The sequence below is a fragment of the Budorcas taxicolor genome, chromosome 11 (assembly GCF_023091745.1).
Source record: "Budorcas taxicolor isolate Tak-1 chromosome 11, Takin1.1, whole genome shotgun sequence".
NCBI lineage: Eukaryota > Metazoa > Chordata > Mammalia > Artiodactyla > Bovidae > Budorcas > Budorcas taxicolor.
This window is the reverse complement of record NC_068920.1, coordinates 44,499,029-44,639,547: the sequence shown is the minus strand read 5'-3', so window position 1 is coordinate 44,639,547 and position 140,519 is coordinate 44,499,029. Positions and strand designations below refer to the sequence as shown.

Here is a 140,519-nt window from a genome sequence, read left to right as displayed (position 1 = left end):
CACTCCAGTGTTCTTGCCTGGGGAATCCCAGGGACGGGGGAACCTGGTGGGCTGCCGTATATGGGGTCGCACAGAGTCAGACACGACTGAAGCGACTTAGCAGCAGCAGCATATATAAGTGATGGGCTTCCCAGGTGGTAAAGAACCTGCCTGCCAATGCAGGAGACATAAGAGACACAAGATCCCTGGGTTGGGAAGGTCCCCTGGAAGAGGGCATGGAAACCCACTCCAGTGTTCTTGCCTGAAGAATCCCATGGACAGAAGAGTGTAGTGGGCTACAGGCCAAAGGGTCCCACAGAGGTGGACACGACTGAAGTGACTTAGCATGCACACATGCACGATTTAAGTGATAGAGAAAAGTCTGCAGCAGAGCTGTGTAATAAAAAATATAATGTGAGCCACAGATGTGCTTTTATACTTTCTAGAGTCTACATTAAAAAAGTAAAAAGAACCAGGAGAAATTAATTTTTAATATATTTTATGTAACCCAGTATATTCAAAATAATATGTTGACAGATAATCAATGTAAATTTATTGCAATATTTTGCATTCTTTTTTCATTACAAGTCTTTGAAGTCCATGTGTATTTTACACTCACAGCACATGGCAATTGATATTCTGTCTACTTCAAGGACTCAGCAGCAACATGTTCTAGTGATTCCTGCCTCCGACATGCGAGTCTGGGGGAGGACAACCTCCAAACTATTCTTACTGGTTGTCACTGAAAGAGATGAGAAATTGGGGGAGCTGGAAGGTGTAAAAGAGGACTTTTCTATTTTCTTAAACCCTTTTTTCTGTAGTCTGAATTTTTCACATTCAAGCTTGTCTTTCTATTAATCTTCTAATTCTTTTTAAACACTATCAAAAGTGGGAAAAAATAGCCTCTCAGACTGATGATGAGGATGGCATGAGATCGTGTGAAAATCTCTTGTAGATGATAAACCCTGTCCAAATACGTGTGTTTTATTTATGCCCCTCCTTCTGCTAGAAAGGTCAGAGGGTAACTCACAGGGATATATTTAATATATATATATATATTCTACAAGAGTAACAAAAGTTAAAAGTGGAAGCAGAAAGAGAAACAAAACCCAAAGTGAGGGTCTCCAGGTGAGGTCCACCAGGTTCCCAGGGTCAGATGGGGGCCTGTGCTGTCCAGCAGCATCCCCCTAAAGATGCCAGCTCTTGGGACTTCCCTGGCTGTCCAGTAGTTAAGAATCTACCTTGCACTGCAGGGGCTTGTGTTCGATCCCTGGTTGGGGAAACTAAAATCCCACAGGCCACTGAGCCCTCTAGGCCTGCGTGCCCCAACTGGAGAGTGTGAGTGCCCCAACTACAGAGGCCACATGCCGCAGCTAAGACCTGATGCAGCCAAATAAATAAACAAATAATATTTTTAAAAGATGCCAGCTCTTCCCCAGGTCTTCTCCTCCGACTTATCCTCTTCCTCCCTTAATTTGCACCCTCAGCAAGACTGGGCTCTGCGCAGCTGGTGAAGTCTAGCCTTTGGCCTTTGTTCCTGCTGTCCTCTGCTTCACGCTGTCACCCTCTGCCTCCTTCACTCGCCTGGACCACTCTTGCTTAGCAGTGCCCCCTGCCAGCCCCCACTCACCAGCCCTTGTCGGTTTCGCCCTCCCTGACCACCATCCTCCCACCATACTAACTGTTTATCTTAATATTTTCTTGGCCACACCGCACAGCATGTGGTATCTTAGTTCCCTGTCCAGGGATCAAATACACATCCCCTGCATTGAAAGCTCAAAGACTTAACCGCTGGACCAGGACCACCAGGGAAGTCCATACTGATTGATTCTTGATCACATGCTGTCCTGTATGGATTTCCACTCAAATGAGCAATTTCTGAGCACCCACTGTGGCCTAGGCATTGTCCTGACACAATGGCATCTTACTTGGCTCTCAAAGAGCTTCTGAGAGCATGGGATTCATTTTACTCCGAGGTTGAGTTCTGTGAGACACCACATCCTCCTTCTGAGTCCCCAGGGTCCCCATGGTTGATCCACTAGGATCTGCACTGGTGAATTATTCCCTCACTCATACCTTGTGGCTCAGCTGGTAAAGAATCCGCCTGCAATGCGGGAGACCTGGGTTCAATCCCTGGGTTGGGAAGATCCCCTGGAAAAAGGAAAGGCTACACACTCCAGTATTCTGGCCTAGAAAATTCCATGGAATGTATAGTCCATGGGGTCACAAAGAGTCGGACACGACTGAGCGACCTTCACTTCACACCCCTAACCCCGACCTGAGGCTGCGCCCCCAAGCACCTGCTCCACCCTTGCCCACCTTCTTTCTTCCTTCTCAAGACCCATGAAACCTAAGCCCCCTTCCCAGCTCCCCCTGGCCAGGGGCTAAAGCTCCTCTGTATCCTCAGGATGGAGCCCTGGGGTGGGATCTATTTCCCCCATGTGTTCATTGAAAATATAGACAAGAAGGGAAGGCGTGACATTGCTCCCTCGGCCTTAACATCTAACCCTGCAGACGGTGGCCCTGGCAGGGCACATGAGTGGAATAAGTGAGCCGGCGATGCCTGAATCTGGCGGAGATGGGGATCAGAGCCACAGGCTTCCCTTTACATCCCGTTCAATCCTCGCAGTCCTTCCGCAGTAAAGATAATTGGAATTATAACTGTAATAATAATAGCTAACATCCACAGAGCCAGGGTGTTACAGCGCTCTACGTGGCCCAGCTCGTTTGATCCTCACAGCAGCTTTATGAGCTAGCTGTTATTTTTATCTCATTTCCCAGATAAGGAAGCCAAGTTTCCTCCCCCAGTGAGGGCAGAGGATGGATTATTAAGCTACAACTGAAGGCAGAAGGAAAGGATGAGCAAGGATGACAAGAGCTTCCAGAAACACCCCCTTTCTCTCTCTGCCCCTTCTTTTTCCCCGAGGTCTCTTCCTTTTCACTTCTAGAGGAATTGAAGTTGAAAGAGAGAGAAATGAAAATAAATAGAAGGAAAAACAAACATAAGGAACTAAAGGCACATCCTTGGTGCCACAGCGAATGACGCTCTCGCCTGCCCCCTGCCCGCCGAGGCGCCAGCAGCAGGAGATGGGCCAGCTGTAGGGAAAGAAAGGAGGGGCTCACTCTGTTTCTATAGCAACAGCTTTTCCAGGGCCTCCAAAGACCAGAGTCCAAATCCCCTCCACTGCATTGGGTGGTGCAGCAGAGTCCCCTTGTCCTACCTTCCAACCTGGAGGGCCTCTCACAGGAGCCAATTCATTACCTGGCCTGGAGCAGGTAACTCCTCCCTCCTCTCAGCCCCCTTTCTGCAGGCTGACAGCTCTCCAGGCTGTGTTGGTCCTCACCCCATCCTTCTCTTTGCCCCCAGGAAGGGAAAGGGTCCCAAATATATAGCGTAACAGCCTGGTACCTGCAGACTGGACCCTCCCAACCCTATGGCTGACACTTTGGTACCCAGCTCTCCAGTATGTCCTGCCCCAGACTCTGGATCATCCTGGGTAGCACTTTCCCAAGATGAGAGTATTTTAGGATGCGCCATCACCTGTCCCTAGGGAGTTGCTTCCTCCAGCACAAGGATCCAGGCTCCTGTTGCAAAGTTCTGCTCATATTCTTTAAGGAAACTCTCAACCCCTCTCCACATCACTGCTTCTTATTGGGTCTACTGCTGAAAGATCTCCAATTATACATAAAACGTGTACCAGGATAGTGAGTCCCAGCCTAAGTCATGAGCTCCATTCACCGAGTGCCTCCCCTGGTCCTCACACGCACTGGGCTGTGGCCCTCTGCCGAGCCCCTTCCTTCTCCCTCCTCCAGCACCGGGTCTCCACACCTGCCAGCCTCACCTGAGCTGGCCTAGCTCCACCCCAGGGTCCCAGGTAGCCCCATCTTAACGCTCAGCCCACCCCCAGCTGCCCCAGGGGGTGCGCACCTTACCGTGTAGGTGACCCCAGAGGCTGCCGGCTTGTCTAGGAACAGCAGTTCCTTCTCTGAGAAACAGAGAAGTCAGCCAGACTCCAGACAAGCCCGCAGACAAGTGGAGGTGGGCGGGGAATTCAGGGAATTCAGGCAGGAGTGGCCTGGCGCTTCCCGCTTCCCGCTTCGGCAGAGTCCTGCCTCCCAGCCGCCCCAAAGAGGGGTGGGGAGTCTGTCCTGTATGCTGGCAAAGTCCAGACGAGGTGAGGGAGGATCCAAAAGTCCGTGGACTTAGCCATCTAGGTCTGGAAGGGAGGGACAGAGGGAGACAACCTGGGTACAGGTGAGGCCTCTCTAGACTGCCCTCTGCTGGTCAGTGGCTGCTGCAACAGCGCAAGGTAGGAGGAACCCTAACTAAGGCTTCTCAAACTGTAATGTGTACATTAACCGTCTGAGGGACCTTGTAAGAATGCAATTTCTGACCCATTGGCCTAAGGTGGGGCCTGAGGTTCTCTGTCTTAGAAGCCCCCAGGTGATGGCACTGTGGGCCTGCCCAGGAAGCTTGGTAGCGGCTTAGTTGCTGAGTTGTGCCCAACTCCTGTGACCCCATGGACTGTAGCCCACCAGGCTCCTCTGCCCATGGGATTTCCCAGGCAAGAATACTAGAGTGGGCTGCCATTTCCTTCTCCAGGGGGTCTTACCAACCCAGGGATCGAACCCACATCTGCTTTGCAGGTGGATTTTTTACTGCTGAGCTTAGACAATGCCTAGTTCTACCCACTTCCTGCACAGATATGACAGTGAAGACACTGGGCTAATGGCCCACAAGTTGCTGGTGTCATTGGGGCACAACCATATCCACTCCCTACTGAGGCTCTTTCCACTGCCCGCAGGGTTGATGCCACTCTGGATGTTTGCCAGCCTGGTCCTTCCTTGGTCACTCTGCCACTGGGATGAAAGCTCCCTTCACAGAGGGAGGTTTTTCCAGCCATCTGCTCCATTATCTTCAGCTCTAGGTAGAGCCCGATCGATCCAAAGTAAGTGTTTAATAAAGACTTGGACGAAAGAGTGGGCCAGCTGAGAGGAAAGAGGAAGCATTTTGGGATCCAGACTGCCAACACTGAACCCGGTGACCGACTTGCTGACTGTGTAATCATAGGTTAGTTGTTCAACCTTTCTGAGCCTCACTTCCTGGCCTGTCAAAAGCACATGATAATATTTACCTTGAGAGGGATAAAGATGGTCATTATTAAGCTAATAAACATAAAGCGCACACCAGGGCATGGTTACTCAGAAGTGGTAACTTGTTGCCATGGTCTGGCCTCCTGCAGCGGAGGTCTCTCCCAGCCCCACATTGATCATCACCCATAGAAAATGAGTAACTGCTGCTCCTTTCATCTTAGTTAATGATTCTCTAGCTTCTTGTCCCAAACTGCAACCCCCACCCCTGCGCCGCCTTCCCTGGGAGGAGGGGATAAATACCTCCCAGAGGTGCCCAGGTCCCCAAAGTGGAGAGATGGGGCAAAGGAAGGGTGGAGAGTAGCCAACCTGGGGAGAGGACCGCCTGTCTAAAGCACAAGCAAGAAAGAGGTGCTCGGAACTTTGGGGGATGAAGAGGGGAGCGGTTGGTCTTTGCTGGACAAAGCTCTGAGACACACAGGTGGCTGCCTTTTTCTCTGAATCATGAGATTCCAGGGGCTTGTGAAACATCTGTCAGTCTATTCCAAGCCAGGATGGGCCATGTGAGCTAGCAGTCAATAACGAGGGGCTACATCTTATGAGATCATTTCCGAAGCTGGGGCTTGTTTCACTGGGGACAGCCCCAGTTACATCTGAGGGTCCCTGCCACCCCTACGGACACAAAGCTGGTTCGTGCGATGCAGAGACCAAGACGCCAGGCATCAGAAGCCTGGCAGCCTGGGGCTCAGCCGTCTCAGGAGGTTCAGGTTGCACAGCACCAACGCCTCAATAGTTTCACCAAGGGGGTGGGCCCCTCCAGAGACTGGGTCTAGTAGACCAGGGGACCCTCTGCGGAGAGGAACCCTTCTGGGCCATACAAGCAGCAACCTGGACTCCCCAGCTAATGCCATCAGCCTTGTCACTGGAGAAAGGCCGTCCAGCTGGGAGCCCCGCTCCACCCTTCTCCCTGTCCCCACCCTCTTCTGCCTTCCACCCATCACACAACACTAGCACTCAGTCTGGGAGGTGTGCTGCCTGAGGTAAGGGGAAACACAGGACTGAGAATAAATAAGGAGGCACCAGCAGTTGGAGGAGAACAGGAAAAAAGCATTGGGGGTGGTGGGAGCAGGGAGACCTCCAACACTGGATAGAAAACTAGAAATGATAGACAGACAGGAAGGCAGAAGGGGAAGAAACAGACAGTGAGAAGCAGAGAATAAATAGAAAGATGCACAGGCCAACAGGATGGTCAGCCCTGTCCCGGGAACCTCCGGGACATGATCATGGGCCCTTGACAGAAGAGGATGGTGTAGACTGAGAAAAATCACTTTTTTTCCCCTTCAAATTCTGGCAATCATGGGGACAAGGTTGAAATATCACAGGCAAATGAGAAGCATGATATTGGGTGGGCGATCTTGGTTGGAGGAACTACCCAGGTGGCTCAGAGATAAAGAATCCACCGGCAATGCAGGAGACTCGGGTTGTAACCCTGGGTTGGGAAGATCCCCTGGAGAAGAGTGTGGCTACCCACTCTGGCATTCTTGCCTAGGAAATCCCATGGACAGAGAAGCCTGGTGGGCTACAGTCCATGGGTTTATAACAGTAAGGCACGACTTAGCAATTAAACAATAGCTTCCGTTGGAGGATGGTCTATGCCTCACCCTGCTTGCAAAGGAAGACGCGGAACAAAATACAAGTAAGCATGGGAAGGGAAGTCACTCAGTCGTGTCCGACTCTTCGCGATGCCATGGACTGCAGCCTACCAGGCTCCTCCGTCCATGGGATTTTCCAGGCAAGAGTACTGGAGTGGGGTGCCATCGCCTTCTCTGCCTTACTTTGCTGCTGCTGCTACTGCTGCTAAGTTGCTTCAGTCATGCCCGACTCTGTGCGACCCCATAGATGGCAGCCCACCAGGCTCCCCCGTCCCTGGGATTCCCCAGGCAAGAACACTGGAGTGGGTTGCCATTGCCTTCTCCAAGTAAGCACGGCAGCGTTTTAATCAGAGACCAAGCGGTTGTTCCCTTGAGAGATCAGGCCACAAGACATCTGAGTGCTTGTGTTTGTGGCCCCGACCCTCTGGAAGTGGAGAGATGGAGGGGGAACCTCCCCCAGCCTCTCAGGGTAGATGAGAACTTCAGAGAAAGGAACCCATAGCGTCATTCAGCTAAGTCTGAACTTGGGTGGGAACTCCGGCACAGTGGGCCCTTGGGGTTTTCCAGTCTGGAATAGGGAGATAAGCCTGGGGCAGATGCGCTGGTTGGTTCTGGACTGGAAAGGAAGCCCAGGGTTCTCTGGCTCCTGTCTTCCAAGTGTGGTTCTTCCAAGTTGGTTATGTTGGCTTGGTTGAGTTTGATCTCAGACACTGCCCTCCATCAAAGGCCTGCTATGTACCTGGCCAAGTGCCACCCACTGTGGGAGGCAGAAGAGATGCATGATCCTGGACCTGAGATCCAGGAGTCAGACACACACTGGGGGAGAGGAGTCTTTCACTGAGAAGCAGTTGTCAGTCCTAGACGGGACACTCTTAAGTCCCACATGAGTGGTGTGGAGAAAGTAAGTCCATGGAACGTGGGAAAGGGGGAAGGCAGCGTTGGCTCAGAGGAGGGGGCTGGGCGCAGACCCCAGGGCGTGTCCAGGACTAGGCCTCCTATGAGAGGCTCAGGCCGGGGAAGAGTGTCAGGTAGGAGCAGACAGGCAGGCAGATGCGGGGAAGGCTATCATCAGCGTGTTCTCTGCCTCCCCAGATCGCACCTCCTCCAGGAGAATATGGCCTCACGGGGCCATCTTCGTGATCCTGCCCCTTCTGGGGCCCACCCTTGTCTGGCTGCTCATCCATCACTCAGTGTGGGCCCACCCTTGTCTGGCTGCTCACCCATCACTCGATGTCTGACTGGTATGACAGCCTGAGAGAGCTGCCCTGGGGCCCACCTCACAGAGTCTTGTTGCTGGTGTGGACAACCGTCTACTCCATCAAGGGGCAAGTCCCTGCTTCTCATGCCCTGGGCTGGGAGCAAGTCCCCCATCCCTGAATTGCTGCCGCACGCTGGCCTCTAAAGGGATGGGACCTCATCTTGCCTCTTTCGGGGTGTCTCCTCTGTACCTGCCTAGGATTCCAGCCCACCCTCCCTTACCTGCCCCCTGCCCTCAAAGGATGTCTAGACCCACTTACCCCCTGGTTCAGCCCACAGAGGATTTTCTTTTGGCAACCGCAAGGCTCCATTTACCATGAATCAGCCTCCTCTGAGCATTGTCCACAGCTATGCCTCCCATCTGGTGTGGAAGGACCTGGGGCGGGGCGGGGAGGGGAGCTTCAGGTAGCCGCTGGCACTGCCCCTCGGTCTCTACGCTGTGAAGCTCACCATCAGCTGGGCTGTCCTGATTCTCCTGTCGGCAGCCCACACCCCCGGCCTGGTGAGGCACCAGAGCTCAGCAGTGGGGCAGGGGACAGGGCAGGGAGGCTGCAAGGCCTCCGAAGCAGGGAGCAAGGCACGTCAGGTGCAGGCAGGTAGCGGCGGGGCAGGCTGCGCCAAGCACAGAGCAACTTGGCTCGCTGGCTCCAGGGTGCTGCAGAAAGGTCAAGGGCAATTCCCAGGGCAGGCTTCCTGACTGCCCTGCCCCCGCCCAGGCCCCGCTGCACCTGCTGCTGCTCTTCGGGCTGGTGATGAGCACGGCTCTGATCTGGCACCCCATCAACAAGCTGGCCACCCTGCTGCTGCTGCCCTACCTGGCCTGGCTCACCGTGGGCGTTCCCATCATCTGTCACTTGTGGAGGGACAGCCTTTGTCCCGAGGATGGGCCCCCAAGGGGAGAGGGGTGACTGAGGCCAGGATCAGGGGAGAGAAGGGAGGCGGGGGTGGGGGCAGAGGAGACCACAGGCAGGGCTGTGGAGGGGACGGTGGTGAGTCCCTGAAGGTGACTTGATCTAATGCGGCCACTGTCCTGGGTCCCCTTGTGCCACTTTCCATTAGGATTCAGAGACACGGGAGAGGGGGAAACAGTTCACATTCAATATAAAGTAATACATCCTGTATTAACAGGAATTAATTTAGTAGTAATAGCATCAGTGAATAAAATCCTAACTAACTATCTGGGTATGATGTGAAGTGTGTGAGGTTCGGGACAGCTGGGTGGGAATGGACATGTCTCTGTGTGTGTGTGTGTGTGTGTGTGTGTGTGTGTGTGTGTGTGTGTGTGTGCACGCGCGCGCGCACTCACATGAATGAAGGTGTGAATGCCCTGCCAAACCTCACTCAAAATTTGGAACTTAAATCCACAGAAAAATAAAGTAAGAAAGGATACCAATTATCTTGTCAAACTATATATTTATTGCTTATTTTATATTATGTATCATAATATATACATATATATTATATACCACCTATATAATAATATATTCCATATTATATTAATCTTATTTAATTTATTTTAACTTTTTTATATTGGCATATAGTTGATTAACAATATTCTATTAGTTTCAAGTGTGCAGCAAAGTGATGCACTTATACATATATGTGTATCTACACTTTTTCAATTTCTATAATTAATTTATTTGAATTAATGATATTAATTACATTGATAAATAATATATAGTTATATGATATTGTGCATTATATATGTCATACTACTCTTTTTCAATTTCTATAATTAATTTTAATTAATTATATTAATTACACTAATAACAATATAATACAGTTATACGATACATTATCCATTATATAAGTCATACTAAGACCTTAAGTCATTATATCTGATAAGATTATAGATCTTTTTTATTTTTGCCCTCTTATACTATTAGTTTTTTACATCAATTAATCATTATTAATAAGAAAACATGTTGAAAAAGATGTAAGCCTCAGTGCTGATCAGTGAATTGAGGAGGAGTTTTTTGTCCAGCCTTCTCTCTTACTTCTCTTTCTAAACCTTCCTAATGTTTTTTTTTATTTTCCTCTCTTCCGTCCTCTTGCTTTCTTCCCTTGTTGTCTCAAAGCCCTGATGGTGGCAAGAATTGATGGCCCCAGAGCTGCCTCCCTAAATCTTAAACAAGGCCAGCTGGAAGGCCCAGGTGCCTTGTGGAAGGAGCTTTTAAAATATCAACCAGACTCTAGGGATGTGCCTGGGCATCAGTGTTTTTAAAACTGCCAGGACTTCCTCATGTGTAGCCCACCTGAGAACCTCCACTGAGGGTGTTCCAGAGCCATCTGGAAGTTTATTAAAGATGCAAAGGGACTTCCCTGGTGGTCCAGGGGTTAAGACTCCATGCCCCCAATGCAGGGGCATGGGTTCAGTTCCTGGTCAGGGAACTAAGATCCCACATGCAGCCAAAAAATTAATAAAAATGCATGTTCCTCATACCCTACCCAAGACCTAAGAATCAGAGCTTTGGGGGTGAGCTTAGGCATCTTTGGATTTATTTCTTGCCTGGAGAATCCCAGAGACGGGGGGAGCCTGGTGGGCTACCATCCCTGGGGTCGCACAGAGTCAGACACGACTGAAGCGATGCAGCAGCAGCAGCACTTCTATCAGCTGTTCACTGAAATTAGAGCACTCCAAGCACGGATGGTCTTTCAGGGCTCTCTTTACTGTGACAGCCTTAGATCCTGTGGGTTGAGTTCTGGGTCTGGGACCAAACGTATCCCCGTGGGGGATCCAAGGACCACACAGGGGGAACATCGTGTCCTCCAGACCACAATGCCGGAGGACATTATCATTTGAGAAGGAGACAGGAGAGCTCACCAAGGAAGGAGAGCGAGAAGGAATCTCTCCTCCCCGCCTCCTCTGGGCATGCTCTGCCCAGCGGGGCCCATGGGTCACCTGTGTTCCACCTGCCCTTGTGTCCCCAGCCCCAGTGTGGCACAGGACACAGAGAAGCTGTTCATTTATCTTTGATTGATTAAATAAAGGACCACATTGTCCCATTAAAATATAATGCTGACCAGCCCCCACCTGCCCCTGACCCTGGACCAACTGAAAAAGCCTCTCTTTGCAGAGAGGGAATGGCAGTCATTGGAGAAGGGCATGGCAATCCACTCCAGTTTTCTTGCCTGCAGAACCCCATGTATAGAGGAGCCTGGCGGGCTATGGTCTGTCAGTTCAGTTCAGTTCATTTCAGTCGCTCAGTCGTGTCCGACTCTTTGCGACCCCATGAATCGCAGCACGCCAGGCCTCCCTGTCCATCACCAACTCCCGCAGTTCACTCAAACTCATGTCCATCGAGTCAGTGATGCCATCCAGCCATCTCATCCTCTGTCGTCCCCTTCTCCTCCTGCCCCCATCCCCTCCCAGCATCAGAGTCTTTTCCAATGAGTCAACTCTTCACATGAGGTGGCCAAAGTACTGGAGTTTCAGCTTTAGCATCAGTCCTTCCAAAGAACACCCAGGACTGATCTCCTTTAGGATGGACTGGTGGGATCTCCGTGCAGTCCAAGGGACTCTCAAGAGTCTTCTCCAATACCACAATTCAAAAGCATTAATTCTTCAGTGCTCAGCTTTCTTCACAGTCCAACTCTCACATCCATACATGACCACTGGAAAACCATAGCCTTGACTAGACAGACCTTTGTTGGCAAAGTAATATCTCTGCTTCTGAATATGCTATCTAGGTTGGTCATAGCTTTCCTTCCAAGGAGTAAGCGTCTTTTAATTTCATGGCTGCAATTACCATCTGCAGTGATTTTGGAGCCCCAAAAAATAAAGTCTGACACTGTTTCCACTGTTTCCCCATCTATTTCCCATGAAGTGATGGGACCGGATGCCATGATCTTCGTTTTCTGAATGTTGAGCTTTAAGCCAACTTTTTCACTCTCCTCTTTCACTTTCCTCAAGAGACTTTTTAGTTCCTCTTCACTTTCTGCCGTAAGGGTGGTGTCATCTGCATATCTGAGGTTATTGATATTTCTCATGGCAATCTTGATTCCAGCTTGTGCTTCTTCCAGCCCAGCATTTCTCATGATGTACTCTGCATAGAAGTTAAATAAGCAGAGTGACAATATACAGCCTTCACATACTCCTTTTCCTATTTGGAACCAGTCTGTTGTTCCATGTCCAGTCCTAACTGTTGCTTCCTGACCTGCATATAGGTTTCTCAAATTTCCCACAGTTTATTGTGATCTACACAGTCAAAGGCTTTGGCATAGTCAATAAAGCAGAAACAGATGTTTTTCTGGAACTCTCTTGCTTTTTCCATGATCCAGTGGATGTTGGCAATTTGATCTCTGGTTCCTCTGCCTTTCCTAAAACCAGCTTGAACATCTGGAAGTTCTCGGTTCACGTATTGATGAAGCCTGTCTTGGAGAATTTTGAGTATTACTTTACTAGCGTGTGAGATGAGTGCAATTGTGCGGTAGTCTGAACATTCTTTGACATTGCCTTTCTTTGGGATTGGAATGAAAACTGATCCTTTCCAGTCCTGTGGCCACTGCTGAGTTTTCCAAATTTGCTGGCATATTGAGTACAGCACTTTCACAGCATCATCTTCCAGAATTTGAAATAGCTCAACTGGAATTCCATCACCCCCACTAGCTTTGTTCATAGTGATGCTTTCTAAGGCCCACTTGACTCACAATCCAGGATGTCTGGCTCTAGGTGAGTGATCACACCATTGTGATTATCTTGGTCGTGAAGATCTTTTTCGTACAGTTCTGTGTATTCTTGCCACCTCTTCTTAATATTTTCTGCTTCTGTTAGGTCCATACCATTTCTGTCCTTTATCAAGCCCATCTTTGCATGAAATGTTCCCTTGGTATCTCTAATTTTCTTAAAGAGATCTCTAGTCTTTCCCATTCTGTTGTTTTCCTCTATTTCTTTGCATTGATTGCTGAGGAAGGCTTTCTTATCTCTCCTTGCTATTCTTTGGAACTCTGCATTCAGATGCTATATCTTTCTTTTTCTCCTTTGCTTTTTGCTTCTCTTCTTTTCACAGCTATTTGTAAGGCCTCCCCAGGCAGCCATTTTGCTTTTTTTCATTTCTTTTCCATGGGTCAAAAAGAATCGGACACGACTAAAGCAACTTAGCACGCACAAAGGCATTCATAGCTGTTGAAACTTCTCAGGTGGTTCTACTGTGCAAGCAGATTGAAAACAGCGGCTGTGGGGGCGTTGCCTCTCAAAGTGCAGCCTAGTGACCTCCTGGAACCTTGGTTGATGGCCTGGACTCCAGCCTTGCTCCAGACTCTCGGAATCAGATCAACTTGAGGAATGAGGGCCCATAGATAGGGTGCAGTTGTTTGCAGTTCCGACCTTGGAGACAGATCACCTTGGGCTTGGACACTGACTCTGTCATTCATTAACTGATAATCCAGTACAACTTACTTCGTTGTCTATGCTTTATTCGCGCAGAGTCGGACACGACTGAAGCGACTTAGCAGCAGCAGCAGCACGCTTCATTTTCTTCATCTGTAAAATGGGGACCTCAGAGAATCTGAGGAAAGAGTGAATGCATCTGGCACAGAGGAAGTGCTCAATAAATGTGGGTTGTCCTAAGAAGAGACCCCGGGAGGCCACCTGTTTAATGAGCACCCGTGGTTCTGACTCATACGGCAGTGGAGACCCACTCTGCCCTGAGACCCCAGAAGTATTTCCTGGACTTCCTAAGTGCTGGGAGGCTGAGTGACTTTCCCCACGGGTCTGTGGGCCAGCCTGACTGTGCCACACACACAAAATGGTGAACTCTTTATTGCACACATTCACATGAATTTTGACTTCACCTCAAACAGACTTTTTTTTAAAGCTGCTTTTAGTTGAATTGAAAACTCCATTGATCCAGGTAACTAAATTTATAAAATGATCAAGGACATGCTCAGGAGCCACACTGCATAGGTTCTCATCCATTTCAACATACGGACCTTCCAGAGATATTTGTCATTGTCTTTACCATCACCATCTCATGTAGGCATTATAGATACTAGCTACCAATTGTATTGATGCTGCCAACTAATTCTAGAAATTAAACTGTTTCTCTAAGAAGATGCACCATGCTGCTCATATGACTCCAACCACCCCAGAACAAACACCACAAGCCCAGAAGTCTAGATGCCTCTAGTTTTGGATTTTGGTCCTAGAAGGAAGCTCAATTTGGGCAGTGTCCCGAGCCCTGGAATAGCCTGACTGCCTGGCAAGGCATGAGCCAAATAAAGGGCTACCTGGCTTTGTGCAAAAACAGCCAGAAGGGGCAGGATCTCCAACCTCAAACTTACCCTCTGACCCAAAGTTGTCCTTAATCTCCTCCTCAGCACCTACTCCTTGGTTTCTGAACAGGAGTTCTGATCCCCGTCCCCTACCCTCACCTCCCCACCTGCCTGGCCTCTCGCCCTTCCTCTACCCTGCTTTCCAGCTCTGAGCCCAGCCTGGAATACACACTGCCCTTGGCCCCTCCTCTCTCATCACCTAGCTGCTACTGCTAAGTCGCTTCAGTCATGTCCGACTCTGTGCAACCCCATAGACGGCCTCCTACCAGGCTCCTCTGTCCCTGGGATTCTCCAGGCAGGAACACTGAAGTGGGTTGCCATTTCCTTCTCCAATGCATGAAAGTGAAAAGTGAAAGAGTTGTGCCTAAATAGAGTCGGAGTTGTTTCTTCCCTTAGCCAGACATGTCCCGGGATTCCACAGTCCAAGCCACGTGTGTGTGCTTCTGTGCCCTTGGGCAGTGTTTTGCCATTTGCCTCTGAGCGGAACATGGTGTCTGAAAATGATTCACTCGGTGAGTGGGGCAGAGACAAGCCCTCCACCAGTGTCTGGAGAGGTGGGGAGCAGCTTCTGGTGGAATGGCCACCCCAGCAGGCAGGGCGATCCCCCACTCTGCTGTATCTTCATCCTTTCTTTGCTCCCCAGTCCCTTTCTCCTTCCTCCTTTGCCAATGTCTGCGGAATGAGGATACACAGTGGCAGGTGAGGCGGGCAGGCTGGTAGGTGTCTGTTCGGTGGACAAACGTTGGTCCTGACCTATGGGCAGGTAGAGGTGATGCTCTAGGGGAGGTGTAAGGCCCTCAAGTACGGTCAAGATCACGCCAGGGCTCCGAAGGCTTGCTTCCTTTGTGCTCCACCCATTCTATCTCCCAGGGTTCCCCTGTTTCAGAGTCTTTCCAGAGTTCCCTTTTCTTGTAGTTTCAGAACACAAGCACAAGATATTTTTGTTTTAAAGCTTTCTTGCTGATCTTCATCAGTGATGAAGTTACCCGTCCAAACAAAGCCTGACTTTGGCAGGCATCCACTCAAATCTGGACCTCCCCCCTCCCCCCTCACACAGAGTCCACCGAGGCCCCTTCCCCCAACCTAGCTTTCAAGGACCCTTCATAACAAAAGCCCCCTCTTCTATCCTGCAAGCCAGGAGAAGCCCTCTTTGTCACACCAGGAGCCTCAGGGGTGTCTAATCAGCCTCTTTTGTCCCTCTGGTGTCTGTATCTCTGAGGTCCCCCCAGCCTGCCCAGAAATGACCTGGGCAGAGAGGCACCCAGTGAGCTCCTTCCCACTCCACCTGCACCTACTCCAGCACATTTCCAAGGGCTGAAAGTCTCCTCTGAGAAGTTGATTATTAAGTTTATCGCTTTCTCCCCGTAAGTTCTGTGGCCCTGCAAACACCCCTTCAAAGGGGAATACTATTAGTCACCTAATGGGCACGATTCTAATCAGATCGCTCTCCTCAAAGACTCAAAGCGCCAGCCAGCCCTGGGGGCCGGGTGGTGCCGGGAGTGGCCGCTGGAATGGAAGACCGAGGTGACCAGGACTAAAGTCCCAGTTGTCACCACTTTTCCCCAGGCCGTGCATCCTGCATGGCCAGCCAAGCATGGCGTCCTGCCTAGGAGAAGACTGGAAACTCCATCCTGCCCTGTGTGATTTGAGTTTCTCCTCCCTCCCCAGGGAGCCTCAGACTCTGGGAGACCCGGGGCCCCTTCGCTGCACCCCGCCAAGGCTCCGGACACCCCCTGTTGTTTATGTCAACACAGCAGTTGCCAGCAGGGGCAGGCTCCTGCCCACCAGGGGGTGCCTCGTGCCCGTGGCCCATTGTTTGTGTACCTCGTCTCAGTAGTGACCACGGGGCGGGCACACCCAGGCTGCGTCGCTGGGGCAACGTGCTGTTGGGGCACCAGCTGTCCCTGCACATGAAGCATCCATTCCATCAGCGGGCTCCGGAGGTATCTGCTTTCCCAGAGTGAGAATTTAAACCTTCCCCTGGTGAGGCAGCTATTTTCCACCAGCCCCCTCGTGGCCTCTCTACTCCCTTCCCAGTGAGGGCAGCTCGGCTTCTGGCCGAGACCCGAGGAAGAGCCGTGTCTGACCCTGCCACCTCCTCCTCAGCGCCTCCTAGGACCTCGGAAGGTTTTCTGAAATGACCATGGGAAATAGGGCCGAAAGATGCAGGCCCGGGGCCTAACCCAGCTCCTCCCAGACACAGGGGGCTGGGTCTCAAGACAGCGTGGGAGAATTCCCTTGTGAGTTTCCATTCCCACTCACCTGCTGTCTGCTGTCTCCATACCTATACCCCTACACACACACACGCACACACACACGCACCCCCTTCATACACAAGTTGCTCCCCAGAACAGTCTCTCTGCAAGAAAACCTTCTCCCCCTAGTCCCCTTCTTGCCCCTCCTCCCTCAGAGCCTGGCTTCAGGGGTCCTGGTAGCAGTCGGGACTGAAAGGTGGAGGACTTAAGACTCTAGAAGCCCAAAGCTCTGTTCTCACTAGCTGTGTGACTTTGGGCAAGTCACTTAACCTCTCTGATCTCAATTTCCCCCACCAATAAAATGAAGGAAATACTAGTACCTACCCCAACATCCTTACGAGGAGTAAATGAGTTCATTTATGTGACCTGCTTAGAACCCCATCACACCCCAGGGAGGGTTGGGCTGGTGTCAGCTCTCACATTACTGAATTCCAGGCTGCATAACACAGTGGGAAAAGCATGGAACTTGGCGGCTGACAGACGTGAGTTCAAGTCCCAACACCCTGCTGATACCACTGAAATAAATACTTGTTTCTCATTTTCCTCCTCGACAGAAGTGGTTTATTGATAGAAACATACCCAAGAGTACTAACACGGGGGTGTGGGGGGAGTGCCCGCACTAAAAAGAGAACAGTGGCAGCTGCAGGAGGAAGGGTCCGGCCCCTGGCACTCGACCCCCCAGATTAACTGCTGTACTCGGGCCAGCCAGGGAAACTGGACTAGCTTGGAAAGGAAAGCCAGGGACAAGGCAGGAATGTGGGCCCCTAGGAGGTGCCATAAATAGCCAGAGGGAGTCAGACAGCCTCCAGGGAAGGGGGTGCGGGGGAAGGTGCAGTGGGAAAGGAAACCGTCAGTCATCAGTCCAGGGAGGTCCAGGGCACCCTCCCCAGTGTATAGAGTTGGCAGGGGTGAGGGATCATGTCTTCAGGGAGGAACATGGACCACCTCTGCACCATCTCCCAACATCACGCAGAAAATTTCCACCACACTGTTCATCCCCACACTACAGGTCTTTGGGAGCGGCCCTGATTCCACATTTTCATCCCTTTGGGCATTCTGGAATATGAGCAATAACTCAGCCTTTGTCACAGGTGGGGACACTGAGGACCATCCAGAGATGCTAAGTGATTTGGCCAACATCATCACACAGTGAATCGAGGTCTGAGTTGGGGATATAAACATGGATCTTTCCTCCCCCCCAATCTAGGACATACATGCGTGAGTGCATGTGTGCTAAGTCGCTTCAGATGTGTCCAACTCTTTGCAACCCTATGGCTGCAGCCTGCCAGGTTCCTCTGTCTGTGGGATTCTCCAGGCAAGAATGCTAGAGTGGCTTGCCATGCCCTCCTCCAGGGGATCTTCCCAACCCAGGGATTGAACCTATGTCTCTTAGGCCTCCTGTATTGACAGGCAGGTTCTTTACCACTGGTGCCAGCTGGGAAGCCCCTAGGGCATACACTACAGCCAAAATGTAAGATGATAGCTCATCAGTTGGTAAAGAATCCGCCTGCAGTGCATGAGGCCCCAGTTCGATTCTTGGGTCAGGAAGATCCTCTAGAAAAGGGATAGGCTACCCTCTCCAGTATTCTAGGGCTTTCCTTTTGGCTCAGCTAGTAAAGAATCCACCTGCAGTGTGGAAGACCTGGGTTCAATCCCTGCGTTGGGAAGATCCCCTGGAGAAGGGAAAGGCTACCCACTCCAATATTCTGGCCTGGAGAATTCATGAACTATACAGTCCATGGGGTCTCAAAGAGTCAGACACGACTGAGTGACTTTTACTTTCACCCTCAGGAAGGAAGTCTTTCCCACAAGGGAACAGCGAGCTGAAAGGATCCCTCTCCCCACCTTCCCCCCTGCAAGACAGTGTACTCTTCCTTAGTCCAGTAGCTGCAGCCAGAAGTGGGAGATAATGCTTTAGAGATGTATCGATCGGAGCTAGCTGGGCGCGGCCCTGGAAATAAGAACATAAGCTCAGAAGACCTGGACTTAAATCCTCGTGTGATCTTATACAAATCACCTTTCTGAGCTACAGGGCTCTAACCTGCAAAATGAAGACAATAGTACATACCCTGTGAGACAGGCATGAGGACCAAATGTGATAATGAAAGCCTGAGTGCCCGAATGCCCCCCAAAGCTATTAAGACTGGGAGCTGCTCCTGGTGGGGCAGCACCTCATTCATGTCCATATTCTTGGTGTTTACTCCAGGAGTGTCTGGCTCTTAGAAGCCCTCAATAATTGCTGATCAAATAAAAGGATGAAGTGATCTCTTTGCATTTAAATGTTGGTTGTTTGTGTGATGCTAATTATAATAATAATGTGTGTTTGTTATTTATCAGCTATCACTGCCTTTTCTCTGAGGACACAGGCACCACTACCACTATCCTGTGCCTTACATCCCCTGGAAAAAATGCCTGAAAAAAAAATGAATAACTTCTGGATAAGAATGCCAGAATTAGCAACAAGCCTAATAAGGAAAGTGACCATATAGTCTCGGTACTGGGGCACTTTGGGAGTGACTGGGGAGCCAGTAACAATTATACCTGGACAACAGATATAAACTATGACAGATCAAAATGCTTGGGCATCTTACTCATAGGGTGCCATGCTGCCCAGAACTCTCTGGAGGAGAGAGCCCCAGATCCTCCCAACCTTGCTGACTCCTATCCTCTAATTAGACCATGGAAAGGGTCCCCTACCTTCTCATCACCACCCCCCACTAGCTCTGGGAGCTATGTTCAGACTAGTTCCCCAACATTTTTAGGTTCCTCATTTTCAGCCTCTTGGTGACTCTGACCCCCACCTTCTGTTGCCCTGAGAGTGTTTGCCCTGCCCTAGACACAAAAACCCATGGCCCCAGCTCAGCACGCACCACGTGAAGAACAAAATTCACCCAGCCCACCCCCCACCCAGACACTGCTCCAGCTCAGGGGCTGCTCCAGGGGCCCCCGTCATCTTTCATTCATTTCAATAGGCTTCTAACCAGTCCTTCTGCTTCTGCTCTTTCTCACCTTTGCTCTGTTCTCAACAAAGCTGCCTGGGTGAGCCTACAAATATGTCAGACCACGTGACTCATTTGGTCAAAGACAGTGTCTTCCTATCTCACTCAGAGAAAAAGCCAAGGTCCTTAGAACAGCACCTAAGGCCCCGCGTACTTGCTCAGTCGCTAAGTTGTAGCTGACTCTTTGTGACCCCATGGACTGCAGTACACCAGGCTTCCCTGTCCTACACTATCTCCTGGAGCTTGCTCAAATTCGTGCCCATTGAGTCGGTGATGCCAGCCTACTTAGCCTTTGTTTATCTCTCTGGCCTCACCCCCTAAGACTCCCAAGCCACACAAATGTCCCTACTCAGTCCTGAAACAAACCAGGAATGCTCCCACCTTAGGACCTTTGCACCTGCTCTTCTGCTCCTTGGGACACTTCCCCCTTAGATATCCCTAGAATTATTTCCCTCAGCTTTTTCAGATCTTTTCTCAATTATTTCCTTTTCAAAGTTCTTCTCTGGCCACCCTATAAAAAAAACGTGTCACTCTGTCCCCCTTCTCTGCCTTTCCTTCCTAGCACTACCAAACAGACCACGTATATGACTTACCCTGCATATTGTCCAACCCCCTCAAGCTGCATGAGGGCAAGGATTTTCATCTGTTCTGTTCTTTGCCGTGCCCAAGTAACTGAATCAGCCCTTGGCATTTAATAGATGCTCAATAAATATTTATTTAAAAAATAAAGGACCAAATGAGAGGGAACACACACACACAGCAGGTGAATGTTTGGCCTCAGGAACAAAAAGTCCTCACTTTAATCCTGGCCCTGCCGCTTTGGGGCTGATGACCCCAAACAGGGGCCTTAACCTTTCTGTGTAAAATGGGGATAATCCACATGCCCTCCCAGGATGGTTGAGAGCATTAAGTCCGATTTCACACAGAAAACACTAAAGTCACTGCCTGGCCTATTTCCAAAACTCTAAGCTTAGTCAATGGCAATATAGTTACTTCTGGAGGCTGCCAGTGGATGTGATGTTGCATTAGGCATCATTATAGGCAAATCAGCATGCACTCCCTTTGAGTAACAGCTCACAGTGTCTTCCCCATCGGTAGTACTTATCCCCCTCACCCCATCTCAGGACCCTCCTTCCCTGAACCCAAGTCCCCCCAGTCAGGCTGGCCTGGGTCCCTTTCAACACAATCCTTGTCCCACTTAAACCTCTGAGAGAACTCCCCTCCAAAAACTCACCCACCCTAGGTCCCTTCTGCAATCTCCCCAGGCGAGCTGGGTGGGGGAGAAAAAATAAAAACAGTTAGGGAGGAACAGAAAGAGAATGTTAAGACCTGTGTAACCCGGTGCAGGAGGCAGGGGTGCAGGCCAAGCCATCCCCACCTGCCAGGTTCCTGTCTCTGCTTCTGATAAATAGGGGACACCGATGGCCAGATTTTCCATTCCCCCCATCCCCGCACCCGCAGTCACTCAATTAAAAAAAGATAGAAGCTGGGGGAGGGGCCTCTGGCTATAAAGCCTGCAGGCCAGGGGCTGAGTGCACTCGCCTGGCCTGCCCCATCCTTTCCCCGTCACCCCAGGCAGATTTAGCTGCTGACAGCTGCTTGGGACTCTGCCGCCAGGCCTTGGCCCAGACCCGCCGCCTCTTCCCTTTTTCTCATTGACTCCAGAGCCTCAGCCCCTCCATGGCTCAGAAAGAAGAGGCCGCGGCGGCCGCGGAGCCTGCCTCCCAGAATGGCGAGGAGGTGGAGAACCTAGAGGACCCCGAGAAGCTGAAGGAGCTGATTGAGCTGCCGCCCTTTGAGATCGTCACCGGGTGAGAGCTGGGCGTGGGCTGGGCTCCTCCTCCCCGGCACGAAGCAGGCAGGACAGGCTGGTGGACTTAGGATGGTAATAGTAGGGGTCAGGGTCACCACGCTACAGCCGGGAGAGCACCCAGGTGTGCACCACGTGGGAAGCAGCAGCAACTCACTCTGGGCCTCTCAGAGTGACACCTCCGATCAGCGGAGGTAGGGGGAACTCTGAGGAATCGAGGACCCTGAGAAGGAAGCCAGCCCTGGGGCTTCGTGGTGTTGGGGCGTCACCTGCCTCTCTGGGTAAAAGCAGTTTAGTCCCGGGGAATTGGGTGAGATCATGGGATACTGCCAGCACGTTTCAGAACGGTCCCAGAGAACCTCCTCCTTCAACTTCTGTCCCTGCTTCTGAGTGGGCCTCTCCTCTACCCGTATGTCTTCCTCTCTTTAGAGCCTCTCCCTGAAGCAGAAGAGCCTAAGCTAGGAAAGACAGATGCATCCTTTCCCAAGCTAGAGTGAGACACAGTCTGTTTTTCTTGCTGCATCATCTCGGAATCTCCCCGGGGCAGAGATTCGCATCCGCCCCCAGGGAAAAAGAGAGGGTGCAGGCCAGGGCCGGAGCTTCTGGGCGGAGGAGCTGTTCCTTCGCCCTCCACCGCAGCCCGGAGGGAGCAGGACCTACAGCAGAGAATGCTGAGGCTCCAGAGAGGGTCCCCCTGCCTCGTCTAGATGACGGCACCTCCAGGAATAAGGCAAGGCAGTCGTCCTCCTCTTCTCTCCCTGTCCTTCTGGCAGAAGATTCTGCTAAATTCCTAAACAAAGAACAAGAAGGGAATTTGTGGTCATTGTTGTTGTTTAGTCATTCAGTCATGTCCAAGTCTTTGCGACCCCATGGACTGTAGCCCGCCAGGCTCCTCTGTCCATGGGATTTTCCCAGCAAGAATACTGGAGTGGGTTGCCATTTCCTCCTCCAGGGGATCTTCCTGATCCAGGGACTGAGTATGTGGGGGCATAAGGATTCCTTCTTGGGAGTCTCCAGCAACGCCCACAGGCAGAGGAGGGGCCGCAGGAAGAGAAATTCCATGGAGGCATGATGCCTTCAAGGGCAGAAGGAACCCTGGGAGGTGATTGGGACTTGCTGTCTGAAGCTGGGCAAGTGTTTTTCCAGTCGTGGCCTGGCTGCAATTTTTTCATGTGTAACCTTAGGAAGTTGTGCTACTTGATTCCCAAGTTCCCTTCCAGCTGAGACATTTTCCGGTTTCCAAGAGAACCTGAGGGAACTGTATCCTAGTTCCTGAGGCAAGGCTTCAGGGAAGAGCCCCTGAACTTGCACTTGGCCATGGCCAACCGAGTAATGTCACCCCCATCCCAGGATTAAAGGAGCCACAGGGCACAGATTAATATAGACACAGGGAGGGCCTAGGGCCACCAGGCCAGGAGTGTCCTCCATTCCAGTGGCTTTTTATGGAAAGAGATCCTTTTTCTAACAGCTAAGTGTGCTGGCCCATGCTGGCCTTGGTCTCTCACACACACGCACACACGGAGGCACACCCACTCTGTGCTGTGTTGTAATCTCAGTTTGGAAGAGAGTTAAAGTATGTTTGCTGAGTTGAACATGCTTTGGGGGCTCAGGGTGGTGGGTTTTGAAAGATTAAATCCTCTGATGTTACGGACACGTGTCTGGGGGTTTATGATGCCGGCACACTTACACACACCTGAGTTCATTCCAGCCTCACCGTGAGGCTGAGACAGGAGCTGTATCACCACCACACTACAGCTGGAGAAACAGGGAGGTCCAGCCATGCTCCTGGACCACAGAACCAGTAAGAGGCATGCTTTCTGACTCCAGCCTAGCGTCCTTTTCACTGGTCTCCCAAACAGAGCTCCCACCTGTCTCCATCCTCCAGGTGGTGAGGTGCAAAGTCTTCCCTAAGCCAAGGCTCCCCAGTGAGGCACAGGAGGGCCACTTTCACGACGCTCTGAGAGCAGTTCAGGAGGGAGGTGGAGCCCTTCATATTTCCCGGCCTCAAGGAACAGCTGTGGAGATCTGTCTCCTGGGCCCCTGCGGGTAAACAGACAACTTAAAATAGCCCCGAGGTGCGGCTGTCTGTGAGGGGACAGGCGGAGGGAAAGCTCTCCTCTGCTCCGCTCTCCAGGTGTCCTGGCATCAAAGGGCCAGCAGAGCCTGGCCTTCCCCGGGGGAGGGTCTCATCACACTGCTCCTTTGAACAGGGCCCCAGACTAGAACAGCAGATGGCTTTTGAGCAAACAGTCTGAGGGCAGGGGCACTACCAGGTATGAATAAGGAGAAACGTGCCCACTTGTGATTCTGGTGTGAATAGGGCACTCGGGATAGAAACCATGGAATTCCCGGGTGGTCCAGGAGTTAGGGCTGGGCATTTTCCCTCTCGAGGGCCCGGGTTTAATCCATGGTCAGGGAACTAAGATCCTATAGGCTGCGTGACTCGGTCAGGAAAAAAAAAAAAGCAGACTTTAGAACATAAAAATGATGTGATAGAAAATGCTAGCAAAAGGTCTATAGCAGCAGTGGTGTGCCCAGGCCTGTTCCTGCCTCAGCTGAGGGCCCATCGGGTGCACCTCTTACCACATCTGTGTTCACTGACTTCCTGTTCGTTTCTTGAAATCTCCACAGCAGGTGTGTGTACGGGAAAGCAGCAAATGTTAGAAATCAAGGCTTTACAAAAAAAAGAAGCACTGAGAGAGAGAACCCTCTGAATAGGAATGGAAGGGCAGAGGAGGGATGTGCTTAAAAGGGGAAGACTTGAGGCCCAAAGAAGGCACCATCCTTCAGTATCAGGTTTAATTTTTCAGAAGTCGACTGTTGTCCAAAGAGAGGTGAGATTACTCAGTCTGTCTTCTGGATGAGGAAACCAAGCCTCAGAGGGAGAGAGAATTTGCCCGAAGCTAGAGGGTGAGGTCAGGTTTCCCAGGTGGCACTAATGGTAAAGAACCTGCCTTCCAGTGCAGGAGATGCGAGAGACCTGGGTTCGATCCCTGGGTTGGGAAGATCCCCTGGAGGAGGGCATGTCAACCCACGCCAGTGTTCTTGCCTGGAGAATCCCCATGGACTGAGGAGCCTGGAGGGCTACGGTTTATAGGGTTGCAAAGAGTCGGACACGACAGTGACTAAGAACGTGTGCATGAAGTGGATGGAGTAGGATGTGAATCCCAAGACTGGCTGACTCCAAATCACCACACCGCATCCAGAAAAAGCCATAAAGAGACATCTTTTATGCAAATTCAACAAAAAATTTCTGAAAAGCAGTCATTTATTCACTGCCTGTTTTCCCCAGAAGTATTTTATCTCCATGAGGACAAGGACTCTGCCTTTTAGGTGTTCTGTCCCCAGTACCAAGAGTGGTACCCAGCTCCTGACTGGTGCTCAATAATTATTTGTTGAATAAATGAGTGAACTCATGATTGAGTGCCTATTGTTTGGTAGGCTCTCTGTCAGACATTCGGGTAGGCAATTAATGAGGGGAGGGCTACTTTTTGTAACTTTTTATTTTATATTGGAGGGCTTCCCCTATGGCTCAGATGATAAAGAATCTGCCTTCAATGCAGGAGACGCAGGTTCAACCCCTGAGTCAGGAAGATCCCCCTGGAGAAGGGAATGGCAACCCACTCTAGTGTTCTTGCCTGGAGAATTCCATGGACAGAGGAGCCTGGTGGGCTACAGTCCATGGGATTGTAAAGAGTCGGACACGACTGAATGACTGTCACCTCATAGCTGATTAACAATGTTGTGATAGTTTCAGGTGGACAGCAAAGGGACTCAGCCATACATACACATGTATCCATGGTCCCTCAACCCCCTCCCATCCAGGCTGCCCCGTAACACTGAGCAGAGTTCCCTGCGCTATACTGTAGGTCCTTGTTGATTATCCATTTTAAATATAGCAGTGTGTACACATCGACCCCAAACTCCCTAACCATCAGGGGGAGCTTCTTGAGGGGAGAAGTTCCAGATATATTACTAATATATATACAAAGATCCAACAGCACTAGGCTCACAAAAGAATTCCTCTGGTTCTCTTTTGCTTCTGAACTCAGCTTGCTTGAGGGAAGCTCTGGGGCACCTGAATGGGTTGGTTCCCCATCCCTCCAACCCAGCTGCAGCTCTGCCTGGCAGCAGCGCTTGCTGTGTGTTTGTCTTTATCTCTAGTTATGTTGTGTATGATTTTACATGAAGCTGAACCTGCTATCAAAGGGGTTATTCTGGAACAGAGATAAATGGCACAGGCAGTGAGTCTCCTTTCAACCACTTCTTTAGCCACCCGTAGCTTACTCCACCCACGTGAGGAGAGAGAGGAGAAGCAGGGTTCAGAGAGGCTGGGCCAGGAGTTCAATGCCACTATTAATGCTCGCCCCTCACCTGGACTCCTGAGCAGACTGTGAAGGGCTTGTTTCATAAAGGATAGATGGTCACGGACTCTGGTCTCCTCTGAGGGTCAGGGGAAGGTTGAAGCATATGTGCAGGAAGGCATTCCTCCGAGAAACGGTGGGCCCAAGAAAAAGGGCGGGCCCAGGGCTTGCAGAATCCCATCCAGAACTACCAGTCAGGAGCCAGCAGCCCATCAAACACCTTCTTAGCTCCAGGAAGTCTGGCTGTTAGAACTCTGTTTCCTCCTTCTGACAATGCCCACTCTGTAGCATCCACTTCGAAAAGTGGTCTGAGAAAGGGGAAAGGAAACTCAGATTGGCAATTCTGCCTCTTTCAAGTAGGTCATGAAAAGGTCTAGTGAGCAAAGTGGAAATGAGTCATCACTCAGTTACCTGTGAGTAGGTTTTCTGCTCCATGGATTATTTGGGGGGCGAATGTCTAATCTCAGACGAGCTTCCACTGCCCTCCAAGTTGCTTGCCTTCACTGTCTAGATTTATGCTTAGGAAATGCAAATGTTTTTTAATGTAAAAGTGAGGGGGGGAAATAAATAAATATATATATATATATATATATATATATATATATATATATATATATAAAACACTGAGTCACATCTCTTCTCCCTCCATCAAGCAGACAGTTGTCCCTCTTTTTTCTAGATATAAGGATTCTTGGTTTCCAGCCTAGAGAACTGCAATGTCCAGAAACCCAGGTCTAAGGAGATGAAGTGTGAATGGCCTTGTTTGCAGAAAGTATGAGGAAATGGCTCCTAAGGAGGTGCTGAAGTTGGCAGGAGGGAGTAGGAGTTATGCTGTTAGTTTCTGTGCTTGAAGAAGGGACTAGGTCCAGGTGAAGAAATCTATCATCAGCATCTGTCTCCTGGCCACCACTCCAACATACACTCACACACACACACACTCACACACACACACACACACTCACACTTCAGCAGGAAAATATCTGCTGGGGTTGAGAGCAAAGAGCGATATGTAAATATGGTACTGGAGCATGTCATGCTACTAGAAAATGAAAGATGCGTGTGATCATCTACAAAGTCACCGTCACTGTTTCTGTCTTCCCACTAGTGAGCATAATGTTATTTAGTCGCTCTGTCATGTCCAACTCTTTTGCGACCATGGACTGTAGCCTGCCAAGCTCCTCTGTCCATCGGATTTCCCAAGCAAGAATACTGGAGTGGGTTGCCATTTCCTTCTCCAGGGGATCTTCCCGACCCAGGGATCGAACCCATGTCTCCTTCATTGGCAGGTGGATTCTTTACTACTGAGCCACCAGGGAAGCCGAGTGGGCATAATAGTGTTGACTTTGTGATTCTATAACATAACCCAAGATGACCACATTGGCTAGTTCTCTGGAGAAATTTCAGACCAACTCTGTTCTCCTGGTGGCCCTCTAGGACCTGGCTGTTTCAGTCTGAAAAGCCCAAAGAACCTCATTCAACCTGTATGCTCCTTCTAGAAAAACCAAGAATTTCACTGAGAAGCCAAGCAGGCTGTCTCTGAGCCAATCCCAAGAAAGACTGGGAGCCGAGACCTTCCCTGACTTTCCTTTGCCCCTTGAATGCACTTCCCTTTCTGAGGTAACGGGTCCAGAAAGCCCTGCTGAGGGACAGGGCAGACCATGAGGCTGCTGGCCCCAGGGGTCAGAAACCAATATTTATGGAGAGGTGAACCTTCTTCCTATCCATTGGCCTTCCCATTTCTCTGGGTCCCTTCCTCTTGCCTAAAGAAGAGGACAGACTGAGAAAAGCATCAGTTGTAGACCAGCCAGCCAGTATGCAACCTCACGCTGGGCCACACGTCTTCTCGGCTGGGCTGTGCTTGGCAAAGTTGGAGCAGTACTTTTCAGTTTCTGAAAGGAAACCTGAGGGACCACCATAGGAAGCTACTGCTGCAGCCCCCAAGCCAACCAAGCAGCTATGAATCCTTCCAGAACCTTTACCTGCGAATCCATCCTACAGGTGGCTCTGGATTGGACTTGGGGATGGTTGGGAGGGTGGGGGTGGGATTGGGGGTGGTCTGACACTGATTAGAGAGGGGAAAAAAAAAAAGGTTTCAGCAAGAAGGGTAGGCTCCGTGCTTCTCAGGAGGAAAAAAACGCCACTCTAGGAAGTGAAAGGATCATTTAACAACTGGCTGAGTTGAGGAGTGGTCTTCTGGGGTGAGTTTAACGGGGGAGAGCCTAGTGTAAGTGACTTCCCAGCAGGGACTGAAAGAGGAGAGGGGAATCATCGGGCCATCCTTTCTCCCCAAATGTTAAGTAAATAATAAACACATTCAACCAGGGACAGAGGGACTTAAGAGAGCTAAAGATAGTACCCAAAGGAATCCCGGGGCTGGGGCCCCAAACACATCCATCTCCACAGTGGAAACCTAACCTGACAGCAAGGGACATGGAAACCTGGGTGGGGAATTGGTGATGGGGGTGGGGACAACTGCAGGGAAACAGCTCACATCTACTCAGCTCTTTGGCACCTGCTACTTATCACTAAGAAGCCAAGGCCCTGGGATACCAGGGGTCCCCCTGAAGCCCAGGGAGTTGGGTGACCTCTCTGGGGGAAGGGAAGGGAAGAGGTGTAGGGAAGAAAGCGCAGAGCTACTAGTTGGGGATCCTCTGGGGCAACCACAGAGATCACATTGTTTAAAGCTTTTTTGTTTCTTGTCTGCACTGGGTCTTCATCGATGCATGTGGGCTTTCTCTAGTTGCAGCAAGCGGGGGCTTCTCCTTTCGGAGGCTTCTCTTGTTGTGGAGCACAGGCTCTAGGGAGCAGGGCACAGCAGTCGCATCATGAGGGCTTAGTTGCTCCTCGGCATGTGGAATCTTCCTGGAGCAGGGATTAAACCCGTGTCCTCTGCATTGGCAGGCTGATTCTTAACTGGTAGACCCCCAGGGAAATCTGAGATTACATTTTTAAAAAGAAAACATTCAGCCTCTCCAGCTGGTACTCATCCCCTCCTCTCCTTCTGACCTTTTCAGTCTCTCTTCTTACAGCCTCTTCATTCTCCTTGGCCTTCAGTTCAGTTCAGTTCAGTCACTCAGTCATGTCCAACTCTTTGTGACCCCATGAATCGTAGCACACCGGGCCTCCGTGTCTATTACCAACTCCCAGAGTTCACCCAAACTCATGTCCATCCTGGAGAAGGCAATGGCAACCCACTTCAGTACTCTTGCCTGGAAAACCCCTGGACGGAGGAGCCTGGTAGGCTGCAGTCCATGGGGTCGCTAAGTCGGACACGACTGAGCAACTTCACTTTCACTTTTCACTTTCATGCATTGGAGAAGGAAATGGCAACCCACTCCAGTGTTCTTGCCTGGAGAATCCCAGGGACGGGGTAGCCTGGTGGGCTGCCATCTATGGGGTCGCACAGAGTCGGACACGACTGAAGCGACTTAGCAGCAGCAGCAGTAGCAGCATGTCCATCAACTTGGTGATGCCATCCAGCCATCTCATCCTCTGTCGTCCCCTTCTCCTCCTGCCCCCAATCCCTCCCAGCATCAGGGTCTTTTCCAATGAGTCAACTCTTCGCATGAGGTGGACAAAGTATTGGAGGAGTTTCAGCTTCAGCATCAGGCCTTCCAATGAACACCCAGGACTGATCTCCTTTAGGATGGACTGGTTGGATCTCCTTGCAGTCCAAGGGACTCTCAAGAGTCTTCTCCAACACCACAGTTCAAAAGCATCAATCCTTTGGCCCTCAGCTTTCTTTATGGTCCAACTCTCACATCCATACATGACCATTGGAAAAACCATAGCCTTGACTAGACAGACCTTTGTTGGCAAAGTAACGTCTCTGCTTTTTAATATGCTATCTAGGTTGGTCATAACTTTCCTTCCAAGGAGTAAGCGTCTTTTAATTTCATGGCTGCAGTCACATCTGGCCTTCAAACCCACACAAATCTTCCCTATTTTAGAAAAACATGCACATACAAACAAGACGATCTTCAGCTCTGATGCTGCTTCTTTAGCGTCTCTCCTTTTTTTATTACCAAACTTTTTGAAACACCTGGCCTTTTTCTGCTGCTTTCATCTGCTAATCATCCACTTCCCCTGGAAGCCACTGGACATATTCCTCACCAAGTCTGGTGCCCTAAGACACCAAGTGGGCTTCCCAAATTTCAGACTTTTCCCCAGCTTCACTGTCTCTGCCTAGTCACCCCCCGTAACTCTTCCATGTACCTCAGTTTCATTATACTTTTCTTTCCTCGGGAACCTGTTACAATTCTCTATTGACTCCTGAGTCAAGGCTAAACTTTAAGAAACTTCACCATGGGTCCTTACTCCACCTCGTCACTGTCAGCAGGCTTCTACTGTTCTCAGCTGTCTTACTCACATCTTTGCTTTCCAGTTAGAATCTCGCTGGTAAGACTATAAGCATCTAAAGGACAGAGGCTATCTTTTATGGTTTTGAAATGTGTCAATACTACACAAGTTAACTCGTATCAAAGTACCCTGAGGTAGCCTAGCCTCAAAAATAAACTTTCTTGGACACTTACATGACAACCATCCTTTCGCCTGAGGGAAAAGATGACATGAGAAAGTCCTTGGGAGAGCCTGGACTGCACGTTTTAGGCCACATCTTACCTAAGCTGCAATATCTGTGAGTGACAAGGAGAGATTATGCAAGTGTGAAATATTCTGCACAATCATTGCCTTGCTCTGTCATGAGAATTTTTACATGCTTGCTACTTTGTAATACTATTTGGAGCCTGCTTTTCAAACCTGGCTACTTATTTGAATCATCTGGAGCATTTTTTTTTTTTAACACTGATGCCCAGACCTCCTCCAAATGTTCTGATTTATTGGTGTGGGGCACCAGCACGGACATCTGTAGCTCCTCCAGCGGATTCTAGTGCACAGTCAGGTTAAAGAGTCACTGATCTAGAAATCTGAGCATGTGCCATGTGTTGGGAGTGAAGGAGTGTTTGGAGATCTGTGCTAACGTGGCATCCAGGATATACACCTCACTCCACACTCTCTTCTCCTTCAGATATACCATTTGAATTCCCTCGTCCCTTTGTCACCACCGTTAGCATATAGGCAAGGCCTGTTTCAGTAGAATGAATCTGTCCCCGGGGGAATTGATCTTGGAAAGCCACCTACTCCAGGCAAGTCCTAGCACAAGAACTCATCACCCACTCTCCTTCCCTGTGCCTTTGTCTCCTTGACCCATAGGGAGCGACTGCCTGCCCACTTCTTTAAGTTTCAGTTCCGGAACGTGGAGTACAGCTCCGGCAGGAACAAGACCTTCCTCTGCTATGTGGTGGAAGCACAGAGCAAGGGAGGCGAAGTGCAGGCCTCTCGAGGGTATCTGGAGGACGAGCATGCCGCTGCCCACGCCGAGGAAGCCTTCTTCAACAGCATCATGCCGACCTTCGACCCCGCCCTGCGCTACGTGGTCACCTGGTACGTGTCCTCCAGCCCCTGCGCGGCCTGTGCAGACCGCATCGTCAAGACCCTCAACAAGACCAAGAACCTGCGCCTGCTCATCCTGGTGGGGCGGCTCTTCATGTGGGAGGAGCCTGAGGTGCAGGCGGCTCTCAGGAAGCTGAAGGAGGCCGGCTGCAGACTTCGCATCATGAAGCCCCAGGACTTCGAGTACATCTGGCAGAATTTCGTGGAGCAAGAAGAGGGTGAATCCAAGGCCTTTGAGCCCTGGGAGGACATTCAGGAGAACTTCCTGTACTATGAGGAGAAGTTGGCGGACATCCTGAAGTAGGCAGCTAGGTTCAGCCTCACGTGAGTCTGTTCACTGTCAACTTGGGTAGGTCAGGTGGAATGAGTGGTCTCTTTGATTTTCCTTTGAAAGGATTTCACCTTTTTTTTTTTCTGGCTGGTGGTAACAACATTCTTAGATCCTGCCTTTTCTCTTTCCTCTAAATTCCTCTCCCTAAATCCTTTCTCTCCTACCCTTTTATATCAAACTGACTTTCTCCATAACTTAAGAGTGCTAAAGGGTGATAGAAATCCAAAAGCTTTGATGAGACTGAATAACTAAGATGAGGATGGTACAAGGACCTGTTGCGCACGTGTCGGGGGTGTGTGTGTGTATACACGTGCACACATGCTCAATCGCTTGGTCATGTCCAAATCTTTGCGGCCCCATGGACTGTAGCCTGTCAGGCTCCTCTGTGCGTGAAATTTTCAGCTAAGAATACTGGAGCCGATTGCCATTCCCTACTCCAGGGGATCTTTCCAACACAGGGCTTGAACCCTCGACGACTCTTGCATCTCCTGCATTCGGCAGGTGGATTCTTTACTACTACACCAGCTGGGACGCCCGCAAGGACCTGTTACTGAACAGCAAAGATATTTCAGTCCTCTACCAAGTCCCCATGTCCACCTGTCCAAACTTATAAACTCTAGACACCTTCTAGACACTCTGCCCCCACCCCATTTGCAATCTTACCATTCTATTTTTCCTTTAATGCTGGTTTTTCATTCCTACAGGGGCATTTTTTCCCCTCATTTTTGGTACTTTTGAATGTCCTTGAATGAATTTGTATTCAACTCTTTGTGAAGAGAAAGGAGGCAGAGAAACTCATGTTTTCAAACAAATGGTTCTGCTTTGAGGGAGACCAGGAATTGCTGTGTGAACATACAATGCAAGAACACTTCTCTTATGTTGAGAAGACCTCAGCAGAACTTGCAGAAAAACAATGAATTCAGGAATGGAGATAATAAAGCAGCAAGTTCTGCTATAAAGGAACGTTTAAAGGGTTAAAAAGATGTGTGCAAACTAGGCAACAGCTCAGAAGTGGCCTCCTAACAGGTATCAAGATGGGATAGGAGAACTGCAAGTAAAGATTAGCTACTTAAGCAAATAATCAGGACACAATTAAGGCCAATTCGACCTCTTGCTGAGGGTAAATTAGACTCTTTCAGAGAAACAGGCCAATTGCCCTCAGGAAAAGAGGGTACAGGATCTCCTACTGTCTCCTTTTGAATTTGGTCTGATCTAGTTTGCTCCCACAGAAGTGGTATGACTAAGTCCCTTTACAAGACCTGAGTTACTGATCAAAAATTTCCCTTACCAGAAAAAGGGTCTTCACACCCTCATCCAGCTTTAATTCTGGACACCTCACAGATTAATACCCACTCCAGTATTCTTGCCTGGAGAATCCCAGAGACGGCGGAGCCTGGTGGGCTGCCGTCTACGGGGTCGCACAGAGCCGGACACGACTGAAGTGACTTAGCAGCAGCAGCACAGATTAATAAAACATGAAAGCAGCTTGCTTCCATGGAGTCAGCGCCTCTCAGTCTTAATAAAGAGATGTTGCTTCATGGACGTGTTCTGGAAACATCAATGTTCCAGAGCCTGATGTTGGCAGGTCTATGCACACAGGGTGTTGGATCATTCTCTAGCTGAGCATTCACCAATCCATGAAGTCACAGTTCTCAGCCATTTCTTACAAAAAAGCAGGACTCATTCACCGAGTTCAGTGAGACCAGGGTCAGATAGTGCCATGTGATACCTTGCTCACCTAAAATAAAACACCACTCAAGAGTGGTGGTGAGTAATACAAAGATTTCTAAAGGTGACCTCTGAAAATACAAAAATTCCTTCAAGATTTTATTAGTGTAGGGACTAGCAATCATAATTATAAACCCTACATAAATTCTGTAGAATGACTAGCAGCCTAATTTTAACTCTAGTATACTTTCTTCTTAAAGATCTTGTAGTCACAGGCCACTTCTTCCAGCTGCCAAACTAGCAAGACCTCAGAGATGAGTGTGTCTTACCTATTAAGTCAAATAATTAAATAGCTAAATCTGCTATAAAAATTAAGCATTTCAAGGAGGATTAAAGATCTTTTAATTTTGGATAATTGAGAGTTGCCTCTTATGCTGATCTAAATCAACATAAACAGATAAATCAGTTTGAGAGAAAAGTCCACTTCTAAGTCAAATTATTTTTTAATAAAATATCATTGGACATGTTCCACATTCTAAGCCTCCTTCCATTAGTGTACATAATCGTATTATCTGGACCCATTAACATGCTTCCCTGTACTCTATTTGAGTTGCTCATATTCCTGAAGGGAGAGGTTAAAATGTACCAAGTTTAAAAAAAAAAAAAAAAAAACTGGCATGAAATCAAGTTGTAATCTAAAAGCCCCAAAGAACTTTGCTTAATTAAAATACTCTCAAGAAATAAGCATTTGTTAAAGAAAATGTGTCTCATATGTCTTCTTCCATCTTTTGAAAAAATGACAGAATAGGATTTAACCGTATAGTTAAAGCAAGATAACAGTTAGGCTTCCCAGGTGGCTCAGTGGTAAAGAAACCGCCCACCAAGCAGGAGACATGGGTTCAATCCCAGGGTCAGGAAGATCCCCTGGAGAAGGAAATGGCAATCCACTCCAAGATTCTTGCCTGGGAAATCCCATAGACAGAGCAGCCTGGCTGGCTGGTCCATGGACTTGCAAAGAGTCAGACACGACTTAGTAACTACACAGCAGCAGCTGCACCATAGTTGAAGCGGATCTCTGCTGGGGCTTTCTCTGTGTGAACCACACCAAAGTATAAATGAAACAAATCCAATCCTGAGTAAAACAGAAATCACAGGTGACTATGGAGAAATTCAGGCATTCACTGAGGAAGGCACAAAGAAACCCTAACTCAAAAAGAAAACTCTTTGTTGTTTGGGGCCAGCAGGGCTCTCAGTAACGTTGCTTTGTTTTCTCACAAAGGTCTGCCTGCTGCCACCGAGACAGCAATGACACGTGGTCATCGGGGACACGCCTGACTCCCTAACACCGCTTGGAGCTGGACAACATTTGACACCAACCAATCCTGCCCAAGGCCCTCTGACAACTCAAAATACACTTACGCTATAAATCACTTAAGCTGTACCTCTCTCTCTAAGGCTGCTCTTGTAAAACAGGAAAGTGAGTTGTGAAGAGACAAATGGCACCAGGCTCCGTGGGACTGAAGGTCCGTATTACTCCCCCAATTGGGCTTATGGCGAAGAGCCTCAGACCCAAAGTCTGAACAGATCTTTGCAACATGTCTAGAAATGCATCTCATGTTAAGTTGGGATTTTTTTTTTAAACAGCAACATTAATAAAAGAGGTGGCGTGGTCTTTCTGTGACCAGGTTTTTTAAGGAACTAGAACATTTAGAAATTATAGACAGTGAGCAAATTCCAGAAACAGCAATGTCCCAGGCTATAAACCAAGCCACATTATATAAAGTAGAGGAAAGGCTTAAACAGAACTTGCCAGGGCTACACAGAATGTACCAACTCCCATGCAGACTTCACCTTTGTCTTGACCTTCAGAAAAGTCTCAAGATTACTTGCAAATGTCTTTTCTCTCCTCTGAAAACAAGGAGTATGCCAGAGGATGAAACAAAAGGCACAGGAAACCTGTTCCTGTTCCAATTCCCAATCCATAAGCAATTACCTCCTTGATTAAAGAGGAAAAGGTGAGAAGTAGGATTTAAATGTTTGGATACACATAATGTAGGGGTGGTCTGTGTGTCATATTTGATGGCAAGGGCAGGATGGTGTCACAAGTCTCGTTTCTTATAAGGCTTGTCTGAGTCCTATGTGGAAGCAAAATTTCACATGTAAATTTCTGGGTGTTTGCCAAACTAGGTTTCCAGGAATAATGTGTCCATTCTGATTATCAGGTCCTGCCTCCTTTCCCCAGGCTTCAAGTGTGATAAGTCATCGGAATTTGACCCCAAGAGTATCTGCAAATGGCAGGGCACTTTATCACATCCCTGTGGAATTCCAATTGCAGCTGGACCTTCACAAGACTAGGTTTTGTTAACAGAAATGTGAACGAGGCTCATACTCCATGAAACAAATTAACCCTAATCCTAGAAAACCAATGTTTCGACCCAGTGATAAGATTTCTTTGCAGAGCTAAGCAAAATACTTTAATTCTAAGTTTCCTTTTACCATCCCACTCTCCTTTTTAGTTCTGTACATTTTCTTCCCTTTCAACCTCACTGTGTGTCTGTGGACAGAAACAAAGCTTCCAGAAGAGCCTTAGTCTAAAAGTTTGACAATGAACTTGCTCCCAGCACTGCCCCTACCCCAACGACATAGAGAACTTGTCTGTTACACATACAGATACAGAAGAAGTCAAATACTTTTTGAAACTGCTGCCTCATATCAGGCTGCCACGCAATAAGAACACAAGTCTAAAGTACAAAGATTACAATTAACCAGTGCTCTCCTGGTGTTTCAACAAGCCCCGTCTAAAATCCAGTTCTTTTTTTACACTTGGGAAAGCAGCAAGTCCTATGACAGACCAAGAATTCATTCTATGAAGAAAATCAATAGGTCTGTCTGATCTCAATACCACAGTAAGAGAACAGAGGGTAGAAATAGTCTCCTTGTTTCCCCACACCTCTGATACTGAAAGTGAAGTCACTCAGTCGTGTCCAACTCTTCGCGACCCCGTGGACTGTAGCCCACCAGGCTCCTCTGTCCTTGGGATTCTCCAGGAAAGAATACTGGAGTGGGTTGCCATTTCCTTCTCCAGAGGATCATCCTGACCCAGAGATCGAACCCAGGTCTCCTGCACTGCAGGCAGACTCTTTAACCTCTGAGCCACCAGGGAAGCCTGATACTGAACCACTGGCTAAAATCCATGCGCCGTATTCTTCCAATATGGAAATCAAGAGTGGACAAAGTGCTGCTCTGAGCTTAGAAGGGGACAAATTTACTCTTTTCCATCCCAGCTGGACACACATCAGAATCCTCTGGAGCTCAAAAACACAAAACTGGCCATTCTCCCCCACCCCTAACTACCAAATTAGAATTCCTGTTTAAGAGGGAGTGGACCTTTGAAGAGATGTGTATGGATTTTGTTGAGAACTGTAGATTCAGTCATTCATTAGTTCACACTAAGAACTTTGCCAGGTGTTTCACATGTTATTCTGTTTTATGACTAAATTCAGACAGGTTTGCTACTAAGTCACTTCAGTCGTGTCCGACTCTGTGCAACCCCACAGACGGCAGCCCACCAGGCTCTGCCGTCCCTGGGATTCTCCAGGCAAGAACACTGGAGTGGGCTACCATTTCCTTCAGTCACAGAAACTATATGGTGGACAGGAGAGAGGAAGAGTTCACCACAAGGAGATTCTAAAAGCCTGCCTTTCCAATGTTCTTGCCCATTCTGATGTCTTCTCCTCTTGCCACTCTTCCTACTGGGCCCTCTGACTCTTCCAAACTAAGTTACAGGTGAATCCTCCATTAGTCAAGTACAGAACAACACAGACATGTGCACAGAACCTCACTGGAGCCCCCCCCAAAAAAAGATATTTATTTTTCCATTTTTGTCACCACAAATTCCTTGTAAACATAAAAATCTTGTAATTTAAACAAAAATCAAACCCATAATTCTCTCCTAGGATCAATTTGTGAACAAATGACACAAGATGCAAAATTAACTGAAAACTGACATCCTTCCTGAAATTTCTCTTAAAACAGCAGAGAAAAGCAATGCTGCCACCTAGTGGCAACCCAAACAAATCACATGGCATCCGCAGCAAAATAGGGGTCCTAGGCCCAACATTTGGTCCCTCCCCTTACCTTCTTGAAAAAGAAAAATTCCCAGCAACAAGTAACCCCTCCTTCAGTCTTATTCAATCCTGAGAATACAGCAACCCAGGTCTGGCCTGTGACACAGACTACTTTACAAGAAACGGTCCTCTGCCCATTTTAAGGTCAGTTTGCTCAATCCTGTGGCCCAGGCGATGCAGAAGGTAGACACATCCAAAATGCTCTTCTGTTCAGAGTGTGTACACGGTAATGCTGATGTCTGTTGCCTCAAAGACCTCCTCAATTATTGCGGATACATTTTCCCATTGCAGACGATCAAGACCACATCCAATCCTGAAAAAGACAACATATCTCCACTGGCTGTGACTGAGGAAAAAGCTCCTTCCCTCTTTCCCTAGGCTGCATCCACCCAAAGCCAAAGATAACATCTGGTCTCACACCTATAGGCCACCACGGTGGAGTTTAGACGTTACTGCCTATTGTGAGTCACCTAAGGCTGTTTCCTAGACAGCCCTACCATCCAATAGCTGTCACTTCTCTTTTGCCAAATAAACTACCAATTCCCAGTTACTTCAGGGTACATTTAGAAATGTGTAACTCTGCCACGAGACAGAAGAACTCAGTTTCTACTAGTGAAAACTAGCCGTGGGTGGATGGGAAAAGGTTGGTATTTTTAAACTGTATTAGTCACTCAGTCGTGTTCGACTCTTTGTGACCCCATGGACTATAACCTGCCAGGCTCCTCTGTCCATGGGGATTCTCCAGGTAACAATATTGGAGTGGGTTGCCATGCCCTTCTCCAGAGGATCTTCCTGACCTAGGGATCGAACCTGGGTCTCCCACACTGCAGGCAGATTCTTTACCAACTGAGCCACCAGGAAAGCCCATTTTAAAAATACACTTATGATAACAGAATGTTAAGGAAGATAACTGGGAAATGCCAAGCTGATTGTAATTCCAATCTTCCTGACACCCTGGTGAGAAACCTCAATCAGCCCACAAAACTACTACCTGGCAGCTTTCTTCCAAGATGTTACTTTACTGATCCTCAATATCCACAGGGAAAAAAGAAAGGCTTAAAAGTGATAATTTTATATTAATGCATTAAGTACCTGAAAAAACTGTGATTAAAAAAAAAAGTTTCTGGTACATAAGTCATGAATATATTACAGACCAATGTAAGGTGAGGGATCAAGTAACCACATTTCTAACTCGGAGCTTGGAATAAACCTGCATGCATGGTCAGTACTGGCTCAGAACTAGTCTGTCAGGAAGAGAAGGGACCCCAAGCCTATTCCTGAAAAGGAAACAAAGAGGGTACTAAACCCCAACATCAGTCCCTTAAGTTCCCAATATCTAGGGTCTAAGACATTACACCAGCAACATACCCTCTGGCTACTATCCATGCTGAACATAAATAGCATGCAGTTTACAAAGGAGTGACAACCTACAACTTTGTTCACACAGAATGAACAGGTTTGGGACACCTGGAGTGGCCCAGAGAGAAATCACAATTGCTCAGTCTTGATTCTTGAACTGTACTAGAGGATGCCGAGAATTCAACAAATAGTGGTGAACAATGGTTCCTCCCTCCTAGGCGGGCTGAGGAAGATCTGTGTTTTAATCATCCTGATTCATTCAGCCTAAGCTAAAAGATGGGCATGCCTTGAGCGAAGATCTGACAACTGGTTTACTGATGACTTTTAAATGTTTTGAAATTTGTCCACCTTTAAGTCTACATTTTGGGTTAAGATAAGCTTTTAAGTCATTTGTCTTTGGGTAAGACAGTAAACCCCACCAATCAAGTCTTCATTTAGGGCCCTGGATTTCCTTGCCTTGGCATGGAAAGGTCGGTGACTCCATTCCTCAGACAATGAGACTTCATAGCCTCTAAACTCTTCCGTAAGTTTTCATAAGTTGGCTTGTGTGAAGCCCTTTTCTTTGTAATCTGAGTACGAAGAACAAATTCAAATTTCCATTAGTCCAAAATGAGGGGCAAAATACGTCATCATGTCCTCCCAACATCGTGATAATTAAAATAAGTATACTTTTATAGACTAGCCTAGATAACAAATGTCATATAGTCTCTTCCAGCTAGGCGAGCCCCTCAGGAATACACTGAATAGAGCCAGAGGCCCAGACACTGCCACATCTTTTCTCTTCCTAAGAAACTCAGATTAGTAGGCGTGCCTATTGTCTATTGTTTTTAAGCAAGGTAGGTGAAAGTTCCTGTGCCACTTCCAAGAGATAAGCTACCTACCTATAACAAGGGAAGAACCCACAGCACCTAAAAATTTCCTGTTAGGTTTATTTATTTAGAAAACAGTGCTTGCTTTTTATTTCCCTATAAAAGCACAGAAAGAAACTGGTAGCATTCCAAACAAGACTGAAAGTCACAGTAGCCTTAAGGACAGCATCCCCACTTTGTGTGCTACCCAAACCAAGCTTGTAGTGAGTCGGCTCTAAGTCATCCAGCAGCATCACCAAGAAGCTGCACTCCTTCACAGGTCAAAGGCCACTGGGACAGTGGAAGAAATCCACATGGAGAAAGCAAGCAGGAGAGGAGCAGAGTATTACCTGGCACTGCATTTGGTAAGGAAGAATGAGAGAAAAACTCTTTTGAGCAACCCGTCTCTTGAGACTTTATTGTCTCTACTTCACTACGACAATGAAGGAATTAAAGCAAGGGAAGCATCCCTAACTTTCGCACATCATATAACAGGTCTTTGGTAAATATCACAACTTTTTCCCATGGAGTTGGGATGCAGCCTCACGTTTCTAACGCAGGGCACCAAATAGCCACCAGCCCTGGATCTGAGTCAGCATGAGGCAGCTTTTGGACATTTTTGATGGTCTAAAAAGAAACACTGTGATCAACACAATGCAGCACAGCTGATCTGTTTGCTAATACTTAAAACTCACTGAGAATTGGCCCCGTCTTACCAGGTAATATATATATCGTCCATCTCTCTTCAGAACAGCCACTTCTCCAGACTTTTTCTCTAAGAAAAACAGTTATTTAATAGTAAAAAAGAAACACCAAAACACTGATCTTCATTCTTAGATTTTTAAAAGATCTTCATAGATCTGAGTCTACTTCAGAAGTAGAATTAATTTTCAACTCTGAAGAACCCTTTGATCCTTATCAGCCTTCCTAAATACCATACACCTTAACTTCCAGTTTTCCTACTGTTTTAGGAAATCACGTTTTCAATCACATTTTCCTCACACTCCATCTTCAACCCTGCTACATTTTCAAATACCCTTTCTTGTTCTCTTAAAAAATGTTAATGTCTACTGCCTTGAAATGTTTTAGAATGTACAGCATTTTTCACTTGCCAAATGTGTATTTAATAATTTAGTAATTATATTTTTACATACAAACAGCTAATGTGTTAAGCATTATGGGGGAACATGGGTGTATTAACATTAAAAAGTTAATTATTTAACAGTTTCCAGTCAGGAGAACTGTGTAGTGTTTTGAAACAAATATAACACAAAGCAGTTAAGAAGTTGGCTTTCTTAAGGCTAGAAGCGGAATCACCAGTGGCGACTTGATTCAGTAAGTCTGGACTGTGGTCTAAGCAACTGTTTTCAGAAGCTCCACCTCTGATTCTAGTACACTTTTCTGCTTTACAATCACTGGGAGCAAGCAACAGGAAGTGTTTGTAAGGAAAAGTTCTAAACTCTTTGAAGCATAAGCACAGTATGGGCAGAGAATCCTGAATGCCAGGCTAAAAACTGTGGACTTTGCTAAGCATGCCAGAGTTATTAAAGGCTTCAGACAAATGGAGTAATATTATTAAGAAAGATTTATGAAATACGGAGAAATTTAAAACTTTTACAAGAACTCAGGTTTCGTGGGCCAACCCAAACTAGAGACCATCTCTGAAGAGGAAAAACTTAATCTGCAGAGTTAAAAGGACTCGGTAGTTAGGAACCCCATCTGTGCATATATATCTTGTTTAAATTATTAAGCTTAAAAGGAGCATCAAAAGATGGTCTGGTCAGGGCATGTGAGTTCAGGTGCTTTCAAAACTCACGTTGATTCAACAGTTCCTGCACTCCTCCAAATTTCTTCTTGAAGAGGACAGCTATCCCAGCGCCCATTCGACAGTCCTCACTGATACAATGCACTAAAGAGTCTGTCTGGGGGCACGCAAATAGGTCTCCTTTCACATAAGTAATCTAAAATGTGCAAAGAGAAAGAAAACTTTTGTTACATATAGAAAAATACTAAGCTACTTCTTTTCCTTTACTGTGCCCACCACCACCTCTCCCCGCCTCGTCCCTCCTTCATTTAAGAGACAAATTTTCAGAATTTAATGAGTTATCTAAAGCGAATTAAAGCATGTGCAAAGTAAAGTAATGAGTGGGCTCTGCCTAAGATTGTATCAGCCTTTCTAAAATAAATCAACAGAAGAGGAAAATAAGACAATTCAATTACTAGTTTAATTAAAAATGTGTGTGCTTTGACCTCAATCATTCTGAATTTCAGTTCACCAATAAGTTAATAGTTGTTACGCACTCGGCTTCCTTCTGAATCTTCATTAGGGCTGCCAGCCATGATACTGGGTCGCTATTTCCAGAACTTAAGCGTTTCTTCAGCTATAAAAAGGGAGTAAAAATGCTTAGGCAGCCCAAATATATTACATTCAGACTGCCCTGCCCACCCACGTTCTAACTCTTCCCCCCACCGTTTATCACTGAGTGTGACTTCTCTAGAAAGGAACGCAAAAATCCTCGGGGCAAGGAGAGGAATAATGCCTGGGTTCGGAGGCGGCCGTGACCCGATTGCATTTCGCGCTTCGCAGGAGCGGAAGAAAGGGAGTTCTAAGACCCGCCTCCTCCTTTCCCCGCGCCCGCGCCGAGCAAGGCTGATTTAGGACAGTCTTTTCTCTGAAAGATGCAAGAGTACTTCCCCATTGGGTCTAGCCCAGGGACAAAAAGGTGGGACTTGGCCACAGTCCCGTTAAGTCGCCAACTAGAGAGTGTACCGGTAAGGCGGTGTGTACTGCCAAGGCGCGGGCAGGGGTGAGAGGGAAGGTAGCCCCTTAAGGAAGACTCACCCCCGTCTTTTTGCCGGGGGGGCGGGGGGCGAGAACTGGGGGAAGAAGTAGAGAGAGGCCTCCCATTCTCTGTCTCCTACCCTAGGGCTGATCAGCCAGGGCGTAGGGCCTGTCCTGGGATCCCGTGGGAGGAAGCGAGGAGGCTTGCTCAAAGACCCAACGTACCGCCGTTACCCTTCACCTGGAAAGGAGTTGGCCGTTACGAGGTCCCGCCCCGCGGGGAAGGGCTCTGGTAGGTGGGTAACAGCGGACGAGCCCACGATGCGAAGCCAATCCCACCACAACCTTTAATTGCGCGCACCAAAGATGGCCGCCCACCATCCGGGAGCCGGGCGGAAACGAGCCCCTCTAGCCAGCTAGCCGAACCTGCACTCTTTGGTGATGGCCGCCGAACTTCCGGCGGTGAAGCCCGACCGCCGCTGCCGCCCGGGCATGCGTAACGAGACAGCCGAATGCAAGTTCGGTAAAGCGGCGCCTGCGCATTAAGTCCCAAGGGGTGTGTCTCCAGGGGCCGCAAAGAAGAGGGAGGGCAGTTAGCAAAGGAGTTACTTAGCGCCTGCGTGCTGCTAATATTCAAGGCTCTGTTTGAGTGGAACGGTCTGGCGCGCCTAGAAGACGCCTGCGTATTCCTTCGGCCGGGTGGGAGCCAATCAGGAAAGTGGGCGTGGCTAAGGCAAACGCCTGCGCAGTGCTGCTTCTGCGGGGGTGGGGCGAGCCCAGAGCTCGGGGTAGGGGGCGTGGCCTAAGAGGCGCCTGCGCGGAGGCAGTTGGAGGGAGGCCCGATTCCCCTTTGTTCGACTTCGCCATTTTGCGAGGCAGCGGCAGTGGCGGCGGCAGCGGCGGCTGGAGCCTCTGATTGGGTTTCGGGGTCCGGTACTGGAGCCAATCAGCGCGGGCAGCGAACCGGGGGAGCGAGGCACGGTGAGTGTGAGGAGCCAATATCCAGCGGCCCAGAGCCGGCCCCAGCGCCCCGATTGGCGGGTCTCGCTGACCACTCAGGAGAGGCCCAGGCGCCTGTCGAGCCCCGGGAGTCGAGCTGAGTCTAGCCGAGCGAGGCGACCTGCTGCCCCGGACCAGAGCCTGCGAAGCTCTCCGGGGCACTCCCCACCGAGGCCTGCAGGGGGCCACCCCGCGAGGGGATGGCGCCCTCGGGAGCAGGCATCTCGGGGCCCAGACCCGCGCAGGGTGCCAGGGCCAGCTGGGGATGCGTCGCTGTTCTCCCCGACCCTTTGGCCCAGTTTCTTGGGCCCCAGACCCGGGGGTGTGGGGTTTGCCTGCCACAAGGCCCCTACATTCAGGTATACACCCACTCGGGCCTAGGCAGTTTCCTCCTGGTCTTTCTGGCCTCACAACTTAAACTTGCCCTTGCACTCAACACGCGGCGGCCCCCGGGACGGGAAGTCTCCTCCCGCGGGGCCCGCGCACCCCTCCCCTCCGTGAGGGGGCCTGTCCTGTCTGCAGCCCTCCTAGGTGGGGAAGGAGGACCAGGGAAGACGCGCGCCGTGGCCACCGGGCCCCGCGTGCAGCGCGGAGAGGGCCCGACCCGCCCCCGCCTCGACGCTCTGCGGGCCCGCCCTCGCCGTCCCTCTGCAGGGGGGGTAGGGGGAGGGGAAGGGGTTCGTTAGTGCGACCCCTTCTTGGACCCCGCTGCGCCCCTCCTCCTAGCGCACTCCCGGGTCTCCGGTCCCGGCGCCGTTACCACCCCCTTTTGGCTCGTCATTTCCTCTCTTCCCCGCCCCGATCGCCGGGCAGAACCGCACACCTCCGTCCTGGAGCCCATCCAGGCGGTGTCCCTTCCTTGCCCGGGCTGTAAGCCCCTGTCCATTCGGTGCCTGGAACCTCGCTCTTGGAAGATTGCGAGCTCTGTGCATTCCTTTCCCCCGAGGCTGCACAATTTGCTTTCATTAGTCTTAATCTGTTGTTGCTCATCTCGTGGATTCTCGCTCCCTTAGGAATGTAGTTTCTTTTCCTTTCACCTTTCTGTGTCACTTCGAACATGTCAGACATCACTCATTAGCTTGGTTCACAGCCATCTCTTAGTTTGTTTTTTTTTTTCCCCAGTATGTTGACGTTTTCTTGGGTATTTATAGAAACTTAACAGTCTTCTGGGGTTTTCATTAGGGTGAGAGGAAATCTCCTTTGACAGCCAAGTATCTAACAGTATGAACCAGGCGTCCATCTGCTGGGGGGAGAGTGATTAGAGGTCGATGAGAACCTTCCCAGCCTGGTGGAGATTGACAGGTGAACAGGTAATTCATATCTCAGGGTTAGTGCTGTAACGGGGCCAAGTTCAATTCTGTGATGTGTGAGCTAACGACAGCCTCGGTGGAAGGCCAGCATTGCCACACTTCTAATTGGCCTTGAAGGATAATGGGATTTCTTTGGGCAGGAAAGAACGGAAGAGCATTGCTCACAAAGAGAAGAGCATGTGCTGAGGCACCAGACTGCTGTGTTCGGGGGAAGAAGAAAATGTTGGGCAGTGGGCATTTGTGACAATTCAGTAGGTTGGGAAACACAGTTGGTAAAACCACTTGTATATTTTGCTAAGGGATTTTTCAGAAGCAGTTATTTTGTGGAGATTTCAGAAGAAGTCTAGAAGCACTCTTTTTTTTTCCCAAGTTTGGAAAAATAAGTTACTGGCTTATGAGATTCTGCTCCACAATAACAGCGGACTTTGGAGGGGAGGAAGGGAGATTTTTCTCCTAGGACTTTAGAATTTTTTATTCAGGTGTACTCTTTCACAGTACAGCAGTCCTTGTTACATACAGTCAGCCTTTAGTATATGATGCCTATTTTTATAATCACATTTACTGAAGTCATAACTGGTAAAAGTTTCAAAAAGCTACACTAGTGCTCTTTCCACTACTAAAAAATTGGGGACACTTTTGTTTTCATTTTTGCCATGAATTTTTTATTGTTGAACACATTTTAAAAATTGATTTGTAAAATATCTGATAGATGGGGCACTGTGATTTAGATATTTTTTTAGAACGTTTACCTTTGCCTTTGGAGAGGATAAATACCTTGGGACTTAAAGATGGTAGTATGTGTCACTTTAAAATCAGCAAACATTTTTGCTAGATTTCTTTCTAATAGACAGTTATTGTCTGGTCATATTATTGCTAAACCCCTCTAGAAACCCTACCTATTTGCAAAAGAACTTCCTTGCCTGGAATTTTGAGTGCAGTAATCTGACCTTTAGCTTTCTCTTGACGTGTGGCCTTTTAGCCTGCTGTTTTATATGTGGAAATTTTTCTCTTTGTTTTTATGCTATGTCTTCATTTGGAGCACTCCATTCCCTTCCACTTCGACATGTGTAAATCCTACTTGTGCTTAAGACCAGGTCAGATGCCACATTTTTTCTAAAGACTTCATGACTGTCCCCAGTTTCTGTCCTTCAAACTCTTTTGTTTGTTTTTTTCCTTTAGGGTTTGGGTATAGATTTTTACTCCTTTACTAAATTTAAAGACTTTGAAGTTAAAAACTTATAGTTTTCGTTTTCATTCTAAAACCTTCAAGACCGCGTTTGACAGGTGGTCCATCGTTAGTGGGGATTATGCAAATTAGGAGCTGCAATCCAGAAACCTTTTGGATGATGGGGATACAGGATAGTTCTTTGTTCTCTAGTCTTCTATCAAACATAGATCAGGACCTGTTTGTTAAGTTGTGAAGTCAATTTAGTGGGCCAGTGCTGGTAATTTTTCACAGTAGGATAGAGAATACCACCATTCATCTTAAGTTATACTTACAAAGATCAGTTATGAAACTTTTAGTTACTTTTTAAAATATGTTCTCAGTGCATTTGTGATACGAAATGTGTTTCTTACTGTGAGCTGTCAAAAAGTTTAGAAACTGCTCTTCTAGTCTTTGCCTGGTAGTGATGATCAAATATGATAATTCTGCAGGGTTTTTCACTTGTTTATTAAGGTTGAGTTTCTGGTTGAGTTAAAACGTGTGTTGGTCCAAAACAAATGGATTTCTAAGTAGTTAGTTGCATTTCAGGTTCTGTACCTTGAAGTGGGGAGGAAGAGATTTTCTTGCTAACCAGAATAAACATATGTTCTTTCTGTCTTTGAGGAAAAGACATTCAAACTTTGAGTTAGGAGCAAGAACTAGACAGGCTAAATCCGGCTCACTTAATTCTGTCACAATGTGGGCAGAAAAGCACTTCAGGAAAGACGATGTCAGATTATATTGCAGTTCTGCTAACTGAAGCTCACAATAATGGGAACACATGGCTTCATAGAAGCTGGTGGCAACTGTTCTTCACCGTTGGCAGTCTAAATATCATCCTCCAAGCTGAATCACTCCTTCATTAATATATGACAGGAAATTGCTGTTAAACTTGAAACCCCTTCTGTTTTGACCCATCAAAGTATAGTGGATTTAAATGTTTTTAAGTTGTAGTATTTGTATGACGAGGATAAATTAATTTAAAAGAAAACCTGCATGACATTTTATCAGTCGTTTCTCTGCACTTCCAGTATGATGTAAATTTCTGGAAATTAGGGGTCAAGGAAAAAAATCTCACACAGGAAGGGGACTGAAGGTGGAGTGGGTTGTTAAAATACAGAGGACATTCCTTCCTGATCTTGTTTTATTAATCAACTCTTTTGAGATATAGTTTAGACATAAAGGATAATCATTTTAAGTGTATGTTTTAATGGATTTTGATAAATTTATACACAAATGCAACCACCACCATAATGAAAAAATAAGACATTTTATCACCCCCAGAAAGTTCCAGATGCTCTATCCCAGTCAACTTCCCTCTTCCCCCTTTTCCATTTCCAGGAAACCACTGATCTGCCTTCCGTCTCTGGATTACTGTTACCATCTCAGGGATTCATATAAATGAAATCACACTACTCAGGACCTTTAATTTTTAATTTTATTAGCTTAGAAACATAAATGCATTGTGGGTATTGCAGTTAGAGACAAGATAGAATTTAGGAAAGACCATTCACTTCCCTGAAAGAGCCACTTAGTCTGGCTGAAAATCTGGTTTTCTGTACTGTTCCCAGAATCTCTGAGGAGCCAACTCAGTCAACCAGTTTAGAAGAGACATATAAAAATCAGAAGGCTGATTTGTCACTGTGCAATGAGCATTAACTGTTGGGTTTACTTGTGTTACTGATCGTATCTGCTCCCTGTTGGCTACTGTATATGTGAACCCAAATTATAGCTAGATGCGTGTTTGGTGAGCATTCCATTAGAGCAGGGGTGGTGAGATGAAGAACCATATGGCCAGATACACTGTCTGGCTCAGCGGCGTAGTCATCCTCTCACTCGTTTATGGCTCTTACCCTCTGTACCGATTTGGTTGTGAATAATAGACTTGATTGAGCTTTATTAGATTTTCCTCCCAACATTTAGTATAAAATTTTTTAGATATACAGTAAAGTTGAGTTTTATAATAAATACCTGTGTACCCACCATCTAGAATCTGCTCTTAATGTACTGTACTTGCCTTTTTAGAGAGGTGTCTGTATATATCTATGTCTAAACCTACTTCACCCATCAGTGCTGCTGCTGCTGCTAAGTCGCTTCAGTCGTGTCCAACTCTGTGCGACCCCATAGACGGCAGCCCACCTGGCTGCCCCGTCCCTGGGATTCTCCAGGCAAGAACACTGGAATGGGTTGCCATTTCCTTCTCCAATGCATGAAAGTGAAAAGTGAAAGAGAAGTCGCTCAGTCGTGTCTGGCTCTTAGCGACGACCCCATGGACTGCAGCCCACCAGGCTTCTCCGTCCATGGGATTTTCCAGGCAAGAGTACTGGAGTGGGGTGCCATTGCCTTCTCCAACCCATCAGTGCACTTCTTCCTAAATATTTGGGCATTCACAAATAACTGAGACACTTTACAATCATGGTGGGTAATTCATCTTATCCACCATGTGTGGATTTGTGGGGAGAGGTACATGGCTTTGCTGCTGTGATGTGCAGCTCATGTAATTCAGTGTAACTCAAATGTAACTTGTCACTCAAATTTTAGAATTTATGGAGGCCTGGAGAAAAGTTGGGGAGAAAATCTAAAGGTTTTGAATCAAGCCTTTATTCAGGGTTCTCATTATTACTTCAGTTTATCTAATCGTGTCCTTATTTCAAAAAGGAGCTTTCAGCTGTCAAAGTGTATGAGAAGAGTAAATTTGGGCCTTGACTGCATATTTAATGATATTTGTTGCTGTTACTCAGTTGCTAAGTCATTTCTGACTCTTTGTGACCCCATGAACTGCAGCACACCAGGCTTCCCTGACCTTCACTATCTCCCTGAGTTTGCTCAGCTCCTGTCCATTGAGTCAATGATGGCATCCAACCATCTCATCGTCTATTGCCTCCTCTTGCCCTCAATCTTTCCCAGCATCAGTCTTGTCCAGTGAGTCATTTCTTCACATCAGGTGGCCAAAGTATTGGAGCTTCAGCTTTTAGCACCAGTCCTTCCAATTAATATTCAGGGTTGATTTCCGTAAGGATTGACTGGTTGGATCTCCTTGGAGTCCAAGGGACTCTCAAGAGTTTTCTCCAACACCACAGTTCAAAAGCATCAATTCTTCAGTGCTCAGCCTTCCTTATGGTCCAACTCTCACATCCATACATGACTACTGGAAAACCCATAACTGATGTATATGGACCTTTGTCGGCAAAGTGATATCTCTGCTTTTTAATTCGCTGTCTCGGTTTGTCATAGCTGTTATTTCCAGGAGCAAGTGTCTTTCAATTTTGTGGCTGCAGTCACCACCGTCCGCAATGATTGTGGAGCCCAAGAAAATGAAACATGACACTGTCTCCACATTTTCGCCATCTGTTTGCTATGAAGTGATGGGACCGGATGCCATGATCTTCATTTTTTTGAATGTTGAATTTTTAAGCCAGCTTTTTCACTCTGCTCTTTCACCTTCATCAAGAGGCTCTTTAGATCCTGTTCACTTTCTGCCATTAAAGTGGTATCGTGGGCGTATTGGAGATTGTCGATATTTCTCCCAGCAGTCTTGATTCCAGCTTCTGCTTCATCCAGTCAGGCATTTCACATGATATGTACTCTGTATATAAGTTAAAGAAGCATGGGGACAATACAGAGCCTTGACATCCTCCTCTCCCAATTTTGAACCAGTCTGTTTTTCCATGTCCAGTTCTAACTTGCTTCTTATCCTGCATACAGGTTTCTCAGGAGGCAGGTAATGTGGTCTGGTACTCCTGTCTCATTAGGAATATTCCACAGTTGTGATCCAAACAAAGGCTCTAGCGTGGTCAATGAAGCAGAAGTAGATTTTTTTGAGGGGGAGGAATTCCCTTGCTTTTTTTTTTCTTAATAATATTAAAAACTTACAAAATTTTTAATGTTTGAAGTAATTGTAGAGACACAGTATCATTGTGATAAAATGATAAAGGCAAAAGAATCCTTACTCTTTGGAGGCAGATGCTGAAGTATTTATGGAGCTGTGGAGTAATAAGGTGTCTGGGATTTGCTTCAAAATAATGCAGTCCCTGGGGTCACGAAGAGTCAGACTCTGGCGACTGAACAACAGCAATGCAGGGGGAGGGTGAATGAAAAAATGGATGAGATATACGTGAAATAAGATTGACCATGGATTGAAAATTGTTGAAGCTGGGTGATTGCTATGGGGATTAGGTGGAACATTACAGTGTTCTCACTGTTTGGGGTATATATTTGAAAATTGTCATTAAAAAAAATTAACAAAGGGTGGGGTGTTATCAGGCATTCAGATTCATGATTGAGGAAAATGTATATTTTTTTCAGAGAAAATAATAGCCTTGATATGTAAAAAAATTTTTCTTTAATCTGCAAATAGCGTTTATGTAATTCCTTTTTATTTATTGCTCTGGATTAAAGCCCAAACTCCTAAACCTTCACTGTATCTTTCTTACTTAACACTAATAAGCAATCTGTTGGACTTCAGATCTGGGTAATTACGTACTAAATAATAAACCCTGAAATTTTAAATTTCATATCACATTTAGTGCAAATGTGTTACAAATTAAGGCACAGTTCTCTAAAGTACATGTGCAGGCCTGAAAATCTGTGTTAAATGGGCCTTGTAAGAAATTGATACTGTAACTTAATGAGAATTTCTGAGGTGCAAGTGTTGCTCTAGTAGTACTGAAAGGGAAAATTGCTGATGAGCAATGACTAAGCATTTTTAAATATGTTAAATGGCATTATCAAGATGATATTTAACATATTAAATGTTAATATGTTAATGCATATTAACAATGAATTAAATATCTCGTGAGGCCTTGGCTAACACTCTCAGTTCACTTTCTTTTCTTCCCGCTCTGTTAGGAGTGCATCTGGCAGTCCTCTAGGATCTCCAGCGTGACACTGACTGTGGACGGGACTCTGACTTGGAGGGACCATGGAACAGTATGCAGCGAACAGCAGCAGTTCAGCAGAGCAGATTGTTGTACAGGCCGGACAGATTCAGCAGCAGGTATGGAAGGAAAACTGCTTTAAATGTCACAGCGGTGGAGGTGATAATAGCACTCCTCAGTTCTGGATTTGAGAGGCATGAGATCTTCTAGTGGGTCTGGTGACTTGTGCTGAAGTACTTTTTGACAATTGGATTTATTGTGATTTCTCTGATTTTCTCTGTTCAGAAGTCTGTCCAGTCCATAATTAGAATTTGATGTCATGGGTTCCTGGTTTAATAAACTGCCCCCTTTTATCTTACTAGAAATCAAAAATACCTAGTCTGTTTTCAGATGGAGCTTTGAAGGGTAGTTTTGTTTTCCTGCATTAAATTTGGTTGTTTCTCTTATTGATTAAGCCATCTTGTGGTCTGATAAGGCTTTGGCCACAATAGACAAACCAAGATAGCTTCTAAGAAATCCACTATTTAATTTGATCCATCACACTGTTTATTCAATATGAAGGTGATAGGTATCTACAGTTATGGATAAACACATATTAGAAAGGATTTCTGCTGCTGGTTTATTCCTAATTAAGATAGGTTGCCTTCTTGAATTTATACACAGATTACATTTTCTGATTATATATACCTGGGTTTGTTTTAGGAAAACTTCTCTTGTTTTTTCTCCCTGAAAGAAAATAAATTTATTGTGCATTGATTTGGCCTGTAGGCCAAAATTGAAAATGTTTTGTTTCCAAAATGGGACCTAGATAAAATAGAAAAGTCATTAGTGGGGGGGGGCGGGGGGGGAGGGAGTAGGTGGGCAGTGGGTGTTTTGATGGTGAGTTGTTCTATCTAATGACCAAAGGAAGGAGCTACTTCTTATTAAAAGAGATTAATTGTCAAAATTCCTTTGCTGGCTTTTCCTTCCACACAACTACAGCTTCTTTCAGCTGCCTTGAAAGGAAGGGAGATTCCACAGAGGACCCTCCATTCATTCATACCAGTGCCCTAGTGAGTGAATTCTTGCTCTGTCTGAAGTTACTACTAGGAGTAATAAAAATTAAGTTGAGTCTATGAATACATTGCTTCTAAGGTAGTCCAACTGAGTAGGAGTAATCCTAGTTTGGGGACATGAGGGCAGTGACGTCATGAAGCTGTTTTTGTCTCATAGTGATTGCTTTATTCTTCCTTTCTGGTGATTGCATTCAAGTTCCAGAAGCTCTTCATTGTAGCTTCTAGGCTGCTAAAACCTGATGAACTGTTTTGTTCTTGTGAACTCATTTGAGGAAATAAAAAGAACATTAAATGCATGCAGAAGGATCAAATGCTTAATTTTGGAGGGAAGGACTACATTAAAAATTTTTTGTTAATGATGTCAGCTACATCGATGTTTTTGAGTCATGGAAGTGTATTTGAGTTCTGCTCTGGAGACAGAAGACTGTAATTTGTAAGACAGAAGTCTGTAACCTGTTACCTTCAACAAAAAGCTTCAGTATAGGGAGTCTCCAGTTCAAAAGTCCTGTGTAGGGTGGGGCTATTGAAAGAAGACCCTTCCTCTCCCACAAGAGGTAAGGTGATCTCATGTCTTGAACTATACATTTCCTTCCTGACACATTTCAAGCTCTTCCTGTTCCTGTTCTCAGCAGCAGGGTGGTGTCACTGCTGTCCAGTTGCAGACTGAGGCCCAGGTGGCATCCGCCTCAGGCCAGCAAGTCCAGACCCTGCAGGTAGTGGTGCTCTCTCTGACTCTCTGTAAGCACTGCATGAACCTCTCTCCTCGTGTCTGGTGCTGTTCGTGGTAGGACCTCACGGAGGGACGGCAGAGCCAGTTGCATGACTTTGGTGCTGCTAACTTGCCTTTGAGGCTTATATGATGCCAGTTTCCTAATGCTTTGTGCTAAATCATATAGTGATGCTGTACCAGTTTTCTGAAAAGTGCCATTTGGCTAGTATGTTTTTGGGGAAATACCTGAGAACAAATCAGTGAAGAAATTCTTACAAGTGGCATTAGAACCTGTTTAGAGCTCAGATTCTGTAATAAGATTGCACGGTAAATTTTCTTCAACTTTGTATTACAATAATAGAGAAGAAAATGTATACATTTTACTAGGCTAGATTGTGCTTTATTAAAAGGACAACTCAGATATAAAATAGTGATTGCATTTGACAAGATTGATCTAATCACTGAATCTTGTTAATCTCTGCTATTCTATTCACTATTCACTATTTTTCTTGGGGAAGTCGTGACCTTATTATTGGATCTGCAGAGATTGCCCCATAGCTCTTGGTTGGACAGAAGAGAGAGATGCTGTCTGTAAATCTTAGGTATTATAGCCACCGTAAGAATTCCTACTTAAACAATGCAGTTTCTTAACATTATGTATGACCAAGTTAAGTACCTAAATTGGGGTTATATTTGGGCCAGGTCCTATATAAACAGAAGGAACAAAAGTCTTTTCCATATTTATTAGGCTACTTTAACTAAAATGACCATATTTTTGAGAACTTGGCAAAGTTCAGGTACCCTGCCCTTTTTTCTTCTCTGAATGGAATGAGAAGGACCTAGAATGTAGAACTGGCATCTCACTCTACTGTTAGTGCTGCTGAGCAAGCATCCTGCAGCGAACTATCCCTTACTGTAATCATTTCACTTTACCCTTTTCAGCCCTACTCCCATACCTGCCACTCCTAATGTTTGATGATATACAGCCAGTTCTAAACATAAATTAAGCTGAAATAAGCTGAGTTTGTAGGTACTCCCAAACTATTCAAATCTCAGAGTTCAGCAGCTTGATACTCATGTTTTTCATGCTTGCTTCATCTTATTGATACATAAAACAGTATTGTCGTTAACCACTTGTGGAATGGGAATGTAACATGCTCTTAACTGTATGGCTTCTTGTCTGATGCATGTATCCTTGTATCATCATATGTTGTAAAAACAGCAGGTTCCTTGGAGTCTCAAATGGTTCATCATGTGCATATATAGCCTGTCAGCGAAGGGAAAAGTTACGATGATGGATAGCCAGAAAATTACAAGAACAGTTGCTTAAAACTTGTTTCCTTCTTATGCAGATTTTACTTAAAGAAATGGAAGCACTTTAGAGATAATGGAAACCTTTCCTCTAGGGCTCTGATTATTTGTGGAGAATTTTAAATAGTTCTTTCAGTTAGTTATGCAACAAATATTTTTAAAAATCTTTCCTAATAGAGCATGTAGAAACATTAGTATACCAAAAGGAATTTGGTTTGGGATGGGGAAGTGAGAGGAGAAAAGCAGAGGAGAATCAGATTGTAAAATCTTTAAATAGTAAAGTGGAATTTGTCAAGGAGCAGTTTAACAAAACACAGAATTTGAATGTTCCTAAAGATTCCAATATGCTCATAGGGGTGGGGAGGGCTTAATATCTAATCTACTAATCTAAGACAGATTGATCTTTTAACTAAATACTGTTATTTGAACATACTTTGACTGGCATTGAGAATGATTATTTCAGATATACAAATTTTCTTTTGATCTGTTACAAATAGTTCCTCAAAACAAAGATAGAGTCTGAAAGTTTTGGATTTTCAGTGATTTTGTTGAACATTTCGATTCATGTCTAAAGTGGTTTGTTTTTTGACTTTCAGAATGCATTGGGACTCAAGATGTTACAGCACTTTCAGTGCCCTGGGTTTTAGAGTGATCCGTTTACTCATTGGAGGTTGAAAATTGAGAGTTTTTTGGTACTGTTGAAATTTTGTATAATGCTCATGCTTTTTAAAGCTAAAAGAACTATGCAGATATTGCAGGGTCCAGTGTGAGCAGTCCCACCACAAAAATTGTAAACTGACCAATATATTTCTAGGCATTTATACTAGTAGGCTCCTTAAACAACCACGGGACAAGAATTCTCAGTGGTGAGGTAGAGGGTAAAAGGTATGTGTTTCATTTATGCTTCAGAAACTGTAGGGAGGAAGGGTATTCTACATAAGCTTTTGGAGCTGCTTGATAGCTCACCTGAAGTCATTACCAGGTACAGTTTGATTTACTCCTTCCAGGTTATTTAGAATTTGCACTCCAACCACCATCCCCAGCATCAGCCCTCCCTCTCACTGCCTACTCTCCAGTCTTCACCCGAGACTGTTCCTGGATGTTGGACTAAAAAGGCAAATAGTCTTGATGATTTGATTAAATACTTCTCATGAGTTTAGCCTGTATTTGATGATAAACACCTTGTTATCTATTGAGACTTCCCAAAGACTCTGCTTATACCCCATTTTATCTGACTTTTAAGTATTCAGCTTGGCACTTAGTTACAGATACTGTATTTTTGAAGAAGACTCCTTGAGGATGAGGACCTGAAATTATTTTCTTAGTGTCTCTCCTACTTTTTCCTCCTCTAGCAAGACAGCAGAGTAGTTGCAGTGATTGTCTTTAGGTAAAAATCATTTTGTGTCTTATGTTATTTCATTGTTCTTATTTTACTTTATTCTAGGTCCAGGGGCAGCCATTAATGGTACAGGTCAGTGGAGGTCAGTTAATCACATCAACTGGCCAACCCATCATGGTCCAGGCTGTTCCTGGTGGACAAGGTCAAACCATCATGCAAGTACCTGTATCTGGGACACAGGGTTTGCAGCAGGTGAGTGGTATTTTTTTTTAAAAAAAAGAATTTTAGAATATCGGGATAGAAGTTTTAAGAAATAAGTTGTTACAAATTGAAAATTGATACTGTATTTTAATTGCTTCTTAACCTTCCTTTTGCATTTAGTTGCATTTAGTCAGTTTCCCACCTTTGTAGTGTCAGTGATAGAAAGCAGAGCTGTAGAGAAATAGGACATTTCTGGTAAGGGCTAAGGTATTAGACATGATCTTGAATCAATGTAAGTAATATAAAAAGAGAGCTTGCTAAGTCATTTCAGTCGTGTCCAGCTCTGTGATCCTAAGGACTGTAGCCCCCCCAGACTCCTCTGTCCATGGGTTTCTCCAGGCATCAGTACTGGGGTGGGTTTGTTACCAAAAGAGTGTGGAGAGTCTGGCTGCTCACTGCTCAAAAGCCAATAAACAGGCCAGGTTAGTGGAAGGGAGACAGGAAAGTTTGCTTTGTTTCAAATGCTGGCAACTAGGGAGGGGAAGGCTGATGGACATCTGTCCAAAGGCTGACTTTCTCCCCACCTCCCCGCCAGTGGCAAACAGTGAGGCAAGAGCTTTTATAGACAGAAGGAAGGGGCTACATACAGGAACAGCACAGTCAGCTCTGACAGTCACCTTCAAATTGCTCTTCAGTGGCCTAACCACCACCATCCTAGTTGTTTTAGGTGTAGTGAATTGTCAGTTCCAGGGTCTGTTCGTCACCGTTTCTTTGTGGCCAGTTCTTGGAACTGCGGCACTCACGTCCTGGGTGCAATCTGGTCATCGTGTAGTTAGCTTCTCCACCTGGTGTTTTATTATCTGTAAGAGAGCTCACAGGACATAGCTCAGAGTATTATCTCTAGCCCTTGAGGAAGAACTAGAGGTCCTCGACTATGCTTCCTGACTACCGTACTATTATTAGTCTCCTTTGACTGGTTTCCTTTGTTTCCACGTTTCTCACTTCTCTGTTTAAACTTATTGTTTGACTCAAGTTTGCCACAGAACAGGCAGGCAGAGGACATGGTTAGGGGCAAGGACTGTAGAGTCCTGTTCCATTTCAGGTTGCCATGCCCTCCTCTAGGGGATCTTCCCAACCTAGGGATCAAACCCACATCTCTTAAATCTTCTGCATTGGCAGGCAGGACCTTCACTAGTGCCACCTGGGAAGCCCTTACAAAAAGAGCATCTAGTTTAGTAAAAGTCACCATCAACGTGTCCTTTGTTGGCTCTTCTGGGCACTGAGTGGGGAAATGTATAGTCTGCTTTGGAGATTGTTGTTTTGGGTCAGAAATATTATCCTTTTCATTTCCTTCCATGTTATTTATAACTTATCTAGCAAGTGATGAAAATATTTCAGTCCAAGCCTATCACACACACCTCAAGCTATACTTAGAGCAAAATTTATAACCTTGAATATTTTAAAAGAACTGAAAATAAATAATTTTTTTTTAGGAAGTTAGGACAAGAAGAAAATGAGCAAAAGATAGGTTAAAATGAATGAAGTAGAAAACCAGCAAAAATGTAAAAAACTAAATAAAAGCTGACTCTTTAAACAGACATGTAAAGTAGTTAGGTAAATTTACTGGAAAGACTGATTCAGAAACAGAAAACAAAAGTAAAATTACAGGCATTTTTATCTTGTTGGCAGAAATTTAAAACACTGATTATATCCAGTGCTAGAATGGGTGTAAAGAAAATGAAGCACATTATTTTTGTTGATTTTCGAATTGTAAAGGCCTTTTGGAAGGTATCTCGCTCTTGAATATTTAAGCCTTTTGATGTACCTGTCCCACTTCTGAGAATCTATTCTTATAGGAAGAAAAGATAAATATATAGGGAGAAATACACGAAGACATTTATTGAAGCTTTATACAAGCAAAAAAAATTGTAGCCTGAGTGTCTGTTGGTAAAGAATCGATTGAATACATCATACTGTGTTCATATGGCGTATCGTGTCCTTGAACTTCCTTAGTGGCTCAGTGGTAAAGAATCTGCCTGAGGTGTAGGAGACGCAGTAGACTCAGGTTCAGTCCCTGGGTTGGGAAGATCCCCTGGAGAAGGGAATAGCTATCCACCCCACTATTTTTGCCTGGAGAATCTCATGGACCGAGGAGCCTGGTGGGCTACAGTCCATAGGGTCACAAAGAGTCGGATATGACTGAAGTGACTCAGCACACATTATGACATTATGTCCTTGTTAAAAAGGCTGAACTGTTGACTTTGGGGGAGGGATTAATAATGAAGTATTTTTAGTGAGAAATAATTTACAGAGAAGTATATGCTTAAGTCATATCACCTTTGTATTAATAACTAATAGCCAGATCCCAGTGAGTGTGTGTATGTGTGTGTGTGTATATATATATATGTTTATGAACTTTTTACTAAAGTTTTCTAAAGCTGCTTATATCTTCTGTGATTTCATTAATATCTTCATTTTTCTGGAGTAATGTAATATGAAGTGAAGTCGCTCAGTCATATCTGACTCTTTGCGACCCCATGGACTGTAGCCTGCCAGGCTCCTCCGTCCGTGGGGTTTTCGAGGCAAGAATACTGGAGTGGGTTGCCATTTCCTTCTCCAGAGGATCTTCCCCACTCAGGGATCGAACCCAGGTCTCCCACATTATAGGCAAATTGTCTGAGCCACCAGTTGAAAAAAAAATTGAGCCATGCTTGATAACCAAACTTTTAAGTTTTGCATATTCCTTTGTAGTTTTGTGCACACCTCTTGGGCATAGTTGTAATACAAGCATATAGTTTTTTTGTTATGGTTTTGTTTTACTTCCTTTTATTTTTAAATTCCTTCATAGTAAATTTGGTGAATCAGAATTTGTAAGTTAACTGTGTACTTATTTTGGTTTTTTTTTCTTGTTTTTGCTTTTATAGGTAAGGTTACTATAAATGTATTTGAATTTTATAGCTTTATTTTTTTCACTTGAATTTAATCTTAGGGGAATATTTCTGGGAGGGGAAGAATTGATTGGGCAAAGGGTAAGGTCATTTTTAAGGCTATCAGCATATTTTTGCCAAGATAGAGTTGCAGTCAGGATTAAAAATAGTTTCTACATTACTGCATGCATAAATGTATGAGTCGTTAAATATACTTCAGTGTGTGTACTTGCCTCAATTTCACACTGCTATTTCATTTCTGTCCTTCCTCTCAGTGCCTCCTCTCCAGTCCCCCAGCTTGGCATGCCCTCTTCTCTGTTGAATAGAAACAGTGTGATACAGAGCTAGGAAGACTATCAGGAATGCAGTGACCTGAATTCATTTGCAGGTCTGCCATTAAACAGACTTTTCTCTGGGCCAAGTTCTTTGATTGTTGGTTTTCTCATTTGAAAAATGCAGTTTATATCAGGTGATTGCTAATGTTCATTTCAGCTGTAGATTCTGTGGATTTTGTAGGATTTTTGGCCTTTAAGAGAAGACATTGAAAAGGTTATCTTATTCCCCTCACTCTAGGCAGCACTGTAACTAATCAAACCATCTTGGAAAAATTATTTTCTGTTAATGTTGCATGACATGGCTCTAGGTATGATTCCATAGCCTCCCATAAAACACTTAAACTTTCAGTCCATTTTTATTAGAGACTGGTTTAGTGTGTGTTGTTTTTGAATAACCATGTCTTTTAGAAGTGTACTTCACCTTTTTTGAACTGTACCTTCTGTTTTAGAATTCCATTTAAGCCTGTGCTCTCTCTTCGGATTAAGATCCGTGGCGTGATAGAGACAATGGAGTAGAGAGCCAAGAAATAGATGTAGGACTATTGGAAATTGGTATATAACAAAAACAGTGTAAAGTTTCAGTGAAGAAATGGTTCAAGAGTGGTATCAAAAAGGAAAATTGATCTCTACCTCACACTATATCAAAAATACTTGCTAGATAGATTACAGATCTAACTATAAAAAAAGCATACTTGGAAACTTTTATATTCTGTTCATAGGAATATTTTCTTTATGATGTGGGGTAGAGAAGGATTTCTTAAAAACCAAAAAAATATATATATATAACTGAAAAATTTGGTGTATGTCAAAATATATCGTAAAATAAAGGTAGAAGACATAATTTGGAGAAGATATTTTTAATGTATAATGGGGTTTGTGTCCAGAATACATTTTTTAAAATTCTTTATATGTGTTGATATGAAAGTAACAGTCGAGTAGAAAAATGGGCAAAGAATATGAATAGATAGAAGAGGAAACCCTATTGACCAATAATAGGTATTCCTTGCTATCCAAAACAGGTAGAAATAGATCCAGATAACCAGATAAATTTCTTGTTTGTTTATTTACCAACATTTTCTAATTTAATTTGTTGAATTTCAGTGTTGACTACAGGGGTATGTAATATGCTAATACCCCTTTCTATACAAAATCTTTTAAGGATTTTATGTGTATGTGTATTTATAGAATTCCAGCTAGAAAATTTTAAAGTTACTTAATAATTTTTTTCAATATTTTGTTATAAAAAACTTCAAACATAGACACGAGCAAAGAGAATGATACGGCGAATCCTCATCACCCATTTTAACACACAAACTAGTATTTTACTGTTGAAATCTATTTTCATCTATTTCCCCTGACTCAAGGATTATTTTGAATATATGCACTACCATTTCATCTATCAAAAATACTTCAGGGTGTATTTTTAAGTGAATAAGCTTTTAGAAATATATTCCCAATGCCAGCAATATCATCTTTAATATCATCCAGTATCCAGATAGTGATCAAAATTCCCCAGTTTCATAAATGGAAAACAAGCTCTCTCTAATTCATAAGAGAGAAGAACAGGACTTGTGTTTTTTTTCTTCTCCAGAGCATTTCCTGCCTTGTAGATGAATTTGAGTAACTAACACTCCAGGACCAATGGCGACCAGTGTCAGCAGGGCACTAATCTTGGTGTTCTCTTGTGCAGATACAGTTGGTCCCACCGGGACAGATCCAGATCCAGGGTGGGCAGGCGGTGCAGGTGCAGGGCCAGCAGGGCCAGACCCAGCAGATCATCATCCAGCAGCCCCAGACAGCCGTCACTGCTGGCCAGACGCAGGTAACTCCACGGTCTCTGCACGGCATCAACAGAGGCGCACAGCTGCTTTTCGAGGGTCAGACAACTGGGTAGAGTGTTCCACATGTAGTAGAAACGGGGACGAAAACTATCACAGAAATGCCTTTTTCTCAAAAAGCACTGCATGGTCCTGTTTTCTTGTGGTGTCTTTGGAATTATTAAATTGTGTCATGATTTGTTCCCTACAGACACAGCAGCAGATTGCTGTCCAGGGGCAGCAAGTGGCCCAGACTGCTGAAGGGCAGACGATTGTCTACCAGCCAGTTAATGCAGATGGCACCATTCTCCAGCAAGGTACGAATGCCCGGCATTTCTGTTGGACTTTTGGGGGCATCCTGTTCATCTTGAGCAAATGACTGCTTTAGAAATTTTGTGATGTGTCCATTGATTGTTAGCTCCCTGTCACCAATATGCAACCAGTGCTGATTCCATTTTGTATGGAACTACAATAGTTGTTAAATTCAGCCACTATGACCCTAGGGATTATACAAGGTTTTTATTCTTTCTAAGAACTGTTCTCTAAATGGAAGATTAGAAATACAGAGTTTCTTTAGTGGTAGAGAAATATATCTCTGCTGCTTTTTTTCTTTTTCTCCCAGGCCACTTCATTATTAATTTATTCCAAAAGACTTTAAATGACCACTGTATGTAGCACATTACTGCAAACAGTTTTCTTCTCAAAGACACTCTATAGTCTAGTAGGCGAGACATGAATGTGACCAAACAAATACCGTGCAGAACCCTTATTAGTGGTATGTCTTCTGTGACGGAAGGTTTGACTTGTGATTAAAATCTGGCCGTAGACAAGATCCAGTGAGTGCAGGCAGTGTGCTCTCCTGTGACCCAGGGGAGAGCCAGAACAGGCATAGCTCAGAGAATGATGGACAAATCCTCAAGTGCTGCTGTTGAAGTCTGGGAGCTTGGCATGCCTGGTTTAATTTTAAGATTTAGTCCTGTAGCTGTCTGACTCATTGTCAGTTGAGAATAAACGTTTTTTTTTTTAAATCTTCATCCTGAAACAGGTCATTTATATAAGAACAGTGGCTATAGCTGAAGTCAGACTAACTCATAGAAAGGGAAGCCTCCAAAATATTTGGTCACCCACTGAAAACTTTCGACTCAGTATGAGTAGTTTTATTCAGAACTAGAACCCATATAGTTATTAACATCTCTAAACTTGTGATTACTTGGATTATATACAGCAAGCAAGGCAGAGAATGGAAGAGTGCTTTTTCTCCCCTTGGCTAAAAGAGCATGTGTTTCCAGGATTAATAAATGTGTGCCAGATAGAAGAGGGACTAACTGTGTTCCCTTCTTTCTGTATACCTGTTTTTTTGTTTGTTTGTTTTATGTTTTATTTTCTTAAAGTTACAGTCCCTGTTTCAGGCATGATCACCATCCCCGCAGCCAGTCTGGCAGGAGCACAGATTGTTCAGACGGGAGCCAGCGCCAACACCAACACAACCAGCAGTGGGCAAGGGACTGTCACCGTGACACTGCCAGTGGCAGGCAACGTGGTCAGTTCAGGCGGGATGGTCATGGTAAGAAAACTGATTTTTCATTTCATTGTCTATAGTTTATTTTTCCATGTATCTTTGTCTTCGAAAATTTTTTCAGCTTGTGTTTTAAAATCTCTCATGAAGCTTGTGATATAATCCTGACCTCTTGAGACTGAGATTCTTAAGACACAGTGGTCTACTTTTACAATAAACATTACAGTAAACCATAACTCATTCTGTGTACCTACTGTGTGCCAGAGACTATTCTAGGTGCTAGAGATGTAGCAGAAGAAAAGCAGATGTAAATATTCACTTCTGGAATCTTATTCATAACTGAAATGAAGAGTTATAGACTACTAGTCTTTGGGAAGTAGAAAGTATACGGCCCAAAGTGGGTGAAACGAAAACGTTCAAAATTAGAAAGATGTAGTAAATAGAGAAACCAAAAAAAAAGGTGTGATGTAAATATATTGCGAAGAGGGGAAGGAGAGTTGACTGTAAACTCATATGTCAAAATAGAGTGTCAGTGTACAATACCTAAAATGGGTAAGCTAAGAAAGAAGTATTAGAAACTACACAGAAGTGGAGGAGTCCACTAGAAGAAACAATATAACCATTTAAAGTTGTTATTGTTGGGAAGGTAGTGGAACCTGATTTGTTCTGGAAAATGTGGGTTGAATTGTATAGTAAGTTAACAATTATGTAACTAGACGCTGTTAGCAGCGCTTGGTCGATCCTTTGAGCTCTTTTACTGCCTGTGATTACTGTTCATGACCATTAGATGGCAGCAGACATTCTTAGAAAATGGAGCTGTGCGTGGGCAAAAACCTGGACAGGGTTATGTTGTTTCTCAGTGTGGGTCCTTGGCCCCCTATTACAGAATCATCTGGAACATTTGTTTAAAATGCAGGCCTTAAGTGTAAATGTTCTCCAGGAATCTGCATTCAACAAGTACCCTATAAAGCTACTCGTCGGAGCATTCAGAAGAACAGGGACCAAGAAATTACTTCCCAGGTCCATACTTCATGTTACTACTTAATAAGCTGATTTTGCTCTTCACACAGATGGTACCTGGTGCTGGCTCTGTGCCTGCAATCCAGAGAATCCCTCTCCCTGGGGCAGAGATGCTTGAAGAAGAGCCTCTCTATGTCAATGCCAAACAGTACCACCGTATACTTAAGAGGAGACAAGCTCGGGCTAAATTAGAAGCAGAAGGGAAAATTCCAAAGGAGAGACGGGTATGTGTAACATTGGGCCGGATACAGGATGAGAACAGCAGGGTTCTACTTCTGAAATAACCTTTTATGTGGTTAGTTTCCTTGAGTACCTTCCAGACTTTGAAGTTAGATAGCTGTTACCTTTTGTAATGGTACTTATTATTGCTATATGGAGCTGCAACTATAACAGTTAAAAAATAACTACAACATAAATAGCGTTTTATTGTTGTTTTGTTTTGTTTTTTAATCTTCCGTAAAGTCCAGAGGTGGACTTCCCTGGTGGCTCAGACAGTAAAGAATCCGCCTCCAGTACACCCAGGTTTGATCTCTGGGTTGGGAAGATCCCCTGGAGAAGGGAAAAGTGGTTACCCACTCCAGTATTCTTGCCTGGAGAATTCCATAGACAGAGGAGCCTGGTGGGCTACAGCCTGTGAGGCTGCAAAGAGTTAGACATGACTGAGCGACTAACACAAAGTACAGAGACCTATTGTCCTGGGCTGTGGCAACCCTCAAGAGCATTCTCTTCCTGTCTTACTGTCCTGATTGTTTAGTGTGCTGTCCATAGTCCAAGATGACTGCCTGGGCTCTAGCCAAGGAGCAGAGGGAATAAGGAAACTTTCTCTCAAGGAAACATTCAAAAAGTTCCATAATCACATTAGCCAAAATTTAATTACATGGCCATACTTAGCTGCAAATAAGGCTAGGAAATGCCGTCTCTTTAATGAGACTGTACCAGCTAAAATTTGGTTTGTTACTAAAGCAAAAGGGAGGATATATATTGGGGGGTAGGTGGCGATTACTGCTATATCTTTGGGGAACCTGTATTTAGTTATTACTCATTTGGCATTTACTTTCTTATGATAGTTAGACGCGATTAGCTGCTGTTTGTGTTTTCTCCAAGATTTCTCCATAATACAAGATCCTAATTGCCCCTGGTGGTTTTGATCACAGCCATCCTAAACTTTTGAGCATTGGAGAGCTCTGCTGCTTTCAGCTAGTAACTTGGTTTTTCTTGTTTTAGAAATACTTGCATGAGTCTCGGCACCGTCATGCCATGGCACGGAAGCGTGGTGAAGGTGGACGATTTTTCTCTCCAAAGGAAAAGGATAGTCCTCATATGCAGGTAAGAGGATTTATACTTTTTATTCTTAGCTTTATTGCCTTGAATCTTCCTGGGTGGAAGCCTTCACAGTGTCCTCTTGCTATTTTCACACTAGGGACTAATCAGTCTGTAAACTGGATGCAACATTGTATATCTTAGAGTCCCTTTCTTCTTAAAAGAACTAAAGTCTTTGATCGAGTGGCCTTTTTTTCCTCAGTCTTTTCCAGTTACTACTATTAATTCCTTCTTGAAATTCTCACTTTTTTTGATTTTCAGAGCACAAGTTTATTCCCTAGGGTAGTGGTAGCAGCAGCTAACTCTTAACTGCTGTGTGCCAGCCATTACGTTAAGCATTTTATCATTGAATCTTTACAACAGCCTTGACCCCCATGAGGTAAGAATTATAGTTTCTGTTTTACATTTGAATCTGAGGTTTAGAGGGGTTAAGTCATTTGCCTACAGTAGAATATCTAATAAAATGGTACAACTGAAATTCATGCCTAGGCTGTGTAATTCCAGAACTTGGTCTATAGCCATACTGGTTCTTACATCTAATTTCACTGATTGTATCTTACTGGCATTTCTAGTCAACGTGTCCAAAGTAGAACTCTTGGTTTTTATTTTATTTTTAAACCTAAACCAGACGCTCATCTCAATAAGTCACATGTCCCTTCACCCAATTATTAAAGCTAGAGTTGTCCGGTTTTGAAGTCCTCTTGGTTTTAACTCTAAACTATTCTCTGAATCAGCTTACTTTTTCCCTCCCAATTGCTGTCAGGCTAGTCTAACCCTCTCTTCTTTGCTTCAGTTAAGGCAACAGCTGTCTAATCTCCCTTCTTCCCCTCTTGTGCCCCTCTAGTTCAGTCTCCACATCTTAGTGTCTGTATCATATCACATCACCAGCCTGCTCCCTTCCACGCCTGCCCTTTTCCATTTGCACACAGACTAAAATCCAAAGTGCTTACCATGGCCAGCAGGGCCCTGTAGGATCTAGCTCCTGCCCACCTTTGGCTTTATTTCCTCCTGCTTCTCGGTGTTCATGCTCTTGCTGTACTGTTCAAGAACCTCTGTCTTTAAAATAGCTTGTCTGTAAAGCTTTTCATGCCATCCTTTTGCATGACTGTCTCCATATCTTTTAGGTCTTGGTTTCAATCTGAGAGGCCATATCCAGAGGTTTCTTCTACTCCATTATTTTCTCACGTCTTCCTTTTGAGTGTAGTAATAATCATTTTATTTGCGTAACTGTGCAGTGGTTGTCTACTCTAGACTATAAGCTGTGTAGAGAGTCAAGAGTTATTGTTCCCCGTTGTATTTAGCATAATACCCATTCAAGAATGAGTACCAGTAAATTTTTGTTGACTAGGTTCCTCCCATTATTCTGTTTCTCCCATACTAAAGCTTTATTCTGAAGACCCGTCGCATTCCAGCTTTACTGTGGTCCAGTCCATCTTTATAAGATAGTGCTTTTTTAATCACAGTGCTTAGTGCATGGTGAGAACTCACTAAATGTTGGTTATTGGTCTTCCTCTTTGATCAAGACTCAGCCTTTTGTCCTGCCACCCCTAGAAATGTTTCAGCTTTGTCTTGGATCATGCCAGTTGAGGCTTCAGAGCCCTGGTATGGAGGAACTGAAGGTGGCTGTTAGGTAGTGGGTTTTTGTGTAGACAGTAGCACTGCGTGGCTTGCAGGATCTTAGTTCCCCGACCAGAGAGTGAATGTAAGCCACAGCAGTGAAAGCAGACCCACCCTGGGCTGCCAGTGAACTCCCAAGGACTGACCTTCGTCTTAACAGTGCAGGGTTTTGGAAAAGGCAGGCAGAGTTTAGTGGAAAGAAGATTAAGTCGGAGCCAAGAGATTTGAGAATTAATTCTTGCTGGGCTTGTCACTAACTTTTTGATTCTAGTCCAGGCTTCAGGTTTATCTGCAAAATGAATGCATTAAAGTAAATAAAATCCAATGTCCTTTCCAACCCTGTCAAGTGTTCAGTATTTAAATAATGAAAATATACAACATGAATTGGTTTCTCTAGGTCTTTTTTTAGCCACCTAGGGATCCTTAAGTGTGTAGAGCACAGCACAGGTGTTAAAAAAGTGAGATACTCTCTCAACTCTGGAGTGCTCTGTCATGGAGTGCCAGACCAGACTTGAAATCATTTTCTAAGAATGAAGTTTATTGTCTCTTCTTTCGTAGTGGAATTGCATTGTAGTCCATGTGTGCAGACAGAGTGTTTGTGTACTTCCCCTTGGTGATAAGTAGTGAGAGCCCTGAATTCCTGGTTGCTTTTGCAAAGGACTTTAATTGTTGCTGTGCTTCCCTTTGTAGGATCCAAATCAAGCAGATGAGGAGGCTATGACACAAATCATCCGCGTGTCCTAACCCCAGGCCTTGCGATGGAGCCAATCGAGGCGATCTTCCTCACGCTGTTTCCCACCATTCAGGGAAACTGATCACCTCTTCCGATGGGACACTGACGACCACATTCTGCCCTTTTCTACAGGACAGAAACCACTTAGTTTTTAATAAGTGGCTCAGTATTATAATTGCAAGGATGTCTGGCAAACTGAAGTTGCAAGCCTTTGTCTCACCCTTTCAGTCAGGACTTCTCTCAGACTGTTGCTGACATTGACATTTCATGGATTGGGGTGATGCAAGGGACTCATGCCAGCCCAGCAGTACACACATAGCACTTGTGTTGACTGGTGATGCCAGCCAGCCATCTGAGCAGAGAACAACTTTCTCAACCTAAACTGCAATTGGGGAAGCTGCAGCCCATTACTTCCCACAGATTCTGAACAGTACCCATCCCTCTAATGGGAGATCTCAGGCTGACTGATGGACCTTTTGTATTCAGAGATGGTTTCCAGGCAAGGAAGCTCCATCTCATGATATGGAAACAATAAATTCTGAGATACATTCATCTAATCTGTGGTAATAATAAGAATCTCTTCTACCCAGATGATAGATTGGGATTTTTGGACTCCAGCCAAGAAAAAGTTAACTCTGGGGATAGAATGATAAAAGATTGAAGCACTAAAAACATAGATTGCTGGATCTCTTGGCTTTCACAAGGTGTGGTCTACTTGTCTGTCTGGTGACAGGTCATATCGACCACAGTTCTTGCTGAGGCTACTTGTAAGACGATTTTGAGGGTACTGGACCTTGAAACTGCCTTTTCTTAGTAGAAAACAAAATTATGTATAGTAACTCCAAAACAGCAAAACTAGAGATTTTCAATCATAGGCTTTGTGACAGCATTTGGGGAATAGAAAGTTTTGTGTGTGTTTCAGTCCAGAAGGACAAAGACTAGTATATATACCCTTGTGATGTCATACAGCATGATTCACCAGTGGATGGATGCCTGGGATGGATCATCATAATGAAGAGAAGAATTTACATTTATACTATAACCTTTTAACAAGCATGGAAAGGGAAGTCTGAGATTTGATTCTTGACAGTTTCTGGAAAGCACTGTTTAGTCAAGCTAGCTGGGACCTAATCCAGGTTGCCTGCTAGAGCGTGGGGTGGATGTTGGCTTCACTCCTGCTGTGCTTTGTGCTGGCCCGAGAGAGGGAACGTTCTCATTTTTCCCATGGCAGCTGATTCTTCGGTACCAGTTTCCGCTCGTTTCCCCTTTGCTCCATAGGTCTTGTGCAGAAAGGCTTTCACTTTGCATCCATGTTCTGGGGGTAAGGTGGAGATAGAGATTCTTGCAGGGTCAGGAGCAAGGCTGAAGCCCCCAGAGTAGGCTGTGCGTCAGAAAAACATGTTTCTTTTCTAGATGTGGAACCCTGGGAGAACTAAGGTGATTTCAGAAGAGTTGCTGGTTTTTTGTTGTGGTGGTTTTTAGAAACAAGGAAAACTTTGTAATTCTTTCAAAGAACATTTGGTTTTGATTTTAATACCAAGACTAGCCGATTGGCTTTTCCTTTGATATCACTCTAGCTGTATTAAGAGGGAAAAGAAATTAAACCCACCAAAGAAAACATCACAAAAGGAAATCAATGTAATGGTACAAAACAGAGGTACAGAGCTGTGCAGAGAAAGCAGGAAGTGAAGTATCTCCCTAGTCCCTTGAGTCTACTCATCTGTCCTAGCTTCCAGATGTCAGGAGGGGTTGACCCTTTGGTATTTACTTTATTTGGTAAGCCCCAGGTTCTTAAGATGACAGATTACTAAAAACAATGAGGAGTTTTTATCCTTTGGTTTTGTTTAGGAGTCTTCAAGATGCAGAGTTCAGAAGAAATTCCTCAGACCTAATTTCTAGTACTTAAGCCAACAACAGTTCTAAAAGGCTATTTATTTGTGTCTGTAAGATTGTACATATACTACCAACCTCATACTGTTCTGGATTTTTTTCTCACAAGGCTTGAGTTTAGGTTTTTTTTTTAATGAAATGCTTCAGTTGTCATTTTGTCATTGCATTTCAGATAGCTCATGACCCTTTTATTGTGGTCATTTTAGCACATAATAACCCACAAAGTGGGGGTGAGGTTTGGATTTTTTTTCTTTGTTACTAGAAGTTCTTTTATTCATTTGTCCTTGTGACTGTAGTGATGCAAAAAGAGTGAATGGATGAGTGAATAATTGGTTTAATACATAGTTATTTTACTTAAGTGCTTTTTTGGGCAGGATAATTGTAAATGTATATATTTTAATTGCACTGGTACATTGATCATGTCAGTGTCTATACCTCTGGACCAAAAGAGCATTTTTAGAGCATTTTTCTCGCTAATGGATGTCTGGTAATAATGTCTTGATTTTCCTTCCCGACTCAACTACATAGAAGGGTTTGGGGTTTTTTTCCCCCCTCAGCAGTGGAAGAAGCACAGGTGATGGATCATTGATGTCATTTCAATTGTTATTTTTTAAAATAAACATAAAAATGCTTAAAAAAAAAAAGTGTCTTGAATTTTGAGGAGTCTGCATCCCATGGGTTCCAGATTGTGTTTATTATGTATTCCAGTCTTTGTAAACACATGTGCTCTATCTATGGACAGAGTCATACTTGGAGCTGTGTGTTGCCCCTTCAACTCTCTTTCTGTCCTTTTGGCCTTCCCACTCTACTGAGGAGATACTATTGCCACCTGTGGGTTGATCATACATTTATTTAATATTCTCACAAGAGGCAATAATTCCACGAGTAAAACTAACCCTTTAGTTATCACCAAAACAGCACTGACACGTGTGCAACTAAACACAGTGAAGATGTGATTTTTAATTTCTTTATGCAGAAAAAGACGCATTTCTGTGATTGTTAAAAATCCGTAATATACTCATCCTTTTATTGCTTAGTAGGAACCACAGACCGGCAACCTTAAATAGTACCTTTTCACACAAAAGTGCGAGAAAGACCGCTCGGGAAATACTCCCATGATACCGAATGACCTGGCAGACAACAAAAATGGAAAAAAAGGACTGCCTGTGTTAAACAGCCTTAGTCTAACGGTATTAAACTTAAGAACCATTCTGAGTTTGTTTTCGTCAGATGCCAAATGGAATTCGTCCTTACAAACTAAGATGACCCAACTTTCAGTGCCGGTGAAATGAAAAGGACCGCCCTTTCGATACTTATCCCAGTTGATCAGTTTCACGGTAGAAGCATTTTCATGTTTCAAACATTTTAAAACGTCCAAGTTTTGCTCCTTCGAAGGCACCGCCCAGCCCGCCTTCCGCTCCGCTTCCCCGCCCACCGGAAGCCGGAGCTAGCGCTAAAGCGCTGAAAAACATGGGACCGGCCCCAAGGGAGTCCGCACTGATTGGTTGATGGGAGGGACCAGTCAGGGCCGTCGTTGAAGACTGGCTACTACGCGGAGAAACCCCGTTTCCGGTAACTCGACGGGCAAGCCCGCCGCCGCCATGGCAACCGCCAAGCAGCTGGCGGCGCCGCCTCTGTGGCCAGTAGAGGCCAGGTTGGCGGCGCTGCTTCCCGACCTACTGGTCTTCAGGAAGCCCAGGGGATCCGAACCCGAGCTCGCCACGGCCCAGGGCGTCCTCCTTGGCGTCCACGTGACGGGTGAGGGCGAAGGGAGACGCGTCGCTCTCCCGACCTGCTGGAGGAGTGGCCGTTGGGCTTCAGCTCGTCTGGGCCGCGGCGGTTACGGGCGTGGCCCCGGGGTGAGCTAAGGCGGAGTGTGTCTGCACTTTTCGCCGCCTCCGCCGAAAACTAGAGGGCCATTTGCAGAGCAGGAGGACGCCTTTTCCGACGACCTGGCGTAGCCCTGGAATTCACTTCAGCGACGATGTAATTGAGACACAGAAAGGGGAAAGGATTTTTCAGGGTCATATGGCAGGCTTTGAACCCAAGTTTTTCCCAACCTTGAGCATTTTCCATTAAACATTCTGCTTCATCCAGTGATGCTATTTGGTCAGTTAATTCCTATTTTGAGTCTGTAAGTAAGTGCCCGCCATTGTTCTAGGAGTTGAGACCTAGCAGAGGGACTTCGCAGATGGCGTTAGTGGTACTGCTTGCCAATGCAGGAGATAGAAGAGACCTTGGTTTGATCCCTGGGTGGGAAAGATACGTATGAGGAGGGCATGGCAACCCACTCCAGTATTGTTGCCTGGAGAAGCCCATGGACAGAGGAGCCTGGCGGGCTGTATCCCATAGGGTCACAAAGAGCTGGACAGGACTGAAGTGACTTCATATGCATAAACAACTGCTATGAGAGTCATTTATTTAACATATTTATGGAGCTAAGTGTGTCACGGATATGAAAATGAGTGATTCAGGTGTCTGTCCTCAAAAAGCTCTCCGTAAGTTTTCCATAAGGCTTTAATCCATTCTCCTTGTCAGTGGTTTCTGTGTCCCTCACTTGGGGCAGGGAGAATCCCACAGTTTCCCTGGGCCAGGGAGCCTTAAGAAGGTGTAATGGGAAAGCAGTAGCTGGATTTGGATGAGTCTTCACCACGGGCAGCTCCTGGAATCATGGGGGAGGGTGGCCCTCCAGACTCCCAGAGGGAGCAGCAACCAGTCTGGCCCTGAGCACTTGCTAAGTAACATCATGTTAAAAGATAATGAAATGACTCATCTTGAAGAGGAGAAGGAAATGGCAACCCACTCCAGTACTCTTGCCTGGAAAATCCCATGGACCAAGTAGCCTGGTAGGCTACAGTCCATGGGGTCGCAAAGAGTTGGACACGACTGAGCGACTTCACTTCGCTTCACTTCATCTTTTTTTTTTTTTTTTTTTTTTTTATTTTATTTTTATTTTTTTTTAATTTTAAAATCTTTAATTCTTACATGTGTTCCCAAACATGAACCCCCCTCCCACCTCCCTCCCCATAACATCTCTGTGCTTCACTTCATCTTGAGGAGATCTTCGGTTTTATTGGCCTGATGTGTGGAGGGAATAGAGCCTAAAAGTTTAGGATTTGCAGCTAACATAGTGATTTTTGCTTTGGTGGTCAGGGTTTACAGCATTAATGGACAGGTTCAGCCTGAGCTGCAAGTTGGAACATGACATGGACAGACTGGCCCACATCTTCAGTTATTACATTAGTGACATCGTGGAGCGTGAGTGACTATTGTGGGGGAGGAAAGAGGTGTGGTGCTGGGCCCCTGAGGGTTTGTAACAGAAGGGGACCTGGGGTACTTTAAAATGCACACTAAAAGTGACATCCTTTTAGTGTCATTCATCCTTAATATCTTTTGGTTAATATCTTGATATCTTTTTGCCACTGATGAGCTAGACCTTTGCCTGTATCTGCCATTATACCCAGTTTCACATCATGTTGACTCATCCTGTTCAGAAAGGGGAGGAAAGTGCTGCTTTTTACTTTATATATTTGTATTTTATTTCAAAATAAAGTATTCCTCAGGTTGTCTCTTCAGACTGTAATATGTATCTCATGTGTATATCAGATAAAACATATAGAACACCTTCCCATTCTGTTATTGCATTTTGATCTGTTGAAGTAGGAATGAGTGTTTACTTTCTGCCATGTATTAAGTTTGCGGATATTTGCCTAATCTGGAGGGGGGAGGGACTTTCCATTTATATAATAAACATGTTCTGAGTACCATCTCTATGACATACATTATAATAAGTGCAGGGCATACAAAAATCTACTCTTCAAAGAGCTTTGAGTCGTTAGGTCTACCTAACATAAATTACTCTGGCCCTATAACCCTTTAGTACTAATATAACATTGCCTTCCTTTACTGACAGTATCCTGTTGAGTTATATCATTATTCCGAGATTCACCAGAATAATTACTTCGTGGCATTTCCTTTACCCATGTGAAGTGACTATTTGACTGCCCCTGTACCCCTGAGGAACAAGTATAAAAAGTTTTTAGAGAATTCCCTGGTAATCCAGTGGTTAGGAATCCATGTTTCCAATACTGGAGTCCAGGTTCAATCCCTTGGTCCAGGAACTAAGATCCTGCAAGCCGTGGGGTGTGGCCAAAATTTTGTTTTAATTTAAAAATAAAGTCTTTCAATTGATTTCTTCAAGTTTAGATGAAAGGAGGAGATGGAAATCATATATCATGTTTGCATTATAAGCAAGAACTGCTGGGTATTGGAACAGATGGGAAAATAAAATAGACGCAGTACCTGCCTACCCCTGTGGAGACTATTACTGGGGACTAGTGGAGGATAGGTGTTACGAATGGAAGCTGCAAGAGGCATCTGGAGCCGTTGCAGCAAGATAATGGAGGTTTTATCTAGGTTAGTGTTTCTCAACCTTGGTAGCACATTGGATATCCACTTAGGAAGCTTTTAAAAATCCTGTCTAGACTTCACCCCAGACCAGTTAAATTAGAACATCTTGGATGAGGCCCAAGCATGAGGATTTTTAAAGTTTCACAGGCAATTTCAGTATGCAGTAAAAGTTGAAACCGTTGGTCTAGATATATGGCAATGAAGGGAGCTATATGGAGGTGATTTGAAATACAAATATTTCGCAGTTCAGCAGACAGGATTTTCTAATGTATCAGATTTCAGTGGGAAGCAGTGAGGAAAGGGATTCTCAAGTTTTCTGACTTTTGTAGCTGAGTTTATGGTGAAATCACTGAATCGTGATGGGAAAGATGGCTTTGAGAAGGAAAATTAAGGGTTCTATCTTAATAAAGTAAAAATAAAAATTAAAAAAATAAAAATAAAAAAAATTAGATTGAGTTTAAAGATGTTAATAACTCAGTCATTCAAGGGGAGAAATGAAGTTAGTAGCTGTGATTGAGATGGAGCTCAGAGAATATATCTGTTAGAGTTGAAAAGTGAGTTGATGGCATGAAGATATTAAAGTTAATAAATGATTGAGTCCGTGTGGGGAGAGTGTAAATAAAGAGCCTAAAACTAAGCCTTAAGGAATTCCAGGGGAGGATTTTGATTACCGAGAAAGAACCTACAAAAGAGACTGTAAATCAGCCAGTCAGGTAGGATTTTGTGGTATTTCTGAAGACATAAGTGGAAGTAATGTCTCTAGAAGAGGGCCGTTCTAGCTGGGTTGAGAATGAAAGGGTATCAAATGCAGTGATGTCAGAAAAATAGTGAATTTAGCAAGATGAATGCTGTCGATGATAATTTTAGTGAATTGGTGGAAATGGCCAAATTGGAATAAACCGAGAAGAGAATGATAAAGAAAATAAGCATGATTAGGATAGGAGGAGAAACTTGTGTATCACCAGCCTCTTGAGAATCCTTTTGCTGGGAATATAACAAAAATGAGCTAATAACTAGAGAAGAAAACAGTCAAGAATACATGGGTTAATTTTGTTGTGCTTTGGTTTTGTTTTGTTTTGTTTTGTTTAATATATATTAATGGGAATGATGGAGTAGAGAGACGATAAGAAAGGGAGTGAAGCTTTTAAGAGGGTGAAAGGGACTAGGATCCAGAGAACAAATAGAATGGCTCTGAAGGTAACTTCAAAGGGTTTTTGAGGAGGACATTCCCGTTTTTAGAGAATACGGATATAGGAACCACAGATTTGCAGGAGAGTTTAGGGGAAAGAAAGGAGTCTGAGCTTTAGAGAGAATAAATTAATCAGAAAAAAATAGGAAAAACTCAGTAGGCCATTCTTTTCCTCATACATGACTCTACCCGTGATCTGGCGTATCTCTGATTTTTGACTCGTTTTCCTCTCTCTCCCTTACTTGATTTCAGATGTGCTCTGTTTTGGAGGAGATATCCTAAATATCACAGGTATTTTTCAGTTTTTGGTTTTGTTGTTTTTTTAACATTTACAGCACTATAAGTTAGGAAGACTATATTTAGATGGAATTTGGCATATAGCATTGTTTGGTTATTTAACATGTACTGGGCCCTGGGAAAGCAAAGATGAGGAAGGCACAGTCTCTGCCTCAGAGGATCTCTCAATTTAATGGAAAAGCCATGTCAGTAGTCAGCTCCCATGTACTTTACATTTTGTTCAGATTGAATGACAGGAAAATAAGTACCTATAAAGCACTCATGAGAAAACTAACGAAAACCTTGGTCACTAATAGCAGAAGCTAAGTATACGATAGGGAGAGAAGTCTAGCTTGTCTCTCCTTTCTGGAGAACTCTTAGGATCATTAACAGCTGTCTGCCACAGAGTTGGCCTATCCTTTCATTTAAATTTAATAAAACCACTTAAAAACTTAAAATTCAACTTGAGTGTAATCCTACATTTTGTGAACTTGTTAGCTAGTCCCTCTCCTCTTTCTGTTAATATACTGATGGAAAAAAGAGAAAGGGCTACCAAAAATAGCTTTAGTTTTAGGAACATTTCAGCTTCTACCTAGTAATGTTTTTATATGCTGAATAGTTTTGAGGATCTAAAGCAGTATTTTAACCTAGCATGATAAATAGGGCCAAGAAACCTTGTCTGACACCTTCCATTACATCTGCATTACTGTGGGTTTGCCCTGGAGAGTGAATTCAGATATTTGATCTCTGTCAGCTTATTTTTTATCTCTGCAGGGAATGTGCTCCTAGCACTCTGGACAGTGGAACAAAATCAACTGAGTGACATCATTACTCTGGTGGCAAAATGCAGTCTGGAGATACAGGAGAAATTTGGGATCTACCATACCAGAGAAGGCCAGGACCTGCAGCTAAAGATAGGTAATAGCTACTAAAAGAGCGGTCAGTTAATAATAATAAACCACTATAAAAATTCAAAAGATAAATGACAACCTAGAGAAAAACAACATTTGCAACTTATGTAGACAGCAGGTGAATTTTTCTAATATAGAAAGAACACCTAGAAATCAAGAAAAGACTAACATTCTAAGAGAAAAATGAGCAAAGAAGAAGTAGCACATAAAGAAAGCGTCCCTTGTAACTTGTAGAAAACTGGTCAACTTCATAATAAGAAAAATACCAATTGAAAGTACCAGTTTAGATCATTTCTTATCTATAGATATGGAAAAATTCAGATGCTGAGCACACTGTTGATGAGGCTGTGAGGAATAAACCTCACACAGTGCTGATGAGAGGCAACAGTGGTACAACTTCTATGGAGGGTGATTCAGTAATTTCTATCAAGATTGCAAATGCATTTTTTTTTCTTCAACCCAGCAAGCCTAATATTTATCCTTCAACCATACCATTTATCCTATCGGTACATCTGAATACTTATAAAATATCATATGTGTAAAATTTGGTTGCAATATAAATTGTGATAAAAGTCTGAAAACAATACATCTATGGAAGACTAGTTAAATAAACAATAACATGTCTACCTACTGAGATTCTCTGCAACTTTAAAAAAAGATGTTTTGCTCTAGCAATAGCTCCAAAATATAGGTGAGAAAAAGCAAGATGCAAAGCACTGTGTTTAGTATGCTACCTTTTGAATAAGGAGGAAAAGTTAAGAATGTTTATTTGTTTATATAAAGAAACACCAGAAAGATATATAAGAAACTAATAGAAGTTACCTATTGGAGGAAAATAGTGTAGATAGATATATAAGTTTGAATCAAGACTTTTTAATGTATAGTCTTTATATAGTTTGGTTTTTGAACTATGTTACTGTATTACATTATCAAAAATATAATACAATGCCATAGAAATTTAAAAACTGAACACAGGCCACAGTTCAGTTCATGGCAAAGTCAAGGCTGAAGAGGACGCTCTATACAAAAACACCGCTTCACAGGAGTCCACAACCTCCAGGGGTTTCTGAAGTAAGGGCAAAAGTTGGCTTCAGCTATTCATTGGTATTTTGAGGAGCAGAAGTGAAGAATAATATTCTGAGTTGTATGGCATCTCTCCTACCATCCTTTTTTTGTTTTTCTGGTTTTTGTTTTATTGGTAGATAATTCATAATTGATAACTGTACATAGACATATGTATATACTTTTGAAACCATCACGACAATCAAAATAATAAACATATTCAACACTCACTAAAGTGTCCTGTGCCCCTTTATAAACTTTCCCTCCCTTCCCTCCCCACCCCCAAACAATCACAGATCTCCTTTCTATCTTAGAGTTTATTTTTAATTTTTAAATAATGTTATATAAGTGGTATCATACAGTATGTACTTTTTGGCTACTTTAATTCAGCATAATTTGACATTCATCATTCATTGTTATCCATTTTAGGCTATTACAAATAAAGCTGCCATGAACATCTGTGTACAAGTCTTTGTATGGACATTTGCATTTACTTCTCTTGGTTAAATACCTAGGAGTGAAAGGGCTGGGTCATAATGGTAGATGCATGTTTACCTTTTTCAGAAATTGTTAATTATTTTTTACCAAAGTGGTTGTACCATTTTACATTTCCACCAGCAATGTATGAAAGTTCCAATTTCTCCATGTCCTAATCAACCTTTTTTATTGTCTGTTTGAGGTTGAAGAACTTCCTTTAACATTTCTCATAGTATGGGTTTGCTGTAGATATGTTTCTGTGTCTGCAAAAAAAAAAAAAATTTCACCTCTGTTTTTGAAGGGCATTTCCCCTGGGTATAGAATTCTAGATCGACAGAGTTTTCCCCTCTTACGTGAAAGCTGTTCTGCTGTCTTCTAGCTTGCAGCGTTTCCAACAAAAAATCTACTTTCAGCTTTATCTTTGTTTCTTTGTATATATAGTTTGCCGGCTGAGTTTGTCTAGTCATCACTTGTCTTCTTTTCTCTGGATAGGTCTCTCTGCAGGTCGGATTTCCCAGGTTATAGTTGGAGATGAGCAGCGCCAGTACCTCTTGGTGATTGGGCGGGATGTAGATGGTGTCCAGTTAGCTCAACGGCTGGCTCAAGCAAATGAGATTGTCCTGTCCTGGAACTGCTGGAAGCTCTGTGAGCAATACATGTTTGAAGTGGAAATCATGCGGGAGGATGAAGCTGTGAAGGTAGGAGGCTGGTCGCATCCACTGAAAGTCCTGAAAAGGACTTCCTGCTGCACAGGGCAGTACTCTGGCAGTGCTCAACACCAGGCCAAACCAGTAACCACTGGAACTTTATTTTGGAGGGAGGTGAGGGATACTCTCCCAGGAAAATAAGGCAGAATAGTAAGGTGGAAAAGATGAGCAATAAACAAGGGAAATGCCTTCCTCAGCCCTCTATTAAAGAACCAAAGGTAATCCAGTTGGTGGGTGGACACCGAATTGAGCAGTTCCCTTTCTATAGTTAAGAGATATGCGGATCATTGACCCATTTGATTTTGATGAGCATTTTTACAAGTGCCTCGATTATCTGCCGCATTACCGGAGAAGTGCTGGTAAGTTACTTTGTCCTTTATTATACTACCCGTGCCCGTTTCAAAGATTAATTTTTTGCATGGCTGGAGACATTTTGTTTGCTTTCCTTCTCTCAGACATTCTAAGAACCGCCCTGGAGTTGGATCCAGATTCTGCACTTGAGCAAACCCTGCGGAAGCACATAATGAAAAACCTTTTGAAGAAGGTTGTTTCCTAGTTCTTGAGCCATTGTGTGTAGGCTTTGTGTGTGTGTGTATAAATAAGTGCACATATACATATGTGACAGCCAGTCATACTGATCCAGTTCATCTCCTCCCTGTTGTAACACCAGCAGATTTTCCCACCTGCACCGATTACTGACATGACTTATAAGTTTAGATTTCTCAGTCCTAGAAAGTAGAAGCCATGTTTGGTTTTTGTTTGTCCCTCCGGAAACTAATACTCTGTAAATAGGGTACAGAGTGTGTGCTTGGTAAATACGTGTTGACTGATTCCGTATATGTAGTAAGTGATATAAAGACTAATAGAGTTAGATATATCAAACTATGTCTTAGGGAACAAAATAGAAAAGCTTGACAAATTTCATCAGTCAGTCAGATTTAAAGGCAAATGATTTTAACTCCAAGTGCACTAGTTGGTACATGTTCTATGCCTCTTGAACCTGAATTTTAATTTTTTTGTCTAATGTCCGAAAGTTATTTTCTCATGTTTACCGTGGAATATAGAACTTAAATGCCTAAACATGGTACTGAAAGTTGAAGATACAGCAAGGCGACTCACCACATCTTTGTAGATTGACGAAGGCCAACCTGTGGAGTATATATCCGAATTCCGTACTGTGACAACGGTTTTGGTCAGCCTCGAGTTCCACAAGACAGCATGGATGTTGCATTTGTGTCATCTCATCCAGGAGGCTGCGTTATACATCTCCACAGTGACAGAGAAAGGGGGTGGCCAGCTGAGCCGAATCTTTATGTTTGAGACGGTAAGTACAAGGGAGCTTGCCATATCAACATTCAAGGTGAATAAGGAATAATAGTCTTATGACCAGTTTCTCTCTCACTGATAGACACTCTCTCTCAAAGATAGAGACTAGAAATTGAATTTTTGAAAGTTCTTAACATATTTCTCTGGTGTTTTAAATTTCAGTTCTTTATGTAGTTAAATGAAGTTTTTCTTTCTTTAAAAATTTCCCTGTTGATGTAGCCTAGGATGTCGATTTCGTGAATCTTATAGAGTCCTTCATGTCTAATAGAAATCCCAGCCAGGAAGGGGTCTGGCTTCACTCAGGGAAGCTGGTTCAGTTGAGGCAAGCTATATTTCTTACCCAGGTCAATTTCCCTTTTCTTTCTTTGTCACCTGTCTCAGGGCTGCATGTTCCTCTGTGTTTTCGGCCTTCCTGGGGATAAGAAGCCAGACGAGTGTGCACATGCCCTGGAGAGCTCCTTCAGCATCTTCAGCTTCTGCTGGGAGAATCTTGCTGAGACCAAGTGAGGAGGAAGGTGGGGCAGAGAGGAGCTTCTCAGACCCAGTGGGGCTCTTCAGGCAGGGTAGGAGGTGGTAGCAAGTATCAGGAGTTGAGAGCATCCAGAGTCTGCCTGAAGGGGAGGGAGCGTGCTAAGAGAAGTCAGAAGACAAGATATGTTAAGAAATCACTAGATACAGAACTGTGTGCTAGATTCCCAGGGGAAATGGGTGTAAGCCTTCATCCAGTGGGGTGGGAGAGGGGAAGGTGCAGAGTGTGCATAGCAAGATGCTAGAACACTGCAAAGGAACAACCAGTGTGTAAATTAATACACACCTGATAAATCTGTATGTGAAGAGATGGCTGCCTGTCTTTGGGGAGGGGAGGGGGAAGGAAGAGAAGTTGCGGAGCAATTACCTCGATAGGAAGGGACCACAGCTGGTTAACGCTCTTCTTCTTGGCTTTCACTCTTGGTCTTTCCCAGTCCTGTTGATTTTTCTGGAATTCACACTGAATTGATCTCCTGCCTCCATATCCACACCACTCTCCCACCTACAAAAGCCCAGTCCTAATGAAGTTGTGCAACTATGACATGATTGGTTGGAATTTTTCAAATGACCGTTTTGGTTTTATTTTTTTTTCCACTAGAAAGGTATAAGGAAAGTGTGTACATGAATAGATTTGAAAAACAGTCATTCCTAATGTCAATGTTGAGTCAAAGATTTGTTTGCTTGCCATACTTATTCAAGATGAATAAAAATTATATCACATACTTTCATAATACTTTAACATTTGTAAAATACTTCAGTATATGCTAGCAGTGTGAACATTTGTATCGTTTTACACATGAGGAAACAGGCCCCAGAAGAGGAGTTACTAGCATGTAGCAGAACTGGTAATGACACCCAGATCTTCTGAACTCAAACCTGTGTTATTTTCATTACCTCATAACTGCCTCTTACAAAATACAAATATTCCCTTTTCATACTGAAGAGGAACTTAGAGATTGTCTCATCCAACTTCTTACTGGGTTGGCCAAAAGGCTCGTTCAGGCTTATCAATAAGATGTAACAGAAAAACCCAAACAAACCTTTTGGCCAACCTGGTATTTTATAGATAAGATGCTACAGTTGCTTTTCTTGGTGAAAAGTGAAAGTGTTAGTCACTCAGTTGTGTCCAATTCTTTGGGACCCAGTGGACTGTAGCCCACCAGGCTCCTCTGTCCATGGAATTCTCAAAGCAAGAACACCGGAGTAGGTAGCCACTCCCTTCTCCAGGGTATCTTCCTGACCCAGGGATCGAACCTGGGTCTCCTGCATTGCAGGCAGATTCTTAACCATCTGAGCCACCAGGTATGTGATGGCAGTTCTTTCAGGCTTGTTGAGATCCGCAGATACTACAGCCTACTTCCCAGTCGTACCTCCAGTATGAGTATGCTAAGCCATTCCTTCCAGTGCGGTCTATTCTGTTTCCAAATTTTGCACTGGCTTCTGGTCTTCAACGGTCCTGCTGTTAGCCCTTACTGTTGAATAAAATAGTCATTTCTTTGGTCATTAGAGATTGATTATCTTACAATGCCTTTAAGCATGCCTTCTATGACTCTTAGACCATAACTTGATCCTTTCAGTCTTTTTTAGTTTAGAATATTGTAGATGTTGAGATGAGCTCTCAAGATCTTGTCTAGCTTTTGGTTCGATCCTTGATTTGATCCTTAGTTTGACCTGGGTTCGATCCCCAGGTTGGGAAGATCCACTGAAGAAGGGAAAGGCTACCCACTCCAGTATTCTGGCCTGGAGAATTCCATGGACTGTATAGTCCATGGGATCGCAAAGAGTTGGACGCGACTGAGTGACTTTCACTTTCATTTTCATTGTAGATGTTAAGAGCTAGACAAGATCTTAGAGTTCATCTCATTTGGCCTCCTGAACTTAAGTAAACTAAGACCCATAGGTCATGTTAGAAAGCCAAGTAATTTGACAGTGATAGATTCTAAAATCTACTTTCCAGGTCAGTGTTTGTTTTTTTTTTTTCTTGAAGATAATTACTGATTCAGTAATTTCCTAAAATGTGTTTGGTAGAACATTAGTCCCTTTAAAAATACTAACAGAAAATGTCTTCATGGTCCTGTATGTTTGGGAATTGATGCAACTGTATTTCCTTCTTGAAGGTTCACAATATACATTAACATCAAAGTTTCTGAGTAGTCTCACAGTGAAGGAATTTGCTGTATTTTGTTTTATTCAACATTTCCCAAATTTGCTTGATCACCAAACACCAAGACATATAAAAACCCAGAAGGATGAATGTTCTAAGGAGCATATTTTGGGAAATGCTTCCATCAGCAGCCTGACATTCTGAGTATTCCTTTTCTCTCACATTCTAGCATTATTTGATCCATTAATCCTGTATAGTTCTATTGATCTACTTTTCAGTGTGGGATTTTATGTGAAGTAGCGTGGTATAGTGGAAATAACATTGGTCTGGGAGTCAGGAGGCCTGGATTCTCATTGTGGTTCTAATATTAACTCGTACAACCCTGGGAAAGTTAATTCATGGGTTCAGTTTTTTTTTCCCTTCTGTCAAATGGATTTTAAATATTTGCCCTACATACCTCACATGTTTGTTGTTAATTATCCCTCAAAGGATCAGATGAGGTAATGAATTTGAAAGTACTTCAACGAGCACACATTAAGTATCTGATAGATACAAGGTATTTTTAGTGTTTTTACTACTAATAGCTCTTCAACTGCCATTCCTGGAGAAGGAGAAACATTTTGTTCCTTTTGACTATTTCCCTAATATCCAGTACTTTGTACCCACCATGTGGTGCTATCTGACAGCAGCCTCTGGCCCTGTGCATTCTGAGCCCTAAAACTAGATTTCTGGATCTAGAGAAGTGGCAGTCTGGTGCCTGAAGTAGAGGTTTCTGAGTACATAGTTACCAACTGTTATTTTTCTCGTCCCCAGGCTTGTTTCCATCAGTATCACCAACGGACCAGTATTCTGTGGCATGGTTGGGGCAGTTTCAAGACACGAATATACAGGTAGGATAGGATATTGGACTGTTAGGTCTGTGATTTAGAAGGCAAATATGGAGGAGATGATCAAAAAGTCTCCATCCTTTTCTTTACTGTCTCTGTGATACAGTTATTGGCCCAAAAGTAAGCCTCGTGGCAAGAATGATAACTGCTTATCCGGGTTTGGTGTCCTGTGATGAGGTAACATATCTGAGATCTATGCTACCTGCTTACAACTTCAGGAAGCTCCCAGAGAAAATGATGAAAAATATCTCTAACCCAGGGAAGATGTATGAATACGTTGGCCATAGAAGATGTATGTGAGTGTCATTCTGCGATAGTTCACTCCCCTCTGTTTTAGAGAGGCGGGGCGTAGAAAGAATCAGTGCTTAACTGTATGAAATTAGAGAGAACGATGCTTCTAATACTGGCCTGATGGAATAAGAGGCGTAAGAGCAGGGTGTCATGTCTGCGATCTTCAGCTTGTATGTTTAGCTCTTAGCTCGTTCCTCGGAACTTCTGTGCAACCTGAAGAGGAGAGTAGTAGTGGGTCACTTGTCTAGACGTTCTTTTTTCTCTGTGTACTCTCACTGGTTACTTCCCTAAGCCTGGAAAAATTAATAGTTTTTCTCCCCTTCTCCCCTTCCAATTTTTTTTAGTTTTTAAAAAACGTTTATACAGAACTCTGGACCTCTTTGATTGTTTGAAAATATTTGTTTATAAGGACAACTTGTCCTCTATTTAAAAGTATATTACCTATCTCAATCTATTTTTAATTAACACATTTCCCTTTGTCCTTTTCCCCAGAATGTTTGGAAAGAGACATTTGGCCACAGAGAGAAATAAAAATCATTCCTTGTTAGGTAAGTTTCCCTTTTTACCTTAAGTCATAATTTTGTAGGTGATTAAATGTTATTTAAAAAGCAAAAAGAGACTAAATGCATCTAAGCTTGTAATAGAAAATAGAGAGCAACCTTCTTAGTGAATTTATGTTCATTTTGAGGAGGACTTGCCATTTCTTTTCCACGCTGGATGTTTACATTTCAAGTTCCAACATTTAGTAAGAATCTTTGTAAGGATTCGCATCTTTAGGGAGAAATCTTTAGAGGGAAATTCCTCATCCTGAGATGGTGACGATAGCACCGAGACTGTTCCACCCATACTGTGTATACCCTGTCTGTATATTTCTTTTATCTATATCCACTAGACCATTATTTTCACATAGCAGTGACAGATTCTGAAAACTCAATAGTTACAATGGAAATTTTTTTTTACAAAAAGCTGACAAGATATAGTAGCTCCCATGTCCGTATGGTGCCTCATTGTCCTCAGTATTATTACTGAGGCTCTGGAGAAAGCCTGCAAGCCCAACACACATTTATGTATAGTCCAGAGTTGATTTTCTGGAAAAAAAGATCTGAAGGTTTATCAAGTAATGGAATTCTGCCAAGGATTCTGGGGAAGAAGCCATTCTGAGAATTACCTTTACAAATTAGTTCAAATAAATAAGTATCTGCTAAGAAGTACAGGTATGTTATGTGCTCCTTGTCTCTTTAACAGACCGGGAGAAAGAACTGGAAGCTTTCCGAATGGCACAGCAGGAATGTTTGCACCAGAAGAAGGGACAGGCAGTTCTATATGAAGGTGGAAAAGGCTGCGGAAAAAGTCAGCTCTTGTCTGAAATAAACTTCCTGGCCCAGAAGGAAGGGCACAGGTAAAGACTCTTGATTTCTGACTTAGCGTGTATTTCTCTTGGGGCTCCTTTCCCTCACTGGTGAGATGCTTGTATCATTAGATTCGGCATCCTTGGGCTGCTGGAGTGAGGCCTCTCTGTGCATCAGGGGAGTCCCAGTGACCATAGTAACGTTCACCAGGGTGTTGCCGTTGAAGCTGAAGAAAGCAGATTCCAAGCAGTGCTTCTATGCCATCCAGACTCTCATGGCCATCTTCTTTGAGATTGATACATGCCCGGCCCATTACCGGCAAGAGCGCCTCCGCAAACAGCTCAGTGGGATAGTGGAGGAGCCACTCCACTGCCTTTTTAATGACCTCTTCTTTGTGAAGGTAACGAAGGCGATAGCTGTGTAAACTGGATTACTGATATTACTGACATTTTTGGTGGATAACTGGACCCAGGATTGTCTTCTAATCTGAAACCCTTTAGCCATATGTACATATATGTACATATATCCTAAGGACACAGAGTTAGCAATGGCAGGATTGAGATCTGAAAAGTCTTTGACACCAGAACCCAGACTTTTTCCTTTTTGAGGAGAATGGATTCTAGGACCAACTCTGAAACTTGCTAGTTGTATGTCTTGGCACAAATCACTTAGCCTTTCTGAGCCTCAATTTTTTTCACCTGCAAAATGACAGTTGTAGTATTGTATGTGGTTTTTGTATGAATTTTAGAGGATGTATGGTGCACTGTAAATGTGAAAGTGCTAAAAAGGTGATACTGACCAGTCAAGGATACCCAGCAGTTATATCCATGTGTTCTCGAGTTGGTTGCAGCATCTTGTTCTTTAACTTTCCCTTTCCATTCCTGTGTCATGGAGTATGTCACTTGGACCAGCATCTGAATATCAAAAGCTTCCAGTGATCTTGGATTTATGTAGTACCCAATAGCAAGGAGGCTAAGAATTCCCTGGTCCACAATTCCATTTATTCATCCTTCATCACTTCTCCTAATCTACTCAGCATGCAGGGCATTGAATCTAATGAAAAATAGAGAAAACAAAAATCTTTCCAGTCCCTCAGCATACGGCTGTCTTAAGACAGGCCTTCCCTGAAGTCGCCAAGGAGCAGTCTCACTTTGGCTCTCAGGCCCATGGGAGTTCATGCGCTCCAGCCTGGCACAATGGGGATGTCAATTGCAATACTTTCTCACAAGTCTGATGCTACATTCATTTTGGTATATTTAGAATAACTGGGGTACTAGAAGTGTCCAGAGTGACATTGCTAAGTCTGACTTGTCACTTTATTCCTCAGTCATGATCCTTTAACGGTTTGCCAAAGTTCAGCATGAAAAGGAGATGTCTCTCTCTAACTACCAGTGAACTTTCAGTATCACCCTCTGAACTATATATTGATGTTTGATTGGTATTTGTAACCCTATGCCCACTCCTGTAGAAACCCATTCTTACTCAAAATAAAATCATTTTCTCTTTGCTTTTGAGAACCTGTATATTTTTATTAGATTGTCATTTTGAATGATAATATATGGTTAATTTTCCCGGTCAGTTTCCCTTATCCTTCAAAGTTTCGCGCATGGATGACCTGGCCAGACAACAGAAGATTAAAGCATGTTTTTTTGAAGTGCTTGAGAAGGTGGGTATTTTTGCTACATACCATTAATTCTTAATAGGTGGAAATGATTCATGCTCATTGTAATCTATCCACATATTGTCTGGACTTAGACATTTCTTGGCCTACATATTTATTGATATCTTCATTGTTATATTTATTTTAACCTTGAATCCATCCTATAGCACAGCATACAAGAAAAGGTATTTGCTCTTTCCTGATCCTGTTTCTTAATGAAATTTTAATAACTCAAAACAGTGATTTCTAGACGCAGGTGGATAGCTATTTTACCTCCTATTTATCAAAAATACAGATACTCAGTCCCCAGTCTAGGCTTCCAGAGTCAAGGACCTGTATAAGAAGAAACTGATGTAGCCATTCTGGAAAGCTATGTTGAAGTAACCAGTCAAACTTTTAATAAAATTCATCGTCTATACCCAGCAGTTCTACTTCTGGATATAAATCCCAGGTAGCTGGTTCATTGCAGTGTTTTGTTTGTGAAGGTTAGGGAGGTGTTGGCATGAATTTATAGATGCACACTTGGGGTATATATAGTGCTGATATTAGAAGTAAGGCAGAAAGTGAAAACGCAGCAACACAGAGTGATCTAAAAATAATCCTGAATATTTTATCTTTTCTTATGGCAGAGGTTTTTATCTTTTGTTATCTTTTCTTATGGCTGAGTGTGTATATATACATATTTATACACCACATATTCTTTATCCATTTATCCATCGGCCAGCACGTCAGTTGTTTCTGCATCTTGGCTATAGTAAGTAATGCTGCAGTGAACATAGGGATGCATGTATCTTTCCAAATTAGTGTTTTTATATTCTTCAGATGAATATCCAGAAGTGGAATGGCTGAATAAAAAAGATAAAATCTTGCCATTTCTGACAACATGGATGGAACCTGAGGGCACCATACTAAGTGAAATAAATCAGATGGAGAAAGACAAATACCATATAACTTCATTCATGTTGAATATTAATAAATGAGCAAAAGCAAACACATAGATACAGAGAACTGAGTGTTGGTTGCCAGAGGGTAAAGGGGGTCAACTATATGGAGATGGATGGAAACTATACCTTCGGTGGTAAGCATGGTGTAGTGTGTACAGAAGTTAAAATATAATATTGTACACATAAAACATCTAATGCTATAAACCAATTTTTGAAATCCTGAGTAAAAAGAGAAATAATGAGACCTGTAATACAGTACCATTTACATAAAAACACTTTACTTGACAAAACAGCGATGCTCATTTTATAGGAATGCAATACAAGTGGAAGGTGGTAGGATAAGTATACTAGCATGATTACCTGTGGCAGTGGGGAATGGAATGTGGGCGGAGAATGTGGATAAAAGAAAATACTTTTTTTAAAGTCTACATGAGTGGGACATGATAATTGGTGGTTTTAGCTAGTACTCCCAGGTAATTCTGATGTGCAGCCTGGCTTGGAAGTTACTCTATTAAAAATACTGTGCATTACCACACAGTTTGAAGCTTTTGCCAAAATGAAATATTTGAAAGCTTCAAGTTTGATTTGGAGAACATTTTGATGTTTGTTTCCTATTTCAATTAGAGTATTTTCATGTTCAAAGAAACTCAGTACATTTCTTTAGGAATTAGATACACAGGCTGTATTTTATATTTATAAAGTAAAATATTACCTGGGCTTAGTTTACATTTTACTCTGAAAATACCAGCATGTACTGACATTTAAGGTGTTGATGGGAAATTCGAAATTCATGGTAGATTTGAAAATCAGATGACTTCATTTCTAATCAGAGGTTTTCAATGTTTCTCAACTGTTATTTCCAGGCAGTAAGGGAAACACCACTGATTTTCCTCATTGACGAGGCCCAGTATATGGATGCAGCTTCCTGGGAATTTTCAGGAACATTGCTCTCCGGCGTGCCCATCATCATGGTGCTGACGTTGACCCCTGCCTCCACCCTGTGTGGCCAGGCCCAGTACTTCCTGCAGAGCCCTCCAGCTGTCCTGGTGCCCATTTCAAAGTTGGCAGCGACCTCACTGTTGAGAATGGCATGTTGGGAACTGGGGGTGGTGAGCATCCCCCAAGAGCTGCAGATGTGAGTGGCTAGGACTAGCTGGGCGCTTGATTAAGGGAGGAGCCAGTGCCATAGTATAGGAGAAGGCTCAGGTCTCACACCAGAGTTGGGGGAGAGAAGGGCATTAGAAACCATGATGAAGCCCCAAAGTGGATTTAAGAGTAGACAGTCTCCTAGTAACCCAGTGAAAGGGCTACCTCCCTGAACCATGCACCCAGGTTTTCATAGGACAGTTAGGACTTGGGTGGCTTGCCTCATTTTTCCATTATGTGTGGCCAGGCCAATTTCTTCCAGACCCTTCAGCAAGGGGGTATTAGTTCCTTTTCAGCAAAATAGTTAAGCAAGCAAACTATTTCAAGCAAAATAGTTAAGAGAGAAAAGTTACTGCCAAAATACATTACGAAACCAGTCAGAAACGTCTTTTTATATTTCTGGGCTGCCGCTTCCCTCTGTTAGTGTGTATCATCAGGGACTGACTTTAACAAAAGAAGTAGTCCTCATTATGAAATACCATTCTGCTTGGCTCTCTTCAAGTGGGCCTCTTTAGTCAGCAATCCCCTGCTTACCTCTCTACAGCTACCTTCTCCGCAGGTGCTTTGGAAACCCCCTTTACTGTGAGGTCTTATGCCAGGATCTTCTCTCTAAAAACATATTGTGCTTTCATGACCTCCAAAAGGAGGAAGTGGAGAACACCAAGTGGGAGACTCTCTCAGGTAAGCTGAGCTTCCCATGATTCTACCCTGGTCCCGCTGCTGGAGTTCGTTTCTGAACATGGCATCACCTGGCCCTAATTAGGCATATGCCTATTCCCTGCTGACCTTATAAGCTGGATTAGGCCTTCCTGGCTAAGTGAACTGTACAAATAATATGCAGCTGTGTTTACCATCTGGTGGCTAAGGCCGTAAAGAATCTGCCTGCAATGCAGGAGACCTGGGTTCCATCCCTGAGCCAGGAAGATCCCCTGGAGAAGGGAAAGGCTACCCATGCAGTGTTCTTGCCCGGAATATTCCATGGACAGAGAAAAGCCTGGCGGGCTACAGTCCTTGGGCTCACAAAGAGTCGGATACAACTGAGCAACTAACACTTCTTTCACTTTTCATGTTGAAAACGCTAAATACCTGCCTCAGATAAAGTAATTGAGTCAACCTACTTCAGTTCTTTTTTTGAGCAGCCCAAGAAGTGGGGATTTAAAAATAGGATTTATAAACATCAAAGAGGATTGATAAATATGAGAGTCTAGTCGAGAATTGCACATTAGTGATGAGAAGGATGACTTGAGGGTTTGAATGGAGAATGAGAGAAGGGAAAAAGAAAGAGGTAGAAGTATGAGTAAATCCAGAAAGACGTCCTCGAGCTGCAGTGCGGTAACAGAGAGGGCTGTTGGGAGGCAAACAGGAAGAGTAAGAATGTTAGATACTGTGTATTACAGAAAATGGTGTTAGTTTCTAAGAGAAAATGAGAGAACAGGCAGGATGGGTGGGGTAAACCACTTTAAAGGTGTGTGTCCCATTCACCTTAAACAATTCAGTTTCTTGAGGACATTCTTGTTATCTTGTGTCTTTAAAACTACAGCCACTGAGCATTTTCCTCAGTCATAGTCTTCTTTCCCTGCAGCCAGTGCCATGAAATCCACAATGTACAGTATTTCTCCTGCCAGCAATGAAGACCAGGAACTTTATGTCTGCACAGTCAAGGATGATGTGAACTTGGATACAGTGCTTCTTCCACCGTTATTAAAAGGCAGGTCCCTTGAAGACCTCATGTGAATCAATTAGGGAAGTCCTTGCACTTAGTAATTTGGTGGGTGATTGAGTATAGATCCCTCATTATCACACTAGCTTCATTTCTTCAAAAAGGGAACCTACCTTTCAGAAACAAATTCTGGCACTGCCTGAAGAGTTGTTAAAGACTTTGTAATGCTACTTGAGTTATGTTTTACATAACTGAGCCCACTGTTCTCTTTGAGGCTGACTTGGAAAAGTTTTCTAGTTATTTAATAAAAATTATGACCTGAGTTTCCCTTTGTGCATATTCCTGTGCTGGAGGAGACAGTAATCAAGGGAGAAAATGTTGCTGAGGTTTAAGAAAATCCGTGGTGCTAGTGAAGAGACAGTGTTAGGGACCTAGCAGGAGTTTAAGAAAAAGAGGGTGAAGTATAAGCTTATAATGATTGATGAGATGAAGAATAAAGCCCTCAGAATCAGCTAGACATAATTAGACAGAGAGTGCTCTTTTTATACATGAAGGTTGTAATGTTCTATTCAGATGTATAGTGGCCAGGGTACTTTATTAACCCCTTTTCAGGAATATTATGATTAAGCATACCTTCAAGTCAACTGTGGTCTTACTGAGAATATAGACATGTAATGTGAAACAGCAGCACAGAATGCCTTGGTAATTAAGAGCCAGGGCTCTGGCATCAGAAAAACCTGGGTACCATTGGTTCCCCCACTTCCTGGATGTGAAATGTTAGATAAACTTATCTAAGCCTTAGTCTTCTCATCAGTCAAGTGAGGATAATAATAGTCCCAACCTCATGGGGTTAGTTGAAGATTAAATGAAATAAATCATGGTATATAATAAATAGTCAGTGAATAGTAGCTGTCATAAGCTGTTCACTCTGGTGGGTTTTAGGTTCATCTGGACAGTTCATATTCCTCCAGCTGTGATGGGCCACACTTAGCTTTGGCTTCACAAACTGAGAAGCATACAGGTCAGGAAACAACACTCCAGGAGAACGTAGCCAGTGGTTTCCTTCAGTGGGGATCCTCACAAAAGTTCCTACTGCTATCCTCTGGAACCTCAGGGAATAACTTAGATGTGATGGAATGAGACTATGATGGATGGGTGCTTAGATGCCCTATTTCCCAACGAGAAACTGCTGTCTCTTAGAATAGACCTGTAGGCATAGCTTCTAGGCACTGTGACCTATTACAGGAATCACTACACCCGAGGAACCCCCACAAAGCTGTGGCTCACCACCAGGTAGCTGTAGCTTATTCACAGTTTTCCTAGTCCAAATTCAGTTTCCAGTCAAGGCTCACTCTTTGCATAAGCAGTGCTACCTGGTAACTCAGCTGACATTCTAATTTTATGGGGATCCTAGGCAATGGCTAGAAAGTTAACACAAGGTCAGTATTCCACAGGGAAGGCAAAAGGATTTGTTAACTCATAAGCTAAAATGAATAGTTCAGTCAGCAAGTCTAAATGAAAAGCCAAAGCTGCATTGTAAAAAGCCATATAAGTTATAAGGGGGCTCACATTATATTTGTACTTTAGGTGTACAGTTCTACCACTAGCTAATGTGTTATTGGGATAAGAAGAGAAGAAGACTGCTGATGTTCAAAATGGTAGTATAGTGATCCAGGTGAAAATGACTACTTAGACTAGAATTGTTTGGAAGGAAATATACTCAAGAACTTTTAGAAAGAGAATGAGTGGGTGGCCAGTTGGTTGTGAGAGAGAGGGAAAAGTTTAGAATTATTCCAAGATTTGGGGTTTGGTAATATAATTGGTTTAATAACAACTGCTTTAATATATGGATCAGAATTTGGAAAGATTTACTAAAATGCTTGCAGTTTTTAGCTCTTTACACTAATTGGCTTCTGGGACCAGGAAGCCCAGCCTCCATGTTTAGCTGACCGCAAGAAATAGCTTCAGTGTCATGGTGAAAACCCGATTGCTGGATAAATAATGAATGAGGAATGGGGAGAAAAGAAGACATGGAGATAAGGGTCTTTCAAGAGATTTGGCTGAGTGGAGAACAGGTGAAAGAAAAAGCTAGCCTTTTTTTTTTTTCTAATGAGCAGATTATTAACATGGTGTATTCTCTGTTGGTAGAAACTTATTCATTGCTAATTTCTTTTTCTTCAGAAATAGCAGTGAACCAACTAGATCAACTGAGCCCAGAGGAACAGTCGCTGGTTAAATGTGCTGCAGTCATTGGTCACTCCTTCCACGTAGATCTGCTGCAGCACCTCCTGCCTGGCTGGAGTAAGAATAAGCTACTTGAGGTACTGAAGGATCTTGTGGGTATGCACGTGCTCCGCTGGTACAATAAGGGCCAAGAGCTTCCTGCGGAGCCGATATTAGTGCCTTCCTCTGTCGAGAATGAGCGTACCAAAGAGAAGACAAAGTCAGGTGAGCTGGTGCCTTGTTCTCAGGCCCAAATAGAGAGCTTTGGGTGAGGGTGTGTTTGTTCAGAAAGAACATCAATATTATGTGTCATGGGCCCCCGTCTCTTAAAGCTTATGTCTAAAGAATTGGGGAAATTATTGTTTTAATCTTGGAAGAGCCATGTTTATAGTGAATGAATAGCTTTTATTTTTCAAAATTGTCTTAATTTCAAGAATTCTAGCTCCATGTTAAACCCTGTGCATTAAGTATTTGTATCTTGATTTTTGGTTTAGAAAATATTGCCCTAGTCTTTTATTGGCTTCTTGGGATAAATAAGAAAAGTGGGTAAATTATTTCTGATTTTAGAAATTCACAAGGGAGTTAAGTGTGATATTGAAACAGACATGAGCAAAGCAAGATATGCATTAAATAGCTGCACTCTCATATTCTCCACATGAAAGAATAAAATTGTGACATAGGCTACCCAAAGCACATATAATCCACAAATAGTTTCCCTTTGACTTTGAGTTAAGTCTTATATTTGAGCAGAGCCTTTCTGGTTACTTGATGTTTATAATAATTTATATTAATAGAAAAAAAAAAAGCTCAATTTAGGAGGAATAACTAAGAAATCTGTCTCCTGATCATTTCTTCCCTGTTGTACTTTATCCTAAATATGGTCAGTATCACTGGTATACAATTCTTTATACAAAGGAACCAATAATACCAAACAAGAATTATTGATAGAATTTTCTTATAAACTAGTAGCATGTGCTTGGGAGTTTACTACCTTAAGGGAGGCTCTCGTTTAGCATTTCCTATGTTTCAGATGCTCACTCTCCTCTAAAGCTACAAGAGGAACTATCCCTACCTCAGATGGAGGTGCTTGAATTTGGAGTGCCTCTTTTGCGGGAAGCGGCTTGGGAGCTGTGGCCCAAGGCACAGCAAACAGCCCTACACCTTGAATGTGCCTGCTTTCTTCGAGATCTGGCCTGCCGCTGTGGGAGCTGTCATGGGGGAGACTTTGTCCCCTTCCACCGTTTCGCCATCTGTTCCACTAAGAGCTCCAGCGGGACCTCCCGATTCTGTAGCTACAAAGACACTGGCTCAATACTAACACAAGTGATCACAGACAGATTGCACCTGCCTTCTCCCCAAGGTAAATCAGGGAGCAGAAAGAAGCTATGTGGGCGTCACTTCTCTTTATTCGTGTACTTGGAACTCTTCATTCAAAAGATGAAATCAGATTAAGAGAGAAAAATAGGTGGAGAGAGTCATTTATCACTGAAATACCAGAAAATTTTTTTTAAAAAAGTGTGATCTCAGAGTTAAAAGGAACTTTAGAGGTCATGCTTGTTTTGGTTGGCAATATTGGGCAAGCTGTGGGTGTGTGCTCAGTTGCTCGATGGTGTCCAACCCTTTTGCGAACCCAGGGACTGTAGCCCGCTAGGCTCCTCTGTCCATGGGATTCTCCAGGCAAGAACACTGGAGTGGATTGCCATTTCCTCTGCCAGGGGATCTTCCTGACCCAAAGATCAAACTCAAGTCTCCTATGTCTCCTTGCATTGGCAGGAAGATTCTTTATCACTGAGCCACTTGGGGAAGCCCCTTGGGCAAGTTTCTTAACCTCAATTAATTGAAGAAAATAACAGTACACACTTCATAGGGTAGTTGTGAGGATTAAATGAGTTCAAATATATAATGTGCTTTGAACAGTACCAGGTGTATGGTTAGTGCTCAATACATTTAATTATTGTTTTTATTATTATAAATTTTTACTTCAGTACACATATACGGAGTCCTTATGTGTATCAGATGCTTCAAGTAGGTGTTAAGAATACGAAGTGAAATTATCAGGTTTTTTTTGGGGGGGGGGGTGGTATAGACATATAAATAGAGAATTCCAGTATGGCCTGGTAAAGGTGATAAAATGGACTACCTAGGGGTTTGGATACCTAGAGAAATGGCTGTTAGCCCAGCCAGAGAAATGAGTAAGATTTTTCCTTGAAGGAGATAATGCCAGAAGTGAGATCTGAGGGTTATGTAGGAGTTAGCTGCCTAAAGAAGCTGTAGTGGATAGATGTTCCCCTAAACCTATAGCCCTCTACCACAACCCAGATAAGAGTTCACCCTTGGAATTCTCTGGTGGTCCAGTGGTTAAGACTCTGAAATTTCACTACAGAGGGCCAACAGTTCACCCTCTTTGTTTTAACATTTTCAGTAGCTTGCCTTGTAGGACAGCTCATTTCCTTCTTAGTAGCTGTTAGAAAACTTCTCTCACCAAGGTGAACTCTCAGTTCAGTTCAGTTCAGTCGCTCAGGCATGTCCGACTCTTTGTGACCCCATGAATCTCAGCACGCCAGGCCTCCCTGTCCATTACCATCTCCTGGAGTTCACTCAAACTCACGTCCATCGAGTCGGTGATGCCTTCCAGCCATCTCATCCTTTGTCGTCCCCTTCTCCTCCTGCCCCCAATCCCTCCCAGCATCAGAGTCTTTTCCAATGAGTCAACTCTTCGCATGAGGTGGCCAAAGTACTGGAGTTTCAGCTTTAGCATCATTCCTTCCAAAGAAATCCCAGGGCAGATCTCCTTCAGAATGGACTGGTTGGATCTCCTTGCAGTACAAGGGACTCTCAAGAGTCTTCTCCAACACCACAATTCAAAAGCATCAATTCTTCGGCGCTCAGCTTTCTTCACAGTCCAACTCTCACATCCATACATGACCACTGGAAAAACCATAGCCTTGACTAGACAGACCTTTGTTGGCAAAGTAATGTCTCTGCTTTTGAATATGCTATCTAGGTTGGGCATAACTTTTCTTCCAAGGAGTAGCATCTTTTAATTTCATGGCTGCAGTCACCATCTGCAGTGATTTTGGAGCCCCAAAAAATAAAGTCTGACACTGTTTCCACTGTTTCCCCATCTATTTCACATGAAGTGATGAGACCAGATGCCATGATCTTCGTTTTCTATGTTGAGCTTTAAGACAACTTTTTCACTCTCCTCTTTCACTTTCCTCAAGAGGCTTTTTAGTTCCTCTTCACTTTCTGCCATAAGGGTGGTGTCATCTGTGTATCTGGGGTTATTGATGTTTTTCCCGGCAATCTTGATTCCAGCTTATGCTTCTTCCAGCCCAATGTTTCTCATGATGTACTCTGCATAGAAGTTAAATAAGCAGGGTGACAAAATACAGCCTTGGCGTTCTCCTTTTCCTATTTGGAACCAGTCTGTTGTTCCATGTCCAGTTCTAACTGTTGCTCCCTGACCTGCATACAGATTTCTCAAGAGGCAGGTCAGGTGGTCTAGTATTCCCATCTCTCTCAGAATTTTCCACAGTTTATTGTGATCCACACAGTCAAAGGCTTTGGCATAGTCAATAAAGCAGAAATAGATGTTTTTCTGGAACTTTCTTGCTTTTTCAATGATCCAGTGGATGTTGGCAATTTGATCTCTGGTTCCTCTGCCTTTTCTAAAACCAGCTTGAACATCTGGAAGTTCACGGTTCATGTATTGCTGAAGCCTGTCTTGGAGAATTTTGAGCATTACTAGCGTGTGAGATGAGTGCAATTGTGCGGTAGTTTGAGCATTCTTTGGCATTGCCTTTCTTTGGGATTAGAATGAAAACTGACCTTTTCCAGTCCTGTAGCCACTGCTGACAGAATATGGCCCACTGGAGAAGGGAATGGCAAACCACTTCAGTATTCTTGCCTTGAGAACCCCATGAACAGTATGAAAAGGCAAAATGATAGGATACCAAAAGAGGAACTCTCCAGGTCAGTAGGTGCCCAGTAGGCTACTGGAGATCAGTGGAGAAATAACTCCAGAAAGAATAAAGGGATGGAGCCAGAGCAAAAACAACACCCAGCTGTGGATGTGACTGGTGATAGAGGCAAGGTCCGATGCTGTAAAGAGCAATATTGCAAAGGAACCTGGAATGTCAGGTCCATAAATCAAGGCAAATTGGAAGTGGTCAAACAAGAGATGGCAAGAGTGAACGTCGACATTCTAGGAATCAGCAAACTAAAATGGACTGGAATGGGTGAATTTAACTCAGATGACCATTATACCTACTACTGCGGGCAGGAATCCCTTAAAAGAAATGGAGTAGCCATCATGGTCAACAAAAGAGTCCAAAATGCAGTACTTGGATGCAATCTCAAAAACAACAGAATGATCTCTGTTCATTTCCAAGGCAAACCATTCAGTATCACAGTAATCCAAGTCTATGCCCCAACCAGTAATGCTGAAGAAGCTGAAGTTGAACGGTTCTATGAAGACCTCCAAGACCTTTTAGAACTAACACCCCCAAAAGATGTCCTTTTCATTATAGGGGACTGGAATGCTAAAGTAGGAAGTCAAGAAATACCTGGAGTAACAGGCAAATTTGGCCTTGGATTACAGAATGAAGCAGGGCAAAGACTAATAGAGTTTTGCCAAGAAAATGCAGTGGTCATAGAAAACACCCTCTTCCAACAACACAAGAGAAGACTCTACACATGGACATCACCAGATGGTCAACACCAAAATCAGATTGATTATATTCTTTGCAGCCAAAGATGGAGAAGCTCTATACAGTCAACAAAAACAAGACCAGGAGCTGACTGTGGCTCAGATCATGAACTCCTTATTGCCAAATTCAGACTTAAATTGAAGAAAGTAGGGAAAACCACTCGACCATTCAGGTATGGCCTAAATCAAATCCCTTATGATTATACAGTGGAAGTGAGAAATAGATTTAAGGGCCTAGATCTGATAGAGAGAGTGCCTGATGAACTATGGAATGAGGTTCGTGACATTGTATAGGAGACAGGGATCAAGACCATCCCCATGGAAAAGAAATGCAAGAAACCAAAACGGCTGTCTGGCGAGGCCTTACAAATAGCTGTGAAAAGAAGAGAAGCGAAAAGCAAAGGAGAAAAGGAAAGATAATAAGCATCTGAATGCAGAGTTCCAAAGAATAGCAAGAAGAGATAAGAAAGCCTTCCTCAGAGATCAATGCAAAGAAATAGAGGAAAACAATAGAATGGGAAAGACTAGAGATCCCTTCAAGAAAATTAGAGATACCAAGGGAACATTTCATGCAAAGATGGGCTCGATAAAGGACAGAAATGGTATGGACCTAATAGAAGCAGAAGATATTAAGAAGAGGTGGCAAGAATACACAGAAGAACTGTACAAAAAAGATCTTCATGACCCAGATAATCACGACGGTGTAATCACTCACCTAGAGCCAGACATCCTGGAATGTGAAGTCAAGTGGGCCTTAGAAAGCATCACTATGAACAAAGCTAGTGGAAGTGATAGAATTCCAGGTGAACTCTACCTTCCTGCAAATTTTTCACTCATTTTTCAGCTTTGTGCCTTCTTTCATATTTGAAGACAGCTGTCAAGACCCAGGAATATCTTCTTTTTCTCTACTTTAATAAAGGAGAAGTTGGTGTTGGTGTTGGTGGGGGAAAGGGATGTGGCGAACTGGTGGTGGTAAAATACTAAAATGAAGATTTTGATCAATGATCTTAATACCTCCCTTTGGCTGTAACATTTTTATGACTCTGTGAAGGTGGACCAGTGACTTGGAGAAATTGGTCTCTGGCTGATGAGGTCTATGGTAACTTGCACTTTTGTACTTTCTGAGGGGAAGAGGAAAGAAAACAGTGAATGTCCTGGTTGGTATTATGAAAAAATCACACTATCATTCGTAATTGCTTTTCAGCCTTTTGTTTTTGAGAGGTCAGTATTGACCTTTAGATAAGGCATCTTGGTCAGTCTAGGCGTGAGCGAGGCTCAAGACCTTTCCAGCACAACCAAACTCTTAGGGAGGCTTCCCAGACCCTGGGTCTCTGTGCACAGACATGCAGAACAAAGCATGCTGTTCTCTCAGGCTGCAATACGATGGTGCCTGAGAATTGTGCATCACAGTAGTGCTGCCAAATTCCAGTTTCCTTAGACCTACTTTACTTTGTATGACATCATTAAATAATCAGCGAGCCAGTCCTTTTACTTAGCACAAACCCTCCCTATAATCGTTCCTTTAGACTCCTTTCCAGTCCCACCACCTGTGCTCCTGAGCCCAAATAGGTAACATCTGCACAGCATTTTCAAGTCTTTGCCTTTTGATCAGAAGTCAGCTGCAGAGGAAGAGGCATATCTGGAGGACAGAGGTTATTTAGGATCAACCAGGTAAAGCTGAAAACCTCTTCTGGCTCTTGTGACCCTGGTGGGATGACATCTTGTGCCCTCGTGTTTTTCTCTACTAGGTCACTTCTTCTGTGGTTCTCTCCCACCTAGTTATAAATCTGACCCAGACATGTTCATAGATTTCTACTATTAGAATTAGTCATCAAACCAGACAGTCATATTCTTTATTCATTTCTTTGGCAAACAGAATTGGGTATTGGTTTGGGAGGTTTGAGAATGAAAGGAATTACTATTTAAATCACAAGTAATTGCATTTAAGGAAAAAAGAATTAGTACCCTAATCTTGCATGTAAGGTTACTATTAAACCTAAATTTACCATTTTTATAATGGGGGAAGCAATTTTCATGAAAGATAGTCAGGAATTTTTAAATGTTCTCAGTTAATACAAACACAGGCGATTAAGGACAGTCATCTTTTCCTCCCTACAGACACTTCTCAGTTCCAGACAGAATCATCCAGAAGTCAGGAGTCCTTCACAAGGGAATACTGCAGGTAGGTGGAGATGCTGAGAGTGGTCGTGGAGGGGGCCAGAAAGTAAGACACAGCTGATCATTAAACTAGGGCACTCACCTTACCTACAGACAAGGAAGGCATGTGACCACCCAGGAATGGTGGCTTCTGTTCTCAGCCCAAAATGCAAGTTAACAGTGAATTGGAAAGGCTTTGTTTGACTGTTTATAGGGAAATTATTTCTTAGTGATTAAGAAAAACTTTATTTAATCTCTCTCAAATGTATTATACAGGTAACAGATTTTTTTCAGCTATAAATTTGCCTGCTCAATTACTTTTGAACCCAGATGATATTAAAATGATTTTATATTTCATAACCATGTACTTCCTGGCTTTCTAATGCATATCTTACCAATTTTGCAAGTTCCTACCTTAAATTCACCAGCAACTCTCAAGTTATTCAACTCTCATTTATTCAGGCTGATTTCCTACAGTTTTCAAACAAAAATCTATATTCTACATTAGTCACCCCCATCCTTAATATGTCTTTGCTCACACAGTTCTCCCTTTTAAAAATACTCAGTGACGTCTATATCCTTCTACTTATCAGAATGTTCACTATCCAAAACCCTCCTCAGTTCTCACTTTTTCAGTCATTCTATCTCAGAGAGATCAGACCTCTTTTGAACTTGTGGTGCCTGTGAAAAATGCACTGGACTAGTAGTTAAGAAAGGTGAACTCTAGTTTTGGTTTTACTTAGTAGCTCAGAATCTGCCTGCACTGGAGGAGACCCTAGTTCGATTCCTGGGTTGAGAAGATCCGCTGGAGAAGGGATAGGCTATCCACTCCAGTATTCTTGGGCTTCCCTGGTGGCTCAGATGGTAAAGAAGCCACCTGCAATGTGGGAGACCTAGGTTCGATCCCTGGGTTGAGAAGACCCCCTGGAGGAGGGCATGGCAACCCACTTCAGTATTCCTGCCTGGAGAATCCCAGAGGATTCTAGGGGGCTACAGTCCCCGGGGTCACAAAGAGTTGGATATGACTGGGCGACTAAGTACAGCACACACATCAGTAGCTGCGAGGTCATATGTATGTTATTTAACCTCCCAGAGCTTCAGTTTCTTCATCTGTAAAAGGGAGATAATTTTGCCTACCTGAATGGCAGGGTTTTTATAGAATAAGATGGCGTTATTTCATAAAATAATATTTATGTGTGCCATGATAGAGTTCAAATGGGCTGATAAATAAATTTATTATTAGTTATTGCTTTGTATCATTTTTGTGTTTTCATGTAGCAGAGTGTTAGTTTGCTCTTGAGATGTGGTCTTTTCCCCATTTCGTTTGTGAGGTACTTAGTTTGGCTTTAGGTTTTTAAAACTCCCTAATAGGGCTTTGCCATTAAGAAGAAAGTCCCTGTCATTCAAAACCTTGTGGATCGATGGAGGAGAAGGATAGACATAGGATTAATGAATCGTAAAGGAAAGCTTCCCAGACAAAGTGGCTTTCGGACCTGGTAATGCCTCAGCAAAAGTGGGTGCTGTATGGCCACTGTTAGCCCTTCATCTTCTCTCCACAAAGAACAGAGGAAGAGTTCCTGGATAAAGTGAACAGGAGTCTGGCTCAGAGCAACCCCAAGAAAGGCCTGTTGACCACGAAGCCCTGCCACTGTAGGGAAGTCCTGAAGTTAGTGCTCTCGCCCCTCACCCAGCACTGCCTGGTCATTGGAGAAACCACTTGTGCATTTTATTACCTGCTGGAATCTGCCGCTGCCTCCTTGGAGCTGTCAGATAATTACATGGTAAGCAAGCTCTGCTCTCTACCCCTGAGCTTGAGCCCTATGACTTGGGGGGATTTGATTGGGATTTCTTACCAACAAGTATGAAAAAATGGAGGAAAGTGGGGGAGAGGAAGGAGCTGTAAGGGGTCTAGGCGAGAGTACAAAGCGGAAGTGTGGCAGTGAAGAGTACCTCGACACCTCCCGCACAGTCCAGCTCCCCGTTTCCAGTTAAATCCTGCCACAGTTCAGATTCTTCATAGCCTTGGTCCAGCCGTCGTCCTGATCACACACTTAGTCGCATCCGAATCCTAATGCAGTTTCTCCTCCCCTTCTCTTGTTTGGAGGCCTTTTTTTATTTGAGGAAGGCAAGCAGTCTTCTGGGCCAACCCTCCGCATTCTCGTTTTTTAAAAAGCACAAGGTGAAGATCTGTCAGTTTGAAGAAGCCACTTTCTGTCGTCTCCAGTCAGAGGTGAGGGCAGGGGTTAACCTTGAAGTTTGCGGTATTTCTCCTTAAGGATTACCCTATTATTTCCTTTAAAGTCTCTTTGCCGTTTGTGAGCAATTATAAATGTGATTTAAATTCAAAACATAGAAATACATGTGGAAAGTGAAAGAGCACTTCCTAATCCCTTGTCACCCCCAGCATAGTTGATAGGTTGGTGAAAGTGATCAAAAGATGTAAACTTCCAGTTATAAGTCCTGTGATGTACAGCTTGTGACTGTAGTTAACAATACTGTATGGTATATTTGAAAGTTGCTAAGAGAATAGATCTTAAAAGTTCTCATCACAAGAAAAGAATTGTAATTATATGTGGTGATAGATGTTAAACTTGTTGTAGTGATCATTTCCCAGTATATACATACATTGAAACATTGTACTGTACACCTAAAACTAACGTTATACGTCACTGTCCTTCAATGAAAGACATCATCACATTGTACACCTGAAACCTACACTATGTTATGTGTGAAAGATATCTCAATAAAGCTAGAAGGAAAAGAGCACACTTTTCAAACTCTTCCCGCTCAACCCTATACCACCCAGCTGCTGGGTCCTCCCTCCAATGTTATATATCTGTATGTATTTTGCCAGAGGGGCTCAGCATACATTAATGTATATAATCTAACCACTTCCTTTGTTAAATACAAATAGGAGCTCTCTGTACTCCATTCCACATCTTGCTTTAACAGTAAACAAAACTTCCCTGGTTATCCAGTGGTTGAGACTCCACACTTCGGGCAGGAGGCTTCAGTCCCTGGTCAGGAAACTAAGATCTTTGGGTGCACTGCAGCCAAAAAATAAATAAATAATGTACCTTGTAGATAATTTTGTATCATTTATGACAGATTTCCTGAAGGAATTCGATTTGTATGACAAATAAAAACTCTGGGGCAAGCACGGCATGAGACATTCCACTGTCAAATGACAAATAGGAGTAAACTTATTCTGTATGAATAACCCAGGATAGCTCAGTAACTTCTCCCAGCCTCATTGCTATTAAATCCACAGAGAAAAATGTGTTGGAATGATTATCAATTTATAAATAATGACTCCATAAAACTATGGGGGATTTTTGTTGGGGAGCCAAGATTTAAAATTTTTTTTAAGTAAGTAAAAATTAATTTCAGTGTAAACCTTAAGATACTTTGGTTAGGAGAATAAACCTAATGTGGATAAAGCCTTTGAACACCAAAGGGAATATTACAGTAGCCCACAGTGTTGTATTATTTGTGTTTCAACCAAAAGGTCTTTGAAAGTGTTAGTCGCTCAGTCGTGTCCAACTCTTTCAGACCCCATGGACTGACTGTAGCCTGCCAGGCACCTCTGTCCATGGGATTCTGCAGGCAAGGATACTGGAGTGGGTTGCCGTGCCCTCCTCCAGGGGATCTTCCTGACCCAGGGATCAAACCCAGGCCTCCTGCACCACAGGCAGATTCTTTACCATCTGAGCCACCAGGGAAGCAAAGTTTTAAATAATTCTTTCTTTCCATTTTAAAGAAAGAATTATTGTACAGTCTTCCTAAGATTGTTCAGAAATTACCATAGACTTGATGCCTTTCTTAGCCATAGATTTAGCCATAGAGCACAAAGGTATATGATAACTTCAGGGTAGTACCTCAGCTCCTATCCTCATACACTGTGGTGGTACAACTTGTTTATGAAGACAGTGATGAGATTTGGTGATATCTCAGATGCTTTCCATGGCATCTGAAGCTAAAGACAGTCCCATCTGCGTCTCCCAGCATCGCTTTGTAAATCACAGCCTCTCTCTACTACTCAACGTGTGGGAGATGAGAAAGAAGAGTGCTTTCTCCATTTTCTCACTCCTTTGCTTGCTCATGGCCCTATGGGTGCTTGTTAGTGTGGCCAGGTTCTGCTCTAACTCTGCTCACTCTGGCACCTCGGGCCCCAGGTACGCATTCCAAAATAAGAGCCGGTGTGTTGTATCCAGAACCTCGTCCTTAGGACTCTTCTCATGTTTACATTGTTTTTCTCATTTTACTGTCTCCAGGTCTGTTTCAACATGGGACAGATCACCCTGGCCAAAAAACTGGCTAGGCGAGCCCTTCGTCTGCTGAAAAGGAGTTTTCCCTGGACCTGGCTTGGTGTCATTTTCCAAACATTTCTAGAAAAATGCTGGTATTCCTGTTCCCTGAGTCAACCTCGAAACAACCCTAGTGAGAAGTGAGAAGCTTTGCCAACTTGTCCTGGTTCCATTTAGGGTCACAGAGAGCTAAAGTTGGACCTAGGCTGGAATTTTGCCTATTTGATTCTAAGGCTCCTCTTTTCAAGCATATGAACAGTTCTCATTCATTTACCTTACTCTGGGCCAATTCAGTGTAGCAGAATGAGTACATCTTTTCTCTTTGAAGTATGGTATTATCCTGTCTTTTTCAAATAAAGATACATATATGTGTACTGTGTGTACACATACACATATATGGAATTTAGTGTTATTTCTCTGATAGATATACACATAATATTAAACACTTCCTAGTTATCAAGATATAATAATTTATAGGAAATCTGTTCAACCAAAAGAATAATTCAAAGAATGAACCTTTTTAAAAAAACCTCTCTGAAAACTTTTTGGTCAAGAGGGATGAATTTGAAAAGCATATGAGGTTAGAAGTAGTGGGCTCCCAGGAATCTTTCTGAGTCTGGAAGTCTGTGGGTGAGTAGACTCCGATTTCTTTTGGGGAAGGCTGGTGGACCCTGATAAAGGATAAGGGCGTGCTAACCACCCTTTGCTTCACACCAGGAAGAAGCAGCTGGCAGTCTTGCAGCAGCAGATGCACTGTCTCTCCCTGCTCCGGCAGCTCTACAGCCTGGAGGCCACAGCCAGCAGCCGCAGGTTTGCCTGCCTGGCCACTCTTATGCAGAAGAATTCAGTCAGGGAGTTTCCTGGTGAAGCCCAGGTAAGCAAGCCCTTGCTTTACCTCTGGACCTCACTCAGAAACCTAAAATGCTAGGGGAGAGACCTTGTCAAGTCCCTGGTAAAGCATGGTTCCATGGTAACCCAGACTTAACAGGACTTTGCTGATTGTGTGTTTGAGCAGGGTTCTTAGTTTGCAGTTTATAGGGAGGCTTTCATGTATGATGCTATCTGTGTACCCTCTGAACTGAATGTTGACATTAGTGTGTATTTGTGTGTACAAAAGAGTATTTAAGGAGTGATCAGAAATAGGGAATGGGTCGTAGCTTCCACCAGATTCTCAAACCAGTGGTCCAAAAATAAGGATAAGATTTGCTGACTTAGGGAAAAAGAAGAAAGGGAAATAATTTTAGTGTCTCTATATATATCCATTTGCTCAACAAATATGAACACCTATTCTATACCGGATTTCCCTGATAGCTCAGTTGGTAAAGAACCGGCCTGCAATGTGGATTCAATCCCTGGGTTATGTGTACATTTGACATCATTTGATGACACTTTGAAACTCTGTCTCCATTAGATTTCCAATATAAGTATAGACTCTGTCACTCCTAAGAATTTTCCAACAGCTTCTCATCTTCTTTGGAGTAAAAGCCAGAGTAAAAGATCCCCTGGAGAAGGGAAAGGCTACCCACTCCAGTATTCTGGACTAGAGAATTCATGGACTGTTTAGTCCGTGGGGTCACAAAGAGTCGAACACAACTGAACGACTTTTACTTACTCTGTACCAGACGCTGGATCTTAGTTCCAGGGAAACATAAGTGAAATATTTAGTACGTTAGGTGATAATAAATGCAATGAAATAAATTAAGTGGAGACCAGAGGACACAGAGTTCTGGAAACTAGGGGTGCAGTTTTAATAAGGTGGTAGGAAAAGCCTCACCGAGCAGGTAGCATTTGGGCAACTATCTGAAGGAGATGAGAAAGTAGGCCACGTGGGAGAAGAGGCTACCTGGGAGGAGAGCGGGCGAGAGGAAGGCAGAGTGGATGCACAAGGCCTGTCCTCTGTGTGGAGGAGTAGTGCAGGGGCCCGTGTGACTGGAGGAGGGAGTGAGAAGAAGAGAAAGAGCCAGGAGGTGAGTCAGAGAGTCCAGGGAGGGGGATGGCAGATGGTGCAGGCCTTGTGGCCGCTGTGGGAGTTTTGGCTTTTACTCCAAAGAAGATGAGAAGCTGTTGGAAAATTCTTAGGAGTGACAGAGTCTACTTATATTGGAAATCTAATGGAGACAGAGTTTCAAAGTGTCATCAAATGATGTCAAATGTACACACAACTGATGACAGAGATCTAGGCAGCAGTTCTATAGAGTTCTAAGGAGCAATTAGAGGCTTCAGTTAGAGAAAACAGAAGAGGTGCAGTTTGACCAGCGTTTTGAAGGGGAAAGTCTTGGACTGGGGAAAAGAAGAGGGGCAGATGGAGGAAGCTGTTTGTTTAAAGAACAAGCAGTGACAATGGTCAAATCAGAAATGTAGGGGTGAGAAGGAGCGTGTTTTCATAGCTGGAGTTGAGGTGAGCAGTGGCCCCCAGGGGTGCTACATAGAGTGAATAGCAGGCACGCGGGGGCTCTTACCCAGAAAAGGGACGAGCTCGAGCTGCAGCCTGACTGTGCAGTCTGGATATTCACCCCATGTTTGTTGTCCCACAGGCTGTCTCTACCTATGTGGCCCTCTCCCAGTTCTCCCAGAACGTGGGTGACAAGGAGAAGTGGCTGCACCGTGAGCAGCTGGCCATTCAGAAAAGCAGCCTGTGCTGGTTCTCCAGGGAGGGACTGTTGGCCACAGCCCAGCTCATGCAGGCCTTGGCCTATACCAAACTCTGCCTTGGGCATCTCGACTTCTCCATCGAGCTGGGTAATAGGGCCTGGGGCTGGTCGGCCTGGGGCTTTTAGAGAGGCCAGGCGCACCTCTAGACCTCACAATGCTCTTTAACCTCCTTAGGTTTTCAAGCTCATGAGATATGCAGACACCTCAAGAAACCAGCTCTGGAGAATCTGGTTCTCTCAGTTCTCTTCAGATCTGCATTTCTGAAAAAGAAGTATTAAGATCCTTTTCTGTCCTTTATATTTGTTGCCTCAGAGGGGAGATTATGACCTACCAGAGCAGTTTAGAGTGGAGAGGGAGAAGCTGTCTTGTCTCCACAGCCAGGATTGTCTTCAGTAGTCCTCCAGGAAACATCGTCTTAAGTTTGAGGGGTCAGGAGTAGAAACGCAGAATCTGGGCACTAGATATCCCCGCTCCTTTCCCTCCACCCCCCGCATGCATTTTACTGCAAGGAGGTCGGTAATTGCTCAAGACCCTGGAAGTTGTCTCAGAGTCATTTTCCCACTTCCTTTGTTTAGAGATAGGTCTGATCCCAGGCACAGATACTCTCTATATAAATAGAATTATGGAACAGAGATCTAGGGGCTGTTAGGCCACCTTGAAGGTGTGAGATCCCGTCCTGTCCTATACAGCCCTTCCCATTCTCCAGCTGGTCCCTGTGGCTCTCTCTCTCGGCAGATTTGATCTGTGTGTCCACGTGCTGGAGAATCAGTGGGTGCTCATTTCCCAGAGTCATGATGTCCTTGGCCAGGCCTGCTTCTATTCTGCTTGCTTAGATCTGCTGCTCTACGGAAAAGGTAAATCTTGTGCAGGGCTCTGCTGTATTCCTGAGGGATTCAGACCTCAGGTGGGGCCCTAGGTTTGGAACACAGGCACTCATGGGCCTGTCCTTTGGGCATGGCCTCTGCTCCGTTCACCCTTGTTCCTTAAAGTCTAGGAAACACATTGTGATTCAGGGTGTCTGCTTTTCAGGTGGTGTCTCCTCCCCTGGACCACGCACCTTATATACCACATTAGGGTTGACAACTTATACTACTAGCCTGGTTACTTTCTCTGTCCATAGGATGGCTGTGTCGGCCCTTTGAGGAATGTCTGCATTTCATTCAACACTATGAGCACAGCTGCATTCTAAATTCTCAGAGCAATGTCATGCTGGGGGTCCACTCCTCTCTGGCCTTGTGGTAATGTAGGGTATCAGAGTGTTACTCAGGGCTTTGGGAAAGGGTAAGTTTAAAGACGCCATGAACTCATTTAAGCTATTGCCTTTTGCCCTCCAAGGCAGGGTGGTTCCACATCTCCAACCCATTTCTAAAGACCACTCACCTCCCATTTCCCTCCACGTTATTGGAAGGGTTCTTCTTGTCCCTTAAGAGGTTTGGGTTCATAGATTAAGGGTTCAGTTTAGAGTTACATTTAAGTGTGAGATAATCCATGGCAAAGCTGTATATCATTGGTTTTCTTTTGAGCCTCCTTACATGTGAGTTAGTAGCCTTGGCCCCTTACTAGAATCACAAATCTGACTGAAGGAGGTCTTAGACCCTCAGAGTAGTGACGGTTCTATGGAGGAGCCATAGTGGGCAATTAGGGGAGAGAGCTGAGAGCTGTGGTTCTTTCCCTTCAGGTTTGCCCAGGACTCACAGTGGAATCAGTTTGAGTACCACTTCTCCAAGGCTTGCCAGTTGGTGAAAAGAACCAATGCCTCACTATTTGGTTCCCATGGCTTTGTCCGATTCCTAGAGTGCCAGGTGCTAATTTTACAGAAAATGCCAGAGGATGTCTTCCTGCAAACTCTCGCAGAGACTCGCCAGCAAACCCTCATGGTACCTGTCTCCGTTATCCTCAACTAACGCCTAAGGCATGGTACTCTTTCTGCCACCTGCCTCTCTCCCTTACTCTTCTCCTTGCTGCCTTGGTCTCTTTTTCCTCCTTGAACCCTTTTTTCCCCCTCCACCTACAGACTCTGTCCACCTACCTCATGTATCCTCCCAGATATTCTTGCATGTACATCAGGACTGGATTTCTTACTGGATTTGCAAAAGCTACTACCCAATGCCATTAAAATGTTGACACTTAGCCCTTCTCAGTAGAACACTCTAGCTTTGTCTATAGTTTGACACATTCCCCTACATCCTTTCCTTCTGAATCTAAAACATATTCCAGTTCCTCTGTATCTGAGAACAGACTGTCTGGGCCTCCTTGACCATCAGTAACTCCTTCCTGTTCCCCTAGCGCTGAGTGAGTGTGCTGAGTGGGAGCTGCAGTAAGTTCTGATGGAGTGGAGTGGAGGAAAAAGTACTAATCCCTGAGCTAATGGACCTTCCTTTCCTTTCAGTACTTTAAGGAGTTCTTCTCTCGATGTGTGACCTGCCCTGTCTATCACCAGTGGGTCTCTGAGCTTAAAGCCTTTGTAATGAGAAATGGAAAGATGTCCTTGACCAACATCATCAGACCTTTTGACACCTGCCTGACCAGGATTTGGATAGAGGGAGAATTCCTGGAGGAAAATAACTCCTTTGAACAAAATTTGGAAATACAGAGTAAGCATTCCTTTCTGGAACTCTTGTCTGAGAGACATAAAGAACAGTCTCAGATTCTTACTCACAAGCAGTTAAAAGGCATGTTCAAATAAGAAGGGACATCCAGGTATGAGGATTAGTCCTTGCTTTAGAGGTAGTTGTCATTCTCTCACAGTGCCAGCCTCCACCTCAACAGAGAGTCCTTTATGTAAGGGGTGTAAGAGCCCCTGTCAGCCCTTTGTTTCAGCATCTGTAACTCTTAGGCATAGGAAATTCCCCTTTGGTCCCTGCGCAAACAAGTAGGTTGTTTCCGTGGAGTAGCTGGATGGTCACTAAGGGAGAAAGAAGGCCTTAGAAATCACAATGTAATGTCTATGAAGGTAAACGCTAAGAAATGAGCAAGAAAAAGAGAGGAGAGAATATAGTTTCTTGCTTTAGGACCCAGCAAATCTCCTTTTTCCAGGCCATGAGTTAAATTTGTAATAGCCAAGGAAATTCTTTGTGTTTGTATTACTCTTTATGTTCCTATTTTCAGGGTTTGTCAGAGAGGTTGATGTCAACAAGAAGGATAAAGAGGAAATTCAAGAATATATCTGTTAATCAAACAAAAATCCTCTGAAGGGACCATGATTCTTTTATTACATGTAACACAAAGATATGCCACCAAGTCTTTTTAAGATGCTGTATATGTACATATTAAATATGCTAGCCTTTTACATTCACCACTATACCTTCGTAAAAATAAAAGCATGTGTTTCTAAAGCATGAAATTTAGATCTTTCTTAACTCTCTTCATTAATGCAACTGTGGAAGAAATTATTACTAGAACCAGAGCTAGACCAGAGGCCAGGGAGGCTTTGAGATTAAGCTGATTCCATCTTATATAAGGTGAGATCTATTCACAGGTAATTCTTCCATGTTATAGCATTTCCTTTTGTGGCTGAATAACATTCCATTATATGGATATGCCACATTTGGCTTATCTGTTCATGCACTAGTGGATATTGGCTTGGTTCTGCTTTTTGCCATTATAAACATTCATGTGCAGGTTTTTGTTTAAACCCATGTTTCAGTTCTTCTCGGTATATACCCAGGAAAGAAATTGTTAGGTCATGCAGATGCTCTCTGTTTAGCTCTTTAAGGAACTGTCATATTTTCTCCTAAGTTGCTATACCAGTTATATTCCCAGCGGCAATGTGTAAGGGTTCCAGTTTTTCACATCTTCACAAACAATTGTTATTTGCTTGTTTTTTTATATAGCCATTCTAGGCTGCAGTCCATGAGGTCGCGAAGAGTCAGATACGACTGAGCCACTTCACTTTCACTTTTCACTTTCATGCATTGGAGAAGGAAATGGCAGCCCACTCTGGTGTTCTTGCCTGGAGAATCCCAGGCATGGCGGAGCCTGGTGGGCTGCTGTTTATGGGGTCGCACAGAGTTGGACACGACTGAAGCGACTTAGCAGCAGCAGCAGCAGTGATTGTGAAGTAATATCTCATTGTGTTGTTGAATTGTATTTCCTTAATGACTAATGACGTTCATTTTTTATAAGCTTATTGGCCATTTGTATGTCTTCTTAGAGAAATGTCTATTCAGATCCTCTGCCCGTTTGTTATTGGAATATTTGCCTTTTTATTGTTGAGCTTGAAGAATTTCTTATATATTCTGGATGCTAAACCCTTATCAGATTTAATTTATAAATATTTTCTCTTATTTTGTAAGTTATCTTTTCACATTCATGGTGGTATTGTTTTATAGCAAAAAAGTGTTTTGTTTTGATGAAGTCCAATTTATCTGTTTTTGTTTTTTGGTGGCTTGTGGGCTGCCGTCTCTGGGGTCGCACAGTCAGACACGACTGAAGTGACTTAGCAGCAGCAGCAGCAGCTTTGGTGTCATAGCTTAGAAACCATTGCTCATCTTAAGTCACAAAGATTTTTTTCTCTGTTTTCTTAAGAGTTTTATACTTTTAGCTTCTATTTAGGTCTTTGATTATTTTGAGTTCATTTTGGCATATAGTGAAATTTAAGTTTCCCTCATTCTTTTGCATGTGGATATACACTATCTCAGCTGCTGCTGCTGCTGCTGCTGCTAAGTCGCTTCAGTCATGTCCGACTCTGTGTGACCCCATAGATGGCACACCAGGCTCCCCCGTCCCTGGGATTCTCCAGGCAAGAACACTGGAGTGGGTTGCCATTTCCTTCTCCAATGCATGAAAGCGAAAAGTGAAAGTGAAGTCACTGAGTCGTGTCCAACTCTTCATGACCCCATGGACTACAGCCTACCAGGCTCGTCTGTCCATGGGATTTTCCAGGCAAGAGTACTGGAGTGGGGTGCCATTGCCTTCTCCAACTATCTCAGCACCATTTGTTAAAAAGACGATTTCTCCCCCATTTAAGTAAATACTGTCATTTTTATTTTTTAATAAGATTTATTTATTAGTTTTGTTTTGGCTGCACTGCATGGCATGGCAGGGATCTTTAGTTTCCTGACCAGGGATCAAACCCAGGCCCCCTGCTGTGGAAGCTTAGAGTCTTAACCACTGGATCACCAGGGAAGTCCCCAAGTACTCTTGTTGATATATGGTTTTATTAGACGTATGGATTTATTTCTGAACTCTCAATTCTGTTGCATTGGCCTGTATATCTATCCTTATGGCAAGCCACACAGTCCTGATTATTGCAGCTTTGTAGTAAGTTTTAAAATCAGGAAATGTGAGTCTTCCAACTTTATTATTCTTTTTCAAGATTGTTTTGATTGTTCTGGGTCCCTTGAATTTCCATATCACTATCAGCTTGCCAGTTTCTACAAAAAGGACAGCTGTAATTTTGATAGAATATGTTGACTCTCTAAATCAATTTGCAGAGAACTGCTATCAGCATTATTAAGTTTTCTTTTTTAAAATTTTATTTATTTAACTGGAAGATAATTACTTTATTGTGGTGGGTTTTGCCATACATCAACGTGAATCAGCCATGGCTGCACATGTGTCCTCCCTATCCTGAACCACCCTCCTCTCCACCCCATCCCTCTGGGTTGTCCCAGAGCACTGGCTTTGAGTGCCCTGCTTCATGCATCAAACTTGCACTGGTCATCTGTTTCACATATGGTAATATACATGTTTCAATGCTATTCTCTCAAATCATCCCACCCTTACCTTCTCCCATAGAGTCCAAAAGTCTGTTCTTTACATCTGTGTCTCTTTTGCTGTCTTGCTTATAGGATCATTGTCACCATAAATTCCATATCAGTTCAGTCAGTTCAGTTCAGTCACTCAGTTGTGTCCGACTCTTTGTGACCCCATGAATCGCAGCACGCCAGGCCTCCCTGTCCATCACCATCTCCCAGAGTTCACTCAAACTCACATCCATGGAGTCGGTGACGCCATCCAGCCATCTCATGCTCTGTCATCCCCTTTTCCTCCTGCCCCCAATCCCTCCCATATATAAGTATTAATATTGATGTTTCTTTCTCTGGCTTACTTCACTCTGTATAATCGGCTCCAGTTTCATCCACCTCATTAGAACTGACTCAAATGTGTTCTTCTTTATAACTGAATAATATCCCATTGTATATACATACCACAGCTTCCTTTTCCATTCGTCTGCCGATGGACATCTAGGTTGCTTCCATGTCCTAGCTACTGTAAGCAGCGCTGCAGTGAACATTGTGGTACATGTGTGTCTTTCAGTTCTGCTTTCCTTGGTGTGTATGCTCAGCAGTGAAATTGCTGGGTCGTATGGCAGTTCTATTTCCAGTTTTTTAAGGAATCTCCACAGTGTTCTCCGTTCCCACCAACAGTGTAAGAGGGTCCCCTTTTCTCTATACCCTCTCCAGCATTTATTGTTTATAGATTTTTTGATGGCAGCCATTCTGACCAGTGTGAGATGATACCTCATTGTGGTTTTGATTTGCATTTCTCTGATAATGAGTGATGTTGAGCATCTTTTCATGTGTTTATTAGCCATCTGTATGTCTTCTTTGGAGAAATGTCTGTTTAGTTCTTTGGCTGACTTTTTGATTGGGTTCATTTTTCTGGTATTGTGCTGCATGAGCTGCTTGTATATTTTGGAGATTAATTCTTTGTCAGTTGCTTCATTTGCTATTATTTTCTCCCATTCTGAAGGCTGCCATTTCGCCTTGCTTATTGTTTCCTTCATTGTGCAAAAGCTTTTAAGTTTAATTAGGTCCCATTTGTTAATTTTTGTTTTTATTTCCATTACTCTGGAAGGTGGATCATAGAGGATCTTGCTGTGATTTATGTCAGAATGTTCCGCCTATGTTTTCTTCCAAGAGTTTTATAGTTTCTGGTCTTACATTTAGATCTTTAATCCATTTTGAGTTTATTTTTGTGTATGGAGTTAAAACGTGTTCTAGTTTCATTCTTTTACATGTGGTTGACTAGTCTTGTTAAAGAGACTTGTTAAAGAGATTGTGTTTTCTCCGTTGAATACTTTTGCCTCCTTTGCCAAAGATAAGGTGTCCATAGGTGCATGGATTTATCTCTGGGCTTTTTTTGTTCCATTGATATATATTTCTGTCTTTGTGCTAGTACCATACTATCTGGATGACTGCAGCTTTGTAGTAGAGTCTGAAGTCAGAAAGTTTGTTTCCTCCGGTTCCATTCTTTCTCAAGATTACTTTGGCTATTTGAGGTTTTTTTATGTTTCCATACGCATTGTGAAATGATTTGTTCTAGTTCTGTGGAAAATACCATTGGTAGGTTGCTAGGGGTTGTGTTGAATCTATAGATTGGTTTGGGTAGTGTACTCATTTTCACTATATTGATTCTTCCAATCCACAAACATGATGTGTTTCTCCATCTATTTGTGCCATCTTTGATTTCTTTCATCAGTGTTTTATAGTTTTCTCTATATATAGGTCTTTTGTTTCTTTAGGTAAATTTATTCCTAAGCATTTTATTCTTTTCATTGTGATGGTGAATGGGATTGTTTCCTTAATTTCTCTTTCTGTTTTTTCATTGTTAGTGTATAGGAATGCGAGGGATTTCTGTGTATTAATTTTATGTCCTTCAACTTTACTATGTTCATTAATTAGCTCTAGTAATTTTCTGGTGGTGTCTTTAGGGTTTTCTATGTAAAGGATCATGTCATCTACAGATAGTGAGAATTTTACTTCTTCTTTTCCAATCTGGATTCCTTTTATTTCTTTTTCTTCTGATTGATGTGGCTGGGACTTCCAAAACTATGTTCAATAGTAGTGGTGAGAGTGGGCACCAAGTTTTCTGATCCATGAAAGTGACATATCTTTTCCATATATTCCTTAATTTATTCCTTAATTTCTTTCAGTAATGTTTTGTAGTTTTTAATGCACCAGGCTTACTCCTATTTTGTGAAATTTTTGCCTAAATAATTTTATTATTCTTGATACTATTGTATATAGAGTTGTTTTCTTAATTTCATTTTGAGTTGTTCATTGCTAGAGTATAGAGATAAAACTGATTTTCACATATTGGTTTTGTATCCTGAAACTTTGCTGAACTAATTTGTTAACTCTAAATTTTGCAGGGGGCGGGGGGGGGTGGTGGGTGAATGGATTTCTTAGCCTTTTTTATATACAAGATCACATCATCTGCAAATAGAGATAACTTTACTTCTTCCTTTCCAATCTAGATGCCTTTTATTTTTCTTGTTTAATTGTACTTGCTAGAACCTATAGTACAATATTGAATAAAAGTGACAAGAGTGGACATCTTTGTCTTGTTCTCAACTATTGGGGAAAACTTTTTAGTTTTTTCACCTTTAAGTATGATGTTACCTGTGAGTTATTTATAGATGTTCTTTATCAGGTTGATGAAGTCCTGTGCTATTCCTAGTTTTTTGAGTGTTTTTATCATGATAGAGTGTTGGGTTTTGCCACTTTTTCTGTCACCCATTGAAATGATCATGTGGTTTGGCGGGGAGGAGTTTCTATTAATATGATGTATCATACTGATTTTCAAATGTAGAACCAACCTTGCATTCCTAGAATAAGTCTTGTTTTGTCATGGTCTGTAATCCTTTCTATTTGTTCCCAGGTCCTCTCTGCCACTGTTTCATTGAAGATTTTTTGCATCTACATTCATAAAGAATGTTGGCCTATAGTTTTCTTGTGATCTCTTTGTCTGGTTTTTGTATCTAAGTAAAACTGCTCTCATAGAAATGAGTTGGTAAGTATTCCTTCCTCTTCTTTTTTATTTTTTATTTTTTTTGAAGAGTTTGTGAAGGATTGGTTTTAAAATTCATTCAGTATTTGATTGAACTCACCAGAAGAGCCATCTGGTCCTAAGCATCTCTTTGTGGGAAGTTTTTTGATTACTAATTAAACCTCTTTACATGGTATAGATTTTCTATTTCTCCTTAAGTCATTTTCAGTAGTTTACCTCTTTCTAGGAATTTGTCCGTTTCATCTAAGTTATCTAAGATATGCAATTGTTTATAATATTTCTTATCCTTTTTATTTCATAAGGTCAGTAGTTCTTCCCTTTTCATTTCTGATTTAGTAATTTGAGTCATCTTCTCTTTATCTCTTAGCCATTCTAGCCAAGATTTGTCAATTTTGGTGATCTGGTCAAAGAACCAACTTTTGGTTTTGTTGATTTTTTTTCTGTTGTTTTTCTGTTCTCTATTTCATTTATTTCTGCTCTAATTTTTATTATTTTCTTCCTTCTGCTTGCTTTGAGTTTAGTCTGCTCTTTTATTTCTAGTTTCTTCAGGTGAAAAATTAGGTTATTAATTTGAAATCTTCTCTTTTTTTTTTCTAACATAGGTGTTTACAACTATAAATTTCCCTCTAAGCACTGTCTTTGTTGAATCACCTAACTTTTGGTATGTCGCGTAATTATATTCATTCATTTCAAAGTATTCATTCATTTCTAATTTCTGTTGTGATTTCTTCTTTTTCCTATTTGTTATTTAGGAGTGAGTTGTTTGATTTCCACATATTTGTGACTTTCCAAATTTTGCTTCTGTTATTGACTTCTAGTTCCAAACCATTATGGTCAGAAAAAATACTTTATATAATTTCAGGCCTTCTAAATTTATTTAGACTTGACTATGGTCAAGCATATGGTCTGTCCTAGAGACTGTTGCATGTATATTTGAGAAGAATGTGTATTCTGCTTTGTTGGATGGTGTGTTCTATAGATATCTGAGAGGTCCAATTGGTTTATAGTGTTATTCCTGTCTACTCTTTTGTTGTTGATCTTCCACCTCTTTGCTGTATTGTTTTTGAAAGTAAAATATTGAAGTCTACAACCATTACAATTTATTTATCCCTTCAGTTCTGTCAGTTTTTGCCTCATGCATTTTGAAACTCTGTTCTTAGGTACACATATATTTATAATTGTTATATCTTCTTAGTGGATTTATTCTTTTATCATTATAAAATATCCTTTGTCACTAGTAACAATTTTTGTCCTAAAGCCTATTTTGTCTGATATTAGTATAGCTACTCTGCTGCTGCTGCTGCTGCTAAGTCGCTTCAGTCGTGTCCAACTCTGTGCGACCCCAGAGACAGCAGCCCACCAGGCTTCCCCGTCCCTGGGATTCTCCAGGCAAGAACACTGGAGTGGGTTGCCATTTCCTTCTCCACTGCATGAAAGTGAAAAGTGAAAGTGAAGTCGCTCAGTTGTGTCTGACTCCTAGGGACCCCATGGACTGCAGCCCACCAGGCTCCTCCGTCCATGGGATTTTCCAGGCAAGAGTACTGGAGTGGGGTACCATTGCCTTCTCCCATAGCTACTCTAGTGCTCTGTAACTAGTTTGCATGATATGTTTTTCCATTCTTTTACTTTCAGCAGACTTGTGTTTTTCAATCTAACGTTTGTCTTCTAGAGCAGCATATATTGGAATCATATATTTTTTAAATCAATTTTGCCAATATCTGCCTTTTAATTAGGATGTTTAATCTATTTACATTCAGTATAGTTACTGACAAGGTAAGATTTATGTCTTCTAGCATGTTATTTGTTTTCTACTTGTTTTATGTCTTTTTTCTCCTTTATTTTGCCACTGTCTTTTGTCATGTTAGATAATTTAATTCCCTTGTCATTTCTTTTGCTGTATAATTTTGCACTATTTTCTTACTGTAGAGATTATAGTTAGCATTTTAATTTAAAATAATCTAGTTCAGATTAATATAACTTAATTTCAATAATATATTTAGACAAAAACTTTGGTTCTATATAGCTCCATTCCTTCTTTCTCCCTCTTCATATTGTTACTGTCATAAAAGTTACATCTTAATAAATGGTGTACCCATCAGCACAGGTATATAATTATTGCTTTATAAAGTTGTCTCTTAAATAGGGGCAAGGGGAAGCCATTTTTCTTGAGTAAACACTCCTTGGATTGATGCAAGCCATTGGTTAATTTCCAGAGTTCTAAAAAAGTTGACAGTATTTTTGCCAGTTTTCTTGTTTCTTTTATGAAGGTGAGAATTTTCAGAGTTCTTTAACCATTTTCTTTTAAAATTACTCTCAATGTACTTTTAACTTGTATTTTCCTTAGATGAATTTAAACATCTTTATTATGTCTATATTTCTTTTTGTGTGAGCTGTAGGTATATATCCTGTGACCATATTCTATTAAGTATTTGTTTTCTAATTAATATGTAGGAGTTAGGAGCCCTCTGCCTTTTTAGGGAAATGAGCTGTCTGCCTTTACATGGGTTGCAAAATTTGTCCTTATTTTGTCTTTTGACTTTCATTTATGGTGTTTTGTCATACAGGGAAAAGTATCAGTCTTAATTTATCTTAATGTGTCAGTTGTAATGTATCTATGAATTCTTTTATGGCTTCTGAGTTTTGTATGATACTTTAAAGAGCTTTTCTCTCTAAGACTGTTCTAACTATTCCCCAATGACCTTTCAAATACTTTGTAAAATAAATTTTATCAAAATGTAATTTATATGCAGTAAGTTACGCCTATTGGATAGGTTTTGACAAATGTATATACCATGTAACTACCACAACCATGATGAAGAACATTTAATTACACCCCAAAGTTCTTTCAGGCCCCTTTACAGTCATTCCCACTCTTCCACCACTAGCACAAAATATTCTTATTTTTTTGTTATTGTCTTTTTATCTGTGAATATTTCCCCCTTGTTGTTTATTTCATCCATCTTCTTGAGTAAGTTAGCTAACACTTTATTTCAGTTTACTTCAAAGAATAAACTCTTTTATTTATGTACTAGTTATGTCATTTTTCTCCTTTAAAATTAACTAGCTGTTTGAGTAAGATGCTTAATTCTTGTTAAGGGTGTGTATTTCCCTCTGAGAGCTTCTTTACCTGAGTTCCAAAGGTTCTAGTGTGAAGCAGTCATCTCACCATGTCATTTGCATTTACTTTGTTTTTATAAAATAAATGAAATTAATTTTAGCATTTTCATTTTAGAAGTTACTTTTATAACTGTGACTCTGTGACTATAATTCATAGACTTTCTATCATAGGCACTGATGGAATTAATACATTTCCCTTTCCTCCTTCAGTCTTCTCTACCGGTCAACTGATTATCTTAGTATTTTCCTTTGCATTGTTAAATATACTTCTACTGCTGTCAGGTTCTAAACAGTTACATTCAGACCAATTATAGTCATTTCTCCCAGAGGGGTGCTTTTTAGTCTTTATTCTGCCCTTCCCCCATCTCTCCTTCCCACCAGGAAAGTCCCCAGTCATCTTAGCCAGGGTAAATGAGGGCTTAGTTGATTGGTGGGGAGCTGCTGCCTTCACAAGGGACAGAGTAAATTTAGGTTCTGTCTCAGGCTGAGACTCTATCAAAGGAAGCCCAGAACATCCTGCCAGAGCTCCCTGAAAATAGCATTACTAGGCTTAAACAGCCCCTGCCTGTCTCTTCACCTCATGTACCTCGACTAAGCTTTAGGGCCCTTCCAGATGGTTCAGACAGTGAAAACCTCTTTTTGCCTAGTTCTTCATGATTGTAAAAGACTGGATTCCTGAGCACCTCCTCTTCTCCATCTAAGTCTCTCATCTCAATATGGACAAATATTTTCAAACAGTTTGAGGAGAAGTCATGGCAGAAACCTTAAAGGCCTTCCTATACCCAGCCTGGATTAGCTTTCATTTATACTTAACTGTTGCCACACATTTACCATTTATTCCTTATTCCCCCACCTGCATGCCTTTTCTTCACTGAGCTCTTCCCAGGCTCAGAGTTAAGGGAACAGAGCTACCAGAAGACCACACAATTGAGAAAGAGCCAACTCTGATAAAACTGATGTCTGTGAAGATCTTTTATCTCCTGTTGCTTGAAAATCCTTTGTTCTACCAAGGAATAGGCTTGGTATCTATTTGTTTCTGGCCTTACTCCTGTTTCTTTTTAACCCCATCTCTCCTACCCTTTCTGTCCTGAGCCCTCTTTGTGCTGTGCTAAGTCGCTTCAGTCTTGTCTGACTCTGTGCGACCCCACCAGCCTCCTCTGTCCATGGAGTTCTCCAGGCAAGAATACTAGAGTGGGTTGCCATTTCCTGCTCCTGGGGATCTTCCTGACCTAGGGGTCGAACCCATGTCTCTTACATCTCCTGCACTGGTGGGCGGGCTCTTTAGCACTAGTAGCCCCTGGCGCTGAGGAATTATCCTCCTTCTCCCATTATGTGTCGCATCATAAGAGGTCACGTTTGTTTACAAGGTCAAAAGCAGAAAAAAGGAGATTTCTGTCTCAAGCAAATGAATCTATACTTTCAAGTGTCATGATAAAGGCAGGAAATGCTTTTGAAGAAATCCCTCTTCATGCCCCTTAAATCAGACTGCATTGCAGGAGTCTGATCAGGGAGGGAAATCACTTCCCCTCTGGCAGGAGAGCATTACAGCACAAACTCTAGACCACTCTTTTCAGTTGACGAGAAGTCAAACCAGGGCCCTTTCATTCCCTCCCAAGGATCAAGAGCTCATATATTATCATTTAGAGTTTATTTAGTTCTTTGGTGTAATGGCAGAGGAACTAACATGGCTAGTTTCCCAGGACACCTCAGTCATTCCAAGTATCACTTACCAGGTCAGAAAAGTCAAGACATTAGATCCTAAAGATCTGATAGCCTAAGGATCTAGAGCATGGGTTGCATGGATGGCTACACAAAACCCTGGGGCTAATCTGCGGGTGTACAGGATGGTGAACAGCTCAGCTGGGTGGAGCCTGGCTATTAGGCGGCTCCTGGGCTGGCTCACCAGCGGCTCCTCCACTCTTGCCCTTTCCAGGGAAGATGACTGTAGCGTATGTCACAGGCTTGGAGCTGATCTCAACCTTAGGAGGCAGAGGGGCCACAGAGGGTGCTTCTAGGGGTAGGAGTTTCCCTGACAGGGAATCAGGAGGAAGGTTGGTGTAAGTGGTATCATCAAAGGAAGGTGGTGAGTCAAGCTTGACATATGGTACATCTGATGGCAAATCAACAGCCAGTCCAGAGTCACTGATGTGGTGGACCGCTGAGGAGGGAGCCTATAACAAAAGCAGGCCTGTCAGGCAAAGAGAAAATGCCTCCCTCTACCCCAGTTCCTTGAGGTGGGAAGTCCAGGATCACACTGGATCTGTCTCCGGAATCCTGAGTATGTCTGTGGGCAAGACGGCTTCACTGGGAAGATTTTCAGGCCCCAAGTATCTCCCTAAATCTGGGCAGGTGGATGGCAAAGTGGGAAGGTGGAAGACTATAGTTGGCAAGTTTACTGCATTTAAGAAGTGGATTTGGACCTCATGTGGGTTCCAGTCTTTTCTCCACCTGATCATCCCAGGACTTGTCAGTGAGTATGGCAGAGAGAGGGTCTAGGGAATTTGGCTGGGGGCCTGCAGAGGTTTCTTACCGTGTTTGAGATTCCACTGCTCTGAAATTGTCCACCGACAGCAAACCTGTTTCCTGGTGGAACAGAAGCACAGACTGCTCCTTGTGCTGACTCAGTGCCTCCCACACATGCACTCTCTTCAGAAACCTTGGCAACCTCTGTTCTAGCCCATACTCAAATATCCCCACTCCCACCAGCAAAGTCTTCCCCCTCCATCTCCCCAGCCCACACCTCCAGCCAGCCCTAACTCCCCCACTTACTACTTCCACAGCTCCCTTCATCCTGTCTCAACACTCAAGCCATCTCCTGAAATCCCCCATCTCTTCCAGCCACCTGTCCCCAGTGCCACTGTCTCACCCTACAATTCCTGTCTCTCCCCAGGCCACCTCCCACAGAATCTCCTTGCTCTTCTCCACCTTTCAGCCACGGGAATTGTAGGGCCTGGGGGCGCTTGCCGAGGCCCATCTGTAGGGGGAGCAGACCTGGATTCCCAGCCTCAAATGCAGGAGTGGCTGATACAGGGCCGGAAGAGCCCTGCTGGGATACGCAGGTGGAGAGCTACCCACCTTTCCTTTTGACCATCACAGCAAGCAGCACCACCGCCACCATCACCAACAGGCCCAGCAGGAACACAGCACCCCAAATCCAGGGTCTGCTGAGACACACGAAGAAGGAAGTGAGCTTAGCCCTGAACCTGGTGGGGAGCTGCTTGGCAGGAATCCTGGAGAAGTGGCGCAGAGGCACCATTCTTGGTGTGCCATGGTCGGGAGAAAGAGCTTTTTTTTTAATGGAATGAGGCAGGCAGACTCAAGCAGGGAAGAAGAGAGACACATTATCAGGGTATCCTGACTGGAGATCTACTGGAATAAAGGGCTCAGTGCTGAACTGGGATGGAGAGGTATGCCTGTCTGTCTGCCTACCTGCCTACCTGTTGAGCAGCTTCCCCAGGAGTGGAGAGAGTTGTCAGTTTTCCTTTCTATTTAGTCTGGGGCTCTAAACAAGCTGTATCTTCACCATCACCCTTTCCCAGCCACCCACATACAGTTCTTGCCAGTACCTCTTCTTATCCTGGCTGGTATCCAAAGGGCTGCCGCTGTTTACAGAGTCCAAAGAGGAGCTCTCACCCAGAGTCCCATCCTGATGGATCTCCTCCTCCTCCTCTTTCAGGCCAGGAGCTGAATGAGAAGGAAGTCCTTATTGAGCAGGGTTCAAGGGCTTGCTGAGATCTGAGGGACTGGGGGAGTAGAACTGAGGAAGGTCTGGAGTAAGAAACACAAAGGGGTGCTTGGGATATTCCTTAAGGGGCCTCTTATTCTGGAAGTCTAAGTCTTTATCTGATTGTGAATATGCTCACTTCCCCTCTGCCGCCAGCTCCCAACCTCCCCCTCTGAATTTCTTCTCCTTTACCCGCTCCCCCTGTGCCTCGTCTCAGTCAGGCTGCTCAGACTATGCAGAAACCCCACTGTGTTATCTGTGCCCACTTCCCTTCCCCACCCCAGAACAGGCCTCTCTACTCTGAGCTCCTTGGAGACCTTGCTCCCAGCTCTCTAAAGGGGCTTTGGCCCAGCCTACTAGACCTCTCTGCATACCTGCAACCTTGTGACCAGCCTTGCAGGTTGGCTGAGCCCCATTCCAAGCTCTGGAGCTAAGGAACATAGGGTCGGTCCTGAAAGGACACGATGCCAGCTGACACTTGCTGAGAGCTTTGGCTTAGACCCTGAGACTCAGTTTTGTGACAAGTTTTTTTGTCATTCCAACAATGTGCTCAGCTTCTGTCTGTGGGACTCAGGGTTGGTTTCTGTCGGCCTGAGGATCTGCCTTGGGAACGCAGCGGCCCTCCTAGATCCTCTGAGAGGAGGGTCTTGCCTGGTTCTTAGCAATCGCCATTCCCACTCCCCGCCCCACGGTAAACCAGGAACTGAGACATCATTGACCCCAGCCGTGCGGCATATGTCCTGATCTGGTTTTTAAGACCACTATATCCTCCCTGGATATTGGGCTCTACCCATTTGCCTGAATATCCATCCTCTACAACTCTTGGGGTCCCCACCCCTCAGATGTCCCACTGAGGGTACCCATCTCCCTGCCACCCTTCCCCAGTGCATTGTCTTGTGACCATTTGCCATTTAGGAAGTTCTAACCTTGAGTTACTAGACCTTAGAGTGTCAAGGAAGCAGGAGAACAAAGGATAACTAGAGTTAACAGGAGTATGTTTATAATATGAGTAATAATTGTAGACACAAGAGAGATTCTAATGACAGCTTAGTCCCTCTCATAACAGATGGAGAAAAACAGAAGGAAAAATGTCTTGATTTCCTTATTTTGGGCCTTTGGCACAAATTACTTAGGAATACTTGAAAATCAAAAAGATGTCAACATCCATAAGAGGAAGGTAGAACAGTCTGCTTCCTCAGGTAGCTGACCATGTTCCCAACAGATCAATTATTTTTTACAATATTGTACTTTTCTGAGGAATATTTAATACTTTGAAATGTTCTTTTAGTAAATATTTAGACATGAGAAAGTTATAGACTGTAAAAATGAATCCTGTGAAGAGTACTTTGTAAACCGAAATAGGGTCGAGAATATTGACTATATATTGATGAGACACTTTTTCTGTTTTTAAAATTGAATAAGTCAAAGGGATTCAGCCATTGAATGTGCCCTGCCTGTTACGTGAGACACATGCTAGACGCCCAGTGAAGACTTAGAAAATAAGGTATAAATTCAGCAGTTTTTAAGCCATTAATCTTAAGCCTGGAACATATACCAAAAAATTAATTCTGGTTGATATATCTGAATCAAAACTTTGTGTAAAGCATTTCTAAGGGGGAAATAACAGCATATGGTATGTTAAAAATGCTGGATGAGGAGGCCAAGACCCTGAGTAGGGGAAGAAGGATGTGACTTCCTGTGGGGAGACCCACCCATGCAAGAGCGGAAAGGGGACTGCTCTTTGTCTGATTTATCTCAGACTTCTCACCCAGTTTGGCTTCCGTTCCTTGCAGAGCTGTCAAAAGAATATTGGGCATTTGGCCAATATTCCTCACCCACAAGGGCTCCCACCCACCAAGGACCCAAGAGCGGCAGGTTGGGGCAGGAGGGCAGGCCAGGGCTGCTGGCCAGGCTGGGATAACTCACCTGCAGGAAGCACATCCAGAGTGACCCTGTGCACAGTCTGGGGCCCTGAGAGGCCCTCCACCACACAGGCATACTCTCCAGCATCCTCCTCCCGCAGGGCAAGCATCTCCACCTGGAGCAGGCCGCCCCCCAGGTCAGTGAGAAATACGCGGCTGCCAGCTGGGGCCCCGCGATTCACAGCTGATGTCACCAAGGGCTGGCATCCCTCTGGCAGGACCTGGCACCACACCTTTTGTGCCTTGACATCATGGAGTCGGTAGTGGCACTGCACCAGGATGGAGCTCCCCTTGGGCGCCTGCAGCAGCTCCGGGAGGCTGCCGGTCGAGCCCTGGCCTAGGGAAGGAAAGTTGAGGGAATGTCAGGCAGGGCACCTCCTGGTCCACCCACTGCCCAGGGGGTCAGGGGTCTAGAGGTCCACTTCTGGGCCTACACATGTAATTGTTGCCAGGGCAATGCCAATTATCCCTGGGCATGGAGCAGGGTACATGGGGCCCAGAGTGCAGCTCCTTCTGAACCTTACCTACTAGTCCCAGGAGCAGCAGCAGGAGCAGTTTGGGGCCCATGGCTGGGCAAGGAGATGTCAGCTCTGAGGCTCCTCTGGGCACTGACACAGCATTCCCCTGGGGGCAGGAAATTTGGCCTCAGACACTCACGTGGGGCTCTCAGTGACCATGGGGTTGGGAAGCAGGCACTGGTGGGCCCCGCCATGGGTGGGGAGAAGGAGCTGTTCCAAGCTCTGGTTGGCTCAGTGCTCCAGATAGGAGTGGGCGAGGCAGAATGAGAAGGCCCAAGGAATACAGAAGCCTGGGATTCTGGGCACCCCTAAGGAGTGAAGTCAGGGAGGAGGATTATGGCAACCAGGGAGCACTAGAGAAAGGGGGAAGATGATCTTCATGGTATTCCAAATATAGAATCTGATGATGCAGAGCTGTGAAGGAGGGAAGTAAAATGTCCTCCCCAGGGCCTGAGTCCATCTTAATTTAAAATTCTGTGTGAGTGCCCTACCCGAGCTCTCCAGAGATCATCCAGGAAGCCCCCCATCAATGGTGCACCCTGGTCTGACCTGTCTTCGCTCCCTGTGCTGAGTGCTCCCTAGACACTTCCGGTGTGGACCACGTTCTCCACTTTCAGGAGCTGCACTACTGCTTTGACAATTAATCGGCTATTGAATCTCCTGTACTCATCTCATTTTCATAGCTTTTCTGTCTAGGTTTCCTTCCATTTTTTTTTTTTGCCCATTGTGTTCTGATTCCTGGAAGATATCCTCATATTTTTTCTTCCATCCCTTCTATCCTTCTCCTTCAAATTTTTATCCCTTAGTGCTTTAAATTTACAGTATTTTTAATTCTCCAAGCATTTTTGATGTATTATTTTTATTTCATGAATGCACTGTCCTCTCTGTCGGAAGACAGTTCTCTGTGAAGATGTTCATGTTTCTGCATGATCGGGGCCTTCTCAGGAAAGGTCACTGACCGAGCTTTGTTCCAGGGAGCTTGAAGAGCAAATGTGCCTGGGGAGTTAGAGACAGTGTGTCAGCTCCAGAGAGATTTGCTTCCATCTTTCCCCTTCCTCCCTGGAAATGATCAGGTTCTATTCCGAAGTAAAGATGTCTCTCTCTCCCGCCAGAGAGGAAGATGGGCCAATGCTCAACGTGCCAGATGCTCTATATCAGCTCCAAGCCTCATAATTTGGGGTTCCTCTCCATGACACAAACCCAATCCCTGCACAGGGTCCATCTGGCCCCCATTTGCATCACCCTGTGCAGAACTGGGGCTGGGGATCCTGCACAGAATGTGAGGGGTGAACCTGCTGACACCAGGGATGCGCCAGTGCTCAGACCGGAGCAGGCCAGGTGGGAATGCCTGGGAGGACACACTGCTCTGACCTAGATGCTCATGCCTGCAAAGGGGCCTGGAAAAACCACCCTCCCTCCTTCTTCTGTCCTCCCTGCCCTCCTCCTCCCCTCCCCCTGCCTCCTCCTCCCTCCAGGAGCAAGGGAGCTGAGAATGCGAAGCAGGGACCAGGAGCCTGAGAAAGCCGTGTTTAGCCGAGTCTCGTGGACACGGTGATACGGAGACCAGCTGTCCCTGTTCACCTGGGGTGAGGGTTTTCTGGGGACACAGGACTCTCGGTGCTAACACTGGCAGAGTCTCCAGCCGACTGGACACCTGGGTCTCCCTTGTGAGTGATATGGAAGGATGTATGTCTGTTCTGCCAAGGCATATCAGTCTTTCTTTTATTTCCTTACCAGAAAATTATTTTTGCTCTAATAAGCCAACCTGGGAGATTTGTGTGAGGAGGAGAACTGTCTTCAATATTTATTGAGTGCCTAAAACAGACACAGTCCCCCACTGGGTGCCTGGGACAGCAGTGGCAAGGACCCAGTGACATGTCCTCTCACCAGGCGTTTGAGAAGAGGAAGAAAGCCAGTGCTTATGCAGGACCTACTATGTGCCAGACAGCTGGCCAGGGACTTTCATGTTATTTCTTTCAATCTCATAAAAACCCACCAAAGTAGGGTTGTTGGGGTTTGGTTTGGTGTTGGGATTTTTGTTTGTCTTTATGTGCAAGGAGCCTGAGGCTCAGAGCAGTTAAGGAACTTGCTCAAGGTTTCTTAAGGAGGCAAACTTCACATTGGAAAACGCTTTCAGTTCAGTGTGCACTCGAGAGTGAAAGGCGGGGGATCCCAGGGTGGATGTCTCTGACCTGGCCAAGCAGGAAGGAGCGAAGCCTGAGCTCCCAAGAGCAGGAAAGTTCCAGCAGCACCCCTCCACCAGGCACACCTCCAGAGCCTCCCCTTCTGTCCCTTCACTCCCGGTGCTCAGGCGCGGTGGGCGGGAGGGCGCTGGCGTGGGCTCACTTTGGGCTCTGCTCTGTCTTGGCTCCTAGACTGTGCCTGTGTCTGCAGGAAGGAGACGACTGCACCAGGACCCAACGGGGAAGTTTCACTGGAGTGCAGCTGAGTCAGGGAGGCCAGGGAAACACAGACTAGACCAGGATCCAAGAGCTGGGGGCAGAGGCCAGCGGAACAGCCTCGACGGGAGTGGGTGGGGCAGGGCTGTGACAAGGGGAATGACCTATTAACCTGAGGCTGATACACAGGGCTGCACCGGGGGCTCTTTCCCAGTGATTCCAAACCCCAGGGACTCGCATCCAGGTTAGGGAGCAATGCAGCCACATGTGGCCGTGGAGAGGGACTCCTGGCCTTCCGCTCTGAGGCTGGGACAGAGAGCCTGCAGATATGGCCAGCCCACTTCCTCCTCGAGGACAGCCCGCCTTCAGGGTAGCTTCCATCTAGTTTCCCCTCATGCTTGGTCCAGGAGGTGTGTGTGTGTGTGTTGAAGAGAGAGATGAGGTTCCCCGAGCTGCCTTGGTTGTTCCCAGTGTCCCGAACACTCTTCCTGCCTTGCTTCCCTGAGGTGTTTCTCAAGTGGTGCCTCCTGACCACCCTTTAGAATTGCATCATTCCCCGTGCCTTCTGCCCTCCCCGCACTCCCAACCAGCTGACTGACCGACATTGTATCTGTCTGTCTGCCTTCTTCCCATTAGATCAAGGCTCTCTGTGGGCAGAAATCTTTGCTTGTCTTGTTCACTGTTGTGGCTCCAATGCCTGGACTGGTACCTGGCACAGAAAATATCAGTTTTTATTGAATAAGTACATGAATAAATAAGTAGGATTGGGACTTCCCTGGTAGTCCTGTGGTTAGGACTCCACACTTCCACTGCTGGGGCCCAGGTTCAACCCCTGGTCAGGGAACTAAGATGCTGCAAGCTATGCAGCATGGCTAAAAAAAAGAGGGGGGATTATTTTAAATAAAGAAGTAGGGTTGAGCTAGAGGGAAGGGCACCTGGAAAGTCAAGTGAAAGTAGGATTTCCAGGCTCCACAAGGGACTCTGGGTAAATCTTTCCCTTTTGAGCCTCAGTTTCCCTTCTATACGATGAGAGGCTTGGGGCTTGGACCAGTAGTCCCTAGCTCTGGTATGCTGTGCCGACAACCCAAGCCCTTGCCATTTCTCTGGAGGGAGCATAACATGATAAAAACAAACCTCTAGGGAGATGAATGGATGAGTCACCTGGGAACTGGATGGTCTTGGGGGAGCTTGAGACAGGCAGAGGGAGGGGGGCCTGGAGTGGGGGCCCAGCAATAATCATAGGGAACGAGTGGACAGGAGGCAGGAGGATGAGAGAAGATGCTAGAGAAATTCCACAGAGGGAGGCAGGGCTTGGTAATCAGATCTCTAGGAGGGAGAGAGAAGACTTAAAAAGTTTGGCCAGTTTGGAGCCTGTGGAAATGGAAGAACACGGTATTCTAAGACCCTGGACCCTAAGGAGCCAGACCTTCTGACTTTTCCTCATCGGTATTCACTCTCCTAGCCTTGTAGCAAAAGAGAAGACCTTCATGACACCCTAAACCATCAAATAAACATGAAGTCTTGGGTTTATTTGTGAGACTGTTTAATGGCCAATGTCCAGAAGTTGGAGGTATCCTTCCCACCCCCCATGCGCACACATGCGTGCGTGAGCACACACACACACGCACGTGCTTCCACGGCCAAAGGAAGAAGGGTAGAGGCAGAACGGCCTTTTGCCAAAGCAGAGCCAGGAGACTTGGTGGCCGAGGGGCGGGTGTGCAGCAGGCTGGAGTGATCCGTGCAGACCTCTCCTAACCTCTCTCCACTGAGGGTCCTCCTCTCTCATATGTCTCTCAGCTCTGCAACAGACAGGGTACTCACTCAGCACCTCTCTGCCCCACCTCTCCGGCCCCCGGCCACCACTGTGCTCTCCAAGCTCACCTGTCAGAGTTTGGAGCTGGTAACCTGGGTTGTGGCCACAGTCCAGTCCACTGGCCTGGGGTGGCCGTTGTTTCTGCCCATGCCAGGCTGCAGCCCAGAGGGCGCTGGCTGCTAGAAGCTTGCTGAGAAAGATGCAGGCCAGGAGGAAAAGGATGGAAGTGGGTGGGAAGGGGCTCTCCTCTTCCGAAAGGCTCCTTGGAGAAACAAAGAGGGCATGTGGGAGGTCATGAGGGGACACACACGCTGGAATCTGTCCTCAGAGAAGGAATGTGGAGACCTCAGGAGCTCTGGGGGCTGGGGACACCTCTCCCACCCACCACCAGCCCTGGATGAGGCTTTATGGGGCTTAGGGAGCCTGTAGTCAGGAGACCTGAGTTCCAGGCACGGATCTGCCTGCTGAGTACTTTCAAACAACCACCTCCCTCGCTGAGCGGTTTTCTGCCTTCATGATGGTATGATGTGTTGTGGTGTGTTTTTGTGTGTGTGTGCACACACATGTGCACTTCATGGTTATACTAACAGTGTTTAAACACCAGTACATAGTCAAGAACCAGTCAGAACTGATTCTGGTCCTGTCAGGGAAGCAGGGATCTGGGGGTACAAGTTTTGTGCTGAAATATTAATCCTAAAGCTTTCATTGTTGCTGAACCGTGAGGATTCTGTCTGAGGGCTGCCAGGGGAAGGGGTGGGAGGCCAGTCATTCAAGAATCTTGGAGCATCAGCTATTTATAAACTGTTAGGGAAGTTTTGCAATATTTTAACAACTGGTACAGTCACACCAACACACACTGGTGGGTTGGAGGGGTGTTTAGACAAGATCATATATAGATCCCTTCCTGTTCCAGTTGCCTCGGGATCTGTACTTCTGGCACCCCCTGCCCCCCAGCTGCCACCCCATGCCTGGGCTCTGCAGGGTGGAGTCTACCCAGGGATCTTAGCAAAGACTTGTCACTATACCTGGAGATGCTGTGCTCCACCTGGGCATTCTCGAAGCTCTCGGACCCCTCAGGGATCCAGAGATCTCCAGGGTCCTGGTAATCACGGGGGTCTGTGGGAGACAGAGCCTGTGAGCTGCTCGTCCCCTTCTTGAAGCCACAGTGGAGAGGACCCCTCTGGGTGGGGTGAAGCTCTCTGGGACCTCACCCTGTGTGGATCAAGTTGTTAACGTCTCTGAGCCTCAGTTTCCTCACCTGTAGAGTGGAGCAGTTAGGAACCCCTTCTTAATAATAGTGTTGCAGGATTCAGCGAGAACAGCCTGTGTAGTGCCCATCCCCTCAAGGAGCTCAGTGACGGCATCCCCACCCTCCCATCACACAGGGTCTTTGGGAAGAGCAAACGAGACGATCGGTGTTTCTGAAAGTCCGGTGGACTGTCAAGCTGGCTGTACCAGCTACAGATATTATCGTTGTTGTTATTCTTGTTACTCTTCTCCTGCTGTATCTGTGGGAGTCAGCTGAGCCTTAGACTCTGATAGGATCGCAGTGTTTCCTCGCCACCTACTTCCATGGAGATGGGGTTTGGGGTCTAAGGCAGATGGTCTCACCTACCCTCCCCATCTTAGACAAGTTTTTGACCTTCATTTCCATGATAAGGGGCCATGTTAGAGGGAAGAGTTGGACAAAGAGAGTCAGAAAAGGGATCTGTAACCTCAGATTTGTTTGGGACACAGGGGACACAGACAGAACGCTTTCCTGGAGGGCACCCCTGTGCAAGCTCAGGGGCGAGAAGGACCCCACCACTCCCTGTCTCACCTAGTTAAACCGGGAATGACGATCCCAAGCAGTTAGCAGCAGGAGACTGGGCCGAGGGCTGTCACTGCCCCCAAGCACTGTAAAACTCTGTTGCTTGTTTCTTACTGGAGCCATATGGGGTCAGCGGCACCAACACCATCACCACCATTTAAAGATGGGGAAATGGAGGCCCAGAGAGGAGAAGCAGTTGCCCCGGGTCACAGCAGTGTTCCTTTCTGGGCCTGTTTTTCTGTACCAAGTTGGTGCTTAATCTACATCGGTAGGTGCATTGGGTGGTTGGGTGAGGGAATGAGTGAATGTACTCCTCCTCCTTAAGGACCACCTCAGGGCTCACATCCCAACAGGATGCCAGATGGATAAAGCTGTTTGGAGGGGAGCAGGACCACAGCTAGCTCCTAAGTGTCTGTAAAGGAAGGACTGTACCCTTCCTGCAAGCGATGCAGTCCTCCACCAGGGGGCGCAGCCTGGAGCGGGGCACAGGGCTGGATGGCGACCCCCTCGTGCAGTCAGCAATCGGCACAACCAGCCACAGTGGCCCTCAGTTGGGCAGGGGGACAAAATCCACACCGTGGGACCTCCCAGGGCCCCCAAAAGCCCCGAGGGTGGTCGATCCTGTGCTCAGAGCCCCAGCCTCAGGGCGGGGTGCAGTCAGGCGCCCACTCACCAGCCAGCACCTCCACCAGGACCTTCCTGAGGGTGTCAGCCTCGCTGCCATGGAGGCTCTGGCACTGGTAGAGGCCAGCGTCGTGGGCTTGAAGATTCCGCAGCGTGATGGTGAGTGTGCCCCCCAGGGCGTCGTCTGTGATGGCCGTGCTCCCGTTGCGCCTCTTCAGGAAGGACAGCAGCCACGAGGGGTGGGTGCTGACCACTTGCTGGCACAGACCTTCTTCACCCAGCTGGCGGCACCAGGCTTTGCGTCTCCCCCAGTGCTTCAAGGAGTTGTAGGGGCAGGAGACCCGCAGGGACCGGCCCATCGTGCCCTGGAACACCGTGGTGTTGTGCGCTCGGGACAGCTCTGGGGAGGAGACGTTCCTTCACTGCACCATGTGTTTACTGAACACCTACTATGCTCACTGAACAGAAGAGACAGCAGTCCTGCCCCTAAGGAACTCAGGTCTACATAAGCTGGGAAGAGGTGGCAAAGCCCAAGTGTCTGTTTATAGGAAGTGAGGAAACCAGGAACCCTGGGTCCTGGGTCTGGGTCTGGCTTAATCACCACTGGACTTGTTGGACCACTTTAGAGAAGTAATTGACCCTCTCTGAGCCTATTTCCAGAGACATTTGGTCTTGAAGTTCCTGCCGGTCCTAGTCCACACATGTTCTTCCTGTTACAGGGGATCATGCCCTCGTCTCTCCCCCTCCATCTCAAGAGAGCAAGGCCAGTGGCCTCTCAGGCCTGGGGCTGGTCCCACGGGGGGCTGAACGCTCCCTCCCCATGCCCACCATGCTTGCTAACTCTGCAGCTGCCCACGCCAGTAGCAGCCCCACATTCTCCTCTTTGTGACCTTTAGCTTCCAGCTTCCCTATTTCTGTGGCTTTGTTCCCCTTTCAGGAGGGATGCATCTCAGAGCTATTTTGGGGGAGACATGAGGCTGCTATTTTAGGGACCCTCCTTGGGGTGGGGGAGCGCCAGTCTGGTGCCAGGACAGGGGCTGAAAGAGAATCACCCAGCACCCTCTGCCTCAGCCTCCCTTCTCTTCAATCACTTTGTCAACCACATGGGTGACAGAAACTTGCCAGGATTAGGGAGCTGGTGGCCTGCCTTTTGGAACCAGAGAGACCTGATAAGCAATATCCCCCATACCACCCTGTCCATCTGCCTCCAGGCAGACCAACATCCCCCAGCTTTCCCTGCTCCACCTCCAGCTAAGAAACTCCAGCTTCACTGGAACATTGTCTCCCCCCCACACCATGTGACTTTTCCTCTTGGGGGAGCAAGAGGCATCCCCCAATGAGAAAATGCTGTCATGTGCAAAATTCTGGGGTGCTCATCCCTGCAGCTCAATCACAGAACCTTCAGCCCCCAGGGCTGAGGACAGGAGGACCTTCAGAGCCCAGGAGGGGTACCCCAAAGATGCAGATTCCCAGTGCTGGGTTCTTTTCTCCCTCCCACCCTGCTATTCCTCTGGGACTAGTTTTATGCTCAAGTGGTTCAAAATGTTACCAACTCTTACCAGTGCTCCCCAAACTTCCCCCAACTACTAGCTAGTGCCTGAGATGCCACCATCAGAACTCCTTCTCTTTCTAGGTGTCCAAATCCACCAGCCTCTGATGCCTCCACCAGCATAAAGAGCTGATACTGGGGAGGGAGGGAAAGCGTGGAGAATACGGGGCACAGTGGGAAGCGGGGGTGCAGGACAGGGGAGGATTTCAGTCGTCTTTAGAGTGTGGCTTAGCGCTCCCCACCCACCCACTTGCCACATACTCAAGGAAGGGGAGGGAGAGTCAGCAGCGGAGGGAGGGACTCCTACCTGTGACAGCGAGCAGGATGAGCAGCCTGACAAGCTCCATGTCACCCTTCCCTTGTGGAGGACAGACGCAGGGTGCCTTGTGCAAGATCTCGTCTTTTCACGAGGGTCAGGCTCCCCAGACACTGCCCACAGGAACTGGCTCCTGGAGGTTGAGCAATCGTCAGGACTGGGATCTGGCTTCATGATTCAGGGAGGGGGAGCAGAGCAGGGGAGGTGAAGACGGGAGAGGAGGAGCCACCGCTGCAGCCCAGCAGGGGGTGCTGTGGATCCCAGACCGCTGAGAGGGCAGCTCACGGGCCAGCCCGTACCAGCCTTCTCATGGGTTGAGAAGATTATCCTTTCTCCACTCATTTGCCTTAGTATCTTCATTGAAAGTCATTTGACATGTAGGTCTCCATCTTGACTGTCCATTCTGTTCCTTTGATCTGTGTGTTGATCTTTTACCAATCACACCCCACCTTGACTACTCATTGGGGCTTTACTTTTTTTTTATTGGAGTACAATTGCTTTACGGTGTTGTGTTTCTGCTGTACTAACAAAGTGAGTCAGCGCTATGTACACATACATCCCCTCCCTCTTGAGCCTCCCTCCCACCCCTGCCCCCAGTGCCGACCCTCCAGGTCATCACAGAGCACTGAGCTGGGCTCCCTGAGCTCTACAGCAGCTTCCCACTAGCTGTCTATTTCACACAGGGTAGTGGATATATGTCGGTGCTATTTTCCCAATTCATTCCACCCTCTCCTTCTCTCTCTTAGTCCACATCTCTACATTTATATCTCTATTCCTGCCCTGCAAATAGGTTCATCAATACCATTTTTCTAGATTCCATACATATGCATTTAATATGCAATATTTGTTTCTCTCTTTCTGACACTTCACTCCATATGACAGGCTCTAGGTCCATCCACATCACTACAGATGACTCAATTTCATTCCTTTTTATGGCTGAGTAATATTCCATTGTGTATAGATACCACATCTTCTTTATCCATTCATCTGTCAATGGACATTTAGGTTGCTTCCATGTCCTGGCTACTGTAAATAGTGCTGCTGTGCACATTGGGGTACTTTTTGAATTATGTGTCTTTTGAATTATGGTTTTCTCAGAGTATATGCCCTAGTGGGATTGCTGGGTCATATTCATTGTAACTTTATAACAAGTCTTAAAATCAGGTGATGTAATCCAACTACATTGTTCCTTCTCAAAATGGTTTTAACTGCTTTAGTAACTTTGCTTTGGAATGTATATTTTAGAATCTCCCTGTCAATTTCTACCCCCTCCACTCTCCCCAAAGCCTATCAGGCTTTTGATGGGATTTCATTGACTCTATAGCTTAATTTGGGAGGAAGAAGGAAATGGCAACCCACTCCAGTGTTCTTGCCTGGAGAATCCCAGGGACGGGGGAGCCTGGTGGGCTGCCGTCTATGGGGTCGCACAGAGTTGGACACGACTGAAGCGACTTAGCAGCAGCAGCAGCAGCAGCAGCAGCAGCAGCAGCAGCAGCAGACATCTTAATGGACTTCCTGGTGGCTCAGCGGTAAAGAATCCATCCAACTGCAATGCAGGAGATGCAGGTTCAATCCCTGGGTTGGGAAGATCCCCTGCAGAAGGAAATGGCTACCCACTCCAGTATTATTGCCCCCCAAATCGCATGGACAGAGGAGCCTGACAGGCTACAATGCATGGGGTTGCAAGAGTCAGACATGACTTAGCAACTAAACAACAGACATCTTAACACTACTGAGTCTTTCAATCCATGGACACATTCTAGCTCACCATTTAGTTACTTCCTCTATGGTTTCTGTCACCAATGTTTTATGGTTTTCAGCATACAAATCTTTCACATATTTTGTTAAATTTCTCTCTGGTCCATGATTTTGGTGCTATTTTAAAAGTGTTTCTAGCTTCCTATATCTTAGGCCAAAACAGAACTCTGAAATCCCATGAATCTTTACCTTACTTCCAGTCCCATTTATGCTCCATTCTGACCTCTTCTTCCCACATCCTTCCTACCTGAGAAAAGGGTATGATTTTTGTTCCTCTAAGCCTCATAGCAAAGGACAGGCACCAAGAAATCTCTGCCAGTTCATGTATATGAATTCACAGCATGCACATATCAAACTCCTTCTTCTCTAAGCTTGTGCTGATTTGTAGTTCAATCCCCTGATCCTCATATCTGAGCACAGGAACATTCTACATGACCCCACGTCCAAGCACAGAATCTTTCCTTTCCATTTGCTAAATCTGCATTCAAAGGTACCCACGACCTCATACTTGGTCACAGGTCTCTCCCCCTCTAATGCATCATTCACTCTGAATGCCTTCATTCTCTGATTATTGTTGTTATTCAATTGGTCAGTCGTGTCTGACTCTGTGACCCCATGGACTGCAGCACTCCAGGCTTCTCTGTCCTTCACGATCTCCCGAAGCTTGCTCAAACTCATGTCCATTGAGTCACTGATGCTACCCACCATCTCATCCTGTCATCCCCTTCTCCTCCTGTCTTCAGCCTTTCCCAGCATCAGAATCTTTTCTGATTCAGCTCTTTGCATCAGGTAGCCAAAGTTTTGGAGTTTTCAGCTTCAGCATCAGTCCTTCCAATGAACATTCAGGGTTGATTTCCTTTAGAATTGGCTGATTTGATCTCCTTGCAGTCCAAGGGACTCTCAAGAGTCTTCTCTAACATCACAGTTCAAAAGCATCAATTCTTCAATGCTCAGCTTTCTTTATGGTCCAATTCTCACATCCATACGACTACTGGAAAAACCATAGCTTTGACTAGATGGACTTTTGTTGGCAAAGTGATGTCTCTGCTTTTTAATACACTCTCTAGGTTTGTCACAGCTTTTCTTCCAAAGAGCAAGCGTCTTTTAATTTCATGGCTGCAGTCATCATCTGCAGTGATTTTGGAGCCCAAGAAAATAAAGTCTCTCACTCACTGTTTCCACTGTTTCCCCATCTATTTGCCATGAAGTGATGGGACCAGATGCCATGATCTTAGTTTTATGAATGTTGAATTTTAAGCCAGCTTTTTTACTCTCCATTTAACTTTCATCAAGAGGCTCTTCAGTTCCTCTTCGTTTTCTGCCATAAGGGTGTTATCATCTGCATATCTGAGGTTATTAATATTTCTCCCGGCAATCTTAATTCCAGCTTGTACTTCATCCAGCCCAACATTTCGCATGATGTACTCTGCATAGAAGCTAAATAAGCAGGATGACAATAGATAGCCTTGACATACTCCTTTCCCAATTTGGAACCAGTCCATTGTTCCATGTCCAGTTCTAACTGTTGCTGCTTGACCTGCATATAGGTTTTGCAGGAGGCAGGTAAGGTGGTCTGGTATTCCCAACTCTTTAAGAATTTTCCACAGTTTGTTGTGATCCACACAATCAAAGGCTTTAGCATAGTCAATAAAGCAGAAATAGATGTTTTTCTGGAATCCCCTTGCTTTTTCTATGATCCAATGGATGTTGGCAATTTGATCTCTGATTCTTCTGCCTTTTCTAAATCCAGCTTGTACATCTGCAAGTTCTTGGTTCACATACTGTTGAAGCCCGGCATCGAGAATTTTGAGCATTACTTTACTAGCGTGTGAAATGAGTGCAAGTGTGCAGTAGTTTCAACATTCTTTGGCATTGCCCTTCTTTGGGATTGGAATGAAAACTGACCTTTTCCAGTCCTGTGGCCACTGCTGAGTTTTCCGTATTTGCTGGCATATTGAGTGCAGCACTTTAACAGCATCATCTTTTAGGATTTGACATAGCTCAGCTGGAATTCCATCAGTTCCACTAGCTTTGTTCATAGTGATGCTTCCTAAGACCCACTTGACTTCCCACTCCAAGATGTCTGGGTCTAGGTGAGTGATCACACCATCGTGGTTATCTGGGTCATGAAGATCTTTTGTGTATAGTTCTTCTGTGTATCCTTGCCACCTCTTCTTAATATCTTCTGCTTCTGTTAGGTCCATACCATTTCTGTCCTTTATTGTGCCCATCTTTGCATGAAATGTTCCCTTGGTATCTAATTTTCTTGAAGAGGTGTCTGGTCTTTCCCATTCTATTGTTTTCCTCTATTTCTTTGCATTGTTTACTTAGGAAGGCTTTCTTAACTCTCCATGCTATTCTTTGGAACTCTGCATTCAGATGGGTATATCTTTCCTTATCTCCCTTGCCTCTGGCTTCTCTTCTTTTGTCAGCTATTTGTAAGGTCTCCTCAGACAACCATTTTGCCTTTTTGCATTTCTCTTTCTCAGGGATGGTTTTGATCACCACCTCCTGTCCAATGTCATGAACCTCTATCCATAGTTCTTCAGGCACTCTATCAGATCTAATCCCTTGACTTTATTTGCTACTTCCACTATGTAATCATAAGGGATTTGATTTAGGTCAATACCTGAATGGCCTAGTGGTTTTCCCTACTTTCTTCAATCTAAGTCTGAATTTTGCCATAAGAAGTTCATGATCTGAGCCATAGTCGGCTCCAGGTCTTGTTTTTGCTGACTGTATAGAGCTTCTCCATCTTCTGCTGCAAAGAATATAATCAACATGATTTCAGTATTGACCATCTGGTGATGTCCTTGTGTAGAGTCATCTCTTGGGTTGTTAGAAAAGGGTATTTGCTATGACCAGTTCATTCTCTTGGCAAAACTCTGTTAGCCTTTGCCCTGCTTCATTTTGTACTCCAATGCCAAACTTGCCTGTTACTTCAGGTATCTCTTGACTTCCTACTCTTGCATTCCAGTCCCTTATGATGAAAAGGACATCTTTTTTGGCTGTTAGTTCTAGAAGGTCATATAGGTCTTCATAGAACCAGTCAACTTTAGCTTCTTTGGCATTAGTGGTTGGGGGATAGACTTGAATTACTATGACACTGAATCGTTTGCCTGGGAAATGAACAGAGATCATTCTGTCCTTTTTGAGATTGCACCCAAGTACTGCATTTCGGACTCTAGTGCTGACTATGAGGGCTACTCCATTTCTTCTAAGAGATTCTTGCCCACATTAGGAGATATAATGGTCATCTGAGTTAAATTCATCCATTCCAGTCCATTTTAGTTCACTGATTCCTAAAATGTCAATGTTCACTCTTGCCATCTCCTGTTTGACCACTTCCAATTTGCCTTGATTCATGGACCTAACATTCCAGGTTCCTAGGCAATATTGTTCTTTACAGCCTCAGACTTCACCTATATGACTGGAGACATCCACAACGGGGTGTTGTTTCTGCTTTGGCTCAGCCTCTTCATTCTTTCTGGAGCTATTTCTTCACTCTTCTCCAGTAGCCATATTGGGCACCTACTGATCTGGGGAGTTAGTCTTTCAGTGTCCTATCTTTTTGCCTTTTCATACTGTTCATGGGTTCTCAAGGCAAGAATGATGAAATGGTTTGCCGTTCTCTTCTCCAGTGGACCACGTTTTGTCCAAACTCTCCACCATGACCCATCTGTCTTGGGTGGCCCTACACAGCACAGCTCATAGTTTCATTGAGTTAGACAAGGTTGTGATCCATGTTATCAGTTTGCTTAGTTTTCTGTGATTGTGGTTTTCCTTCTGTCTGCCCTCTGAAGGATGAGAATAACAGGTTTGTGGAAACTTCCTGGTGGGAGGGACTGGCTGTGGGTAAAACTGGGTCTTGCTCTGGTGGTCAAGGCCATACTCAATATATCTTAAATCCAATTTTCTGCTGCTGGATAGAGCTGTGTTCCCTCCCTGTAGTTTGGCCTGAGGTCAAACTATGGTAGGGGTAATGGAGGTAATGGTGACTTCCCTCAAAAGAACTTATTTGAGCATGCTTCGGCTCCCAGGACTGTTGTAGTCAGTGCCCCTGATTCCGTGGCAGGCCGCTGTTTGACCCATGCCTCTCCTGGAGACTCCTGGGCCCTCACAGGCAAGTCTGGCTCAGCCTGCTCCTTTCTCCTGGGTCCTAGTACACACAAGGCTTTGTTTGTGCCCTCCAAGAGTCCATTTCACTGGGGGTTCTCAGTCCTTTTGTTGTATCACCAGGTTGGGAAATCTGTTGTGGCCCTAGAACTTTTGCAACAGTGATTGCATGCATGCATTTATTCACTTGCCATGTACGTGCTGAAGAACTCAGGTCTCTTGAAGCCTCGGGGTTCCTGGACACAATGACGACATAGCTGAGGGAAGCCCTAGAACCAGAAGCAGGACTTGGGGGAACTGATGTCTGACTTTGACTGAGACTTCACAGCTGCTGGGCCATCGTTTTCAAAATGCGCGGAGGTGGGGGCAGTCCTAAGATGGTGGAGGAATAGGATGGGAAGACCACTTTCTCCCCAACAAATTCATCAAGAGAACATTTGAACACTGAGCAAATTCCATAAAAAAACTTCTGAATGCTGGCAGAGGACATCAGGCACCCAGAAAGGCAGCCCGTTGTCTTCAAAAGGAGGCAGGACAAAATATAAAAGATGAAAAGAGAGACAAAAGAGGTAGGGGTGGAAATCCATCCGGGGAAGGGAGTTTTAAAAGAGAAGTTTCCAAACACCAGGAAACACTCTCACCAGCGGGTCTGTGGGGAGTTTTGGAATTCCAGAGGGCAACATCAGTTCAGTTCAGTCACTCAATCGTGTCCAACTCTGCGCCCATGAATCGCAGCATGCCAAGCCTCCCTGTCCATCACCAACTCCCAGAGTTTACCCAAACTCATGTCCATCGAGTCGGTGGTGTCATCCAGCCATCTTGTCCTCTGTCGTCCCCTTCTCCTCCTGCCCCCAATCCCTCCCAGCATCAGAGTCTTTTCCAATGAGTCAACTCTTCGCATGAGGTGGACAAAGTATTGGAGTTTCAGGCTTTAGCATCAGTCCTTCCAAATGAACACCCAGGACTGGTCTCCTTTAGGATGGACTGGTTGGATCTCCTTGCAGTCCAAGGGACTCTCAAGAGTCTTCTCCAACACCACAGTTCAAAAGCATCAATTCCTCAGTGCTCAGCTTTCTTCACAGTCCAACTCTCACATCCATACATGACCACTGGAAAAACCATAGCCTTGACTAGACAGACCTTAGTCGGCAAAGTAATGTCTCTGCTTCTGAATATGCTATCTAGGTTGGTCATAACTTTCCTTCCAAGGAGTAAGCGTCTTTGAATTTCATGGCTGCAATCACCATCTGCAGTAATTTCGGAGCCCCAAAAATAAAGTTTCTCACTGTTTCCACTGTTTCCCCATCTATTTCCCATGAAGTGATGGGACCAGATGCCATGATCTTCATTTTCTGAATGTTGAGCTTTAGGTCAACTTTTTCACTCTCCACTTTCACTTTCCTCAAGAGGCTTTTTAGTTCCTGTTCACTTTCTGCCATAAGGGTGGTATCATCTGCATATCTGATGTTATTGATATTTCTCCCGGCAATCTTGATGCCAGCTTGTGTTTCTTCCGGTCCAGCGTTTCTCATGATGTACTCTGCATATAAGTTAAATAAGCAGGGTGACAATACACAGCCTTGACGTACTCCTTTTCCTATTTGGAATCAGTCTGTTGTTCCATGTCCAGTTCTAACTGTTGCTTCCTGACTTGCATATAGGTTTCTCAAGAGGCAGGTCAGGTGGTCTGGTATTCCCATCTCTTTCAGAATTTTCCACAGTTGATTGTGATCCACACAGTCAAAGGCTTTGGCATAGTCAATAAAGCAGAAATAGATGTTTTTCTGGAACTCTCTTGCTTTTTCAATGATCCAGCGGATGCTGGCAATTTGATCTCTGGTTCCTCTGCCTTTTCTAAAACCAGCTTAAACATCTGGAAGTTCATGGTTCTTGTACTTCTAAAGCCTGGCTTGGAGAATTTTGAGCATTACTTTACTAGCATGTGAGATGAGTACAATTGTGCAATAGTTTGAGCATTCTTTGACATTGCCTTTCTTTGGGATTGGAATGAAAACTGACCTTTTCCAGTCCTGTGGCCACTGCTGAGTTTTCCATATTTGCTGGCATATTGAGTGCAGCACTTTCACAGCATCATCTTTCAGGATTTGAAATAGCTCAACTGGAATTCCATCACCTCCACTAGCTTTGTTCGTAGGGATGGTTTCTAAGGCCCACTTGACTTACATTCCAGGATATATGGCTCTAGGTGAGTGATCACACCGTCATGATTATCTTGGTCATGAAGATCTTTTTTGTACAGTTCTTTGTGTATTTTTGCCACCTCTTCTTAATATCTTCTGCTTCTGTAAGGTCCATACAATTTCTGTCCTTTATTGAGCCCATCTTTGCATGAAGTGTTCCCTTGTTATCTCTAATTTTCTTGAAGAGGTGTCTGGTCTTTCCCATTCTGTTGTTTTCCTCTATTTCTTTGCATTGATCGCTGAGGAAGGCTTTCTTATCTCTCCTTGCTATTCTTTGGAACTCTGCATTCAGATGCTTATATCTTTCTTTTTCTCCTTTGCTTTTCCCTTCTCTTCTTTTCACAGCTATTTATAAGGCCTCCCCAGACAGCCATTTTGCTTTTTTGCATTTCTTTTCCATGGGGATGGTCTTGATCCCTGTCTCCTGTACAATGTCACAAACCTCCGTCCATAGTTCATCAGGCACTCTGTCTATCAGATCTAGTCCCTTAAATCTATTTCTCACTTCCACTA

General features: G+C 44.5%; 7 protein-coding genes across 13 annotated transcripts; 4 read left to right on the top strand and 3 right to left on the bottom strand.

The window, feature by feature from the left end:
• Nucleotides 1-672: 672 nt before the first annotated feature.
• On the top strand, nt 673-8,887 carry TSPO2 (translocator protein 2). The gene is given in 5 exon segments (XM_052648205.1): nt 673-754; nt 7,815-7,875; nt 7,916-8,047; nt 8,328-8,481; nt 8,696-8,887. Coding segments are annotated over 5 exon segments (621 nt in total).
• Nucleotides 8,888-21,039: 12,152 nt separating this feature from the next.
• Nucleotides 21,040-34,802, top strand: APOBEC2 (apolipoprotein B mRNA editing enzyme catalytic subunit 2). Its single transcript, XM_052647855.1, has 3 exons — nt 21,040-21,317; nt 30,892-31,455; nt 34,410-34,802. Exons 1-2 carry the CDS (start codon nt 21,187-21,189, stop codon nt 31,433-31,435), a joined length of 675 nt encoding a protein of 224 aa, XP_052503815.1. The 5' UTR covers nt 21,040-21,186; the 3' UTR covers nt 31,436-31,455; nt 34,410-34,802.
• Nucleotides 34,803-36,871: 2,069 nt separating this feature from the next.
• Nucleotides 36,872-42,786, bottom strand: OARD1 (O-acyl-ADP-ribose deacylase 1). Of its 3 annotated transcripts, none has more exons than XM_052648834.1 (6): nt 42,387-42,786; nt 41,766-41,845; nt 41,281-41,425; nt 40,181-40,239; nt 39,073-39,185; nt 36,872-37,570 (listed from the first exon to the last, which is right to left on the bottom strand). In XM_052648834.1, the coding sequence occupies exons 2-6, from the start codon at nt 41,802-41,804 to the stop codon at nt 37,468-37,470; spliced, it is 459 nt and encodes a 152-aa protein (XP_052504794.1). In that variant the 5' UTR covers nt 41,805-41,845; nt 42,387-42,786; the 3' UTR covers nt 36,872-37,467. The 3 variants fall into 3 exon arrangements, with proteins under 3 accessions (XP_052504794.1, XP_052504793.1, XP_052504792.1); XM_052648833.1 differs by having other exon boundaries at nt 36,873-37,570; nt 42,488-42,784; XM_052648832.1 differs by having other exon boundaries at nt 36,873-37,570; nt 42,472-42,783.
• Nucleotides 42,787-43,120: 334 nt separating this feature from the next.
• On the top strand, nt 43,121-67,118 carry NFYA (nuclear transcription factor Y subunit alpha). 5 transcript variants are annotated; one of them, XM_052648522.1, is made up of 10 exons: nt 43,121-43,227; nt 50,608-50,755; nt 52,324-52,407; nt 55,156-55,302; nt 60,204-60,335; nt 60,542-60,647; nt 61,722-61,894; nt 62,917-63,090; nt 64,091-64,192; nt 66,494-67,118. In XM_052648522.1, the coding sequence occupies exons 2-10, from the start codon at nt 50,681-50,683 to the stop codon at nt 66,545-66,547; spliced, it is 1,047 nt and encodes a 348-aa protein (XP_052504482.1). In that variant the 5' UTR covers nt 43,121-43,227; nt 50,608-50,680; the 3' UTR covers nt 66,548-67,118. The 5 variants fall into 5 exon arrangements, with proteins under 5 accessions (XP_052504482.1, XP_052504483.1, XP_052504486.1 ...); XM_052648523.1 differs by having other exon boundaries at nt 52,321-52,404; XM_052648526.1 differs by having other exon boundaries at nt 52,321-52,407; nt 61,761-61,894.
• Nucleotides 67,119-70,027: 2,909 nt separating this feature from the next.
• Nucleotides 70,028-108,576, top strand: LOC128056822 (adenylate cyclase type 10-like). Its single transcript, XM_052649631.1, has 32 exons — nt 70,028-70,184; nt 71,580-71,684; nt 74,278-74,316; nt 75,076-75,219; nt 77,244-77,449; nt 77,727-77,817; nt 77,914-78,002; nt 78,591-78,818; nt 79,166-79,287; nt 82,230-82,306; nt 82,410-82,599; nt 83,087-83,142; nt 83,840-83,993; nt 84,154-84,343; nt 85,523-85,609; nt 87,411-87,682; nt 88,238-88,374; nt 89,276-89,401; nt 91,535-91,801; nt 92,607-92,936; nt 98,406-98,469; nt 100,006-100,225; nt 100,549-100,674; nt 102,719-102,891; nt 103,469-103,625; nt 105,286-105,490; nt 105,578-105,674; nt 106,139-106,257; nt 106,524-106,641; nt 107,082-107,280; nt 107,793-107,997; nt 108,512-108,576. The coding sequence occupies exons 1-32, from the start codon at nt 70,028-70,030 to the stop codon at nt 108,574-108,576; spliced, it is 4,815 nt and encodes a 1,604-aa protein (XP_052505591.1).
• A 10,536-nt stretch (nt 108,577-119,112) lies between these two features.
• On the bottom strand, nt 119,113-123,469 carry TREML1 (triggering receptor expressed on myeloid cells like 1). Its single transcript, XM_052649527.1, has 6 exons — nt 123,427-123,469; nt 122,907-123,239; nt 120,823-120,940; nt 120,332-120,420; nt 119,787-119,839; nt 119,113-119,427 (listed from the first exon to the last, which is right to left on the bottom strand). The coding sequence occupies exons 1-6, from the start codon at nt 123,467-123,469 to the stop codon at nt 119,113-119,115; spliced, it is 951 nt and encodes a 316-aa protein (XP_052505487.1).
• A 4,098-nt stretch (nt 123,470-127,567) lies between these two features.
• On the bottom strand, nt 127,568-131,976 carry TREM2 (triggering receptor expressed on myeloid cells 2). Its single transcript, XM_052649542.1, has 5 exons — nt 131,923-131,976; nt 130,116-130,466; nt 128,658-128,748; nt 127,701-127,894; nt 127,568-127,618 (listed from the first exon to the last, which is right to left on the bottom strand). Exons 1-5 carry the CDS (start codon nt 131,960-131,962, stop codon nt 127,602-127,604), a joined length of 693 nt encoding a protein of 230 aa, XP_052505502.1. The 5' UTR covers nt 131,963-131,976; the 3' UTR covers nt 127,568-127,601.
• Between the last annotated feature and the right edge of the window lie 8,543 nt (nt 131,977-140,519).

Excerpts from the sequence above, each read along its gene's own strand:
- TREML1 (XM_052649527.1), bottom strand. The coding sequence starts at position 123,469 with ATGGGCCCCAAACTGCTCCTGCTGCTGCTCCTGGGACTAGTAG. Across the intron at positions 120,421-120,822 it reads ACCAGCCAGGATAAGAAGAG|CAGACCCTGGATTTGGGGTG; the intron begins GTACTGGCAAGA and ends CGTGTGTCTCAG. Across the intron at positions 119,840-120,331 it reads TGTGATGGTCAAAAGGAAAG|GAAACAGGTTTGCTGTCGGT; the intron begins GTGGGTAGCTCT and ends CTGTTCCACCAG.
- APOBEC2 (XM_052647855.1), top strand. The coding sequence starts at position 21,187 with ATGGCTCAGAAAGAAGAGGCCGCGGCGGCCGCGGAGCCTGCCTCCCAG. Across the intron at positions 21,318-30,891 it reads CCCTTTGAGATCGTCACCGG|GGAGCGACTGCCTGCCCACT; the intron begins GTGAGAGCTGGG and ends CTTGACCCATAG.
- LOC128056822 (XM_052649631.1), top strand. The coding sequence starts at position 70,028 with ATGGCAACCGCCAAGCAGCTGGCGGCGCCGCCTCTGTGGCCAGTAGAG. Across the intron at positions 78,003-78,590 it reads TGAAAAACCTTTTGAAGAAG|ATTGACGAAGGCCAACCTGT; the intron begins GTTGTTTCCTAG and ends ACATCTTTGTAG. Across the intron at positions 82,307-82,409 it reads TTCAAGACACGAATATACAG|TTATTGGCCCAAAAGTAAGC; the intron begins GTAGGATAGGAT and ends TCTGTGATACAG.
- TREM2 (XM_052649542.1), bottom strand. The coding sequence starts at position 131,962 with ATGGAGCTTGTCAGGCTGCTCATCCTGCTCGCTGTCACAG. Across the intron at positions 130,467-131,922 it reads CATCCTGCTCGCTGTCACAG|AGCTGTCCCGAGCGCACAAC; the intron begins GTAGGAGTCCCT and ends TCTCCTCCCCAG. Across the intron at positions 128,749-130,115 it reads CCTGGTGGAGGTGCTGGCTG|ACCCCCGTGATTACCAGGAC; the intron begins GTGAGTGGGCGC and ends TGTCTCCCACAG.
- OARD1 (XM_052648834.1), bottom strand. The coding sequence starts at position 41,804 with ATGGCTGGCAGCCCTAATGAAGATTCAGAAGGAAGCCGA. Across the intron at positions 40,240-41,280 it reads GCAGGAACTGTTGAATCAAC|AGAAAAAGTCTGGAGAAGTG; the intron begins GTGAGTTTTGAA and ends TGTTTTTCTTAG. Across the intron at positions 39,186-40,180 it reads GACGATATATATATTACCTG|ATTACAAAGAAAAGGGCTTC; the intron begins GTAAGACGGGGC and ends CTTCGTACTCAG.
- NFYA (XM_052648521.1), top strand. The coding sequence starts at position 50,681 with ATGGAACAGTATGCAGCGAACAGCAGCAGTTCAGCAGAGCAGATTGTT. Across the intron at positions 52,408-55,155 it reads AAGTCCAGACCCTGCAGGTA|GTCCAGGGGCAGCCATTAAT; the intron begins GTGGTGCTCTCT and ends ACTTTATTCTAG. Across the intron at positions 60,336-60,541 it reads TCACTGCTGGCCAGACGCAG|ACACAGCAGCAGATTGCTGT; the intron begins GTAACTCCACGG and ends TGTTCCCTACAG.